The 121,896-nt window shown below is 38.6% G+C and overlaps 4 protein-coding genes and 1 pseudogene across 4 annotated transcripts; 1 reads left to right on the forward strand and 4 right to left on the reverse strand.

Annotated features, from left to right (window-relative positions):
- Positions 1 to 2,926: 2,926 nt before the first annotated feature.
- Positions 2,927 to 68,374, reverse strand: SPMAP2L (sperm microtubule associated protein 2 like). The gene is made up of 9 exons (XM_059924086.1): positions 67,909 to 68,374; positions 48,111 to 48,141; positions 37,114 to 37,179; positions 34,854 to 34,982; positions 31,282 to 31,419; positions 23,194 to 23,305; positions 6,734 to 6,865; positions 4,681 to 4,856; positions 2,927 to 3,041 (listed from the first exon to the last, which is right to left on the reverse strand). The coding sequence occupies exons 1-9, from the start codon at positions 68,372 to 68,374 to the stop codon at positions 2,927 to 2,929; spliced, it is 1,365 nt and encodes a 454-aa protein (XP_059780069.1).
- Positions 51,407 to 53,624, reverse strand: LOC132365927 (transcription factor E3-like). The gene is given in 2 exon segments (XM_059922931.1): positions 51,407 to 53,317; positions 53,319 to 53,624. Coding segments are annotated over 2 exon segments (1,662 nt in total). The 5' UTR covers positions 53,546 to 53,624; the 3' UTR covers positions 51,407 to 51,882.
- On the forward strand, positions 57,820 to 58,292 carry LOC132366495 (small ribosomal subunit protein uS17-like; annotated as a pseudogene).
- Positions 68,375 to 73,407: 5,033 nt separating the features above from the next.
- On the reverse strand, positions 73,408 to 91,380 carry ARL9 (ADP ribosylation factor like GTPase 9). The gene is made up of 4 exons (XM_059924087.1): positions 91,105 to 91,380; positions 88,105 to 88,267; positions 85,310 to 85,485; positions 73,408 to 73,826 (listed from the first exon to the last, which is right to left on the reverse strand). The coding sequence occupies exons 1-4, from the start codon at positions 91,378 to 91,380 to the stop codon at positions 73,647 to 73,649; spliced, it is 795 nt and encodes a 264-aa protein (XP_059780070.1). The 3' UTR covers positions 73,408 to 73,646.
- A 2,023-nt stretch (positions 91,381 to 93,403) lies between these two features.
- SRP72 (signal recognition particle 72) lies at positions 93,404 to 120,481 on the reverse strand. The gene is made up of 19 exons (XM_059922936.1): positions 120,332 to 120,481; positions 118,328 to 118,448; positions 115,829 to 115,952; positions 114,382 to 114,525; positions 114,191 to 114,302; positions 112,244 to 112,275; positions 110,847 to 110,971; positions 110,696 to 110,753; positions 108,272 to 108,403; positions 107,259 to 107,387; positions 106,382 to 106,454; positions 104,040 to 104,104; positions 102,654 to 102,749; positions 101,323 to 101,426; positions 101,118 to 101,195; positions 100,754 to 100,891; positions 98,242 to 98,279; positions 95,645 to 95,804; positions 93,404 to 94,824 (listed from the first exon to the last, which is right to left on the reverse strand). Exons 1-19 carry the CDS (start codon positions 120,438 to 120,440, stop codon positions 94,647 to 94,649), a joined length of 2,016 nt encoding a protein of 671 aa, XP_059778919.1. The 5' UTR covers positions 120,441 to 120,481; the 3' UTR covers positions 93,404 to 94,646.
- Positions 120,482 to 121,896: the final 1,415 nt, after the last annotated feature.

Here is a 121,896-nt window from a genome sequence, read left to right on the forward strand (position 1 = left end):
CTCAGTGGTTGTGGTGCACAGGCTTAGCTGCTCCACAGCATGTGGGATCTTCCCAGACCAAGGCTCGAACATGTGTCCCCTGCATTGGCAGGTGGATTCTTAACCACTGAGCCACCAGGGAAGCCCCTTACTTTTCAATTATAACTACCACAGTAATAGTGGTCAATTATTACTCACTAGTACACTATTTAAGTTTAGTAAAATACAACACCCATTAACAATGGAATGCTTTCCTTTTTACCTCCCTGTAAAAGATGCTGTTATTTATTAAATAGAGGTATTCATTTTGGCACTTTAAGGTCAGTTGACTTTCTTCATACAAATTTTACTACTACCTTCTCTTTTGAGTATTTAGATGAATATATTTAATTTTTCCTACTGTTCAAGAAATCAAAACATATTTTATATCAGCATTTTAATGAGCTTTGCTTTAATTATTAATTCAATGTGAAGTTAGTCTATACTTGAGTTATGAAAATAGAAAATAATTATTCAGATGCTTGAGTTAGGGGTGCAATGATAGCCAAGTATAACAAAATGCTGTTTAATTAAACTTATCTAGTGGGAACTTTCAATTAAGCTTTCATTTTGTTTGTTTTCGAGAACCAGAGGAGGGAAGAAGGGAATATTATCAGTTAAGGCAGAATAAAACAGTTTTAATCTTCATCCTTTGTCCTGAGAAATTTCAGGCCTTCCTGAACTAGTGGCTTTGAAAAATGTCCTTCGATAGTTTAGGCAGACCATGAATAGTCTCATTGATGCCATATTCCAAAATGAACAATCTTAACTTACCTAAATTTCACAAATCTAATAATAACATTCTCCACCTTTCTCCTAACAGGGAGCTGAAAATCACTCCAAGGGTTAACAGAGACAGTTCATACAGTAGTCTGGGAATAAAAGCTGCAGAAAGGTGGACATTTGCAGCTATTACACTTGACAGCTAAAAGGGGTGAGAAGACATTTGAGCTTCTTAGCGAAGTTATTATAACTTTTGGTAGTTAATCACAGGCCTCTGTAGTATTCCTCAACGAGATTATTTAATTTTAATTTAACCACTTCTTTAAAGGATTTAGGAAGTTTTCAATTTACACGCAAACATGTAATAAAGACAAATACAGACACACATGCTTATGAACATGCACACACATATACACTCCATGGAACAAGTAAAAATAAATTCAGATTAAATTACCGGAAACTAAGCAGAAGAGGGGCACAGATGAGCTGTCAGTCTCCTGGGGTGGTTGGTGGTGGAGGAGGTGATGATGGTGGCAGCTGTTATTGCTTAGTTTCCCGCTATGACTAGTCATGATGCTAGGAATTTTACTGGCTGAGGGGCTCACCATGTTTGAACATTACATTCATTAGGCTCTAAGATCCTTGTATCCAAGTCAAAGGGAGGAAACAGGCAAAAGGTGACTATAATTTAGGAATTTAAAAACAGAACCGTAATTCATGGCAAGAAACAATCCGCTTACATGTAGTTTGAACATCACAGACTCTCACCTTTCTTACTGAATTTTCATAGATATCCCTGAATAGATGTTTCTTCATTTGTTGTTTGTCCTAAGGGCCATTTCCAGAAGCTTTAATTTAAAAAAATAATAACATTCACTGGAGAGTGTGGTCACTGGAGTTCCCATGCCACCTTGCTGGAAGTCCATCTCTTCAGAGTACTTTTTAATGGATACATTTCATCATGTTCTGAAACATACAAACGTTGAAGGTATCTCAGAAATGTACTTGGGTTTTATAAATTTCATGATTTATTCTAGACCCAGACAAATTCCAGTTGGACTTTTTGTCCTGCAGTAATCAATTTACATACTAGGTTCAATTTGGGGCAATTTAGGTGATTTATTCCAATAGTACAAAAAATACACTTGCTGTGCAATCCAAGGATGGACAAATCTACCACGGGCCTATCTCAGAGAGCACTGACCATGAAAAGTGACTGTCTCTCTTCCTCTTTGTTGGATTCAAATTCAATAGCTCTAGACTTGTTTATTTTCATTAGAGCTAGGAAAAGAATTTAGCTTCATTTTAATCAATACACCTAGCTTTTTTTCTACCTAAAAAAAAAAAAAAAACTAAAACAAAAACCAACCAAAACTATTGTATGGTATTGCCTCTCCGACACTAGTTATCTCTTTAACATAAAGGCCTTAGAGATAGAACTCATTCATCTGTAAAACTGGTTTTCAAACAAGTTCATTTTCATGTAAATCTAGATAGGCCATAAAAGTTAGTTTACTTTGTAAAATACTAATCCATGGAGAGAATAAAGCAAATGAAATAAAAACTCTGGGCAGATGCAATTCGACAAAGCATTATAATGCTTACCAGATGTTTAGCTTCTTCTGTCATTCATGATAAATGACATTGAGCATGAGTTAAGGAACAGAAGTTGGTGGAGATGTGATCATTTAAGGTAACCTATTCCCTCAATTTCATCTACAGATTATATAAAGCATTTTGACTTAGCCACAAAGGCTTCACCATTTCAGTGTTATGGAAAAGTAACACAAGGAATGATTTCAGTTCTCAGGATTTATTAGAGAAGGCACTGAGGTGAGATCAGCTACTGGGGAACACAGATCTCACTGGGAAAAGAAAAGCAAAACCGGCAAATATAAGGAAGAATGTATCTTCAGGTCAGTCAGAGCAACGAGACAGCCAAGGTGCACGTGAGGAGATAGTAAGAATAATAAGGCAGGCTATCATTTTCTCTTTTATTGCATGCCGGAGTCCCCAAACCTGCTAAAGGCATGATTACAGGTAACAGCAGCAGTGGTGTTCCCTAGAGGTCTCGTGTGTTTTGAGGGAGTGGGGGCTATAAACTGACAGTACCAGACAAGGGAACTAAGTCATCTAATATGTCTTCTAGAAACATAATGAGTTTGACTGATGTGGCTTTCCGTGTTTAACGCGTAAGAGGTTGTGCCAACTCATGGATCCTCGGAGAACACTGTGCTTTCAAAGCAGCTGGCTTGACTTTAAAGACTTCCGGATCATAATATACAATATGCACAGGAGTCCTGAAATGGAAAAAAGGATTTGACCTAAAATAAGATGAACAGAAAAGGGAACTAACATTTCTCAGGCATCCACTATGTGTTAGGCACTATATTATCTCATTTTGATTTTCTTAAGCATCACATAAAACAGGTGTCATGACCTCCACTATACATATAAGGAAATGAAGGCTCAGGGAAGTTGTTAGAATGACCTGTGGTCAAGTCTAGATTTGTATATGTGTCAGATTCCAAAGCCTTTCCTCTTTCCATAGAAAGTAAATTCTGGAAATTTCTCAATAACTTGACGATGTTAAAACAAGCCAGACAATCCACTGGTGAACTTAAAGAAATCAATTTTTTGAAGTTTTCATCCTTAACACCTTAACCACCAAATAATAATCTTGCTACTGGGATAGACTCTTGAGCACTTGATCTTACTCCTCACTTTCCTTTGTCAGTGTACAGAGAATGAGTGTCATTTCATTTGATGTTGAACTTTTTTTTTTAAGGAAAAATACATTATAAAAATTAAAAAAATCGGGACTTCCCTGGTGGTGCAGTGGTTAAGAATCCGCCTGCCAATACAGGGGACATGGGTTCGAGCCCTGGTCCCGGAAGATCCCACATGCTGCGGAGCAACTAAGCCCGTGCACCACAACTACTGAGCCTGCGCTCTAGAGCCTGCAAGCCACAACTACTGAAACCCGCGCGCCTAGAGCCTGTGCTCCGCAACAAGAGAAGCCACCGCAATAAGAAGCCCGCGCACCGCAACAGAGTAGCCCCTCCTCGCCGCAGCTAGAGAAAGCCTGCGCACAGCAACAAAGACCCAACGCAGACAAAAATAAATAAATAAATAAATTTATTTTAAAAAAATAAAAATTAAAAAAAAATTTTTAAATATTTTATTATATAAGACCGAACACATTTCCTATTCCCTGAGCTCAAGACTACTACAACTTTTTCAGTTAGGCTTTCTTGATGGTGCTTTAAAAAGGAGATCAGGTATTATCCCTTGAAGGTAACAAAATGAATTGAGGTTCAGGCAAGTTGAGAGGTCTTCTAAAAAATGAACAGGAATTAGAGGCAATTTCTTCTTCATTGAATATATTTTCTGATTTACTTGAAATAGTTCATACATGTACATGATGCAAAAACATTGAAAAATACAAAAGCCTATTTAGTGAAAAATAAGTCTTCCTACCATCCTGGCTCCCTAGGCCCCCAAAGTAACTATTGTTACTAGCTTCTTACATACTCCTGTGAGATAGTATAGGCATATGTAAGCAAATATATGGCATATATGTATTTTTTTCTTATACAAATTATAACATATTATGTTTCTGTTCTGCAACTTGTTAGATCAATATATGTTAGATAAATAATCCTTATCAATATATGTTAGATAAATAATCCCATATCCATAATTACAGAGTTGTCTCCTAGGTCTAAAGTTCAATACTAGTCCACTAACCCTTTAACTGTAGCCTTATATTTATGGTAAGAAGACCACAGATTTGTCACAATAAATGTAACAAATAAGATGATTTTTCAAATTTTTAGTATTTCTATGATTCATTTCACTGACCTTAATAGGTCAACTTTTCCCTGTCCCTAGCACCCCATGCCTTTCCTGTCCCATCTTAGCCTTAAATTGACATACCTTGTATTTGGATTAGCTAGTTCTTGAATTCTGGGAGATATCTTGGAATGGATAGCAGCACAAGATACTGGCCAGTAGGCATCACGGGGAGGTAAATAATCTTGATGAAGAGGCCTGGCCTTAGCTAGAGCTAGTATTCGAGGGCTAGGTTTGGCGAGCAAGGCAGCACAGGATATCTATAGTGGAAGACAAAACGACACAAAAACATACCTCAAATTTCACCACGTCTCCCTCTCTTTTCAGCTATAGCCCTAATCGAGTCACCATCCTTTCTCTCCTGGATTACTGTAACAGACTCTCCTAACTGATCTCCCTGCTTCCATTCTCACTCCTCCACAACCCAGCCTTCACACAGCAGTTACTGAGGGAGAGAAGGAGCATTTTAACAAGTGTATTCCATGAGCTAGACAGTGTTCTCAGTGATCTGCCTAAATCATTCCCATGCAATCACCATAACAACTTCATGAGGGAAGTACTTTCCAAGGCCCAAGCCAGATCACGTCACTCCCAGTGTTTAAAATCTTCCAGTGGCTTTCCATTTTGCTAAGAATAACACTGAGGCTCCTTACTGTGGCCTAGAAGGTCCTACATGATCTGCCTACTATACCCTCCTCCAACCTCACCTTCCTCCCATCCCCACCTCAATCACTATGACCCCAGCCACACAAGGCCCCTCTGGCCCAGCTCTTTCCATCTCAGGACCTTTGCACTTACTAGTTCTGCTTGAAACCCTCTTTCCTCAATCTTGTCATGGCTGCCTCTTCGTCACTCAAGTCTCTAGACTCAATCATCACATCCTCAAGGAGTTCTTCCCTCACCATCCAAGATATATCACCCTTTCTAATTACCCTGTTCCACAGTACTTATTTAATCTTCTTCATAGCACTTAACAACACCTGACTTAGCTCATTTATTTCATTGTTGGTATGTTTACTGTCTGTTTCTCCCCACCAGAATATAAGCCGCTTGAGAGAAGTACTTGTTTGCCAAAAGCTAGACTAGGCTCTGGTGCATAATTGGTGCTGAATAAATATATTCTGACTGACTGACTCATCAACTCCCTTTGGTCTTACTTTGGAAACCACATCTGCCAGGAGGCCTTTCTATTATGTTGCTTTACTGGTAAAATAGGAAAGATGACATATAGCTACTATTCTCTCTCTCAAGGGCTCATTCAAAAGAATGAGGACCACAACAAACACCACTCAGTAGCCCTGAAAATGTTCTATATTGCACTGATACAGATTAGTTTGGGTTCTACGAGTATGATTATGTGCAATGGTATCACTTTTTTAAAGGATTTTTTTAAAACCCCCGAACAATCCACTGAATGTGCCAGGCTCTGTGCTGAGCACCTGCCTTATCTATTATCACAAGTCATAACAGCCCTGAAACTGGGAACTGTTATCTTCACAATCCCCTTGCTCACCTTGCTCCACCCGACTTCAAAGCTATCCAACTTAAGGACTTTGTCATGTGCTCTTCCCTCTACTAGAACATTCTCTTCTCAGATCTTCACTTAACTGACTCCTTCTCATTATTCAGGTTTCAGCTCAAATATCCCTTCCTTAAGAGAGGCTTTCCCTGACTACCATATGCAAAGAAGCTTATCCTCCACCCCCAGCCATAGTCACTCATTTCCCATTTTATTTTCTTCATAGCACTTACCACTACCTGACATTATCTTATCTGTTTCCTTATTTATTTTCTGTCTCCCTCCATCTTGTTCACTGGGCACGGTGCCTGGCACACAGTAGATATTCAAATCCTTATGGAATGAATAACGCTCAGGAAGGTTATTACAACATCACAGAACTAGTAGTGGTGAGGCAGGAATTTGAACCCAGCTCTTACTGACTCCAAAGTCCATGCTCTTCACCCTCTACCCACAGCCTCTCTCCATATCTTGCAGCTAGGTCTTCCTTCCTGCCGCAGACCACTCTTTCAAGGTTTTCTTTTCCAATGACTTTGGTCTATACCCTGTAGAAGCAAAACAACACCCTAGGAACAAACAGAAAGTGAGCTGAAGGATGCCAAGGTAGTGATGGCTTACAGGACGGATGGGCATTTCACTTCTTTCTCTTTCAAAGCACAGACCCTCTATCTTAATCCTTGGATGGGCAAGGTCTACAGTTCTTGGAGTTGCAACAGCAGTCAGGGCAGACGTCGCAATTTTGGTTTCAGTCTAGGGGAGAAAAAGAAAACAGCACCTGTAAGCATCAAACAATAAACACTATCGCAATCAAAGTTACAAAGTAGTATCTGACCACTGGACCAGACTTCTCAGTAAATACAGCAGAAAGGATGAGAATATTGCAGTAACCTATGATCACAGCTGAAAAGATCAGTTTCCATCCTTCTCAAACTAGGTTGTATAAATTCCAAGCCAGATTTTTTGGAACTTACTGTTAAACTAACGATAGGGAGAAAATGACAAGTGCACAAATGGACTAAGAGGTAAATGGCAATGCTGATTACTAGAACAATAAACTCAGCCAAGAGGGAAGTTCTCAGCCCTATCACATGAGAACACTGTAAGGGGGAGAGCTCTGCTTTGTTCTTAATTATCTTGCCCTTTGGAAATTGGAATTCACATTATTACAAATCCCCATGCTTAAAATGAATTTAAGTAGCTCTCTTCTACTTGGAATGGATAATACAAAGTAAAATTATACAAAGATAATACAAAGTAATAAAAGAGAAGAGGTAGAAAGGCAGAACAGAACCATATCTCCATAGACAATGTTGTACTGGTCCCCCAAGACACTCCTCACTACCTTAATTGTGGAAATGTGTTCAAATTACATGGTCTTCTATTTAAATTACTTATATCCAAACTCAAAACTTACCAAAAACTTTGAGGGGGCAATATAATCAATAACTGGAAATGAAATAGGGTTTTAACTGTGGGTAGAAAAGTAACACACAAGGTATATTCCAAATCCCTTCTTATGTTGTTTAAAATGATGATGATGATGATACTAACACAGACAGTATTTTACACCTATTAATTCATTTATTCCTCATCTGGGTATCATTTTTATTTCTATTTCACTAATGGAGAAACCAAGGTATTGTGAAGTTTGGCACTTTATTTAAGTTTATATAGTTTGTAAGTGGCAGAGCTGGGATTCAAACAAAGGTCCTATCTATCTACACAATACCATGAAGTACTAATCAAGCATTTCCAATGAATAAAGCTTTGTCTCTTATCAGGCTCTTGGAAAATCAAAAAAATATATGACAACCAGTGCCTTCAATTAAGGCTTACAATCAAAAAGGAAATAAAACAATCATTCATTAATTCGTTATACAAATATCTCTTAATTATATTATGTAAGACACAACAAAGAATAATAAACCAATACCTTTCCTTAAAGTAGTTTTCAACTTATAAGGAATCATAAACCTATAAGCAAATCACTGATTATTTGATATCCATAAAAAAGAATAAAGTTTTGAGGAATATCAGAGGAAAGGTGGGAGAATCCAAGAAGAATTCTCTTTTCATGGATAAAGAGATATTAAATTGGGCCTTGAGGGAAGGATCAGATTCTGACAAGTAGAGGGAGGAGAAAAGATAGGGAGAATGAAGGAAGGAAGACTGAAGGGAAAGTCTGGACACAGAAGCAAGGAGGCATGGAGCAGATTGTGTCTGGTCAGGCAGGGAGATCAGGCTTGCAAATACATCTGAAACTAGGTTAGATGTCGAGGGCACTGCTCACAGCCAGTGAAGAACCATGAAATCTTTTCACTGGAGAGGAAGCATGGTCAGGGCTGGAGATTAATCTTTCAGGCATGTGGGAGAAAGACTGAAGCAGGACATGGGAAGCTAGAAGGACAATAAGAAAGTTATGGCCAAAAGAAGAAAAACAAGGGTATACATAACCTACCCTATTCTAAAATATATATATATATTTTAAATAAATTTATTTATTTATTTTTGGCTGCACTGGGTCTTTGTTGCTGCGCACGGACTTTCTCTAGTTGTGGCGAGTGGGGGCTACTCTGCGTTGCGGTGTGCGGGCTTCTCATTGCGGTGGCTTGTCTTGTTGTGGAACACGGGCTCTAGGCGCACGGGCTCAGCAGTTGTGGCTCGTGGGCTCTAGAGCACAGGCTCAGTAGTTGTGGTGAATGGGCTTTGTTGCTCTGCGGCATGTGGGATCTTCCCGGACCAGCAGTCGAACCCGTGTCTCTTGCATTGGCAGGCAGATTCTTAACCACTGCGCCAGCAGGGAAGCCCTAAAATATTTTTTAATTTACAATTATTTAAGCAAAATGATACTTGCATAAAAACAGATCAGTGTAACCAAATAGAGAATTCAGAAATATTATCTAGTACAGTGGTTCTCAATTTTTTTGGTCTAGAGCCCATTTACACTTTTTTTTAAATTGAATAAATTTGATGTGTAACATTCTTTACCCTCTTAAAAAGTGACTGAGGGCTTCCAAAGACCGAGACGTTTAAAAACATTTATTATTTCAACTAAAAAGAACCTATTACATGGAAATACAAATATTTTTTATGATGAAGAACTATATTTTCCAAAACAAAAAAAATTGTGACAAGACTGATATGTTTTACATTTTTGCAAATCTCTCTGGTTTAAGAAGACACTGGTTTTTGGTTGAAGTATATGAAGAAAATCCAGTTCCCCATACTAGTTGGAAAAGAGTGTATTTCAACAGCTTTTTCAGATAATTGTGGATATTCTTCTTTGATACTAAAATAAAACTTGACAAAGGGTAGTTTCTTAAAAATAAGAGTTGCAATGTACAATCTGAAACTGTCAAGGAACTTTTCATACTCCATTACCATAAAATCCATTTGTCTATCTTACACATTGAATGAACCTTTTACTTGTACATAATTTTGAACTTGAAGATTACTTAAAAGGTTCTGGGAAACCTTTATGCATACCTGGGTCACATTTTTGAAAACCGTTGCCCTGGTATAAATAACATTGTGGTATATAATAACTGTGGCAGTAAACAAATAAAGGCTGGGGCAATCATGGGGGAGGGGCAGATTCTTACCCCATATTTTAAATAGAAATATACTTCAAATAAGTTGAGGAATTATCTACTTTAAAAAGAAACCACAAAAATACTACAGGAAAATAGAGGTGACCAGTGGTGTGCTGGTAAATGTTTAACAGTTAGCTCCTCAGAGAAAAAAGACTGATTTGTAGTGCTTGCCAAATTCTATGGTGTAAAAATTCCCGCCATAGTCAATTTCAAACTATGAAGGTGATCGATCTCACTAAATGCAAAGTTAGAAAGAGATGTGCACCATCAGCTCTTGTGAGCCAGTACAAGCACACTACTGGGGGTGATTTTCTGAATTCTTTTTGGGTAGAATTTTCTAATCATAAAGCAATGGAAGAAACCTCAAAATAATAAGATTATGGGTTTTACCACACATAAAATTTTAACCTCAAGGTAACCAAAACAAAATTAAAAGGCAAATTAGAAGTTCTGCTTCTAGTAATAGCAGAGTAGCTTGTATTGAACTAATCTTCTTGCCTATAACAGTTAGAGACTCTGAATAAAGCATTAAAAACAAAACAAAACAAAACTCTTTGAAGGCAATGGAAAGCAATCAGAAGTAGGCAGAAACTAGACAGGATAAGACTCTTGAAAGAAGGAAAGCAGTTCATCCTCGCCCCTTCCTGATCATTTGGGAGAGCAAAGCAAGGTAGGTGTCTCAGCCTGGTGGGAAGGGAGAAGGCACAGTGGCGCACAGCAGGATGTTAGGGCCAGAGCATCAAGAGAAGGGTCGACCAAGTAAGAGGGCTTGAGATATCAGAGACACCAGTAAGAGATCAGAGCCTTGGGAAGGGGTCTCCCAGGATGAAGTGTCAGAGACTGAGTGGCATAGTGCAGGGTGTAAGAGCCCACATGCAGAAAGAGAAGACAGCAGAGATGGGAGAATGATTATACACAGAGAGGACATGTATTAAGGTAATGGGAGCCAGGTTTTTAACTTTCAGAGACAAGCATTATAAATAAGGAAAGGGAGGAAAAGAGTAAACTCTGTAGTGTTGGATCAGAATTGGAGGTAAAGGTGAAAAATCATATATAAGTTGATATGGAAATAAATATAGATGAAAATGTGTGTATGCATGTGAATATACACCAAAGATTCATAATCTTACCCTAATTACAAGAAACATTCAGACAAATTCAATTCGTCTGCTATTCTATAAAATAACTGGATGGTAATATTCAAAAGTGTTCACGGTCAACAAGGCAAAAAAAGATTGAAGAACCATTCCAGACCGAAGGAGACTAAAGATACTTGACAACACATGATTTTGAACTGGATTATTCCTCTATAAAGGATATTACTGGGAAAAATAAGTGAAACTTGAATGGGGTCCGAAGATGGATACAATGAGTGAAGAGATTAAAGGTCCAAGAGAAATATGGAAATTATATATATTTTTAAAAAAACAAATGGAAATCCAAGAACTGAAAAACACAGTATCTAAATTAAAAATCCATTGGATGAGATTAAAGGAGATTGTTCATTGTGGTAAAAAGAACTGATGACATTGAGTACAGGTGAATATAAATTATTTAAAATAAAGCATATAGAGAAAAATATTGAAAAAATAAATAAAACAACCTCAGTGATCTATGGTATAGAATATGATGATATAGCACAGGTATAACTAGAGGCCTCAGAGTAGAGAAAGAATGACACAGAAAAAAAGTCTGAATAAATGATAGCAGAAACTATTGAAAAATTTGATTAAAAGCAACATCCCACAAATCCCTGAATTTCAGGGAACCACAGGTAGGACAAATACCAAGAAAACTATATGTAGGCATATTTAGCCATACTGCTAAAAACCAAAGATAAAGAGAAAATCTTAAAATAGCTAAAGGAAAAGGACACATTAAATATAGAGTAAAAATTATAATTTTAGCTGGCATCTCGCCAGAAACCATGCAGGCCAGAAGATCATGAAAAGATACTCTAAAGTGCTATCAACCTAAAAAATGTTTGTATATCCTACAAACAAAAATAAAGAACATTTTCAGAGTAACAAAAACTGAATGATCCACTCTCTAAGAAATGGTAAAAGAAATTCTTAAAAACAATTGAGAAGGGCTTCCCTGGTGGCGCAGTGGTTGAGAATCTGCCTGCCAATGCAGGGGACACGGGTTCGAGCCCAGGTCTGGGAAGATCCCACGTGCCGCAGAGCAACTAGGCCCGTGAGCCCCAACTACTGAGCCTGCGCGTCTGGAGCCTGTGCTCCGCAACAAGAGAGGCCGCGACAGTGAGAGGCCCGCGCACCGCGATGAAGAGTGGCCCCCGCTTGCCACAACTAGAGAAAGCCCTAGCACAGAAACGAAGACCCAACACAGCAATCAATCAATCAATAAATAAATCTTTAAAAACAATTGAGAAAAGAAATCAACAAATACAAAAGTTGACTCTTTGGAAAGATTAATAAAGCTCATTTGTTAATCCCTAGCAGGCCTGATCAAGAAGTAAAAAGAGAAAACAAATTAACAAACAGGAATTAAAGCATCAACACTATATATCTTAAAGCTCTTAAAGAGTAAAATATATATATTACCATTAAAAACTTTATGCAAATAAATTCAACACAGAAGAATGGACAAATTCTTTTAAAATACAAAACAGACACAAGAAGAAATAAAAAATCTGATTTGACCTATACCTTAAAGGAATACCTGAAGAAATTTAATTCATAATTAAAAACCTCCCCATAAAGAAAACACTAAGCCCAAATTGCTTTAAGGGTAAATTATCTCAAATATTTAAGGAAGAAATAATATGAATCTTACACAAATATACAGAGAATAAAAAAGCAGGAAATACTTCTCAACTCATTTTACAAGACCAACATAACCCTAATTCCAAAACTCAACAGATATATTTTTAACTATAGACCACTATCCATCATGAACATAGATGCAAAGTTCCTCACTAAAATATTAGGAAATCAAATTCATAATGTCTAAGTGGGATTTTCCCAGGAAAGCAAGGCTGGATTTTTACTTTTAAAATCAATAAATGTAATTAATCACATTAGTAAAATAAAGGAGAAAAATCATATGGCCATTTTAATAGATCCAGAAAATCATTTTATAAAATTCCTGGTTTAAAAAAAAAAACAACTCTAAGCAACTATGTACAGAAGTCTGCACATTAACAAAATAAAGAGAAAAGATCATTTGGGCTTCTCAGTCAAGAATAATACTTATTCTGGTATCTTGATTACGGTGGTTAATGAATGGGTATATATATTTGTTAAAAGCTTATTAAACTATACAACATAAGATCTACACATTTTAAATTTTATACTTATATTATAATTTTAGTATACTATATATATATTATTATTATATAAATTATAACCCCAAACTTTAAGTTACAAGCTGGGAAAAATATTCACATCATATATAACAGATGAAGAATTAATATCCCTAAGATGTAAAGAATTTTATGAATCAATAAAAAATGTACAGACCAGTAGAAAAATAAAGCCATGAACAGACAGATTTAGAAAAGGAAAATACAGATGGCAAATAAATGTGGAGGACGATTTGACTTTATTAATAATCAGAGAAATGAAATTTCTCCTAATCCACGAGGTCATTATACCAACATGTCTCTCCCCCATCATTCTCAATCTTGATTATTTTCTGAGAATAAAAATTCTAGAAGTAAAATGACTGAATCAAGGGTATGAACATTTTTGAGGTGATACACATAAAATCCGAAAATGTGTTACAACAAAAGTGATTTTTATTTACATATTCACTTGCATTATTTGGGCTGCCTTTTTTTACTGCACATAATATATTAATTATTTATTTTACAAAATATTAATTTTATAATAAAATATATCTCATTAAAATAGTTATGGATTAAGTGAGCTATGAAACCAAACCCTTTCTTTTTAAGTTTTGTAGTCCTAACAGTTATTATAAAAAGAGACTTGGTATGACATTCACAGAGGTAAAAGGACTTCCTACAGGGTATCCATACAAAGTCTCTGGTGGCAAGTAACCTCAGGTACCTGTAATAGTAACTTGACTTCTTTTGTGGGTGTGTGTTATTTTTAAACTCTGAGAAGATTTAGAATTAACTGTCAAAAACCTAAGAAAATCAAAATCATAGAATTAATACTTTGTCTTAATAATAAATATGTGCAAGAATTGATGAAATCTGAACAGGGACCATAGATTAGTTATAGTTTTATACCAATGTTAAATTTCCTGATCTTGATAACAGTATGGTAGTTATATAAGATAATGTCCTCTTGTTAGGAAACACACTCTGAAGTACTGAGGAAAAGGGGTATATGATGTCTGTAATTAACTTTCAGAAATGATTCAGGGAAAAAATTAAATATACACACACACACCATGGAGGAGAGAGAATGATAAAGCCAATGGACTTTAACTTTTGCAGATTTTCAGTAAATTTGAAATTATTGCTAAAACAAAAAATAAGTGTATATTATTAAAATAAAAAGCAGGTACATGTTTTAAGAGAATTTGGCCTGTAAGAGTGATAACATTACAATTGCAATTTGAAATATATAACAGAGTAACTGATTTAGAATTACGACATTAAGTTGAAATCTTAAATTTATGTCATTCTGAGACTGGCTGGGACCTGAGACCCTTGACTGTAGTGCTTCCACCTAGACAAATGCCTCCTGGAGCAACAGAATACAAAGAAACTATAAGGGACTTAAAAGAACTCCGTGCATGTGCAGTTGGGGCAAATTATGAACAATAAGAAGATACAAAAAGGCCAAAACCCAACTGCCACTTTTGAGGTACCAGGAGCAAAAGTAGGGTACTATGCATGATCCCTGCACCCAGCACCACCAAGGGGGTGGGTCCACCATGTACGCCACCCCCCAGCCTGATCCACCTATTGGCCCCTATCTTCACCCTGTTTAAGGGACCAGCTTGCCCCCTCTCAGGGAGTGAGCAAGGGCACGTGTTACTTGTTTTCCCTCCCTCCTGCTATAGCACGAGTCCCAGTAAAGCCTTGCCTGAATTTCTCATCTGGCCTCTTATCAATTTCTATTGATTAAAGAGTCCAAGAACCTTAGTCAGTATCAATTATTACAACGCTAAAAAACTTCAGGTTCACTATAAGTTTAACGTATTAGATTTTTAATAATTATTTAATATTTGAGAAGGTTTTGTTAATGTAGATGGCTGAAATAAAATACTTTAAAAAGAAATCAAGTTTAATGTATTTATAAATATAGTTTAAAGTATTTGAAGGTATTTAAATAAGTTTGGAAACCAAATCAAACATTATTTAGGACTCTTAAAAGTCATTGTCAAAAACTGCTAGAATTATTGGGACTTCCCTGGTGGCGCAGTGGTTAAGAATCCACCTGCCAATGCAGGGGACACAGGTTCAAGCCCTGGTCTGGGAAGATCCCACATGCAGCGGATCAACTAAGCCCATGTGCCACAACTGCTGCGCCTGCGTTCTAGAGCCCGCACACCACAACTACTGAAGCCCATGCACCTAGAGCCCATGCTCCGTAGGAAGAGAAGCCACTGCAACGAGAAGCCAGCGCACTGCAACGAAGAGTAGCCCCCACTCGCTGCAACTAGAGAAAGCCCACGCAGCAACGAAGACCCAAAACAGCCAAAAAAAAAAAAAGACTGCTAGAATTATAAATAGAATAATAAAAACTCCAAACTAAACTTAAAAGCCTAAGAAATAGATTTTCTAATTTGAATTTTTTTTTTTAAATTAATTATTTATTTATTTTTGGCCGTGCTGGGTCTTCGTTTCTGTGCAAGGGCTTTCTCTAGTTGCGGCAAGTGGAGGCCACTCTTCATCGCAGTGCGTGGGCCTCTCACTATCGCGGCCTCTCCTGTTGTGGAGCACAGGCTCCAGACGTGCAGGCTCAGTAGCTGTGGCTCACGGGCCCAGCTGCTCCACGGCATGTGGGATCTTCCCAGACCAGGGCTCAAACCCGTGTCCCCTACATTAGCAGGCAGATTCTCACCCACTGCGCCACCAGGGAAGCCCTGAATATTTTTAAACTATTAATCATTTAAATCAAGAGTATACTTCCGAGCAGCCTTTTCTGCAGACAAAAACCATGCTCAAGGATACCAAAAGACTCACATCACTGGGTATGGAAGCCTTTTTTTCTTAAGTGCCTATAAATTCTTTGCCACTTCTCTCATGGAGAGGTGGGGTTTGTGTCCCTGCCCCCTTGAATTTGGCCAGACTTGTATATGCATCAATCAACAGAGTATGACTGCAGTGACATAATGTGACTTCCAAGGCCAAATCATAAAAAAAATGTAGCTTCTACCTGATTCTTCTGGAAGACTCACCCTTGGGACACTACATCTTAGGATATGTCCATCCACCTCACTACAAATAACTCAATTTTGTTTCTGTAGTTTCCTCTATAAATTTTATAGTGTCTGGTCTTACATTTAAGTCTTTAATCCATTTGGAGTTTATTTTTGTGTATGGTGTTAGGGAGTGTTCTAATTTCATTCTTTTACATGTAGCTGTCCAGTTTTCCCAGCACCACTTATTGAACAGACTGTCTTTTCTCCATTACATGTTCTTGCCTCCTTTGTCATAAATTAGGTGCCCACATGGGGGCGGGTTTATCTCTGGGCATTCTATCCTGTACCATTGATCTATATTTCTATTTTTGTGCCAGTACCATACTGTCTTGATTACTGTAGCTTTGTGGTATAGTTTGAAGTTGGGGAACCTGGTTCCTCCAGCTCCATTTTTCTTTCTCAAGATTGCATTGGGGTCTTTTGTGTTTCCATACGAATTGTAAGATTTTTTGTTCTAATTCTATGAAGAATGCCATTGGTAGTTTGATAGGGATTGCACTGAATCTGTAGATTGCTTCGGGTAGTACAGTCATTTTCACAATATTGATTCTTCCAATCCAAGAACATGGTATATTTCTCCATCTGTTTATGTCATCTTTGATTTCTTTCATCAGTGTTTTATAGTTTTCTGAGTAAAAGTCTTTCACGTCCTTAGGCAGATTTATTCCTAGGCATTTTATTCTTTCTGTTGCAATGGTAAATGGGAGTGTTTCCTTAATTTCTCTTTCTCATTTTTCATTGTTGGTGTATAGGAATGCCAGAGATTTCTGTGCATTAATTTTGTATCCTGCAACCTTACCAAATTCACTGATTAGTTCTAGTAGTTTTCTGGTGGCATCTTTACGATTCTCTATGTATAGTATCATGTCATCAGCAAATAGTGAGTTTTACTTCTTTTCCAATTTGTATTCCTTTTACTTCTTTTTCTTTTCTGATTGCTGTGGCTAGGACTTCCAAAACTATGCTGAATAAGAGTGGCGAGAGTGGACATCCTTGTCTTGTTCCTGATCCTAGTGGAAATGCTTTCAGTTTTTCACCATTGAGTATGATGCTTGCTGTGGGTTTGTCATGTACGGCCTTTATTATGTTGAAGTAGTTTCCCTCTATGCCCACTTTCTGGAGAGTTTTTATCATAAATGGGTGTTGAATTTTGTCAAAAGCTTTTTCTGCATCTATTAAGATGATCATATGGTTTTTATTCTTCAATTTGTTAATATGGTGTATCATATTGATTGATTTGTGTATATTGAAGAATCCTTGCATTTCTGGGATAAACCCCACTTGATCATTGTGTATGATTCTTTTAATGTGTTGTTGGATTCTGTTTGCTAGTATTTTGTTGAGGATTTTTGCATCTATGTTCATCAGAGATATTGGCCTGTAGTTTTCTTTTTTTGTGACATCTTTTTCTGGTTTTGGTATCAGGGTGATGGTGGCTTTGTGCATGAATTTGGGAGTGTTTCTCCCTCTGCAATTTTTTGGAAGAGTTTGAGAAGATCGGTGTTAGCTCTTCTCTAAATGTTTGATAGAATTCGCCTGTGAAGCCATCTGGTCCTGGACTTTTGTGTGTTGGAAGATTTTTAATTACAGTTTCAATTTCATTACTTGTGATAGGTCTGTTTATATTTTCTAATTCTTCCTGGTTCAGTCTTGGAAAATTGTACCTTTCCAAGAATTTGTCCATTTCTTCATGGTTGCCCATTTTATTGGCATACAGTTGTTTGTAGTAGTCTCTTATAATCCTTCGTATTTCTGCAGTGTCAGTTGTGATTTCTCCTTTTTCATTTCTAATTTTATTGATTTGCATCCTCTCCCTTTTTTTCTTGATGAGTCTGGCTAAGGGTTTATCAATTTTGTTTATCTTCTCAAAGAACCAGCTTTTAGTTTTATTGATTTTTGCTATTGTTTTCTTCATTTCTATTTCATTTATTTCTGCTCTGATCTTTAGGATTTCTTTCCTTCTACTGACTTTGGGTTTTCTTTGTTCTTCTTTCTCTGGTTGCTTTAAGTGCAGGGTTAGATTGTTTATTTGAGATTTTTCTTGTTTCTCGAGGTGAGATTGAATTGCCATAAACTTCCCTCTTAGAACTGCTTTTGCTGTGTCCCATAGGTTTTGGGTCGTCGTGTTTTCATTGCCATTTGTTTCTATGTATTTTTTTATTTCTTCTTTGATTTCTCCAGTGATCTCTTGGTTATTTAGTAGCACACTGTTTAGCCTCCATGTATTTGTGTTTTTTACAGTTTTTTCCCTGAAACTGATTTCCAATCTCATAGTGTTGTGGTCAGAAAAGATGCTTGATACGATTTCAATTTTCTTAAATTTTCCGAGGCTTGATTTATGACCCAAGATGTGATCTATCCTGGAAAATGTTCCATGTGCAATTGAGAAAAAAGTGTATTCTGCCACTTTTGGGTGGAATGTTCTATAAATATCAATTAGATCTATCTGGTCTATTGTGTCATTTAAAGCTTGTGTTTCCTTATTTTCTGTTTGGATAATCTGTCCATTGGTGTAAGTGGGGTGTTAAAGTCCCCTACTATTATTGTGTTACTGTCGATTTCTCCTTTCATGGTTGTTAGCATTTGCCTTATGTACTGAGGTGTTCCTATGTTGGGTGCATAAACGTTTATAATTGTTATATCTTCTTCTTGGATTGATCCTTTGATCATTATGTAGTGTCCCTCCTTATCTCTTCTAACAGTCTTTATTTTAAAGTTTATTTTATCAGATATGAGTATTGCTACTCCAGCTTTCTTTTGATTTCCATTTGCATGGAATATCTTTTTCCATCCCTTCACTTTCAGTCTGTATCTGTCCCTAGGTCTGAAGTGGGTCTCTTATCAGCATATATATGGGTCTTGTTTTTGTATCCATTCAGCCAGTCTGTGTCCTTTGGTTGGGGCCTTTAATCCATTTACATTCAAGGTTATTATTAATATGTATGTTCCTATTACCATTTTCTTAATTGTTTTAGGTTTGTTTTTGTGGGTCTTTTTCTTCTCTTGTGTTTCCTGCTTAGAGAAGTTTCTTTAGCATTTGTTCTAAAGCTGGTTTGGTGGTGCTGAATTCTCTTAGCTTTTGTTTGTCTGAAAAGCTTTTGACTTCTCCATTGAATCTGAATGAGATCCTTGCTGGGTAGAGTAATCTTGGTTGTAGGTTTTTCTCTTTCATCAGTTTAAGTATATCCTGCCACTCCCTCCTGGCCTGCACAGTTTCCACTGAAAAATCAGCTGATAATCTTATGGGGATTCCTTCGTATGTTATTTTTTCTTTTTCCCTTGCTGCTTTTAATATTTTTTCTTTGAGTTTAATTTTTGTTAGTTTGATTAATATGTGTCTTAGTGTGTTTTTCCTAGGGTTTATCCTGTATGGAACTCTCTGTGCTCCCTGGACTTGGGTGACTATTTCCTTTCCCATGTTAGGGAAGTTTTCCACTATAATCTCTTCAAATCTTTTCTCAGACCCTTTCTTTTTCTCTTCTTCTTCTGGGACCCCTATAATTCGAATGTTGGTGCATTTAGTGTTGTCCCAGATGTCTCTGAGATTGTCTTCAATTCTTTTCATTCTTTTCTCTTTATTCTGCTCCTCAGTAGTTATTTCCACCGTTTTGTCTTCCAGCTCACTTATTCGTTCTTCTGCCTCCGTTATTCTGTTATTGATTCCTTCTAGTGTATTATTCATTTCAGTGATTGTGTTATTCATCTCTGTTTGTTTGTTCTTTAGTTCTTCTAGATCTTTGTTAAACGTTTCTTGTATTTTCTCAATCCATGCTTCCTTTCTATTTCCAAGATTCTGGATCATCTTTACTATTATTGCTCTGAATTCTTTCTCAGGTAGATTGCCTATTTCCTCTTCATTTATTTGGTCTTGTAGGTTTTTATCTTGCACCTTCACCTGTGACATATTTTTTTGCCGTCTCTTTTTTTATGAGTGGGATTGTGTTCCTGTGTTACTGGTTGTTTGGCCTGAGGCTTCCAACACTGGAGTTTGTAGGCTACTGGGTAGAGCTGGGTCTTGGTGCTGAGATGAGGAACTCTATGAGACCTCACTCTGATGAATATTCCCTGGGGTCTGAGGTTCTGTGTTAGTCCAGTGGTTTAGACTCGGAGCTCCCACCACAGGAGCTTCCACCCGACCCCGTGCTCACAAATCAAGATCCCACAAGCCACGTGGGGTGGCAAAAAAAAAAGAATAATAACAAAGTAAAAAATAAAATTAGACTAGGAAACTAAGAGATATGTTAGAAAGAATGCAAAAATAAACATATAGATGAACCAACAACCGGAAGGTATGTTAGTACCACAATAGTGAAAAAGAGGAGGAAGTTTTTTTTTTTTTCCTTCAGAGTCAGAGAATCTGGTTGCATTAATGAAATATAATGAATAAAATGATCCGTCTGACAATTCTCATAGCTGCCTAGGTTTCAGGAGAATAATGAACTAACTTTATTAATCAACAGTTCCTGATTGTTACAAAGTGCCATCCATAAATTTCCCTTCATTTTAATAATACTTGCTGAACGCTGAAAAGAAAAAAAAAAAGGAGGTGGGGAAAGGCCTTGACTGTGGAGGGCGGGGCCTAAGCAAGGGTGAGGTTTGGGTGGTGGGTGGGGCCTATGCTCAGGAACCATAGGGCTGGAAAAGGCCCTGAGGGCTTTGGGGGTGGGGCTTAGGCTCAAGGAACAGAAGGGGCCCAGGCGTGCCCCCCACCCCTGGTCTCAGAGGGCAGGGAACCTCACCTGGGAGCCCAGTAGGCTTCCTGGGCTCAAGTGGGCGAGGCAAACTCCCTCCTCTCCTCTCCCACTCCTCCGGTCTGAGGTCTGGGAGGGCCCCTCCCGCCTGCCTCTCCTGATCTCCCTGGCCTCCCTCCTATGCCCCCAGGACCAATTGGGGGGTGAGCCTTGGAGGGCATGGAACTGGCCTGGGAGCTCAGCAGGCTCCTGGTGCCCGAGTGGGCGGGGCAATCGCCCTCTGCTCCTCTCCCGCTCCTCCCACAGTGCCCCTCCCCCCTGCCTCTCCTGATCTCCCTGGCCTCCCTCCTATGCCCACAAGGACTCACGAGACCTGGAGGGGGCTCTGGAGGGCAGGGGACCGGCCTGGGAGCTCAGCAAGCTCCCCAGACCCCAGTGAGCAGGGCAATCGCTCTCTGCTCCTCTCCCACTCCTCCTGGATGGCCCCTCCCCCCTGCCACTCCTGATCTCCCTGGCCTCCCTCCTATGCCCCCAGAGCCCACGCAGCCTGGATGGGCTTTGGAGGGGGGGAACCGGCTTGGGAGCTCAGCAGGCTCTGTGGCCCCAGTGGGCCAGGTGATTGCCCTCCGCTCCTCTCCCCGCTCTTCCTGGAGAGTCCCTCCCACCTGCCTCTCCTGATCTCCCCGGCCTCAGGGGTGCCGATCCTGACTGGCCTCCACTTCTCCCCCCTCGGTCCCCCTACATCCTACCGGTTCACTCTGGGGTTCCTCCCGTCTCCTTGGTGGTTAGAGCCCCCCACCAGCGGCCAGCAGGCGCCCTAGTTGTGGGGAGAGCTAACTCCGCAGCTTCCCACACCGCCATCTTGACTCTTCCCCCCTGGCTGTTGTTTTACATCACTAAGCTTGGGGGTGGTTTGGTATAAAGCAACAGATAACCAGATCAGAACTTTAAGGATGGGTTCTCTGTTCAGGCATACTGTGTTTTATTGTACTTTGCAGATACTGCGTTTTTCACAAATTGAAGCTTTGTGGCAACCCTGCATCAAGCAAGTCTATCGGCACCATTTCCCCAACAGCATTTGCTCACTTTGTGTCTTTGTGTCAGAAATATTCTCACAATATTTCAAACTTTTCCATTTTTATTATATTATGCTGATATGTGATCAGTGATCTTTGACATTACTATTGCAAAAAGATTACAACTCACTGAAGGCTCAGATGATGGTTAAGATTTTTTAGCAGTATTTTTTTAACTAAGGTGTGTACATTGTTTTTTTAGACATAATGCTATTGCACATTTAATAGACTACAGTAGTGTAAACAACCTTTATATGCACTGGGAAAGCAAAAAGTTTGTGTGACTTGCTTTATTGCAATATTTGCTTTATTGGGGTGGTCTAGAACTGAAACCAAAATATCTCTGAAGTATGCCTGTACTGGTTCTAGACTATCTGGAATTTGTTTTCTGAGCAGATTAGATTTAAAGCTATTAATGATCCTATTGCCAGTGGTTTAAAAAAAAAAAAAAAAAAGACACTGGTAATCCGTGGCATGCACTGACAAGACAGAAAGCAAGATTTGGTAACCAAGCAGCTGCTGACAGAGATCACTTTAGTGAAATAAAGAGGTATAGTGAGGTTGGCTCATTGCTTCTAAGTACACTGGAGAACTTGAGGAAAGAAATTACCAGCTCAGGCCTTTAAATTCCCACCTTAAGGTGTAGTTAAGGGACCACAAAGTTTTTGTGACTTACCCAAAAGAAACCCTTATCTTTAATGGTCACAGGACTGAAAATTCTCAAAACCAAGCTCAAAATCTAATTCTGTGAGTGGAATTAGAATTACAGTGCAAATTGAATTCCCAAACTTATATGGTCTCCTATATTAAAGTTAGGGCAATGATTGAGAAGGAATTGGTCCTTAAAAATTGGAATCGGAACATAAGGGCACATTCCAGTGAAGGGGGGACTTTGAACCCCTGAACGTACCTGAGCCTTCCTTACCAATAGAATCAGCCCTTCCTCCCTTGTCTGAAGAGGCAAGACTCTCCTGTAATGGCCTCCCCTGAAGTAAATATCTTCCAGGGGACTGCTGAACTACCCCTAGTCTCTCACATTTCTTCTAGATCTATGACCAGACCCAAGTCCCAGCTGCTGTAACAGTCTTCCACAGACTTCTCATCAGCTCTCACAATTGCTCAAGGTTAATTCTGTAATACGCATTGTGGTTCTGCTTCTCTCATCAAATCCTGACTGATACATTAGGCACGGGGGAGATAGTCAGAAAAATTCATTTGATGAGAGGGGAAAATAAACATGAAGAAAAGGAAAATACACACCCAGAAATAAGAGGGGAGCACATTACAGTTACAAACATGCTACACGTTACAAAGTCCATCAGGAACTGTTTCTTTCACATGGACCCACTTACGCTTTTTGGAGGAACATAGTTTGGATTTGTGGCTTTGGCTATTGAGAGTTGTAATATCCGGGGAGAAGGATCAGAGATTTGAAGAGAATCTCTTAAGTAATCACTGAAGGTCCTATATGCAAATGGAACATGAAATATTATAATCATTGGAGGAACAATAACTGCATTCTTCATTGCTATAATCAACCTCCAATCAATTATATATATTGTTTCTATCTTAGGAACATCTTTTCCCATAATCATTAGTGTTCTTTCTACTAGATTGGTGTTTCTCAAAGTTGTTTTACTATGATCCACAGTAAGAAGTACATTTTATATTGTGATACAATATATGTAAATCTGTGTATCTGAAACAAAATGATCATGAAACGATGCTTTCCCTAGGCAATGCATTCTGATTTGTAAAATTTCATTTGATTTCATAAAAACAACAACAACTGGAATTGATTTCATGATCTACTGATGGGTTGAGACTTGCAGTTTAAAAAACACTTCACTGCCTACCAAAACCTCCTATTAAAACCCTGAGATAAAAATTCCAGTCACTACCAAGAACCCTCTGTGATGGCCAGTCTCCTCTGCAGTACAGTTTGAGATAGCGCTGGACATAACCCCCAGCAACCTGGCCAATTATCATAGGTGGTTTCCCCACATACTCCTTTCCCAGAACAGAAACCTATCAACCAACAAACCTACAAACCTAATATGGAAAAAGTTTTTCTCAAATAAATATGATTACCCTCTAGGGGTAGTCTGTTAGTTTTAAAAATTGATATATAGTTAACATACCATAGAAGTTACCCTTTTAAAGTGTACAATTCTATGCTTTCTAGAATATTCACAAAATTGTGCAACCATCACCACTACCTAAATTCAGAACGTTTTCAACACCCTAAAGAGAAATCTTATACCTATTAAAATCCCACCCCATTACCCCCTCCCCAGCCCCTCCCCACCTCTAGGAACTAGTAATCTACTTTCTGTCTCTATGGATTTGCCTATTCTGGAAATTTCAAATACATGGAATCATACAAATATGTCACTTTTTGTGTCTAGCTTCCTTCACTTGGCATATTTTCAAGAATCATGTATGAGTATGTCTTTCCTTTTATGGTTGAATAATATCCCATTATATGGATTTGTCACATTTTGTTTATCCATGCATCCATTGATGAACATTTGAGTTGCTTCCACTTTTTGGCTATTTTGGAATGCTGCTGTGAATATTCATGTACAAGCTTTCGTGTGAACATATGTTTTCAAGTGTCTTGGGTACATGCCTAGGAGTGGAGTTGATCATATAATTCTATGTTTAACATTTTGAGGACCTGGAAAACTATTTTCCATATAAGCTTCACCAGTTTACATTCCCACCAGCAATGTATGAGGGTTTCAATTTCTCCACATCTTCTCTAAGTTATTTTCTCTTTATTAATTATTATTATTGCCATTCTAGAGGTGTGAAGTAGAATCTCAGAGTTTTAACATGCGATTCCAAGATGACTAATGATATTTAGCATCTTCTCATGTGCTTCTTGTTCCTTGTATATTTTCTGTGGAGAAATGTCTATTCAAGTCCTTTGCCTATTTTTTAAATTGGGTTATTTGTCTTTTTTGAAGAGTATTAAGAATTCTTTGTATTTATTCTGAATACTAGTCTCTTTTCAGATATATGATCTGCAAATATTTTCTCCCAATTTACGAGTTGTCTTTTCATTCCCCTGAGAGTGTCCTTTGATGCACAAAAGTTTTCACTTTTGATGAAGTCCAATTTATTGTATTTTTGTCACATGTGTTTTTGGTGTCATATCTAAGAAACCACTGCTTAGGTCACAGAGATATATGCCTATGTTTTCTTCTAAGAGTTTTATAATTTTAGCTCTCATATTTAGGTCTGTGATCCATTTTGAATTAACTTTTGTGTATGGTGTGAAGTAGGGGTTCAACTTCATTCTTTTGCATGTGGATATCCAGTTATCCTAGCACCATTTGTTTAAAAGACTATTCTTCCTCAATTAAACTGTCTTGGCATCCTTGTCAAAAATCAACTGACATATACCATAAGGGTTTATTTCTGGACTCTCAATTCTATTCCATTGATCTATATGTCTATTCTTATGCCAGTAACACACTGTTTTGATTACTGTAGCTTTTTAGTAAGTTTTCAAATCAGAAGCTGTAAGTCTTCCAACTTTGTTATTCTTTTTCAAGATTGTTTTTGCTATTCTAGGTCTCTTGCATTTCTATATGAAGTTTAGAATCACCTTGTCAATTTCTACCCAAAAAGGAGAGCTGGACTTTTAATAGGGATTGTATTGAATCTGTAGATCAATTTGGTGAGAAGTGTCATCATAACAAAATTAAGACTTCTAATCCATGAACAGAGAATGTCTTTCCATGTATTTAAATCTTCTATTTCTTTCAACAATGTTTGTAGTTTTCTGTGTACGTACATTGCACTTCTTGTTAAGTTTATTCCTCAGTATTTTGTTCTTTTATTTTTAATTATATTAAAATACATATAACATAAAATTTACCATCTTCACCATTTTTCAGTGTATAGTACAGTAGCATTAAATGCATTCACATCGTTGTGCAACCAACCTCCAGAACAATTTTCGTCATGCAAATCTCTATACCCATTAAACAACTCCTCATTCTCCCCACCCCCTAGTCCCTGACAACCACCATCTTACTTTCTGTGTATGAATTTGACTACAGTTGGTACTGTGTATAAGTGGAGTCATATAGTATTTGGTTTCTTGTGACTGGTTTATTTCATTTAGCATAATGTCCTCAAGGTTCATCCATGTTGTAGCATTTGTCAGAATTTTCTTCCTTTTTAAGGCTAATATTCCATTGCATGTATTGTTTTGTGCTTTTTGACGTTGCTGCAAATGGGATTGTTTCTTAATTTCATTTTCAGATTGTTCATTGCTAGTGGATAGATATACAATTGATTTTTGTATATTGATCTTGGATTCTGTGCCTTCCTGAACTAATTTATTAGCTCTAATCGTTTTCATGTGGATTCCCTGAGATTTTCTATATATAAGATCATGTCATCTATGAGTAGAGAGTTATCAATACTTCTTCCTTTACAACCTGAATACCTTTATTTCTTTCTCTTGCCTAATTGCCCTGACTCAAATCTCTAGTATGATGTTGAATAGAAGTGGTGAGAGCTGATGTTCTTACCTTATTCCTGATCTTAGGGTGAAAGCTTTTAGTCTTTCACCACTAATTATGATGTTAGCTGTGGGCTCTTTGTAGATGCCCTTTATCAAGCTGAGGAAGTTCACTTCTATACCTAGTTTGTTGAGTATGATATGTGTTAAATTTTGTTAAGTGCTTTTTCTGAGTCTATTCAGGTAATCATGTAGTTTTGGGTTTTTTTATTCTATTAATTTGGTGTATTACATTGATTTTAGTATGTTGAACTCAACATATTCTTGTATTCTTAGAATAAATCCAACTTGGTCATGGTGTATAAATATTTTATATATTGTTTGATATGCTTTGCTAGTATTTTGGTGTGGATTGTTGCATGTATATTTGGACTTGGTTTGGTAGTATTTTGGTATGAATTGTTACACATATATTCATAAGAGATATTGTCTGTCATTTTCTTCTCTTGTCATTACAAACGTTTTTTGGTTTGGTATCAGGGTAACATGGACCTCACAGAATGAGTTGGGAAGTGACCTATCTTTTGGAAGAATCTGCAGGATTGGTCTAGGTCTTCTCTAAGCATATCATTGAATTCATCAATGAAGGCATCTGTTCCTGAGCTGTTCATAGAAGCTTTTAAAAAGTATTAATTAAATCTCTTTATTTGTTATGGGTCTGTTGAGATTTTCCATTATTCAGTCAGTTTCAGTGGTTTGTCTTTCTAGGAATTTGTCCATTTCATTTATGTTATCTAATCTGTTGGCCTTACAATTGCTCATAGTAATCCCTTATAATCCTTTTTTCTCTATATAAGATCAATTTGCAACCCTTCTTTTGCAAATGATTCCTTAGAAAGGTCCCTTCTTTCTTTCATGATTTTAGTAATTTGAGTCTTCTGTCTTGTTGTCTTGATGAGTCTAGCCAAAGGTTTGTTTTGTTGATCTTTTCAAAGAGCCAACTTTCAGTTTTGTTTATTTTCTCTGTCTTTCTGGTTTCCATTTATTTCCACACTAATCTTTATAATTTCCTTCTTTCTGCTTGCTTGAATTAGTTTGCTTTTCTACTTGTAATCTCTTAAGATGGAAGATTAGGTTACAATTTGCAATCTTTTTTATTTTTTATGTAGGCATCTACAGCTAAAATTTCCCACTAATCACTACTTTAGCTGCATCTCATAAGTTTTGGTATACTGTGTTTTCATTTTATTAATATCAAAGTGAGTTATTCTTTGACCCATTGTTTGTTTAGGAGTGTATTTAATTACACATATTTAAATTTTTTCTTCTGCTATTGGTTCCTAATTTCATCATTGTGGTCAGAGAACAGATTTTGTATGAATTCAATTCTTTTAAATTTATTGACATTTGTTTTATGACCTAATATATGATCTATCCTAGAGAATATTCCATGTGCACTTGAGAAGAATGTGTGTTCTGCTATTGTTGGGTATAGTGTCCTATAAATGTCAATTAGGTATTTTTGGTTTATAGTATTGTTCAAGCCTTCTACTTCCTTGTTGATCTTCTGCTTGTTATTCTTTCTATTATTGAAAGTAGAGTATTGAAAAACTCAACTTGTTGAATTATCTATTTCTCTTTTCAATTCTACCAGGTTTTGCTTCATCTATTTTGGGTTCTTGTTGTTAGGTATATATATGTTTATAATTGTTATAGTTCTCTAATGGATTGACCATTTCATTACTATAAAATGTCCTTCTTTGTCTTAAAGTCTAATCGTCCAATATGAGTATATCCACTCACTTTAGTTAGTTTTCATAGTATATCTTTTTTCATCCTTTTCCTTTCAGCTTATATATTTCTTTGAATCTAAAGTATGTGTCTTATAGACAGCATACTACTGAGTATGTTTTTTTAATCCATTCTGTCAATCCCTGCCTTTTGATTGGACTGTTCAGTTCATTTGCATTTAATGCAATTACTCATAACATGGAATTTATGCTTGCCATTTTGCTTTTGTTTTTCACATGTTACATCTTTTTATTCCTCTATTCCTCCATTCCTCCCTTCTTCCATGTTAGATATTTCCTAGTGTACCCTTTAAATTCCTTGTTATTTCTTTTACTATATTTTAAAAATTATTTTCTTAGTTGTTGCCCTGTATATCTTAACTTATAACAATCTAATTCAGATTAATATCAGTCCATTCCCTCCCCTCTCTGGGCTGTTTTTTAATACATTGTATGTCCATCGACACAGATTTATAATTATTGCTTTATGCAGTTGTCTTTTTTTTTTTTTTTGCCCATGCCACACAGCATGTGGGATATTCATTCCCCGATCAGGGATTGAACCTGCGCCCCCTGCATTGGGAGCATGGAGTCTTAACCACTGGACCACCAGGGAAGTCCTATGCAGTTGTCTTTTAAATTAGGTAGGAGAATAAAAGGGTTACAAACAGAAAAATACATGTATACTATCTTTTATATTTACCTATGTAGTTAACTCAATTTTATTTCTTCATGTGGATTCAAGTTATTGTCTAGTGTCCTTTCATTTTAGCCTGAAGGACTCCCTTCAGTATTTACTGTAAAGCAGGTCTGCTGGTGATGAATTTTCTCAGTTTTTGTTTAACTGGAAATGTCTTAATTTCTTTTATTTTTGAAGGATGATTTTGTTAGCTAGAGTATTCTTGGCTGACAGTATTTTTCTTTCAGTGCTTTAAATATGTCATGCCACTGCCTTCTGGCCTCTATGGTTTCTGATGAGAGGTCACCTGTTAATCTTACTGCAGATCCTTTGCATATGATGAGTCACTTCTCTTGCTGCTTTCAAGATTCTCTCTTTGTCTTTGATTGCGGACAGTTTGATTATGATGCATCAGGTTGTAGATCTTTTTGAGTATATCACACTTGGAGTTTGTTGAGTTACCTGGATGCGAAGATTGTTTTTCATCTAACCTGGGAAGCTTTTGGCCATTGTTTCTTTAAATATTCTTTCTGCCCCTTTACCTCTCTACTCTCTTTATGAAATTCCCATTATCAATATGTTAATACTCTTGATGCTGTCTTACAGGGCTTTGAGGCTTTGTTTATTTTATTTCATTCTTTTTTCTTTCTGTTCCTCAGACTTGATCATCTTCACTGACCTATCTTTAAGTTTTCTGATTCTTTCTTCTGACTGCTCAAATCTACTGTTGAGCCCCTCTAGTGAATCAGCTAAAATATATGTCACAAAGTCCAGGCTCATGTAGTACATTTATTGGACAACCCTGTGTGTCTGCATTAAGCACTTGCATTTTCCCCTCACACAATTCTGAACAAGCTTGGTTATCTGTTTCCAGAGCACAAAAGATCAGAAAAGAGGCTACTTAGAGACTATTCTCCCAATAAAAAGAGAAATGACAGGAAAACTATGAGAAGTGAATATCATAATCTAAAGAGGTCAGACCACTTAGCCTAAGCAATGTGCTTCATACTTAAACACTTTCTGAGAGGTTTACCAAATTAAGTTATTATGTGATAGTTGATGTTCATAATAAATATCTCAAGCCAATGGAAAAAGGTTACATGTATGTTCAGTATCAAAAGAATCTCCTTAGGAAAGCAGGAAAACAAACTTAAAAATACAGAAAGTTTTAGCACTCAAGGGGGTTTCACTTATATGAAACGTCAATCTCAGGTGTCTCAAAAATTGGTAACAGATAATTAAAGTATTCTTCTAGTTTACAGATACAGATCTTTACCAGATTTACATGCATATTTTAACTAAATTAACAGATTTTGTTTAATAAACTGACAAAATAAGCAAATTTTGTGGAGGAATTGGGCCACTTTTGCTGGATTCTATGATGGAAAAAGACTCAAATTGTCCAGTTCAACCTATGCCTGAATACAGGAATCTTTTCTAAAATCCATGTATAGTCATCATTCCAGTTTGTGCTTGAACGTTTTCAGGGATTTGGGTTTAGTTGGCAGTTGACCTTTCCAAATAAACGCCTCCATTACTGCATAGTTACCAGAAAGATTTTTCTATACTTAGCTGACATCGGCTGCTCTGTAAATTCCTTGTTCTACTTCTAGTTCTAAGTAATTTTACTTTGACTTCCCTTTTCTCTTTCAGATGCTGATCCTTGAAACATAGCTATCACTGCTACTTTAGTGTCTTCTCTAAGCTAAACATGTTATTTCTCTTAACTGTTGTTCATATAACATAGCTTCCAGAAAAATCAACATCTCATTCATCACCTCTGAATAGTCTCAAATTTATTATCAGTTTCTTCAGGTATAACATCCATAAGTGGACACATATACCTAATGTGTTCTGATTAAAGTAGTGTACAGTAGTACTATCACACTCTACACTTGGTGGAACATGTACACTGTACATATTCCACTAATGCAACCTAACATTTTTTCCAATACTCTTATCACAATCTTAACTCCCATGTGGAAAGTATCACCTAAGCTCTTTTTTTCTTTGGCCGTGCCATGTGGCTTATGGCATTTTAGTTCCCCCAGCAGGGATTGAACCCAGGCCCTCGGCAGTGAGAGCGTGAAGTCCTAACCAGTGGACCACCAGGGAATTTCCTAATCTGTCTTTTAAAGACAAGGAGAATTTCAGAATTTAAAGCAGAAGGAAGAGCATTTGCAGTCACAGAGGCATAAGAGAACATGAATTGCAAAAACCTGTAATGTTTCATTTGCATATTTTTTAATTGGCTGACAATGGTAAGTTTAGTGTGAATTTTAGCTTCACTACAATCTGAGTCAAATGTAATTACTGATGATGATCTTCTGATTACCCACAATTGCTGCAAATATTTGATTTTTCACCCTGATGCTTTGAAACACAAGTGGACTTCTATTTTATGAAATTGCATACACTAAAATTAGAACAACAATATTGTGACATTCACCAAATTAGATGAGAATTTATGGAGATTCTCAAGGTACTCTACCTATTTATTAGATTCCCTTTCTTGAATCTGTTGGGCTGTGCCAGCTTCTGGATCCTTTTGGAAGGTTGGCAAAACAGTGCAGGAGAAGGGATCTCCCAGATTACAGACTCTCTACCGCAGCTGTAATAATACTGAACCCTGCAAGTTGTAAAAGAGAAAAGAAGTGAACAAAACAGGCATGAATTCAAATTACCATAGTAATTTCCAACACTGACCCCCCCACCCCAGGTCTAGGGGAGCGGGTATGACAGTTTATCCCTTCACTGCTGAGCTATTTTCTACATAGGGGGAAATTAGAAACGGTTATAAGCCATCAAGTTTTCAGCTGCCTTCTAATATCCTATTCTAAAACAGACAATTTTCTGTAATAAATAAAGTTCATTTTCTAAATAGACCAAAAAATACCCTGATGAAGAGAAAATTTGCTGCTTTTTAAATAAAATATTTTCTTTAGCATCTCTATAGACAATTTAAATATTTTTACTAAATTTTTAGTTAATAGGATAAATTACATTGATGCTTTTCTTTGTGTTAAAGACCTCTGAGCTTAGGAATAAATGCTACTTGATCATGGTTTGTAGATTATTTAATCATTATCAGGTTTTGTTTACTAAGATTTTATTTAAGATAATAATATTGTTGTTCTTATCACTCCTGCCCTTCAATCTTTCCTTTATCAAAATATTATCATTAGTGGAAAAAGAAGTGATATTGACTACTTTAACCTGGCGTTAATTTAGATTGCAGTCCCACTCCTGCTTCTATTATTTTCCAAAGGACCTCTGCTCCTTTAGGACATTCATAGATATGGCTTTGCATTCATCTGCCCAGGCTTCTGTCTGCTGGTTGCTAATATAAGCCTTGGTCTGGGTTTAAGCCTGTATTTCCCTTGCTTTTGACCACTCAGACTTGAGGCCCATCTATACCGTCACAAATCTGCTTTTAAGGGGCTTGAGACTATGCAGCCCCGGCTCTACTGCCTGACAGAGCTGACTCAGCCACCGCCACCCACATACACAGCCAAGCTCTGACAGGCAGAGAACCTCCAGCACTTACCTGGGATTTGCCTTTTGCAGGAACTGGAAGTTCAGTTTGGGAATTGGAGACAGAGAAGGAAGAGGTGATTTTGAACAGGGGGGCATTTGGAAGAGATCAGACCCAAGAAAGGAGGGCACAGTGGGTGGAAGGAAGGAGTGAGCAGCACAAAGTTAAGGTGCTCTTGGAGAGTAGGGCAAAGGGTAGAAGTCCAAGAAGCAAATAAAACAAACAAAAACAAAAAAAAGAAGACGAAGAAGAAGAAGAAGAAAGATGGGAGGACACCAGAGACATAACTCAATTATTCAACGTTCTCTGAGGTGGGAGTGGCTAACACCAAACCATAATACTTATGCCTTACTCTGCCAACAACTAGATGTACATGAGTGTTCTAGAAGATGGAGAAGATAATACATCTTATGGTGGTTATGAAGATTAAATAAGAGAATATAAGTCATTTTATTAAGTTACAAAGCAATACTCAAATAAAATTGTATTATTAACTAACTTGTATATTAATTCTAAATTTCATGTGTACCTATCTTTTCTGCTTATAGATACTGTATATTAATAGAATGCATAGCTGCTGCCTTTAGGTGCTTCTCCTGTCTTGTAGTCATTCACACACCCAAGTCTCACCATTCCATCAATGTGGCAGGTACTCAAATATTATTTTAATATAGACTACTCTGCATTTTTCTCATTGTAAAAGAGATGAGTATTCATTATAGAAACTTTGTAAGAGCAAGAAAAGTTTAAGAGAGAAAAACAAAAAGCATATATTATCCTGCCATTCAGAGACAACAATACTTTGGAAAAATATTTCCTGACTCATACACTCAATACTTATTGAGCACCAGGCACTGTTAGGCACTAAGGAGAGAGTAGAAAGTAAGACAGACATAATCACTGCTTTCTTGGAGCTTCTTCTCTATGTTGGGAGGAGAACAGCAAAAATTAGGTAGATAGTTGTGATAAGTGCTATGAAGGGCATTGGCTATGCAGAGATAGAGGCTTTCAGAGTAGGTTTGTGAGGAGGTGGAATGTTATGTGGAGAAGAGCAGTCAGGAAAGTCTCTCTGAAAAGTTGAGACCTATGCTGAGACTTAAGGACCAGAAAGTCTTAGTCATTGTAAGCATTGCAGGCAGAGGGAGAAATATGAATAAGGTCTTGAGATGGTAAAGATCATGACATGTTTGATGAATAAACATTATTAAAAATAAAAAGAGGATAATATCATAATACAGTTTTCTATTTAATTTTTTTCACTTAATATTATAGCATAAGCATTTCCAACATATAAAAGAAGCAGCAAACATATAAAAGCAGCAAATTATTACCAATAATGAGAAAAATCAATCCCTAGAAACAGACCCACAAATGAGATAGTATAGAATTAGTAGGCAAGGAGATTAAAAAATTGAGCAAGTAGAGAAAAGATATAAAAAATACCCAAATTGAACTTCTAGTGATAAAAACTATGACACATGAAATAAAAATTACCCTGGATAGGATTAATAGTATATTATACACTACAGAGAAAAAGGTTAGTGAAAACACAGAGAAAAATAAAACAGAAAGAGAGGGAAAGAGAACAGACTCGATGAGCTGTAGGACAAATCCAAGCAGCCTAATGTGTAACTGGAGCCCACAGAGAAGAAGTAATAAATACCGATTCTATACATTTTCCGATTGATTCTATGAGGACAGCATTGCCATAAACAAAGACATTACAAAAAACAAAGATATTACAAGAAAACTACAGACCAATATCCCTCATGAACACAGATGCAAAAATTCTAAAATTTTATTGGAACACAGGCATTCTCGGTTTACATATGTCTATAGCTGCTTTCCCAGAGTTGGGTAGTTGCTGTAGATATTTAATGGCCAACTTTATATCTGGCCCCTTCCAGAAAAAGTTTGCTGACTTTTGACTAAAGGTGTATATTGAAAGAGGAGAGAAATGGCTACCTCAATTATCACGGAAACCAAACTTCAGATAAATAATAGCATCTTCACTTTTTTCTTTACTTTAACCTCCCTCACTGCCTGTACCCATCTTCCCTACACCTCACCATCTTTCCTCAAAGAGCCAACCAGCAGAAAGTCCAGTCATTCAACAAACATGCACCAAAAACAAATTTGCAATGAACGTCAAAAGTCTTAACATTATTACCTTTAGATGCCCTAATTAACTTACGGTAACCACGCCCATTGGTGGTATACAAAATTCACAGTTTCATGCACAAATAAGTTCATCCACAACAGTGTTATATATGGTACATATCCTTGCATAATACCCTTATTTTATTAAAAAATCAAAATCGTGATAAGCCAAGACACTATAAAATATAATACAAGTCTCCAAGAGCTAAATATTAGATGTTGCTCTGGAAAAGTTTTACTGTAGCATCAGATTAGAAACAGATATAGAATCCCTAATCCTCAATAAATTTTGTGTCCCTAAAAAAAAAAAAAAAAAAAAAATTTTGTGTCCCTGATAACACACAACCTGGTAACACACAAATACTAACCTGTTAGGTACATATCGGTGGGAGACTTCCTTAGGCTGGGCAAGGTTCTCAAGTCTTTTGGTCAGTTGAGCCTTCAAAGCATTCCGGGAAACAGGGCGAATAGGATCTTGATTTCCCCAAAACAGTTTTCTGTTAAAAAGCAGAAAAATAAAATGGTAAGAAATTCACTGCTAATTGGCATCTTAGAAATGGCTCTTGACATCTTCTCTACTAATTTTACTTCACTTCAAGAACTATCTCTATTACAAAATTTTAGTTTCCAGACATCAGAAGCTGAATAAACTACTTATGGAATTTAAAACAAGAACAAGACTGTTTTATCTACTGTCTTAAAAGATGATGACCAAAAATGAACCTATTAGAGATAGTTCTATTTCTGCCAACATGTAATTAACACTGTAATTTATAGTCAGGTCAGCAAAAAATGGGCATGCCAGTTATCTACACTGTGCTCTCAGTTTGGGTAAAGTACTGTACCAGGTGGTCAGACCTAATCAACTCCCAAAGGCCCCACCTCCAAATACCATCACACTGGGGGTTGGGATTTCAACATATAAATTTTAAGGGGACATAAACATTCAGTCTATATCATCTGATAAAGTACTGGTATTCAAAATACAAAAAGAACTCTTAAAATTCAACAATAAGAAAACAACCCGATCAGTGGGCAAAAGATCTGAATAGACACTTTACAAAAGACAATATACAGACGGCAAACAAACATATGTAATACGCTCATCATGTCATTACAGAATTGCAAATTAAAATAATGAGATACCACTACACACCTATTAGAAGGGCTAAAATATAAACCACTGATAACACTGTGGAGCAACAGGAACTTTCATTCATTGCTGGTGGGAATGGTGCAGACACTCTGGAAGACAGTTTCGCAGTTTCTGACAAAGCTAAGATCATATTCTTACCATATGATCCAGTAATTGCACTCCTAGGTATTTACCCAAATGAGGTGAAAACTTGTATCTACACAAAACCTGCATATGAATATTTATAGCAACTTTATTCATAACTGCCAAAAATCAGAACCAACCAACATGTCCTTCAGCAGGTGAACAGATAAACTATGGTACATCCAGACTACAGAATATTACTCAATGCTAAAAAGAAATTGCTACTGAAATGAAAAGCCATGGAGGAACCATAAATGCATATTTCTAAGTGAAAGAAGCCTGTCTGAAAAATTTACACATTGTACAATTCCAACATTATATGGCATTCTGGAAAATGTAAAACTATAGATATAGTTAAAAGATCAGTGGTCACCAGGGGTCTGAAGAAGAGGGAAAGAGGGAAGGGGTCTCTAAGTGGAGCACAAGTAATTTTTAGGGCACTGAAACTATTCTGTATAGTAATGTAGTAATGAATATATGACATTATGCATTTGTCAAGACCCATAGAACTGTACAACACGAAAAGTGAACCCTAATGTAAACTACAGACTTTTGTTAATAATAATGTGTCAATATTCATTCATTAATTGTAACAAATGTATCACATTAATGCAAGATAATAATGTTAATAACAGGGGAAACTAGTGGTTGGTAATATAGAAATTTTCTCTGTACTTCTCTGTACTTCTGTTGAGTTTTTCTGTAAATCTAAAACTGCTTTCAAAAATAAAATCTATTAATTTAAAAAATAAAAAAGCAATAGGAGATCAGAAAAAAGAAAAAAAAAATCAGGCTTCACTCGGGAGCTAAAAAAGAAAAGGGGGAGTCCTGTGGCCAAAAGTGGAAAGACAGTGGGTCCAGCCTGCTGGAAATCTAGAAAACAGGTATGCTCTAGGCAGAGGCTTAGAGACAGCAGGACCAGCTGTTAGAAGCAACAAAGTTGAACTTGGAGGATGGGCACAAGTGTTTCATGTGAGTGTGGCATAATGCCCTGGGACAGTGGTTCTCAAACCTGTCTGCGTATTGGAATCATCTGGGGAGCTTTAACACTCCTGAAGCCTATGCTGCACCCTAGGCCAAATGAGTCAGGATTTCTGGGAACGGGACTCAAGCATCAGTCAGTCTTAAAATTTTCCAGGTAATTCCAGTGTGCAGTCCAATTTGAGAATCACTGACCTAGGGTTTGCCTTCCATGTGTTAACTCAACTGAGGTGACAATATTGATTCAGTGGATCCAGTTGAGCACAGAGGTGCTGGGATGCAGTGTTAGTGGACAGGTAAGAATAATACTTACCTATTTAATGTAAGAAATACATCATCACACACAAGACTACATAATATTGCCTTACCTATCTGGGGCTCCCCATTGTTTCTTAGGCCTAGAAAGATCTTGAATTCTCTTCCTAGAAAAAGAACTAACAAATACCAGCTGATTAATTCAAAGAGAATGTTTAACAAATATGATTACATGAGATGGCTCCTACTCAAACAAATCTCATTTGAGGGAGAAAGAAAAACCAATGTCCTATTTAATGTGATTTTTTTTTAATTTTCTTTTTTTAATGTAGCAGGTTCTTATTAGCTTTCCATTTTATACATATTAGTGTATATATATCAATCCCAATATCAATGCCACTTTCCCCCTTGACGTCCATAAGTTTGTTCTCTGCATCTGTGTCTCAATTTCTGCCCTGCAAACCGGTTCATCTGTACCATTTTTCTAGGTTTCACATATATGCGTTAATATACGATATTTGTTTTTCTCTTTCTGACTTACTTCACTCTGTATGACAGTCTCTAGATGCATCCACGCCTCTACAAATGACCCAATATCGTTCTTTTTTATGGCTGAGTAATATTCCATTGTATGTATGTACCACGACTTCTTTATCCATTCATCTGTAGATGGGCATTTAGGTTGCTTCCATGACCTGGCTACTGTAAATAGTGCTGCAATGAACATTGGGGTGCATGTGTCTTTTGGAATTATGGTTTTCTCTGGGTATATGCCCAGTAGTGGGATTGCTGGGTCATATGGTAATTCTATTTTTAGTTTAAGGAACCTCCATATTGTTCTCCATAGTGGCTGTATCAATTTACATTCCCACCAACAGTGCAAGAGGGTTCCCTTTTCTCCACACCCTCTCCGGCATTTGTTGTTTGTAGATTTTCTGATGATCCCCATTCTAACTGGTGTGAGGTGATACCTCATTGTAGTTTTGATTTGCATTTCTCTAAAATTAGTGATGTTGAACAGCTTTCCATGTGCTTCTTGACCATCTGTATGTCTTCTTTGGAGAAATGTCTATTTAGGTCTTCTGCCCATTTTGGGATGGGGTTGTTTGTTTTTTTAATATTGAGCTGCATGAGCTGTTTATATATTTTGGAGATTAATCCTTTGTCTGTTGATTCATTTGCAAATATTTTCTCCCATTCTGAGGGTTGTCTTTTCGTCTTGGTTGTAGTTTCCTTTGCTGTGCAAAAGCTTTTAAGTTTCAGTAGGTCCCATTTGTTTATTTTTGTTTTTATTTCCATTACTCTAGGAGGTGGATCAAAAAAGATCTTGCTGTGATTTATGTCAAAGAGTGTTCTTCCTATGTTTTCCTCTAAGAGTTTTATAGTGTCCGATCTTACATTTAGGTCTCTAACCCATTTTGAGTTTACTTTTGTGTATGGTGTTAGGGAGTGTTCTAATTTCATTCTTTTACATGTAGCTGTCCAGTTTTCCCAGCACCACTTATTGAAGAGACTGTCTTTTCTCCATTGTATATCCTTGCCTCCTTTGTCATAGATTAGTTGACCATAGGTGCATGGGTTTATCTCTGGGCTTTCTATCCTGTTCCATTGATCTATATCTCTGTTTTTGTGCCAGTACCATATTGTCTTGATTACTGTAGCTTTGTAGAATAGTCTGAAGTCAGGGAGTCTGATTCCTCCAGCTCCGTTTTTTTCCCTCAAGACTGCTTTGGCTATTCGGGGTCTTTTGTGTCTCCATACAAATTTTAAGATTTTTTGTTCCAGTTCTGTAAAAAATGTCATTGGTAATTTGATAGGGATTGCATTGAATCTGTAGACTGCATTGGGCAGTATAGTTATTTTCACAATATTGATCCTTCCAATCCAAAAACATGGTATATCTCTCCATCTGTTGGTATCATCTTTAATTTCTTTCATCAGTGTCTTATAGTTTTCTGCATACAGGTCTTTTGTCTCCCTAGGTAGGTTTATTCCTAGGTATTTTATTCTTTTTGTTGCAATGGTAAATGGGAGTGTTTCCTTCATCTTTCAGATTTTTCATCATTAGTGTATAGGAATGCAAGAGATTTCTGTGCATTAATTTTGTATCCTGCAACTTTACCAAATTCATTGATTAGCTCTAGTAGTTTTCTGGTGGCATCTGTAGGATTCTCTACGTATAGTATAATAAAATCTGCAAACAGTGACAGCTTTACTTCTTCTTTTCCGATTTGGATTCCTTTTATTTCTTTTTCTTCTCTGATTGCTGTGGCTAGGACTTCCAGAACTATGTTGAATAACAGTGGTGAGAGTGGACATCCTTGTCTTTTTCCTGATCTTAGAGGAAATGCAGGTTTTCACCATTGAGAATGATGTTTGCTGTGGATTTGTCATATATGGCCTTTATTATGTTGAGGTAGGTTCCCTCTATGCCCACTTTCTGGGGAGTTTTTATCATAAATGGGTGTTGAATTTTGTCAAAAGCTTTTTCTGCATCTATTGAGATGACCATATGGTTTTTCTTCTTCAATTTGTTAATATGGTGTATCACATTGATGGATTTGTGTATATTGAAGAATCCTTGCATGCCTGGGATAAATCCCACTTTATCATGGTGTACAATCTTCTTAATGTGTTGTTGGATTTTGTTTGCTAGTATTTTGTTGAGGATTTTTGCATCTATATTCATGAGTGATACTGGTCTGTAATTCTCTTTTTTTGTAGTATCTTTGTCTGGTTTTGGTATCAGGGTGATGGTGGCCTCATAGAATGAGTTTGGGAGTGTTTCTTCCTTTGCAATTTTTTCGAAGAGTTTGAGAAGGATGGGTGTTAGCTCTTCTCTAAATGTTTGATAGAATTCACCTGTGAAGCCATCTGGTCCTGGACTTTTGTTTTTTGGAAGATTTTTAATCACACTTTCAATTTCATTACTTGTGATTGGTCTGTTCATATTTTCTATTTCTTCCTGGTTCAGCCTTGGAAGGTTATACCTTTCTAAGAATTTGTCCATTTCTTCCAGGTTGTCCATTTTATTGGCATAGAGCTGCTTGTAGTAGTCTCTTAGGATGCTTTGTATTTCTGCGGTGTCTGTTGTAACTTCTCCTTTTTCATTTCTAATTTTATTGATTTGAGTCCTCTCCCTCTTTTTCTTGATGAGTCTGGCTAAAGGTTCATCAATTTTGTTTATCTTCTCGAAGAACCAGCTTTTAGTTTTCTTGATCTTTGCTATTGTTTTCTTTGTTTCTATTTCATTTATTTCTGCTCTGATCTTTATGATTTCTTTCATTCTACTAACTTTGGGTTTTGTGTGTTCTTCTTTCTCTAGTTCCTTTAGGTGTAAGGTTAGATTGTTTATTTGAGATTTTTCTTGTTTCTTGAGGTAGGCTTGTATAGCTATAAACTTCCCTCTTAGAACTGCTTTTGCTGCATCCCATAGGTTTTGGATTGTCATGTTTTCATTGTCATTTGTTTCTAGGTATTTTTTGATTTCCTCTTTGATTTCTTCAGTGATCTCTTGGTTATTTAGTAATGTATTGTTTAGCCTCCATGTGTTTGTGTTTTTTACGTTTTCGCTGTAATTCATTTCTAATCTCATAGTGTTGTGGTCAAAAAAGATGCTTGATATGATTTCAATTTTCTTAAATTTACTGAGGCTTGATTTGTGACCCAAGATGTGATCTATCCTGGAGAATGTTCCGTGCGCACTTGAGAAGAAAGTGTTATCTGCTGTTTTTGGATGGAATGTCCTATAAATATCAATTAAATCTATCTGGTCTATTGTGTCATTTAAAGCTTGTGTTTCCTTAGTATTTCTGTTTGGATGATCTGTTCATTGGTGTAAGCGAGGTGTTCAAGTCCCCCTCTATACTGTGTTACTGTCTATATCCTCTTTTATAGCTGTTAGCAGTTGCCTTATGTATTGAGGTGCTCCTATGTTGGGTGCATATATATTTATAATTGTTATATCTTCTTCTTGGGTTGATCCCTTGATCATTATGTAGTGTCCTTCCTTGTCTCTTGTAACATTCTTTATTTTAAAGTCTATTTTATCTGATATGAGTATTGCTACTTCAGCTTTGTTTTGATTTCCATTTGCATGGAAAATCTTTTTCCATCCACTCACTTTCAGTCTGTATGTGTCCCTAGGTCTCAAGTGGGTGTCTTGTAGACAGCATATATATGGGTCTTGTTTTTGTATCCATTCAGCAAGCCTGTGTCTTTTGGTTGGAGCATTTAATCCATTCACGTTTAAGGTAATTATTGATATGTATGTTTCTGTTACCATTTTTTAAATTGTTTTGGGTTTGTTTTTGTAGGTCCTTTTCTTCTCTTGTGTTTCCCACTTAGAGAAGTTCCTTCAGCATTTGTTGTAGAGCTGGTTTGGTGGTGCTGAATTCTCTTAGCTTTTGCTTGTCCGTAAAGCTTTTGATTTCTCCCTTGAATCTGAATGAGATCCTTGCTGGGTAGAGTAATCGTGGTTGTAGGTTCTTCCCTTTCATCACTTTAAATATGTCATGCCACTCCCTTCTGGCTTGTAGAGTTTCTGCTGAGAAACCAGCTGTTAACCTTATGGGAGTTCCCTTGTATGTTATTTGTCGTTTTTCCCCTGCTGCTTTCAATAATTTTTCTTTGTCTTTAACTTTTGCCAATTTGATTACTATGTGTCTTGGTGTGTTTCTCCTTGGGTTTATTCTGTATGGGACTCTCTGCGCTTCCTGGACTTGGGTGGCTATTTCCTTTCCCATGTTAGGGAAGTTTTCGACTATAATCTCTTCAAATATTTTCTCGGGTCCTTTCTCTCTCGCTTCTCCTTCTGGGACCCCTATCATGTGAATGTTGTTACATTTAATGTTGTTCCAGAGGTCTCTTAGGCTGTCTTCATTTCTTTTCATTCTTTTTTCTTTATTCTGTTCCGCGGCAGTGAATTCCACCATTCTGTCTTCCAGGTCACTTATCCGTTCTTCTGCCTCAGTTATCCTGCTGTTGATTCCTTCTAGTGTATTTTTCATTTCAGTTATTGCATTGTTCATCTGTGTTTGTTTGTTCTTTAATTCTTCTAGATCTTTGTTAAACATTTCTTGCATCTTCTTGATCTTTGCCTCCATTCTTTTTCCGAGGTCCTGGATCATCTTCACTATCATTATTCTGAATTCTCTTTCTGGAAGGTTGCCTATCTCCACTTCATTTAGTTGTTTTTCTGGGGTTTTATCTTGTTCCTTCATCTGGTACATTGCCCTCTGCCTTTTCATCTTGTCTATCTTTCTATGAATGTGGTTTTTGTTCCACAGGCTGCAGATTGTAGTTCTTCTTACTTCTGCTGTCTGCCCTCTGGTGGATAAGGCTACCTAAGAGGCTTGAGCAAGTTTCCTGATGGGAGGGCCTGGTCAGCACTGTATTCTTCCTATTGGGCCACAAAACCATATCAAGTTATTTGATTCAAAGTAGATACTTTGTCCTAGAGTACGTAGGCACCATCCTCAAAAAGAATTACATCTGAGCTATTACTTCAGCTGTGCCTTCGGGAGGTTGTTCCAGCATTCAGTGAGGTCAGCAGCTTCTCCAAAGTCCGGAACTCCACACTCCAGAGGCCCTTCTTTCCACATGCTCTATTTTATGTGATTTGAAGAGTGCTAAAAAGTGCAAAGTATTCAAAATATTGTGGACCCAAAATACTCACTTCTAAAGTCATTAAAAATACAGTACATAATAAAACAAAGACAATATATATACAATATAACCAAGAGCATACTGTCTCCAGAAGAACCCAGGTAAAATGCACACTTAATGGTAAAACCCCACAATTTTCATATTAAGTAATTTAAGTAATTTTGTAAATGGCTTGATGGCATTGGATTCTGATGAGATTGTATAGATAAATTTCAGACAGAATACCTGGCTTTGAGAAAACTATGAAAAAGGCAAAATATACTCTGGGTACTGCTCATCCCCTGTTCTGCCCTACTCTGCTCCCTTGGTCCTTTCCTGACTATTCTGAAACCACTGATAGCAGACACAGTTTGTGCTCCCCAAGTATCCATGTGATCCTTTACATTTCCCAGCCTCCTTTGCAGTTGTTTGAAGCCATGTGACCAGTTATGTCTAAGTTCAGCAGAAGTGTTGGGTATCACTCCAGGGCAATGCACTTAACAACTAGTGTCCTGGCGGGGGGGACAGGGAGGGATAAACTGGGAGATTGGGATTGACATATATACACTACTATATATAAAATAGATAATTAATAAGAACCTACTGTATAGCACAGGGAACTCTACTCAATACTCTGTAATGACCTATATGGGGAAAGAATCTTAAAAAAAGAAGGGTTGATATGTGTATATGTATAAGTGATTCACTTTGCTGTACAGCAGAAACTAATACAACGTTGTAAATCAACTATACTTCAATAAAAATTAAAAAAAAAAAAAAAAGGAGAGAACTAGTGTCCTCCTCCTCCATCTCTCTTTTCCTGTTGCAGTGACCCTAGAAACTACATATTCTGTACAGCACAGCCAGCTAACTCACACTGGATTGTGACATTAGGGATAAGTAACCTTTTATTGCATCTAGTCATTGAGAGTTTTGTACCTTGTTTGTTACTGCAGCATTGTCTATCTTATGCAGACTAATACACCACCTATTTTACTATAGCTCATGTTATAATTACTTATGTACTTGCTTGGAGTTTGAAGGACCCAATAAATAACAACCCTTTTTGCCTACCACAATTAGGAACTAACTGAAAAATAGGCATAGAAGTCAGACAAGTAGAAAAAAAATACTTTCTCTGTTACTGATAAGATGATATTGAAGAGAGTCCTGTGGATCTCTGACATCCCTGTATTGAACTTGTCCCCCAAGGCTGCAAGCCTCACCCTTCAGAGGCTAAGTTTGCTATGTGACAGAAAGCAGATCACAAAGATCATTCACTGTAGATAAGCAGGTCCCAAAGAGTGAGGACCCAGAAGTGACCAGTTCTCTCTCCCAATCCCATCAAACAGATGTCACTTCCACCCCCTGGGGAGTCTAATTATGGGATAAGGAAAGAGGCCAGAATTACTCAAGGAAAGTGCTTCTATGTACAAAAAGGCAGGTGAGAGGAAAAGCATTCTCCCTTGCCTGAGCTCTCTAATAGGCTCTAAACTCTTTATGTTAAAACAAGCCCTGCCCTGGTGCCAGGTAGGATTCGGGCCTGACATAGCACAGGCAAACCCTTACATGAAGTCTTCCTAATTAAATGGTGATTGATGCATCATGAAGCTCCTTTTAGAAAGTGGGAGGAGGCAAGGGGGGATTAACAGGAACTCCTGAGGTTGCCCAGTCACAAAACTGGGCCATCCATCCTGAAGATCAAGCTGAAATCTTTCAATCAGTTTATCTATTTCCATGTTACTCTCTGTTTAACTCAACAACTTTTGTTGTCCCTCAGCCTTTAGTAATGACTTATTTGCCCCTTAATGCCTTGCCTTAGCTGTGCTAGAAGAGAAATGCAAGTCAGGATTCTAGGCACACACCCAGGCCACAGTATTAACAATGGAACATTTCCCCTGAGGCCAGTGTGGTGGTGGCAGCACTCAATCTTAGAAACATGGAATGCTTGATCCAACCATTCTTCTCATGTAAGAGATTATTATTTCAGTACCAACAATGGATATTCTGTGTTTTCTTATTTTTAAATGAAGTGCTGTTTTCTTATCCTGGAGCGAATTACTTAATTCTCTCAGCTTTCATTCATTTGTTCAACAAATATTTATTGAGCACTTACTATGTAACAAGTAGTGTTCTAGGACTGAGAGTATATAGGGGAACAAAACAGACAAAATCTTTGCCCTCAAGTCAGGGCGGAAAGACAATAATGGAAAAATAAATACATAGTATATAAGATGGCAATAAGAGCTACAAAGAAAAATAAAGTCAGTAAGGGGATGAGGAGTATGTAGAGGGGAACGGGGTTGCAATTTTAAATAGGGTGGTCAAAGAAGGCATCACTGATCAGCTTATATTTGAACAAGGATAAGGTATATAAACTTTTCAAGAAAAGATCATCTCATTGAAGCAGTGATAGCAAGTGCAAACGCCCTGGGGCAGAAGCATGCCTATATGTCTGAAAAATAACAGGAGGCCAGTGCAGTTAGCCTCATTTGTAAATAAAAATAACTATATCCATCTCGAAGGGTTATGTACCTAGCACATTCTAACCATGGAGTGAGTACTCAGTAAATGTTAGTTCCTTTTTCCTTTCTCATTCACAGCACGTAGTATGATACCTTGCATGTATAATAGTAAATGCTCAGTAAATGCTAATTGAATTGAATTGAATTGGTATTTAATTGTTTAAAATATAAACTGAGTTTAAGCATCTTATAAGGGAAAATCATGGAACCATCAGTAATCCAGATAAAGTAATACATTTAAGATTGTTTAAACTGTTATCACTCAAAGAGTTTGCTAGGTAAAATACAGGTTTGAAGGCAGTAAGAACAGAATACCGCTTCTACACCCTTTTCCCCCAGTGTCATATTCTGGACTCTTCTAACTACCCCCTTTCCTACTGCAACTAACCTATCTGCATTTTGTCCCTCAGGACTACTCTGATGCTTACCTCAAGGGTTCCTAGCCTAAAGTTCCCAAAACCTTAGGAGATCTATGAAGACAATAATGGGAGTCCACAACCTTTAGAACATCTCAGAAAATCAAATGGAATCCTACACCACGCACTAACAGGCTGTTGAGGCTCTCCAAAACACCAAATTTGTTTCTGAACTATATCAACTCCATACATTACTTCACACTGATAGAAGACTCTGATTAGTACTTTTGCATGTCCTTAATTTTTTTAAAAATTAACAAATATAATGAACAATAACAACAAAAAATATTTCCAAACATGAAATCGTGGTGGTGGATTGAGATAACCAAAAGATTCTTTGGTGGTGAAATGTTTGAGATCTGCTATGTAATTGATACAATGCACTCCCTAAGCCATGTTACTGTCAGGAAACAATGAAGACACTGTCCATTGCCAGAAGGAAAAAAAAACCCAAAAAAACTACACCCTTACTCAATAAAAGAATGGTTTTGCCATGCAGGTACTCTTTGAGCCCTGCTGAGACAGCCTGAGCCAACTTTCCAGGGGGGGTGGCTAGGTGGAGGAAAAAAGCAAGCCTTAGTCCAGACAAAACATTTTATTATATATTAATCTTTGCAAGCAAGTCAGCTTCTGGCTCCCATCATCACCTCCAAGCCAAGATTTCCCTCCCTACCTTTTCTTCATCAGCTAAACAATATTCTTTTAATGTATCATTTTACACAAGACAGTTGAGTTTCCTCATTTATTCCTATAGATACTTAAATTGGATTGTTACTTCAATTGGAAATTATCTCATTAACATCTGCTAATCCTATGTGGAGGTCTAATATCTCTCCTTTTCATTCACTTATTGTGCATTATGTCACCACAGTTACATCTGCAACCTACATCTCTTCATCTTAAGGCAGGCTTCCCTTCTCTCTCAGGTATTATATTACCTCACAATGTCTAGTCGTGATCCTGTGCAGAAACAAGAGAATGTGGTCGAAGGATTTTAACTCTTGAAGGCAAATTTTTTTTTAATGAGGATTCCCTTGCTGTTCCATGTCTTCATTGGTAATTAGTCTCCTATAGTTTGACAACAGCTAAGAAAGTTTTGGACATCCTTACCTTAGGTGCAGAGCAATAAATATATGTTTATATAGCAACAATTATGGAGATGATTTCAGGTCTGAATTATTGGATAACTCAAATAATTCTCTCTTTCAGTCAAAATGCTCTTTTACACTTGACTATTTTGCTTATATTCAGAAAATATTTTCTTTTATAACAATCAGGTACAGCACATTTGTTTAACAAGATTATTTGAGAGGACTGGGACAGGGATAGAAAATGGAGAGAGAACAATTTTCTCACAGAATCAAACCAAATTAAGCAATAAAACAAAAGCAATAAGTAGTATAACAGCAGAAACAAAAACATTTTAAAAACACTCTCTTCACAGTCTTTTTTTAAGTATAAAAACTTACCAGGTGTAAACGATTTCACTGTCTATCTAGTAATTGGAGAGTCTGCTCACTCAGCATACCTTTATTTGAAGTAATTTGGTATTTTAAGTGGCTATTCAGTAATACTCAGTAAATGTTAGTTCTACCAGATCTTCTACTCAGCCATCATACAACCTTGGGAAAGTGACATAATTTCTCTTAATTTCATTTTCTCTCAGTAAAATCTAGTGATTATATCCACCCTATCGACTTCTCAGGATTCTTGTGAGAAAAAAAATCTTTTTAAACAGCAAAGTATTACATAAAAATAAGGTAGCAGTATTTAATACCTAAAAGAGGTGAGGAAAAAACAACTAGAAAGCATAGTAAATAGAAAATGCAAAATAAGTCTAACTAATAACAATAAATGTAAATGTTAAACAATAACAATATGAATGGTTTTAACTGACTTATTAAAAGAGTAGATAAAAATAAAATCTGATATTATTTACTTCTCATCTATATGAGCCATTGATATGAACCCATGGTATTTTCTCTTTAATGATTCTATTCTGTTACCTCTTCTAAGTATATCTTAGCCAAACCAAGAGTAAGCATCTATTTTCAGGAGGCATCTAGTTTACACATTGTATGTACACACACACACACACATTTTTTTTTCATAGAGGACACTTTCTTGAAATTTCATTAGCTACTGAATTTGAATTAGAGGCAAGAGGAGACTGGGATACATTAACTTGGAGCTTCACAAAATCTATGACATGCGATTGTCAGTGCAGAATCCCAAGTCCCTTAAAGGTTCAGCCCTATTATGTGACACACATAGCATTGAGCAAACAAGTAAGCACTGAGTGAATATAAGAAGAGTTCTCCTAAATCTTCATCTTAATCACTTTATCTCTCTTCTTTCCTTTTTCCCACAGGAATTACCATGAGAAAAGGGCCTTATGACAAAGGGAAAGCATAGGAATCTTCTCAAAACCCCCAAGATAGGCTTTCACTTCAAATGCCCCAGATTGAGTGCCCCATTCAGCTAGTAAAGTCTGGGAAAATGGTACTATATCTATATTCTTACCATTTCCTTACAAAGTCACAGGGACCAGGATCTGCAAAAAGAAAAGTAAAAGCAAAAATTAGATTCAGTAAGAATCAAATATATGATAAAAATAGCCATCACAAATCAATAAATAAAGGAGCTAGGAGAAGTAACTATTTAGGGGAAAGACCAAATTAAATATGTCACACTATTTTACCAAAGTAAACCACAGGTAAATCAAAGATTAAATTTTTTTTTTTTTTTTTTTACTCAGAAAGCCTAAATTTTTTTAAAAAATTGAATTAGAGCAAAAAAAAAGAGAATACCTACTTAATCACTGGATTTTAATCTGCATTAAAGGTGACAAAAGATATAGAGGAAACATACAGATTAAAATATTTAAAACTTAAAACTTCTGTGTGTCAAAAAGTAAAACTTAGAGAGAATAAAAACTTGGAGAAATATTTGGTAAAATGATAAAGGCTTAATAGTATTAATAACTGAAGAGTATAAAAGGATAGATGAATAAGGAAAACACTAAGGAAGGTGTCAAAAGTTAAATGAACAAAGAAGAGAAATTCATCTATGGAGACACAAAGGGCTAATAATCATAAGAAAAAGTTCAAACTTGCTTTTAATCAAAACAATGCAAATAAAAAATGAGATTTTTAAAAACTATCAAATGAGCAAAAATTTTTTACAAAGGATAACAATGCAGGGACTTCCCTGGTGGTCCAGTGGTTAAGACTCTGTGCTTCCACTGCAGGGGTCACAGGTTCAGGTTCAATCCCTGGTCAGGGAACTAAGATCCCACAGGCCACAAGGCGCAGCAAAAAACAAAAACAAAAAAAAACAATGCTGGAAGGGTAAGATGAAATGAGTACTTGCATGCTGCTGGTGGACATTTAAATTAGTACACTTTGTGAAAAATAATTTGGTAGTACGAGTCAGCAATGCTTATACTCCTTAATCCAATTCTACTTCTAAAAATGTACCCTAAAGAAATAATTCCAATTGTGGGCAAAGATTTATGCACAAAAATGTTAATGGTGGTATCTTTAACAGTAGAAAGCTGGATACACCTGAACTATTCAAAACAGACAAAATGGAAGCAAATTAAAATTCATGTTTAGAGCGACTTCCCTGGTGGCACAGTGGACACGGGTTTGATCCCTGGTCCAGGAAGATCCCACATGCCGCGGAGCAACTAAGCCCGTGCGCCACAACTACTGAGCCTGCACTCTAGAGCCTGCGAGCCACAACTACTGAGCCCATGTGCCACAACTACTGAAGCCTGCGCGCCTAGAGCCCATGCTCCGCAACAAGAGAAGCCACCACGATGAGAAGCCCAGCACAGCAGTGAAGAGTAGCCCCCACTCGCCGCAACTAGAGAAAGCCTGCGCACAGCAACGAAGACCCAGCACAGCCAAAAATAAATAAAATTAAATCGTAAAAAAAAAAAAATTCATGTTTAGAAGTTTTTTTTTCACTGTGGGAAAATATAGGCGATCATACAGGCCAAATTATCCAAAGGCGTATTATAATAGGCCTCATTATGACAACTTGTTCCAGACAGTTTCTCCTTGGGAGTTTTTAATCACGCCTGGGAGTCCACCCTCTGGAGTGTCTGGGGTAAAGGAAACTGGGTGTGCTCTGGCATCAGACAGACATGGCTCAAACCCCAGATTTGTTACTTACTCAGTTGTACAATCTTGGGCAAATTACTTAACTTCTCTGAGACTCAGTTTCCTCTCCTCAGATAGGAGGATAATGGGTAGGTGTGTGTAAAGATTAGTGACATGTATGTAAAATACCCTGCATATAATAGATGCAGACAGTAGATGAATGGTAGAATTATTAGTTACAACTTTAGCGCATCAATGTAGGAGCACTGTAGAAAACACAGCAATCAGGTATTGATTGGGTTTCTAGTATGTGCAGCCTGGTGCCAAAGTTGAGAGAACAAAATTTATAAGATATGGTTTCTCTTTACAAGGAGTTTACAGCCCACTAGGAGATAGGCTATGACCTTAAAAAAAAAAAAAAAAAGTAAATGAAAATTTTGAATTCAGCTATTTTCTATTACTCTCCTTTTAAGGCTAAACTGACTCAGACCTAAGGAAGAGGGGAGAGTAGTCTACAAAAATGCCCTTGTACACAGTCATGCTGTCACTCATGAAAGATACAGCACTTGTTTTGTGGACTTTGATGCATCACCAAGCTTGGTTTCCAGCTTTATATACACAAGTCAAAGTCAGTATAACGCTGAGTCAATCCTAAAATAACTTCTACAAATGCTGGTAATATGAATGAATTATGCTATTTCCTTTTGCCCTTTCATGCTATAATTTCTCCCACAGGTAGAGCTTTCATGCTTCATTTTATTTTTTATTTTTATTTTTTTTTCAAAGTTAAAAGCGCATCAAACACGCCTAGCATTTATTATTTTAATCACAAACCTACAGACCCCTTAGTACACCCTCCTCGGGACTCGGCCCCAACAATCCAAAGCTGACAACCTTGGGTGTATGGGGTAGGAGGGATGGGGATGGGCAGGGAGTGTCTCTTGATAACTCTGAAATGGGGAAGATTTCTCCAAATGGAGAACTAGGTGGAGGCCAGAGGTTGGGGGTGACCTAGCTTCTGAGTAGGGGGTCAGTAAAAAAATCAGATAAACAAAAGAGGGGGTATATATGTTTTTGCAATCCTCCCCCTAAGCCTCTGCCTTGGTGAGACAGGCTTCCACTTGTTCCTGGGCTGGGGAACTCCCTGGAAAGGCCCCTTCCTTCATCTTGTTCCTCTACATGTTAAAAAAGAGTACCGGGGTGCTGGTTCTGGGAACATGGACCCAGTACCCCCTTATCTCCATCACCTCCCCAATCTACCCTTCAAGAAAGGAGGTAAAACTCTGCCCAAGTGTGGGGGTCTAACTCTCACTCACTCCTGATCTAGGTCTGGAATGTCAACCCACAAGATTTCAAGATCTGCCCCCTTCTTCAAGGGCCAGGTCGGCTTAGAGCCCTCCTAGGTTAAGTCACAATGGTCCCAGGTTAAGGCGGGGGAGCTTAAGTACCACTCCTCCCTGCAGTGTGGAATGATTGGATGGGATGTTGCTAAGAGACGAGGGCTGTGATCTCCACAAAGTTGCCCTATCTTACTGACTCCTCCACACCTGAAATACCTGCGCTGGGCTGTTCCTATAGGGAAAGGGCGGGGCCTGACTCCTCCATTGCTAGAAGGCCAGGACTGAGTTCCCAGGTAAAGGGGTTGGCTCTCATCCTCACTTCTGTTCCTTGCCTGCACAGGGCAGGGTTCACGGGGAAGGGGCAGGGCTTAAACCCCCAGGGTGGGACCTCCATTTTGACTCCTCTTCCTTGCCAGGATAGACTAGACTGTTGGTTCCAAGAGAGGGGATGGAGCAGTATCCTGACACTCTTTATCCCAGGAAACATGGCTAGGACAGTCCCTAGGGGCCAGCGGCTGACCTCATCCTGTCTCCTTCCCTCACCTGGGCAAGGGCGGGTCCCACGGGGCAGGGGTGAGGCTGCGTTCTGCAAGAGACAGGCCCTGATGTCCCTACCTTCTCCACGTCTGAAATACCTGCATTGGCCTGTCCTGTGGGGAAGGGGTGGGGCCTCATCTGACTCCTCCTCCTTGCTTGGTTACAGGGGTGGGGCCTCATCAGTCTCCTCTTCCCCCAGTACACCTGGGCAGGGCAGTCTCATGAAAAGGTGGGGGAAAAGGCGGGGCCTCATCCTGACATGTCCTCCTTTCCTGGGTGGGGAAGTCCCAGGGGAGGGGTGAGGCCTGATCAGGACTCCTCCTCCATGCTGAAGCTGCTGCGGCGACTGCTGGCCTTGGAGACTGCGGGGGATACTGAAGAAAGCAGGGGATCGGAGGCAGCCTGCAGTGGGGACAGGGCGCCCCCTGACAGTCCCCCCACCACCCCCTCCTCCTCCTCCATCAGAATGTCCTCCAGCCCCAGGTGGAAGGGGTCCCCCAGATCCCCCAGGTGGTCGCTGGGAAAGTGCAGGTCCAGAAGGGCATCGGAGGGTGGCGCTGGGGGCTGCTGATGGGGAGTACTCTGGGCAGGTCCCCCCGCTGCATGAAATGTTGCTGTGCCTGGCCTGCCCTCCTCTTCAACATCCAGCTGCTCTGGCTTGAGACTGTCAGAGGCTGAAGTTGTGGCCAGTGAGAGCAGCCCTGGGGTGGGAGGCACTGGCAGACCATGGATCTGGGCCTGCAGTTCTAGCTCCTGAATTCGGAGCTGCAGGCTGCGGTTGGCTTGCTCCAGGGATCGCTGCCGGCTCTCCAGGTCTTTGGAGCGCTGTTGCTCCTTCTGCAACTTGCGGATGTAATCCACAGAGGCTTTCAAGATGGTGCCCTTGTTCCAGCGCATCTCCGGGTCACTGGACTTGGGGATGAGGGTGCCCAACTCCTTGATCCTGTCGTTAATGTTGAATCGCCTGCGACGTTCAATCAGGTTGTGATTGTCTTTCTTCTGCCGTTCCTTCAAAAGGGCCTTGGCCTCTGTCTCAGAGATCTCCCGTTTGATATTCGGCAGCTCAGCTGGACAGGAGTTGCTGACGGTGATGGCTGGCGTGGCCACGCCCTGACTACTGTACACATCAAGCAGATTCCCTGACACAGGCAGCGTGCTGGGGAGCTGCAGCCCCGTGGTGCCTCCGGGCAGATAGCTGAGCATCTCATCGTTGTAACTGGACTCCAGGCTGATGATCTCATCGATGACATCATCAATCTCCTTCTCCGAGCTAGACCCGATGGTGAGCAGCGCCATGGGGCTGTTGGGAGCACTGCCAGTGGGGCCAGTAGCGTGGGCAGCCTCAGGGGCGGGGAGTGGCTGGGCACTAGCAGCCCCCGGTGGTGGGGTGAGGGCCTGGGACGCCAGCTTGGGCCCAAGTGTGGTGGACAGGTACTGCTTCACCTGCTGCCGGCGCGCCTGCTGCAGGTGGTAGCGCGTCGGGTTCTCCAGATGGGTCTGCATCTTGAGCACCTCCCTGGGCACCTGAGCAGGGGGAGGACGACCCAATGTGTGGCCCCCAGCAGAGACGCCAACCACAGAGATGGCAGGAGAGGCAGGTGCAGGACTAGGGAAGGGAGAGGCTGCAGCCTGTTCCCGACGCTCACGCCTCTCCTGCTCCTGGGCCTGGGCCCGCATTAGCTGCTGCCGCAGCAAGACCCGCGATGAAGAAGATGACGACATGGCAGGGGTCCTGGAGCCCCCTTGAGCGTAGCGATAGGGGTTGGCTTTTGAGCTCGTAGAAGCTGTCAGGATCAAGGACGTTTGCTAATTCGATGTCAGCAACAATCCCCGATTCCGGAAGCAAAGAGTTCAGGCTGAGCAGCTGGGCCGAGTCGGCCGGCCTGCGCTCCTCCAACAGCAGGAACACGGCTCGAGGACCCTCCGCGCTGGCCTCTACGCCGTCCCGAGCTGGCTCGGCCGCATGAGACATGACGCCCGGCCCCGGGCGAGCCCTGCCAGGCCGGTCGGGCCTCGGCCCGGTCCCCCTAACAAAATAAGAGTCCCCCTCCCCCGCTCTCCACCGCCTCCTCCGCTAAGCCATGGAGCAAGCTCTGCGCGGGCGGGCCTCATGCTTCATTTTAGAAACACATTTTTGATGTTATCTCATCAACTGGCAGGAAGGAATAGCTCTCAGGTGGCCATTGTGTTAGCTATGTCCCAAGCAAAGCAGTATTACAATGGTTTCCAAACTTGTCTGCACATTAGAATCACCTGGAAATCTTTTAAAAATTTTGGGTCCCAGCCCAGTTAAGTCACAACCTCAGGGGGTGGGACAAGCACTGGTATTTTTTGAAGCAAACAGGTTTAGGGAATACTATAATATTGTTTAATGGATAGGACCACTGGCTCTGGAATCAGACTGCCTAGAACCAAATCCTGGCTCTAACCTCTGATCTTGGGCAAGTTTACTAAAGCTCTCCATATCTTAGTTTTCTCACAGTCATGTACCACAAAAGGTTGTTGTCTGAAAGTTAAATAAGATAATACGTGTAAAGCAATCTGCATAGTGCCCAAAACATAGTAAATACACAATAAATCGTAGCTATAATCCTAAAAATTTAAAAATTAAGATTAATTAATTTTAAATGCTTAAATTTCTGTAAATAAAAAAAAGTTTAAGTAACTGTTAAGTTTCAGTAATTGTAAAGTTTAAGTATTGGGTTGACCAAAAAGTTCATTTGGGTTTTTCTCCAACAGCTTACAGAAAAACCCGAACGAACTTTTTGGCCAATCCAATATTTTACTATTAAAGATTCCAACTATGAAAATTAATATTAATGAAATGAGAACCTAATTGTGATCATGTACTCACATGTATTTTCATTGGTTTCCTTATGTATTTATACTCTCCCCTCATTTCTAAAAGGATTTTAGATTGCTTACATAAACGCATACACTACATTAGGATATTATCTGTTTCAAGATGAAAAATTCAAGGAAAGAGATAGAAAAATAGTGGAGGGAGAAGAGAAAGGAAAATAAAATGAAACAAAATGAAGAATGTATAATTAAAGCCTTGTACAGTTATATCTGAGCATTCTAATTCTACCATTGAAAGCAAAAAACATCAACTTTTCCTAATATTGAAAGCTGAAAGAAACTTCTCTTGTGAGGTCTCAACGGTGTTATACACACATAAAATAAATTATAGGACTTGAGAATGAAAAGGTGAAGAGAATCCTATTTTCTTAGTTTTCTTCCTTCTTTAAACTTTACTCTTGATATATGCGTTTCAAGAAACCATGATAAATTTTAAAAAATAAGAAGTTTTCAGTAGAGCACCATAAATAACTGAGAATAAGGAAAGATTTTGTTCCCAAAAATTATTCCTCAGAAACGAGGTTACCTTGCATGCAAGTTCTTATAAAAACTCATCTTATGAGGCACTTTCTCAATTACTTTATTTTCCCAACCAAGAAATGAGGAACGAAAACATATCAGCCTGAAACAACTTCAATTAATGCTAAAATAATTATAGAGCTCTCCCTACAATTTAAATTTAAATCAGTATTTAAAAAGAGGGACGAGGTAAAGAAATTTAAAACAGATTTAATAATTATTCTTGGGGATATGCTTTTGTAATCCTAAGCATTGGATGTTGCTCTAAATAATTAAACATCATTTTAAAAAGCAAAATAGAAACACAAAACACAAAGAATGAGGTAGTTGTGCAGATAAAAGTACAGCTACAGAATGAATTTTTTTTTTTAAAGTTCTGTTACATTACATGAATGGGTTCTGATGGCTTGTTACATAATTTCTAGTGACAGCATCAAACACAGCTTCAAAAGGTGCCTATCTTACCCCTAATGATATAATGGAATCTAGGCGAAGAACGAAACTGGTTGCTGAAACCATCTGGTGAAAGGTGGATGGGGAACTTTACCATGGAGGTGTTGAGCCAACCTCACCTGAACTCACTCACCAATCTTAGAACCAACACAAACGTCAGAGCCTGACATCGTATGCCCCCAAGCATGGCACCACCTACGAAAAATTCTTGCTTGAAACTATTTTCAGTCTAAGCAAGCCTTTTAATCTATATGCTTTGCAAAAAATAGGGGAGCTAGAAGAGCAAGTTAAAGACGTCACAAAGAACAAATTAAATTCAGAATATGGGATATTTTACCCAATGTTTCTAACAAATGTGTTTTAAAAAGGGAGAGAGGATTAGGGTTAGTGTTAAAGAGTAACAGAGGGACTTCCCTGGTGGTCCAGTGGTTAAGACTCTGTGCTTCCACTGCAGTGGGTGCAGGTTCCATCCATGGTCTGGGAACTAAGATCCCACATGCCGCCCAGTGCGGCCAAAAAAAAAAAAAAAAGAGTAACAGAGAAGAGACAATATGTGGCCCTTGTTTGAGGGCTAATTCAAACTAGCCAACTGTAAAAATACACTTTTGAGACAATTAAGGAAGCTTAAATATTTAGCGGGTATTAGACGGAATTAAAGAATAATTGTAAATTTTAAGTGTAAATAATGGCATGATAATTATGGGTTTTTTAAAGTCCTTAGCAATGAGAAAGGCATATAAGATACTTATGAGCAAAATGAAATGGTGTCTAGTATTTTCTTTAAAACAACTTGTCTGATGAGGCCCATGAGTGATGTTGCACAAGCAGATGACAGGCTCCCCAGCAAAGGCAGAATCAGACTAACAGGCAGCTTCTGGAACTGTGCTGTTAAGTACAAAAAGTATTTGTTCAATAAATTAATAAATTTATCCTTCAAGAAAAAACAATACTCAGCCATAAAAAGGAACAAAATTGGGTCATTTTTAGAGACGTGGATGGACCTAGAGACTGTCATACAGAGTGAAGTAAGTCAGAAAAACAAATATCGTATATTAATGCATGTATGTGGAAGCTAGAAAAATGGTACAGTGAACTGGTTTGCATGGCAGAAATAGAGACAGAGATGTAGAGAACAAACGCATGGACACCAAGCGGGGAGAGCAGGGGGTGGGGGGAATGAATTGGGAGATTGGGACTGACATATATACACTAATAATATGTGTAAAATAGATAACTAATGAGAATCTGCTGTATAAAAAATAAATTTAATTTAATTTAAAAAAAAAACAAAAAAACTTGTCCTACAGGAGGCCCAAAAATATGTGTGTGTGTGTGTGTGTGTGTGTGTGTGTGTGTGTGTGTGGTAGGGAGGGTTGGTAAGAGAATACCTAGATGAAATGAGATTAGCAAAATGTTAATAATTATTAAAGCTAAGTGATGGGTATATGGGGGTACACTATAACATTCTGTATTTTGGGTGTGTTTGAAAATTTCTAAAATAAAACTCTTAAATTTTCTATCTCAAATAACTTAAGAAATAAAAATGATTTTCCTGGAAAAAGTGTTAAATTACTCAAAAGGTAACTCTAGTGATGTCAAGCATGCAAGTGAAAAAGTTGAATAAAACTGCTTTTCCATGAAATGTAATGTTAGAAATAAGAACTATTTCTAAATTATATCATTGATTTTAATGTTATTTTAATTTTATAGGTATAACTAAATTAACACAATTCTAAATAAACATTTGTCTATCTTTCTTCCTAAAAGTTTATCTATTCAAATTGGCTAGAGTTTTTCCAAATTTCCTTATATTCAAGAATATATAGTAATCTCATTTTGGCAACATCTTGCTGTATCAAATTAAGCAGCTGTATTAAAATCCAGATTCTCAGCACTATAATTCTCATTTCACTAGGAAGGAAACAGACATGCAGCTATGACAAAACCAGAAGTAACCTCCTAGTTTAGTGCCCTTTCCAGTGGCATCAAGCTCCCTCCCCTACTAACTATGCGCTCAAATTGAAATCTCCAGTATGTGGGTGGAGCCATGACTCGGGCACAGCAGTGTTCAAGCATTCACATTTCTTTGGGGGCAGGGGCAGGATTTCAAACATCCAATCCATCCTTGGGGCAGATGTACCTGAGTAAAACTCCAGTATCACTCCCTGTTCCTAAAATATTTCCCAGCTCCTTTTTCCTAGAGAGTAACAGCAGTGCTTCTTTTCTCCATTCTCCATTCTTTTCTCCTGTATAGCCACTGCAGTATTTCACAGGCTTTGGATCAAACTAACAGGGCTTTGAATGCTGGTCCCACCACTACATGCCCACAGACAAATGCCAAGTCTCAGATTCCTCATCTGTGAATTGAGGACAAAAATACTTTGCAGAACCTTTTTTCAGGCAGCTTGGAAGATGGCAGACATTCAGACTGAGCGTGTCTACAGAAAGCAACTGATCATCTTTCAAAATAAGAAGAGGGTCCTGCTTGGAGAAACTGTCAAGGAGAAGCTCCCACAATACAACAAGAACATCAGTCTGGGCTTCAAGACACCAAAGGAGGCCGTTGAGGGCACTTACATTGACAAGAAATGCCCTTTTACTGGTAATTTCTCCATCTGAGGGCGGATCCTGTCTGGCTTGGTGACCAAGTTGAAGATGCAGAGGATCACTGTCATCTGCTGAGACTACCTCCACTACATCCGAAAGTACAACCACTTCGGGAAGCACCACAAGAACATGTCCGTGCACCTTTCCCCCTACTTCAGGGACATCCAGATCGGTGACATTTACACAGTGGTGAGGGCTGGCCCCTGAGCAAGACGGAATGCTTCAATGTGAAGGTCACCAAGGCTGCCGGCACCAAGATGCAATTCCAGAAGTTCTAAGACTGGACCCCTGCCCACTGTGCCAAACAAAATAAAATTATTTTCCCAGTCAAAAAAAAAAAAACAACTTTGCAGGGTGATACAAGAATGGGAGATAATTGTACATAGAGATAGAGGGTCTGGTTATGGTTGGACTGAAGGCCACATCACTCATCTGGGCTATAATTACATATTTTGTTATACTTACGTCTATATCATTTCCTTAAGCTTGTAAACACGTGAGGAAAGACTGCTTTATTTTGTACTCCTCACAGCACGTAACATACACAGTTGAATAGATAGAATAGACAGGCCCACTATTTACAAAACACTATAATATCTATTGAGCACTTACAATGTGCCAAGCACTGTGCTGAGCTCCTTCCCCTCATTATCTTCCTTACTTCCCTTGTCACCCATAGTACCTAGCACAGGTAGAAGTGTGGTGGTGAAGTGGAGCAGGGTGTGGGATTGCCTGCCTGGGCCCAACCTCTGCTCTGTTACTGTGTGTGTGGCCTTTGGCAAGTCACCTACCTCCTCTCTGCCTCAGTTCCCTCATCTGCAAAGTGGGGACACAAATAGTACTTACTTCAAAGGGTTGTTTTAAAGATAAAATGAGATGGTGTTACATATGTAGGACACTCAATGGACACGTTACCGTGAGCTGAATAACGACTGGATGAATCTAGACAATGTCCATATGAATGACTTTTATGCGGAAGTCACCTCGACGTTCTAAGCTTTGGACTAGAGAAGGGTCAAGATAAAGTCCCTGTCCTGCCCTCAAGCAGCTTGTCTTTCAGGTGGACAGACAATAAGCAGGTGAACAATTTCAGACGGTGGTGAGTACCCGAAGAATATAAACTAGCATGATGTTCACTGCGTGGAAGGAAGGGGGCACCTAGTGTAGGGAGATAGGGAAGTGTCTTCGGAGGAAGTTAACACTCTACCTGTGGAAATGAAAGACAAGAAAGGGCCAGATATAGGAGAGGGGAGAAAAGGAAATGAGAGAAGCAGAGCATTTCAGGCCAAGAAACAGCAAGTGTGATGGCCCTGAGATGAAATTAAGAGAAAGGCGAAGCAAGACAGCTTTGAGGGTGGCTGGAGGGAAGGGAGCAAGGAAAAGGAGAGCAGGATTTGTGGTGAGGCCAGATCACAACGAGCCCTGGAAGACTTTGGCTCTTATTCTAAGGCCAACAGGAAGGAACCTCTAAAGGATTCTGAGCAGGATGATGAATAGCATCTCCCTTTAAGAGATAATCAGAACTTTATGGCTGTGTTATGCCCTTTAGATGTTTGTATTTTATTCCGTAGCAAACAAACCACACTGCTCCTGTTGCCCCTGGAGCCAACAGTGGGATGATCTGGCTTGTGCTCCAAGCCATCTGATGGGGAAGGCTGCCATCTGCTGGGAGGAAGCATGATTAAAAAGCTGTTGTTCCCTGGTGGGGACTGAGGCACTCCTACACAGGGATTCCCGCTGCATGTAGAAGTAAAGCGTTTTGTAACACGATAAGGATGAAATATCAAAGTATAACTACTCTCCACTTGCCCTCTACCCTGCCTCCTTAAGGAGCCCATGTGTGAACTGCTCAGCCTCAGGTTCGAACGGGATACCACTGACCTATAAAGGAAAGGCAGGGAACGCCTCTCAGGACAGAACTAGGGGACACAGGAGGGCAAGCGAGAGGCAAGCTGCAGCTTGAGAGAAAGAGGAAAGGTATTTGTGGGGAACAGCTGTCATGGTGACCGGGACTTGGGAAGAGATGTGCCTCAAGAACATTTCAGCAGGATTTGCTCTGTGTTAGATGGTATAATTCCCTGGAAGGTACTTCGGTAAGACCTACATTATGTCTCAAAGCTTTCTGAAGTAAAATTTGTGCTTGTTTTAGGTGCACTATGGTTTTGAAGACCGCTCTTAAAGCAGTCCAGGTCTATGCTGGGTATGACCATGTCAACAAACATTGGGATGTTCTCTGACACGACAGATTAAGCTATATAGTCATTACTACTATTCATTCTTCCTCAGTCCTCTCCTAGGCACAGCTCCCCACTGCCTTAGCTCAGGGTCATTTGGGCAAGAGATAGGAGAATGTGGGAAAGGGTTTTGCTTGAGGGTGAGAAGGCAGAGGCAGGAAGAGGGCAAGCCCTTTCATCTGGTTCAATAACAACAAAAACTGGGACCTCCATGCAAACTAGAGCTCAAAAATATCACATCACCAAGCTAACTATTAAGCTGTGTCTCCTCTCACACCCCCTCGGTCTGCACTTTTGTGACTTTTTTCTCTTGTTTCAAATATATGTTTCATGTTCATTTTCATCCAATTTCATCTGTGTCAAGGTAGCATTGGCAACTGAGTAGGCACTAAGAAAGTTGGGTTTATAACTCATACCATACACCAGGATAAATTCTAAATGGATCAAAGATTTCAACGTTTAAGAAAAGAAAACCCATGTTGAATTCTTTCAACACCTAGAAATAGAAAAAGACCTTTCTAATTATGATTCAATACAGAAGCCATAAAAGAGGTCAGCACTGCCATTTAACTCAGAAAAATGAAGTGACGGTCCTATAGGACACTCCAGTCCACTTTACTTTCTATGCCATGGATGTGTTGAGAATGTGTTTGGCCTCCCCAATCACACTGACAGTCCTTCAAGGATGGGATCCACATCTTATTCATCTACAGCTCAGTGCCTATGCCCTGAACATAGTAAGTGCTCAATAAAGGTTAACAGTGACAGTGATGATTAGTGACGACACATTAGTAAGGTGTTAGAATGATGGAACTTACTCTACAATATACATTTTTTTTTTTTTTTTTTTAAAAGAATACTCTTTTTTTTTTTTTTTAATTTTTTATTTATTTATTTATTTTTGGCTGTGTTGGGTCTTCACTTCTGTGCGAGGGTTTTCTCTAGTTGCGGCGAGCGGGGGCCACTCTTCATAGCGGTGCGCGGGCCTCTCACTATCGCGGCCTCTCTTGTTGCGGAGCACAGGCTCCAGACACGCAGGCTCAGTAATTATGGCTCACGGGCCTAGTTGCTCCGCGGCATGTGGGATCTTCCCAGACCAGGGCTCAAACCCGTGTCCCCTGCATTGGCAGGCAGATTCTCAACCACTGCGCCACCAGGGAAGCCCCAATATACATTTTTTAAATGTGCACACAACCAAACTGCCATGTCTCAGTCATCTCAACACCCTCACAGGACACAGAAGAGTGCCTTAGTATATTCTCAGTAAACGTCTTTCATATGAAGGAATGTTTTTTGAGTGAGAGGGGCATGGTGACATGCTGACTAAATATGGCCTAATGTTTACATTATTTTATGTAAATAATATATAAATATACTCCCTACTTACTGAATTAATATAAAGACGGGAATTTTTAACAAGGAAAATCTAGAAGGTAAATTGAGAAGATAGACGCTTTAAAGTAGTCCTTTCTAAAGCAAAGTCTGAAAACTTTCTATACTGGGACTTCAGGGGGGCTACTGTGGGGCAGCACAGACAGGCAAGGCCCTCTAAAAGGTAGGCTTTCCCACCCTTTAAAAACATGGGCTGAGGGCTTCCCTGGTGGTGCAGTGGTTAAGAATCCGCCTGCCAATGCAGGGGACACGGGTTCGAGCCCTGGTCCAGGAAGATCCCACATGCCGCGGAGCAACTAAGCCCGTGCGCCACAACTACTGAGCCTGCACTCTAGAGCCCGCGAGACACAACTACTGAAGCCCATGTGCCACAACTACTGAAGCCCACGCGCCTAGAGCCTGTGCTCTGCAACAACAGAAGCCACCACAGTGAGAAGTCTGTGCCCCGCAACAAAGAGTAGCCCCCGCTCACTGCAACTAGAGAAAGCCCGCGTGCAGCAGCGAAGACCCAATGCAGCCAAAAATTAAATAAATGAATAAACAAATAAATTTATTAAAAAGAACAAAACAAAACATGGGCTGAGATCTGAACAGGAATTAACCATGAGATGATCCTAGGAAAACAATAAACATCTAGGGAGAGAAAACCACCCATGCAGATTCTGAAGCAGGAGCAAGTATGGGACTGGCCTTTTAGGGGAACAGAAAAGAAGCCAGTGTGACTAGGGCAGAGTGAGCAGGAGGGAGAGTGGTAGGGAGTGAGGTCAGAGAGCCCGTGGAGCTCTAGAGACCCCTACAAAAGGTTTGGGTTTATCCTAAGAGCAATGGGACGCCACAGGAAGGATAATATAGTAAGGGAAAGATGTGATCCAATTTGGTTTTTAAAATATCCCCTCTGGCTAAGGTAGTAAAGACCTGAAAGGGGACAAGAGCAGAAGCAGGGAGACTACTCAGGAGGAGAACGTAGAAATCCAGGTGAGAAATGACTGTAAGTGGGATGAGTGGGATGATGACCGTAAATGACCGTAAGTAGCAGAGGAAATGAATGAATTCAGGAAATGGTCTGGAAAGAAAACAAACAGAACTTCCATTGGATTTGAGGGTGAAGAAAAAGGAATCAGGGAGAAATAGATTTTGGTGCAGGGGAAATCTTCAGTCTTCAGTTGGAAGACTGAAGGAAGAACAAGATTGGGAGGAAAATCAAGACTTCTGTCTCAAAGCATATTATGTTTGAGATGCCTATGATACATCCAAATGAAGATGTCCAGTAGGCAGTTGAATACAGAAGTGTGGGACTTTAAAAACATGAGCAGACCAAAGAGTGTATTTTTGGCAGAGTGATCTGGTACACCTTTATAAGGAGGTGACAAATACTTGAGGGAAGAGTGTCCTGGGAGAGGAAAAAGCAAGTGAAATGATCGAGGTGCGAGCAAGGAGGCCCACGTGGCTGCAGAGCAGAGACAGTGGGGAGAGTGGTGGGACACGAAGCTGGAGAGGCAGGTCAGATCATGTGGGCCTTGTAGGCTTACTTAGGACTTTAGACTACAAACTCTGCAAGATGAGAACCCCCTCTGGAGAGGTGAGAGCAGGAGAGTTGTGTGTAATTTATGTTCTAAGGGATCCCTGTGACTGCCACATGAACCATGAACTGGTGGAAATGGTGTGGGGAAGGCATGAATGTGGCAAGAGTGGAAGCTACTGCAGCAGACCAAGCAAGAGATGATAGTGGCTTACAAAGGTCATGAAGGCTTGGATGTTAAGAATGGTCATTGTCATGACATATTTCAAAATTAGGGTTTGCTAATGGCTTGGAGGCAAAGTGTAAGGGAAAAACGGGTGTCAGGAATGACTCCAAGGTTTTTGACCTGAGCACCTGGATGAATGAATTGTGGTGCCATTTGCTAAAATGGGGAACAATGGAGGAAGAACAAGTTTGGGGGCAGAAGTAAGAGTTCAGTTATGGATATGTTAAATTTTACATTTCTACTAGATATTCGAGTAGGGTTGTTAAAGAGACAATTGGTTACAAAACTCTGGAGCTCAAGAAAGAAATGGAGGCTGGAGATAATTTGGGAAGTCATCAGCATACAATTAAAGCCACAGAACTGATGACATCATCCAGGGAGGAAGGAAAGTTCTAAAGAATCTGAGAGAACTGAGCTATCGCCCACTTCAACCTAGAGGTTGGAAAAAGAAAGACGATCTAGCAAAGGAAACTGAGTCAGGAACATTCAATGAGGTAGGATGACAATGAAGTGGTATCCCAGAAGTCAAGTAGAGAAAGATTTCCAAGAAAGAGGGAGTGAATGTGTCAAACAAGTAAGATGAGGATGAAGAATTAGCCATTGAATTTGGCAAGGCAGAGGTCATTGTGACCTCAACAAGAGCAACTTCAGCTAAGTAGAGGGGATAAAAGCTTAAGTCGGTTCTCAAGAGAATGGGAAGAAAGGATATGGAGATAATAACTCATAAACAGCTATTCTGAGGAATTTTCCTCTAAAAAGGAGCAGAGTATAGGAGTGGTACCTGGGGGGGTACATGGGGTTAAGGGAAGGTTTGGTTTCATCAAGTTAGGAGTTATTGCTGCATGTTCATGTGCTCATGGGAATGATCCAGTGGAGAGGGAAATAAAATGATGCAGGAAAGAGAGGGGTTAATTTTAAGGGCAAAGAACTTAAAGTTAGGTGGAATAGGATTCAACATACAGGTTGAGAGAATGGCCTCTGGTAAGAACAAAGACAGCTTGTCTATTATTAACAGGACAAAAGGTAGAGTATATATGTATAGATCCTGGTAGTTTGATAGGTTCCACATTAGCAAATGAATTGATTAGGGAAATGTAGTATGATTGCCATACAATCACTGAGAGCAATGAAAGCACACTTGAAGTTCAAGGTCATGGATTTAAAGATCAGTCAACATAGTTGTTTGTTTTCTCTTATCATTTTTTTTTTTGTATCTTTTCAAGTGCAGGCAAGAATTGGATTTAACTAAGCAAGAATGATAGAAGGAGAGACAAGGGAGCTAATACTTGCAAGGAAGTGATTCCATTGGTAGACCATGGACTATAAGGTGAGTAAGGAGAGACAGAAGGACATAAGGTAGTAAGTGATATATAATGAACAGTTGATAGCATCAGTGGATTAGAGGTCCCTTTGAAGTTGAAGAATTGAGAGGGTACAAGGAGGAGTAAGTGAGCTGGAAAGACAGACGTGCTTAGAGATTAGAGTGCTTGAAACAGAGATTTTGGAAATGATACAGCAATTGACATTATCAAAGGCTAATGCAGTGGGTGTCTAAGATGCAGTGAAGGATCCCATCATTCAAACTGAAGCGGTCAAAGAACTAAGAAGGCAAATGGATCACCTATACTGAAATATCCACACGTGACACAAGGGTTGGTGGTGGGAGAATGACAGTAAACTAGAGCAGTTTCAGTGGAGTGGAGGAGAAAGACACCTAACGAGGTGGGTTGAGGAGAGAATGGCAGGCAAGAAAAAGGAGTCAGTGAGTACAGATAACTCTTTTGACAAGCTCTGCAGTGACTTGCAGGAAAATGCAGAAAAATGGGGCTGATGGTGTGAGAGGAAGGGTCTGAAGAAGACATGGGGTTAAGGGTTATTTCAAGACAGAAGATTCTGCTCAACATCATTAATCATTAGAGAAATGCAAATCAAAACTACAATGAGGTATCATCTCACACCGGTCAGAATGGCCATCATCAAAAAATCTACAAACAGTAAGTGCTGGAGAGGGTGTGGAGAAAAAGGAACCCTCTTGCACTGTTAGTGGGAATGTAATTGATACAACCACTATGGAGAACAGTATGGAGGTTCCTTAAAAAACTAAAAATAGAACTAGCATACGACCCAGCAATTCCACTACTGGGCGTATACCCTGAGAAAACCATAATTCAAAAAGAGTCATGTACCACGTTCATTGCAGCTCTATTTACAATAGCCAGGACATGGAAGCAACCTAAGTGTCCATCGACAGATGAATGGATAAATAAGATGTGGCACATATATATATACAATGGAATATTACTCAGCCATAAAAAGAAACGAAATTGAGTTATTTGTAGTGAGGTGGATGGACCTAGAGTCTGTCATAGAGAGTGAAGTAAGTCAGAAAAAGAAAAATAAATACTGTATGCTGACACATATATATGGAATCTAAAAAACAACAACAACAAAATGGTCATGAAGAACCTAGGGGCAAGATAGGAATAAAGACGAAGACCTACTAGAGAATGGACTTGAGGATACAGGGAGGGGGAAGGGTAAGCTGGGACAAAGTGAGAGAGTGCCATGGACATATATACACTACCAAATGTAAAACAGATAGTTAGTGGGAAGCAGCTGCATAGCACAGGGAGATCAGCTCGGTGTTTTGTGACCACCTAGAGTGGTGGGATAGGGAGGGTGGGAGGGAGGGAGATGCAAGAAGGAAGAGATATGGGGATATATGTATATGTATAACTGATTCACTTTGTTATAAAGCAGAAATTAACACACCATTGTAAAGCAATTATACTCCAATAAAGATGTTAAAAAAAAAGATAGAAGATTCTAGAGTATGTGTGTATGTTCATGGGTCTGATTCATTAGAAAGGGAGAGACTGATGCTGTTAGGAGAGAGAGGGGATAGCTGCAGGAACAAAGGTCTTCAGGAGACAAGATTGGAATCTAAAGCACAAGTGGAAGCTTTTGCTTCTCATAGAAAGGGGCACAATTCTTCCCTGAAATATGAGAAAAGACAGAATCCATGGGTGCAGATTAGAGTAAGGCAATAGATTAGTGGTAAGAAAATAAGGGAGTTCATGACATCGCTTCTATTTTCTCAAGTGTGAGGCAAAGTCTTCAGCTGTTTGGGGTCAAAGGTGTGAAGGCTGGAGTAGAGTAAAGAAGGCATTTGGTCATCTCACTGATTAGGAGAACTAATTTATTAGGTGAATAAAGTGGGCTTGCTAGGCAGTGCCAAGTGACCAGCTGAGATTTGTGGTCATGAAATTGAAACAAAAGCAGTCAGTATGATTGTGTGATTTTGTACAGGAAGAGTCAGCTGCTCAGGTGTAGGCAGAGGGTGGATGGGTGGGCTTAACCAGGGTTGAGGTTTTCCCAGGAGAAGTACGGTGAACAGCCAAAGAGCCAATGGGGTGGTGAAGATGTTGTAAGTAAGCAACTGACATGACAGACCATAGAATCAAGGCTGATAAAGACAAGTCAAGGAGAACATGAGATAAAACGTGGTCAGCCAAGGAACTGGAAGCCCAATGTGGACAAGGAATTGTTCTGGGTGGAGTCATCAATCAGAGGCCATAAGTGAGCTGGATGTTTATACCCAAGTCCCATCAGCTCTGTTAGCTTGTGAACTTGGTGATGACTGAACATATAGCAAGCACTTAGTAAACATACTCTTTGAATTTTTGCTCAATGAGTGTTTTGTTACTCCATCTTTAACAATGTAATAGTATTTACTGAGCACCACCATGTGCTAAACACTGAGAAAACTATCCTCCCTTCAAGGATCCCTCCCCTTAGCTGAGGAAAACGATAGTGATATAACCCAAAATCTTAAGTGCTATAATAGAGGTATGTTCAAAGTGGCAACCCAGAGGACTGCAATGACTAACTGTAGAGAAGCCTTAAGAAGGGCTTCAAAAAGAAGTGACAGTGATTAATCGAAGACAGCTAGTGACAGTGACTAGTCAAGGACAGCTAGAAAGTCCCCAGGTGGAGAGAGAGCAGAGTGAAGAGATTGTTTCATCACCAGAGTCTCAATTTCCTATCAGAGCTTCTTGAGGTCCAAAGACAGGGCATTGTAAAACAGCAGGTAAATGACACAAGTGTTATCCTCCTTTGAAACAAAATGAGGGGACTTCCTTGGTGGCACAGTGGCTAAGAATCCACCTGCCAATGCAGGGGACACGGGTTCGAGCCCTGGTCAGGGAAGATCCCACATGCCGTGGAGCTACTAAGCCCGTGAGCCACAACTACTGAGCCTGCACTCTAGAGCCCGCGTGCCACAACTACTGAGCCCTCGTGCTTAGAGCCGGTGCTCCACAACAAGAGAAGCCACCGCAATGAGAAGCCCGCGCACTGCAATGAAGAGCAGCCCCGCTTGCCGCAACTAGAGAAAGCCCACGCAGCAGCGAAGACCCAGTGCAGCCAAAAATAAGTAAATAAATAAATTTATATTAAAAAAAAAAGGGTCCTTGCAGGCAAACCTTCCCATTAGAACCCCCAGAGGGACCCCCAACACCTACCTCTCAGGGAAGATGGCGGAAGCCGTGGCGGGAATCTGGTCAGCAGAGACGGGGAGACCATCACGCTAGCTCTGGGAAGCAACTCGACTTCGTGGGGCTTGTGGGGCTCGCGGGGAGCACGGGGCCCCTGGGGCTTATGCGGCTCGCAGGCCTCACGGGGTGGATGAGGCTTGTAGGGTGTATGGGGTTTGGGGGGCCTGTGGGGCTCACAGGGTTGGTAGAGCTCATAGGGCTCGTGGGGCTCGGGGATCTGGTGGGACTCTGCACACGCCTCGGATTCGCCTGACTGGTCTTGCTCGTCGGCCTCCTCGGGTAACTCCGGCTCCTCAGACTCCTCAGGCTGCTTGTGCACGTCAAATATCCTGACTACAAAGGGCTTCTGGAGGGCTTCGGAGCGAGCGGATATTTCTGCCGTGTCATGCCCATCGGACAGCCCAGAAGAACCGGAAAACTCTTGTCTCTCCATTGGCGGCCCAGAAGCTCCTGCTGGACGACGGCCGGAGGCTGCTCGCCTTCTAGAGGATGGGAGAGGATGGGCGGGCGGCCCGCCCTCCGCGCCCCGCCCCAGCGCGCCCCGCCCCAGCGCGCCCAACCCGGACGCGGCAGCGGCGCGACGCCTCTGGGCCCCTCCCTGCACGTTCTCCCGTTGCCAAGAGGACGCGCCAAGCTGCCAGGGCCCACCTGGGGCCCCGCCCCTTAGAGAGGAGACAGGTGAAAAAGAGAAAGGGGGCGGGCCCCTGATCAGCTGTTTTTGCTTCCCTTACTTTAAGTCTGTTTCTAAGCGCATACACTTGCGTGTAGGATCATTATATCTTCTTGCAGAGTTGACCTCTTTATCATTATGTAATTCCCCTCTTTTAAAAATTTATTTTTCCAGTTTTATTGAGAAATAACTGACATACATCCCTGTATAAGTTTAAGGTGTACAGCATGATGGTGTGATTTACATGTATTGTGAAATGATTACCACGATAAGTTTAGTTAACATCCATCCTCTCATACCAATACAATAAAAAAAATTTTTTTTTCTCCTTGTGATGAAAATTCTTAGGATCTACTCTCTTAACAACTTTCCTATAATGCATACAGCAGTGTTAACTAGAGTCATCATGTTGTAGGTTCCATCCCTGGTGCTTATTTATCTATAACTGGAAGTTTGTATCTTTTGACCACCTTCCTCTAACCGACCCCCTCCCCCCAATCCATATAACCACAAACCTGATTCCTTTTTCTGAGTTTGGTGTTTGTTTAAATTCCACATATCAGTGAGATCATATAGTATTTGTCTTTCTCTGTCTTATTTTGCTTAGCATAATGCCTTCAAGGTCCATCCATGTTGTTGCAAATGATAGGATTTCCTTGTTTTTTAATGGCTGAATAATATTCCATTGTGTGCAAGTTTGTATGCATGTATATACATATATATATATATACACTACAAATTCTTTTATCCATTCACCCATCCATGGACACTTAGGTTGTTTCCATGTCTTCACTACTGAAAATAATGCTGCTAGGAACATCGTGGTGCAGATATCTTTTTGAGTTAGTGTTTTCATTTCCTTTGGATATATTCTCAGAAGTGGAATTGCTGGATTATACGGTAGTTCTATTTTTAATTTTTTGAGGACCCTCCATGCTGTTTTCCACAGTGGCTGTACCAATTTACAATCCCACCAATGGTACCACAGATTCCCTTTTCTCTACATCCAAGCTGGCGTTTATTATCTTGTCTTTTTGATGATGGCCATTCTAATAGGCTTGGGGGGATACTTCATTGTTTAACTGGCATTTCCCTAATGAGGAGTGACGTTGAGTATCTTTTCATGTACTTGTTGGCCATTTACAGATCTTCTTCAGGAAAAATGTCTGTTCAGGTCCTTTGCCCGTTTATTTTTTCTGCTATTGAGTTGTAGGAGTTCTTTATATATTTTGAATATTAACCCCTTGTCAGATATATGGTTTGCAAATACTTGTCCCATTCCATTGGTTGTTTTCTCATTTTGTTGATGGTTTCTTTTGCTGTGTAGAAGCTTTTTAGTTTAATGTAGTCCCACTTATCTTTTATTTTGTTGCTTGTGCTTTAGGTTTAATTCCCCTCTTTATCTTTGATAACTTTCATTATTCTCAAATCTTATCTGTCTGAAATTAATATAGCTACTCCTGCTTTCTTTTGATTAGTGTTGTATCTTTCTTCATTCACATAATTTTAATCTATATGTCTCTTTATATTCAAAGTGAGTTTCTTGTAGGCAAGAAGTGAGTTTCTGGATCTTTTATTTTTTAATCCACTCTGACAATTACTGTCTTTTAGTTGGTGCATTTAGACCACTGACCTTCAAAGTGATTATTGATTTAGTTGGATTAATAGCTACCATATTTTTACTGTTTTCTATCTGTTGTCCTTGTTCTTTGTTTCTCTTTTTGTCTTCCATTCTTTTTCTACCTTTTGTGGTTTTAATTGAGCATTTTATTTGATTTCATTTTCTCTCTTTTCTTGGCATATCAGTTATAACTTCTTTTATTTTTTTTAGTGGTTGTCCTAGAGTTTGCAATATACATTAACAACAAATCCAAGTCTACTTTCAAATAACACTATACCACTTCACAGGTAATGTGAATACCTTATAATAACTAAATAATCCAAATTCCTCTCTCTCATCCCTTGTATCATTGCTGTCATAATAACATTTATACACACATATAAGCATACATAGTCAAATATAATGTTGCTATTGTTATTTTGAAGAAACTGTAATCTGTTAGATCAATTAAGAATAAGACAAATGAAAGTTTTAATTTTACCTTCACTTATTCCTTTTCCAATGTTCCTTTCTTTATGTAGGTCCAAATATCTGACCTATAGCATTTTCCTTCTGTCTAAAGAATTTCTTTTTAACATTTCTTGCAACACAGAAGTACTGGCAAAAAATTCCCTCAATTTTTGTCTAAGAAATTTTTCTCCTTCACTTTTGAAGGATTTCACAGGGTACAGAATTCTAGGCTAACAGTTTTTTTTCTCTCAACACTGTGAATATTTTACTCCACTCTTTTCTTGTTTGCATGGTTTCTGAGAAGCCTAATGTACTTCTTATCTTTGATCCTCCATAGGTAAGGTGTTTTTTCCTCTGGCTTCTTTCTGGATTTTTTCTTCATCTTTGATTTTCTGCAGCTTAAAAGTGATATGCCTATCTATAGCTTTTTGTTGTTGTTGCTGTTTTTTTTTGGGGGGGGAGGGCATTTGTCCTGCTTGGTGTTCTCTGAGCTGCTGGGATCTGTGGTTTGGTGTCCAACATTAATTTGGAGAAATTCTTACTCACTGTTTCAAATATTTATTCCATTCCTTTCTTTTCTCTCTTTCTGGTTTCCCATTACACACATGTTGCAACTTTTGCAGTTGTCCCACAGTCCTTGTATATTCTGTTCTGTTTTTTTCTAGTCTTTGTTCTCTTAGATTTTCAGTTTTGGAGGTTTCTATTGAGATATCCTCAAGCTCAGAGATTCGTTCCTCAGCTATGTCCAGTCTTTTAACAAGCCCACCAAACATGTTCTTCATTTCTGTATGGTGCTTGTGGTATCTCTTCTGTATTTTTTGCCTTTTAGTATGTCTTGTAGTTTTTCTTGATAGCCAGGCATGATGTACTGGGTAAAAGGAGCTGCTGTAAACAGGCCTTTAGTAATGTGGTGGTGAGGTGTGGGGGGAGGGGGAGTGTCCTATAGTCCTATGATTAGGTCTTAGTTTTTTAGAGACTAAGTGCCTCTGGACTGCAAACTTAAGTCTTAGTTTTCTGCCCTTTTAGGTGGAACAGAATGTCTAGAGTGGGCTGGAGTTGGGTATTTCCCCCAGGTCAGTTAGGCTCTGGTGATAACCCAGCAGGCTAGGCTCTGGTTAACTAGTTTCCCCTGAGGGCAGGCCTTGTTAAGAAGGACAGAGTGCTCTGGCATATTTCAAAAATTTTTTTCCCCTCCCTTGGAAGCACCAGGGGATTTCTCTCCAATATTTATTATGGGAATCTGGTCAAGGTCCTGGAGGTAAATCTCAAATAATTGGGGGCCCCTCCAATGACTGGGTTCCCCTAGAGTTTTTTAACTTTCAGATTACTCCACTTTGAGCAACCAGCAATTCATCAGTCACCGTTCCGTTTGTTCTACCCTGGGGTTCCCATGGGGAGTTTCCCACCATAAGTCTCTGCTCTGGTAAATTGTTAATCTCTGTATTCTCCTGTTGCTCCCTCCAATGCTGATATTTTAGTCTGTTCAGCTTTTTAACTTGTTAGAATGGAGTGGTGGCTTCCAAGCTTCTTACATGCTGGACTCAAAACTGGAAGTCCTTTTTTCTTAAAAAAAAAGATCAAGACAGGACACTAAGGTTCGAAGTTGGATTTATATCATGTCTGTAGGTAAATAGAGTTATCACTCTTACAAAATATTTCTAGTAAAGAAAGCTTATCTATATAAAAAAGCTAAATATCAAGAATTTAAAAAACAAATCCCTACGGTGTTCTTCTTTTAGTGCAATAGTTTCTTAAAAAGAAGCCTTTCTGGGGCTTCCCTGGTGGCGCCGTGGTTAAGAATCTGCCTGCCAATGCAGGGGACAAGGGTTCGAGGCCTGGTCCGGGAAGATCCCACATGCCACAGAGCAACTAAGCCCGTGCGCCACAACTACTGAGCCTGTGCTCTAGAGCCCGAGAGCCACAACTACTGAAGCCCGCACACCTAGAGCCCATGCTCCGCAACAAGAGAAGCCACCGCAGTGAGAAGCCCGTGCACCGCAATGAAGAGTAGCCCCCGCTCGCCGCAATTAGAGAAAGCCCACATGCAGCAATGAAGACCCAACGCAGCCAAAAATAAATAAATAAATAAATAAATAAAATTAAAAAAAAAAAAAGAAGCCTTTCCTAAATCTTTCTGAATGCTGTTAATTTATATTTCTATGTGGGTTTGATAGTGCTTACCTTTCTTATTGCCCTATCCTGATATTTCTTTCCCTACAGTGTTAAACGGATCCACTTAAAGGAAAGACACCTGGATTTTTTCTTGAAAAGAGAAAAATTATTAAAATATTTTAATGTAAATCTCATTTCATTGAGAAACTACAAATGGAATGAATGCTTGCTACTGTTCACTTTAATTTGGTTGATTAAAAATCCAAATCCCAGGAATTCCCTGGTGGTGCAGTGGTTAAGAATCCACCTGCCAATGCAGGGGGCACAGGTTCAAGCCCTGGTCTGGGTAGATCCCACATGCCACGGAGCAACGAAGCCCATGCACCACAACTACTGAGCCTGTGCTCTAGAGCCTGTGAGCCACAACTACTGAGCCAATGTGCCACAACTACTGAAGTCCGTGCACCTAGAGCCCGTGCTCCGCAACAAGAGAAGCCACCGCAATGAGAAGCCCATGCACCACAACGGAAAGTAGCCCCCGCTCACCGCAACTAGAGAAAGCCCGCATGCAGCAACAAAGACCCAACGCAGCCAAAAATAAATAAAAATTTAAAAAAAATATCCAAATCCCTCCAAATACATTGTTTTACCAATATTTTTGAAGTTCAAGATATAAATAGAGATCCTCTTAATCAATTAACATTATCTTATATATGTGTATATGCCGTGCATTGAGAAAATAGGAAATGCCTTATTTTTTATTGGGAAGTGGAAACTTTTGGCTTCCAGCCTGCCACTAAACATTGCCTGGTGACATTCAAATCATGAGCCTCACAGTGGGCCTAGGCCTGATCACTGCATGTCTGCAGCCAGCTGTGCAATCAGGTCTCTGGCATCTTGCATGATGGAGGGTATCTCTGAGCCATTCTCAGTCACCTGGGTTCCAAACAAGAACATCTTCCTGTCATTTCCCACCTCAGATAATGCCAAAGCTTCATGGATATCTGTAATGTGATAGGCTGCTTCAAGATCCTTCACCAAGAATGAAAAAAGAATTGAGAAAAACTTGGTTATTTTGTAATCTTTTTGGATAGATACATTTATTACTCTCATTTATTGCTCTCAATGACCCCACCTCCATTCTAATATGGAGGATACTGTAATCCCATTACTATGATCTTAATGATTGTTTGAATATAATGATTTTCATTGGAATTATATCAGCATTTATGAGTTATCATCAAAAAAGTATGTTCTGGAATGAAGTTAAGTCAATATAATACCTTAATCAATTTCCTAAACAGTGCAGTCAATCTGCTTCTAATTTTGTTTTTCCATTTTTATCTTTATTTTCCTAAGATTATTTTTAATTTGTCTTTAACAATAGAAATTTGATTCATTAATTGGTTTTTGTCCATATCATATTTTATTGATTAAGCATTTGCCAAATGTGAGTTTTCTTTTGCAACCATTATTTCTACTGAACAAAAAATTTTGGATCAAATTTGGGGGGATGGAGGGAGACTGAGAAGGGATAAGGGAGGAAGTGAATTCAGAAAATGGAGTAGTGGGTAAAGGAGGCTGAGAGGGGAGGGACAGGTGGAGGGAAAGAGGACAAGATGGAGAAGTGGGGAAGGCTTAAAGGGCGGAAACCCACTAGGAGAGGCAGAGAGAGGAGAGATTAAAATGAGGAGACAGAAAGCATGTGTTTATGCTGCATGCCAAGGTCGAAACCTCCTTGAGGTCAAAATGCCAAGGTCAAAACATATTTCTTTGCCTCTCACACATCAAGAATTATTTATGCAAATGACCTCTGACATTCCCTCTCCTAAATACATACACAGATTCAGTTATAGTTTTTAAGTCCTTTGCAAAAGTTTAAGTATTTTCACTCCTAAAATTGCATTTGTATTTGGCTTTTTGTTGTTTCATAGTGTTCTCCCATAGCTTTAGGGCATCATCTGGAAATAGTCCAATATTGTGTCATTTTTTTCTTGTACCAATATGAACCTATCAAATTCCATAACTGGGAGCCTGTGAGACTTTTCCTGATGTGGTATGATTACCTTTCTGGTCCTTCCAATATATTGCCTGTTTGAAACCTGAATTCACTTATTCCTAGAGCCCGCAGTGAATTTTACAACTGTGTTAATGAATCTAGGAACATGTGGACAATGTCTCAAGTTAAAAAAAAAAAGTCACTGATGGAGAGGAAGAAAATAGGAGAAGGAGGGTGTTGCGTGGGAGGAGGGGCTCCTTGTAATGATAAAAGCACATCAGGGATAAATATCAGGTGCATTCCACACTTACATAACTGTGCCTTAATAGAGATCATCACTCAAAGAGTAAAGATAGTAAGTTGACGTTTTAAAAATACTTATCTAATAACTTGAACCAGTGAGTCATACAAAAGAATAAATTACTTTGGCCAAGGAGTATCAACCAAGATGCATTAAACTTAAACTAGAATATCCAAACCTTTTATTATTAAACCCCAGTAAAAGTTATAAATTTGACACCAAATGGCTCTGTTTATTCAATTTGATGAAGAGATATAAACCACAAAGGAGAGTATTACTAAATTTGACTATTAAAAATGAAAACCTGGTACTTCCCTGGTGCACAGTGGTTAAGAATCCGCCTGCCAATGCAGGGGACACAGGTTTGAGTCCTGGTCCAGGAAGATCCCACATGCCACGGAACAACTAAGCCCATGTGCCACAACTACTGAGCCTGCACTCTAGAGCCCGTGAGTCACAACTACTGAGCCCACGTGCCACAACTACTGAAGCCTGCGTGCCTAGGGCCCATGCTTCACAACAAGAGAAGCCACCACAATGAGAAGCCCGAGCACCGCAACGAAGAGTAACCCCCACTCACCACTAGAGAAAGCCTGCGTGCAGCAACGAAGACCCAATACAGCCAAAAATAAAAATAAATAAATAAATTTATTTTAAAAAAATGAAAACCTATGTATTAAAAAGAGAACCATAAACAAAGTAAAATGATAAGCTAATAGATTGCTGGAGAAGATATGTGTAATGCATGTAACAGACAAAAGTTTTTCCAAAGGACATGAAAGACTTCTACAACTCAAAGGAGAAAAGATAAACACCGTAACAGGAATTTGGGGAAAGATATTAAAAGATAATTCATAAATGTGGAAATTGATTTCAGAGAATGACACTAATTTGAAACTAATAACCAGTGAACATCTGAAAAAATGTTCAAGCTCACTAGTAATTAAGGAAATGCAAATTATAATAATAAGATAAAATTTCACCCTCATGAGACTGGCAAAAATGAAAGTTTGACAAACCAAGTATTGACAAGGATGTGGAGCTTTAAAAACTGTCATATACTGCTGGTAGGAAAAATAAACTGGTTCAATATCTTTGGAAAGCAACTTGCTAATATCTAGCAAAATTGAATATGTACAAATCCAAAACCCAGCAATTCCTCATGCACTAGAGAAATACTGGTACACATCAACGAGGAGACACATACATGAAGATTCACTGTAGAACTGATTTTAACAATAAAACATTGGAAATGAACCAAATATCCAACAAGAAAATGGTAAAGCCATGGTATATTCATGCAATGGAATACTATACAGCTCACTTAAATGTACCAGGATCCTCTAAACCTTTACAGTTTGTGGTACTTAAGATGCTCATTTAAAAAAAAAATCTCCAGCTTTTCTTTTAGAAATAATCTGCTGGACTAGCATCTATGCTGGACTTTAATATAGGCTCCTACTTTTACATCATCATTTGTAATTATTTAGTTTACTTCCATAAATATTCACCCATAGAAGTAGTGGAAGAAATGGCAGGAACTGAGCTCTCTTATGACTGGCAACCCTAGCAATTAAGAGAGGGGTTTTAGCATTACAGGCATACCTCAGAGATATTTCAAATTTGGTTCCAGACTACTGCAATAAAGTGAATACTGCAATAAAGCTAGTCACATGAATTTTTTTGTCTCTCAGTGAGTATAAAAGTTATGTTTACACTACTGTAGCCTATTAAGTGTGCAATATCATTGTCTAAAAAAAGTACATACCTTAATTTAAAAATACCTTACTGCTAAAAAATGCTAACCATCATCTGAGCCTGCAGCAAGTTGTAATCTTTTTGCAATAGTAACATCAAAGATCACTGATCACAGATCATCATAACAAGTATAATAATAATTTTAAAAGTTTGAAATATTGTAAGAATTACCAAAATGCTACACAGAGACATGAAGTGAGAAATGCTTTTGGGAAAATGGTACCTATAGACTTGCGCGATGCAGGGTTGCCACAAACCTTTGATTTGTAAAAAACACAATATCTGCAAAGTGCAATAAAATGAGGTATGCCTGTACAATGCTATAGATGTCTAATACCGTTTTTAACTTTCTTTATTGTAGTAAAATACACATAAAGAAATTTGCCATATTAACCAATTTTAAGTGTACAGTTCAGTGTACAATTAAGTACATTCACATTGTTGTACACCATCCATCTCCAGAACTCTTTTCAACTTGTAAAACTGATACTCTGTACCCATTAAACAATAACTTACTGTTTCTCCCTCCCCCAGGCCCTGGCAACCACTCTTCTACTTTTTGTTTCTATGAATTTGACTACTCTAGGGACCTTATAAAAGTGTATTCAGGGACTTCACTGGTGGCGCGGTGGTTAAGAATCCACCTGCCAATGCAGGGGACATGGGTTCGAGCCCTGGTCTGGGAAGATCCCACATGCCATGGAACAACTAAGCCCACGAGCCACAACTACTGAGCCTGTGTGCCACAACTACTGAATCCCGCATGCCTAGAGCCTGTGGTCCACAATAAGAGAAGCCACCTCAATGAGAAGACCGCACACCGCAATGAAGAGTAGCCCCCACTCGCTGCAACTAAAGAAAGACTGCATGCAGCAACGAAGACCCAACGCAGCCAAAAATAAATAAATAAATAAATAAATTTTTTTAAAAAAGTGTAATCATACAGTATTTGTCCTCTTGTGACTGGCTTATTTCACTTAGCATAATGTCTTCAAAGTTCATCTATGTTGTAGCATGTGTCAGAATTTCCTTTTTTAAGGCTGAATAATATCCATTGTATGTATATATCACATTTTGTTTATCCATTCATCTGTGGATGGACACTTGGGTTGCTTCTACCTTTTGGCTACTGTGAATAATTCTGCTATGAACATGGCTGTGCAAATATCTGTTTGAGTTCCTGCTTTCAATTCTATTGGTTATATACCCAGAAGTGGAATTGCTGGACTATATGAAAACTCTATTTTTAATTTTTTAAGGAACTGCCATACTGTTTTTCACAGTGGCTGCACCGTTTGACATCCCCACCAACACTGCACAAGGGTTCCAATTTCTTCATGAACGTTTAATATTTTAATGCATGTGTGTGAAATAAATTCGGGTCAGGCTAATTGATCTAAAACTACTTCTTTATACATATTAAACACACAAATATTTTGTAGAAATCAATTCAAAAGTCAATAAATGTTTACTGAATTAAATTCAACAGGTAGATTGGATCAAGATGGTGGAGTAGAAGGACGTGTGCTCACTCCTTCTTGCAAGAGCACCGGAATCACAACTAACTGCTGAACAGTCATGGACAGGAAGACACTGGAACTCACCAAAAAAGATACCCCACATCCAAAGACAAAGGAGAAGCTGCAATGAGATGGTAGGAGGGGCGCAATCACAATAAAATCAAATCCCATAACCGCTGGGTGGGTGACTCACAAACTAGAGAACACTTATACCACAGAAGTCCACCCATTAGAGTGAAGGTTCTGAGCCCCACGTCAGGCTTCCCAACCTGGGGGTCTGGCAACAGCAGGAGGAATTCCTAGAGAATCAGACTTTGAAGGCTAGTGGGATTTGACTGCAGGACTTTGACAGGACTGGGGGGAAACAGAGACTCCACTCTTGGAGGGCACACTCAAAGCAGTGTGCACATCAGGACCCACAGGAAGGAGCAGTGACCCCATAGGAGACTGAACCAGACCTACCTGCTAGTGTTGGAAGGTCTGTGGCAGAAGCGGAGGGTGGCTGTGGCTCACCACGGGGACAAGGACACTGGTAGCAGAAGTTCTGGGAAGTACTCCTTGGTGTGAGTCCTCCCAGAGTCCGCCATTAGCCCCACCAAAGAGCTGGTAGGCTCCAGTGCTGGGTTGCCTCAGGCCAAAGAACCAACAGGGAGGGAACCCAGCCCCACCCATCAGCAGACAAGTGGATTAAAGTTTTACTGAGCTCTGCCCACCAGAGCAACACCCAACTCTACCCACCACCAGTCCCTCCCATCAGGAAGCTTGCACAAACCTCTTAGATAGCCTCATCCATCAGAGGACAGACAGCAGAAGCAAGAATAACGACAATTCTGCAGCCTGTGGAATGAAACCACATTCACAGAAAGATAGACAAAATGAAAAGGCAAAGGACTATGTCCCAGATGAAGGAACAAGATAAAACCCCAGAAAAACAACTAAAGGAAGTGGAGATAGGCAACCTTCCAGAAAAAGAATTGAGAATAATGATAGTGAAGATGATCCAGGACCTTGGAAAAACAATGGAGGCAAGGATCAAGAAGATGCAAGAAATGTTTAACAAAGACCTAGAAGAATTAAAGAGCAAACACCTAGAAGAATTAAAGAACAAACAAACAGAGATGAACAATACAATAACTGAAATGAAAAATACACTAGAAGGAATCAATAGCAGCATAACTAAAGCAGAAGAATGGATAAGTGACCTGGAAGACAGAATGGTGGAATTCACTGCTGTGGAACAGAACAAAGAAAAAAGAATGAAAAGAAATGAAGACAGCCTAAGAGACCTCTGGAACAATATTAAATGCAACAACATTCGCATTATAGGGGTCCCAGAAGGAGAAGAGAGAGAGAAAGGACCCGAGAAAATATTTGAAGAGATTATAGTCGAAAACTTCCCTAACACAGGAAAGGAAATAGCCACCCAAGTCCAGGAAGTGCAGAGAGTCCCATACAGGATAAACCCAAGGAGAAACACGCTGAGACACATAGTAATCAAACTGACAAAAATTAAAGACAAAGAAAAATTATTGAAAGCAACAAGGGAAAAACGACAAAGGACATACAAGGGAACTCCCATAACGTTAACAGCTGATTTCTCAGAAGAAACTTTACAAGCCAGAAGGGAGTGGCATGACATATTTAAAGTGATGAAAGGGAAGAACCTACAACCACGATTACTCTACCCAGCAAGGATCTCATTCAGATTCGATGGAGAAATCAAAAGCTTTACAGACAAGCGAAAGCTAAGAGAATTCATCACCACCAAACCAGCTCTACAGCAAATGCTAAAGGAACTTCTCTAGGCAGGAAACAAAAGAGGAGAAAAGGACCTACAAAAACAAACCCATAACAATAAAGAAAATGGTAATAGGAACATACATATCGATAATTACCTTAAACGTGAATGGATTAAATGCTCCAACCAATAGACACAGGCTCGCTGAATGGATACAAAAACAAGACCCATATACACTGTCTACAAGAGACCCACTTCAGACCTAGGGACACATACAGACTGAAAGTGAGGGGATGGAAAAAGATTTTCCATGCAAATGGAAATCAAAAGAAAGTTGAAGTAGCAATACTCATATCAGATAAAATAGACTTTAAAATAAAGAATGTTACAAGAGACAAGGAAGGACACTACATAATGATCAAGGGATCAACCCAAGAAGAAGATATAACAATTATAAATATATATGCACCCAACATAGGAGCACCTCAATACATAAGGCAACTGCTAACAGCCATAAAAGAGGAAATCGACAGTAACACAATAATAGTGGCAGACATTAACACCTCACTGACACCAATGGACAGATCATCCAGACAGAAAATTAATAAGGAAACACAAGCTTTAAATGACACAATAGACCAGATAGATTTAATTGATATTTATAGGACATTCCATCCAAAAACAGCAGATTACACTTTCTTCTCAAGTGCGCACGGAACATTCTCCAGGATAGACCACATCTTGGGTCACAAATCAAGCCTCGGTAAATTTAAGAAAACTGAAATCATATCAAGCATCTTTTCTGACCACAAAGGTAAGAGATTAGAAATCAATTACAGGGAAAAAAACGTAAAAAACACAAACACATGGAGGCAAACAATACATTACTAAATAACCAAGAGATCACTGAAGAAATCAAAAGAGGAAACCAAAAAAACCTAGAGACAAATGACAATGAAAACACGACAATCCAAAACCTATGGAATGCAGCAAAAGCAGTCCTAAGAGGGAAGTTTATAGCTATACAATCCTACCTCAAGAAACAAGAAAAATCTCAGATAAACAATCTAACCTTACACCTAAAGAAACTAGAGAAAGAAGAACAAACAAAACCCAAAGTTAGCAGAAGGAAAGAAATCATAAAGATCAGAGCAGAAATAAATGAAATAGAAACAAAGAAAACAATAGCAAAGATCAAGAAAACTAAAAGCTGGTTCTTTGAGAAGATAAACAAAATTGATAAACCTTTAGCTAGACTCATCAAGAAAAAGAGGGAGAGGACTCAAATCAATAAAATTACAAATGAAAAAGAAGTTACAATGGACACTGCAGAAATACAAAGCATCCTAAGAGACTACTACAAGCAAATCTATGCCAATAAAATGGATAACCTGGAAGAAATGGACAAATTCTTAGAAAGGTATAACCTTCCAAGACTGAACCAGGAAGAAATAGAAAATATGAACAGACCAATCACAAGTAATGAAATTGAAACTGTGATTAAAAATCTTCCAACAAACAAAAGTCCAGGACCAGATGGCTTCACAGGTGAATTCTATCAAACTAACACCCATCCTTCTCAAACTCTTCCAAAAACTGCAGAGGAAGGAACACTCCCAAACTCATTCTACGAGGCCACCATAAGCCTGATACCAAAACCAGACAGAGATACTACAAGAAAAGAAAATTACAGACCAATATCACTGATGCAAAAAACAGAATATGGATGCAAAAATCCTCAACAAAATACTAGCAAACAGAATCCAACAACACATTAAAAGGATCATACACCATGATCAAGTGGGATTTATCCCAGGGATGCAAGGATTCTTCAATATACGCAAATCAATCAATGTGATACACCATATTAACGAATTGAAGAATAAAAACCATATGATCGGGCTTCCCTGGTGGCGCAGTGGATAGGACTCCGTGCTCCCAGTGCAGGGGGCCTGAGTTCGATCCCTGGTCAGGGAACAAGAGCCCACATGCATGCCACAACTGAGAGGTTGCATGCCGCAACTAAGGGGCCGGTGAGCCACAGCTAAGGAGCCTGCCTGCCGCAACCAAAACCCAGTGCAACCAAATAAATAAATAAATAAGTATCAAAAAAAAAAAAAAAAAGAGAATGGGAATGATTAAAAAAAAAAAAAAAACCCATATGATCATCCCAATAGATGCAGAAAAGGCTTTTGACAAAATTCAACACCCATTTATTTTTTTTTTTTTGACTTTTTCAAGGTCTTCCAGTGTTTGCCTGCATTTTTTTTTCACACACACACACACACACACTGTATTTTATTTTTACAAGAGATAAACAGACTGACACCAAGCATTGTACATGGATGACCACAACCAAAGCAACAATGATTGCAATTACCAAACATGAAACACACTCATACTATGTCATAATATTGACATTCAGTCCAGTAATCCTCCACTCAACACCCATTTATGATTAAAAACTCTCCAGAAAGTGGGCATAGAGGGAACCTACCTCAACATAATAAAGGCCATATACGACAAACCCACAGCAAACATCATTCTCAGTGGTGAAAAACTGAAAGCACTTCCTGTAAGATCAGGAACAAGACAAGGATGTCCACTCTCACCACTATTATTCAACATAGTTTTGGAAGTCCTAGCCACAGCAGTCAGAGAGGAAAAAGATATACAAGGAATACAAATTGGAAAAGAAGAAGTAAAACTGTCACTGTTTGCAGATGACATGATACTATACATAGAGAATCCTAAAGATGCCACCAGAAAACTACTAGAGCTAATCAATGAATTTGGTAAAGTTGCAGGATACAAAAGTAATGCACAGAAATTTCTTGCATTCCTATACAATAACAATGAAAGATCAGAAAGAGAAATTAAGGAAATAATCCCATTCACCATTGCAACAAAAAGAACAGAATACCTAGGAATAAACCTACCTAAGGAGACAAAAGACCTGTACGCAGAACACTATAAGACACTGATGAAAGAAATCAAAGATGACACAAACAGATGGAGAGATATACCATGTTCTTGGATTGGAAGAAACAATATTGTGAAAATGACTATAGTACACAAAGCAATCTACAGATTCAATGCAATCCCTATCAAATTACCAGTGGCATTTTTTTTACAGAACTATAACAAAAAATCTTAAAATCTGTATGGAGACACAAAAGATCCCGAATAGCCAAAGCAGTCTTGAGGGAAAAAAACAGAGCTGGAGGAATCAGACTCCCTGACTTCAGACTATACTACAAAGCTACAGTAATCAAGATAATATGGTAGTGGCACAAAAACAGAAATATAGATCAATGGAACAGGATAGAAAGCCCAGAGATAAACCCATGCACCTATGGTCAACTAATCTATGACAAAGGAGGCAAGGATATACAATGGAGAAAAGACAGTGTCTTCAATAAGTGGTACTAGGAATACTGGACAGCTACATGTAAAAGAATGAAATTAGATCACTCCCTAACACCACACACAAAAATAAACTCAAAATGGATTAAAGACCTAAATGTAAGACTGGACACTATAAAACTATTAGAGGAAAACATAGGAAGAACACTCTTTGACATAAATCACAGCAAGATCTTTTTTGATCCACCTCCTAGAGTAATGGAAATAAAAACAAAAATAAACAAATGGGACCTACTGAAACTTAAAAGCTTTTGCACAGCAAAGGAAACTATAAACAAAACGAAAAGACAACCCTCAGAATGGGAGAAAATATTTGCAAACGAATCAACGGACAAAGGATTAATCTCCAAAATATATAAACAGCTCAAGCAGCTCAGTATTAAAAAAACAAACAACCCAATCCAAAAATGGGCAGAAGACCTAAATAGACATCTCTCCAAAGAAGACATACAGATGGCCAAGAGACACATGAAAAGCTGCTCAACATCACTAATTATTAGAGAAATGCAAATCAAAACTACAATGAGGTATCACCACACCAGTTAGAATGGGCATCATCAGAAAATCTACAAACAACTAATGCTGGAGAGGGTGTGGAGAAATGGGAACCCTCTTGCACTGTTGGTAGGAATGTAAACTGATACAGCCACTATGGAGAACAGTATGGAGGTTCCTTAAAAAACTAAAAATAGAATTACCATATGACCTAGCAATCCCACTACTGGGCATATACCCAGAGAAAACCATAATTCCAAAAGACACATGCACCCCAATGTTCATTGCAGCACTATTTACAATAGCCAGGTCATGGAAGCAACCTAAATATCCCTTGACAGACGAATGGATAAAGAAGATATGGTATATATATATACAATGGGATATTACTCAGCCATAAAAAGGAACGAAATTGGGTCACTTGTAGAGACGTAGATGGACCTAGAGACTGTCATACAGAGTGAAGTAAGTCAAAAGGAGAAAAACAAATATCATATATTAATGCATATATGTGGAACCTAGAAAAATGGTACAGATGAACCGGTTTGCAGGGCAGAAATAGAGACACAGGTGTAGAGAACAAACATGTGGACACCAAGGCGGGAAAGTTGGGTGGTGGTGGTGGGATGAATTGGGAGATCGGGATTGACATATATACACCAATATGTATAAAACAGATAACTAATAAGAACCTGCTCTGTAAAAAATAAATAAATAGAATTAAATTAAAAAAAAATAAATTCAACAGGTATTTGTTGAATTCGTACTATGTACAAGGCATTATGCTAAGTTTTACAAGGGACACAAAGGTGAATGATAGTCTCTGTTCTCAAGGAATTTACTGCTGCCCCTTGGTATCTGAGGGGGATTGGTTGCAAGACCCCAGAAGACACCAAAATCTGAGGATGCTCAAGCCCCTTACATAAAATGGCATAGTATTTGCAAATAACTTATGCACATCCTCCCATATACTTTAAATCATCTCTAGATTACTTATAATACCTAATACAATGTAAATGCTATGTAAATAGTTGCCTGTGTGTGGCAAATACAAGTTTTACTTTCTGGAACTTTCCAGAATCTTTTTTTTCCTGATCCACAGGTGGTTGAATCCACAGATATGGAGGGCTGACTGTATAATCCAATAGATCTAATAGTATAAATTGAACTGAACATACAACATATTATTGAATACCTTGCTATTAAAAGTAGACATTTCTACTTCTTGTATTAATAATAAAACTATTGAGTACAATTTTTATTTGCACAAATTTTTACCTGTTTGTTTGCAAACACAACCAGAGGAAGGATTGGATTTGTCCCAATTAGTTGATGAAGGTGCTTCTTGGCTTCAGGTAATCTGTTGTGATCTGCTGAATCCACCACAAAGATTAGCAGCAATCCCTTGGAAAGGTACATTTCCCAACAAGAACGGAAAGGTTCACTGCCACCAACTACAAAGAACAGTAGAGAAGGAAGACACACACACAAACCTCAGAAGAGTCCACTGAGGGGGGCAGGAAAGACACATCTTGATAATTTCTGGACACTGGATAAGTATTCTGATAAAAGACCTCTGTGAGACTCTACCCAATTCTTCGAACAACTTGAGCGATGTTACTGGGGAAATGTTTGGTGGGAATATTTACCCTCCACAAGCGGGTCACTCATTCTGGAACACAAAGGACCAGCATAAAGATCTTAAATTTTTACTACAGTGGATGCCTCCTGATCTGTTATACACAGCAGCCACGACGGCCAATGCCTGTCTGTCAGGTATAGCTCAGCGAATGGGAGTAGGATACTAAAATAATTCAGGGTGGTGGGTTAAAACACATATTTCTCTAAAATAAGTTTTAAATGGACTGATTTAAATGTCATAGGCTAGCCTCACTTGCACAACTTTTTTCCTTTGTCAAAATCCCAGAACTAATTTCCTCTCTTAATCTTGCACTATGATCCTGTGGGCATTCAGGAATACTTGCCTCAGAAAAAATTCCTTTGGGTTATTTCATTCTGTTGATTCTTCCCAGAAGAAACTTTTTGGAATGATAATAATACATACACAATGAATACAGTTTTTATTTTTCTCCTGGGACAGAATATGACAAACAATGGCCCACAGCATAAATCTGGCTCACTGCCTATTTTTGTACAGCCCACGAACAAAAAATGGATTCTACCTTTTTAAAGGTTTGGGGAAAAAAAGAATACCATTTTGTAACACATGAACATTATATCACATTTGGATTTCAGTACAAATAAAGTTGTATGAGAACACAGGCACGTAGATTTGTGCACATATGGTCTCCGGCTGCTTTCGCAGTACAACTGCAGGGTTGAGTAGCTGCACAGAGCCCGTGCGGCCACAAAGTCTACATTAGCTATTCTCGAGCCCTCTGCAGAAAAAGTGTGCAGACTCCTGTTGTAGGGACTTAACAATACCATTTAAAAAACTAATAGGAAAGGGTGTTGATTTGTCTTTGCTTTGTTTTCTTTTGTATGGAGAGCCAGGCTAGTCATTCTTTGAAGTATTTTGTGTTTTTAATTTTTTTAAAGAATGTGTATAATCCAAGTAATTCATATGGTTTTAACACATGTAGTTTAAAGATGAATGAACATGTCGTTCCCCATGTTTTTGACAGCACCATGACATTTCACCTACATAGGGATTGCTATCTTTTAGTTATTAACTTCCAACTTAACAGCAATGTAGTTGAGAATAGTTTGTATGATGCATCCTCTTTGAAAACTTTGTTAAGACTTGCTGTATGGCCCAGTAGGCGGTCACTGTTGGTAATTGTTCTGTGAGTGTTTAAGAACGTGAATTTTAACTTTTGTATGTGGCTAAAATTGTCTAATTGGACAATTTTATATTATTCACTAGATCAAACTTGTTGACTGTGTTCAAATTTTATATATCTCTGCAGATTTTTTTTCTCCTTGATCTTATTAGTAATTGACAAATATATGTTGAAACCCCTCACTCCAACGGCAGATCTGTCCATCTCTCCCCCTAATTGGAGTTTTCTTTTTTCTTCCTATCTCCCTTTCCTTTTTTCCTTCCCTTTCCTTTCCTTCCCTTTTTTCTTTTCATTTTTTATATTTTGAGACTTTTGTTAGCCATCCATTTCATTAAAAATATTATTTCTTCCATAGCTTCTGGGGAAACTGAAAACTCTAGTCTTAATAATGCTTTTATCATAAAGATTTGCCTACAGGTTTACCAGTTTCTCTGCCCACCATTTTCTCTTCGCAACTGAATGAAAGCAAAAATTCACAGCATTTTACTTGCAGACTGGAGATGGGGTACAAAAGGGGGTACAGAAAACTCCCAGTTTTCTGGCTTGAGCATATTGATGGGTGAGGAGACATTTACTGACCAGTTGGATTACAAGGGAAAGGAACAGATACGGAGATATAGCAAACATTTTGTCTTGATGATATTAGGCTTGAGAGGCCAATCAGACAGCCAGGTAGAGATGTCAGGCAACATTTGGATATGTTTGGCTGGAGAGATAAATTTGGGAGTCATTAGCATATAGATAGTATTTAATGTCAAGAGGAAAGATGAAATCATCCTAGGAGAGAGTGTAAAGAGGAGACAAGAGGATCTAATGCAACTTTGGGGTACAGCAATATTTTGAGAGGTGGTGATTCCAGAACTGCCAGAGGAGGGGTTTCTGGGTTGCCTTCTGGTTACAAGAGGTTTGGAGTTTACCTCTATTTGCATTTGCAGAGAAGGAAACACACTGTATTTACTTAGATTGCATTTATATTTGGGGTAGTAAGGGAGGAGGGAGGCTGTTATAGGACAGGTGCGGAAGCCTTCCTCTCAACTCCCCTTTATCATCACCACCGCAAAAAGAAAAAAATAAAAGAACAGAAAGTGATCCCCACACTGTACCCAAGCACTAAACTACACGTGCATTCTGAAAGTCTAGGAAAATCTGACCCAGTGTTTCATTTCACAAGGACCCAATGTCGATAACATTAAATCTGGCTTAAGGTATAACAATAATGTGGCTACAGGCTATCGGTTATCCCCAGAACTACTGAGAAAGACAGCTTACTCTCCAGGAACTCCAACTGGCTGTCTTCAGTGCTGATGCACACTGCATTGAAACCTTGGGTTGGTGCCACGCTGTGCTGGACTCTGTTTAAAGCTAGAGAGTGGAGAACACTGGTCTTCCCTGCTCCATCCAGGCCCAGCACTAGGATCTGCTTATTTTTCTCCTGCGAAACAAAAGATAAGTCAATAAAGCTATGCTATCAGGGCCTGGTTTTCCTGGCTCCTGGCAGTGTGCCTGCCAATAATATTGTGGAATTGTAAACCAGAACAAAACTTCGCAAAAAATTTAATAGAACAAACTGTACCAGTCAGTTTGTATTTTATATAATCAGCCATCAGTTATGTGATATTAATTGCATACCCCCTCTCCATCCCCCAACTCCTGGTCAATCTATCAAATAAATACTTTATATATATCAGGATTTATGGGAGGTGCCATATTTTCAGGGTCAATTTTCAGACTTCACTTTGCTTCCTGAGTTCACGTCTATTGGAGACTGCAACAGAATTCAATTTGTTGTATGGGGTCTTGGGGCCTACTTGTTCCATGTATTGACTTTGCCACTGAGCATGTAAGCATCTAAGTTCTCATATTATTAATCTGTCTTGTCTTCCCAGTTGAATCACTAGATTAAAAGCTCTTAGGGCAAGGTTTACCCTCAGAAATGAAAAGGCGAAGATTATAGAAACTGTTAAACCAGTTCCAATCATAATTGAGTATTTAAAAATCTGATGCTAAAACCTGATGAACTAGATGTAAACTTTAGGAAGAAGCATTCTACCAACAAGCAAAATTTTATGACAAGTGATTGAGGGGCAAGAGGGCAGGCTGGTATGAAGACAGAAATAGAAATTTCAGAGTGCTCAGAAAGGTGACTTTTAGGGTACAAACTTTAATGTAAACAGTAATAAATGAGCAACAATCCAGCCAGAGTACTCACAGGAATGCTATTTCTCAAACAGCCTACTAAAGAGATTTCTCATGTATAAAAAACACTAGTAAATGTCTTCAGTGGCATTCGTTTAAAAATAATAATCTTATACATTTCTGCTTGAACACTAAATGTTGACATTAGACTCAGACTGGATTTCTGTTTAAAAAAAAAAAAAAAAGTGATCCTAAACAGCACTAAATGTCTATCCCACCTCCCACCTCTTTTTTTTTTTTTTTTTTAAATATATAAGATCTGTGTAAAAGTAAGATGTTTTAAGGTCTGGTCTAATAGGGTCTTGTGTAGCGGGCAGCATTTAATAAACCTGTCTAGTAAATAACAGAATGTTTGTTTTTGGAGTGAATTCTTTTTTTTTTGTTTTTGGTTTTTTTTGGAGTGAATTCTTGATGGCTCTTAAAGCAAAAGGTATTTCCATAGGTGTTTCCTCTCTCCATCCCCACTTCCTCCCCGTTCCCTCTTACCCACACCTAAATGTCATAGTGTCATTCTGAGAGAGTGATGGTAAGGAAGAGGGACTTGATGCATGAAGGGGTTGCTTTAAAGCAATGATGCCACCAAGAACTGGCTGCAAGATGTGGATTGTGTCCCCCTCATTATCTCCACCAATGGCTCTATGCAGGCTATCCCAACATATTTCATCAGTTCCAAGATGCTGTGTGTTTTTTTGTTTTGTTTTTTCACATTTTAACATCTCTGAAATGAGGACTTTACAATCTATGGTATGTCATATTTTGGTTGGCAGCATTTTTTTTCTTTGTTTGTGGTACCTAAAATAATGGCACCTTAGATCCTATGAAATTTTGTGAATAAAAACAGTTCCCTACTCCCTTTCCAACCATATCGCTGCTCCTAAACCCCTAGAAATTCTGCAGTCACTGATGTTTTACATTTTGCTTATTTTTTAGTCTAAAATACAAGCCTCCTCATGTTTATAATCTCTTAAGAAAAGCAGGGGTTACTGTAAACCAGGAGTTCAGACCCAAAATGTAATTCTCAACACGACTGTTCCTTGCAAAAGTTATTCATTTAACTATATGTGAACCTATGTAGTCTGTGTTTTACCAGAGATCAAATCTCCATTAATAATTCACATTGTTTAGAACCAGAAAGCAGCTCTGAGCTCAGGAACTCCAGGAGCACACAGCCCAGTGAGCTGATCCAAATAATGCCTGTTTTTCCTTCTTCCCCCTCAATTTTTAAATCATGGTAAAATACACAACATAAAGTTCACCATCATAACCATTTTTAAACATACGGTGATATTAAATCCATTCATAATATTGTGCAACCATCACCACTATCCATCTCCAAAACTGTTCACCTTGTAAGACTGAAACTGTACTCACTAATCTCTAACTCCGCACTCCCCCTTCCCCCAGGCCCCACCATTCTATTCTCTATGATTTTGACTACTCTAGGTACATCATATACGTGGAATCATAGGTATTTGTCCTTTTGTGACTGCAATGTCTGGTTTCTGAGACCTCTCAGTTAAACCTTTGTGCCCGTCCCTTCTGGGCGCTGGTGGTCTGAAAACAATGGAAGTAGTAACCTCAGCGCCCACAGAAAATGTCCAGAGGGACCCAAAACACATCCTGCACAAATTCAGGAGCCCTGCACCTTCCCACATGGAACTTAGGAAACAGAAAAGGCTGGGAGAGAGAGTGCATGTGTGGTGAGGGTTTGGGGCTGGTTTCAGTGTCGTGGGCAGACTGGGAGCTAGCGTTGGGCATCGGACGGAGATGGGGCTGGAAAGAGGGCTGTTCCCCGCGCTCCCGTGAACCCGACTAAGGCCTCCTCTTCAACACTAGACCTGACGAGACCTGACCTTCCTCAACACTAGACCTAGACCTTGGACGCAGGGTCGGGGTTAGCGGTGAGAGCGGGCAAGGGGCTGGGGAGATGGCGTTCGCAGCTTGGCACACCCGTTCCATCCGCGGGTGTAAAGCCCGCACACGAGACCGGACTCCCACCGGCGCGAGAGCCGGCGCTCCGGCCAGAACACCGACAACGGCCTTGGGTGAGGGTCTGAGGCACCCTTCTCTTACCAGCAGCTCCAGCGTGGGCTTTGCCAACGTGCTGTTGTCCTCCTCTTTCTCTTCTTTTTCCGTAAATTGTTCCTTCCCTTTCTCCGTCTCCCGCCCTTTCCTCTTTTCCTCTTCTTTACTCTTACTTTTCTCGTCCCTCCCCCTCTCCTTTTCTTTTTCCTTAATTTTCTCCTTCTCCACTTCCTTCTTTTTATCTTTCTCCTCCTTTCCTTTTCCCCGAATTTTCTCTTTCTCCGGCTCCTTTCCCTTCTCTCTCTTCACTTTCCCCCTCTCCATCCCCACCACCCTTGTTTCCGTCCCTCCTCCCAGGCGCCCGAGCGCTGGAGCTGCGGTGCGGGGTCCCGGCAGGAGTGGCTCCTGCGGGGGGCGCAGGGAGGAGATGCAGGTCCCCGCGGCGTACAGCGCCCCAGCGGTCACCGCGCTGCCCCGAGGGGCGACGGCTGCAGTCCAGCATCTCGCGCTCGCTCGCAGGGGGCTGCACGCAGCAGACTCGCCGAAGCCTGGGGCGGTAGGCGAATTGGAGAGGGTAAGGCGCGGGTAGCTAGAGGAAGGGTCGAGCCCAGGCGAGGGGGTCAGGGAGGCCCGGCCGCGGGAGCTCGGAAAGACCGGTCAAACAGGAAAAGCGTCCCCAGGTGTCACTTCCTCGGGAGCGCGCGCTACAGCGAGATGCCCTCGGGCTGGGCAGGGTGTCTCAGAAAGGCCTTTCGAGACGCCCAGATCTTAGCCTCTCACCTCTCCCGCCTCCTCCTCGAGCCCTCCCAGCCCTCGTATCTCCGACCCGAACGCTTGAGGCGCCCCAGAGGATGCCCCGCCTTCCCCTCGTCAGTAGTCACAAGCCTGGAGAGTGAAGTTAGGGATCTCTCCGCCCTCCGTCCTGTTTAAGTCCACCAGCAGCGTCTAGAGACGCTATCCAGGATGCTTAAGGAAAAAGAGAGGAATGTGAATGGTTCCCTTAAATTTGTTACATTTCGCTTAAAAAAAAATTTCTCTGGAGATTAGTCTGCCAGGATCACAGATACTGGTAATACCGGGTATTAAAACCACAACTAAACAAAATAGTCTAGTCGCTCCCAATGATCTAATATGTAACAAATTGGGTACCCACGGGGCTTTGCAAAGGTGGTGTAACGTTGCTTACACTGCTTGAGAAGTATATGGATGGTTCTTTTTTATTATTTTGTTAAATTGGACCCTTTAGTTTACAATCTAACAAAATTATCTTAATGCAATAAACTGACTTACCTTCATCAGATCTACATTTCAAACAGGCTTAAAGGAAACAACGAATGAACTGCAGGTTTCAGAAAGCGTCAGTGATGCAACAGTTTTTAAGTAGTTCTTAAGGTTAGCAGTTTCCAAGCAGTCTTGAAAATGCTATGCATAAAAACTGAAAAAATGTTTACTCAATTTGTTTATATACAGATATCAACATGATGAATTTTCAGTCAAGTTAAAACTGGGTTCTCTCAATCCCATTAGTTTAGTTTTCCCGTTTTGGGGGGAGAGGCAAGGGATAATTTTAGATACTCAGCTTAAAAAATTCTTAGATATACTAACAGAAGTCCTCTGTAAAATGCCAACACCCCAGAACACCTTAATCCATACTCACTGCTAGATTATTTTATTTTAAAATGTGCTACAGTGAATGGTATATCCATATTGGTTTTTATAAATGCACACACACACACACACACACATATATATATATATATATATATATATATATATATATATATATACACACACAAAGTATATAGGTCATTGGTTAAAGACCTGTCCAAAAGAAGAAATAATTACTAGAAAGTTAATGTAGGTGTTTACACTTCATTTGACAATTACAATTTATTTGAACTGAGGTTTCAGTTGCTTAGTAATGACTGATAATAACGACTGGCAATTACAATGACTTAAATAGAGAACTATAAATTTCTCTGTGTGCCTTGGGTCAAAATTTTCACTGGCGGATAATTTTCACCAAAAATTCTGTAGCTTAGTTAACCTAAAAAATGATTATCCTTCACCATAGAAATTTAATGGAATCCTAAAATCATAAATTTACTAACAATTATTTTTGTAATGGGGTTTACATTCAGAAGGAATAAATATCTGTCACTTACCAAAAGACTATTCTGAGAGCTCAAAAAGTATAATGCCATAATAAATCATTCATATATGAAGGTCTCTTGTTTAGATGCTACCACAGTTTATGTTAAACAGAAAGGCAGCACCACATTTCTTACTCTTGTAAAGGAGAAAAGTCTTTAAAAAAAACTCTTTGAAGAAGTTTCAGTAGATATGGTCAGAGTCAAACACAGCAGCACTTTATTAACAAGGACAGAGCAATATGATCACAAGGAAATACTCATAAGTCTAAACTGAATGCTATCTTGGGCAGCATAAAATGAATACTAACAAGGGTAGGCATCCCAGTGTATCTGTCTCACACCTGTTCAATGGGAAGGTGACTTGTAAGCAAGGCAAGAACAGAGCAACACTGATACCACACACTGACTACAATACTTCATTACTTTGAGAAGGGTAGTGAATGGTCATACCCCCAACTAGAAAGAGGAGTCATTAGAGACCTATCAATTGGGCCAACAGTTCTTTTAAGCTTTAATACTGCCTACTCCTGAACTCTAGTATTGACTTCCTCTCTATGTAGGAAGTCAATGCTCATGCTCTTGATAGGGGCTGTTTAAATCTTTCTGATTTCTGTCAAATCCATCTGACCTCAGAACACTGGGTCTAAGAGTCAACTTCCTGCAACATCGATGTCTTTCCCTTGAGATCTTTAATAGTGCTAAATCAGCATAATGTTATCATAATTTGAAAATGACATGCGGGCACAAAGAAGTCCTAATTTATATACATGTGTATATATGTATATACATACACATACTTTTCATTACTATATATATATAGCATCCCATATTCCAGTATCACATGGCAGAGAGAATTTACAGTCAGAATAATCAAGACATTTAATTTAGTTTTCCTGTGGCCACTCATGTAGTAAACTGAAAAATACCAGTGTACTAATAAGGTCCCTTTTTATTACGTGCTATTTCTAAGCAGATATTTGGAATGCTCAGAAGACTCCACTTTCAGTCTCCTAAGGCCTCCTAAGACATAATTTAAAGTGGGACTTGATAGAACAAATATCTTTGCACTCTAGTTGAAACAGAAGTAGTTTCTGTTTACATCCTAGGAAACCTTGGATAACATGCCTTGTTTGTGAAATTGAAAAAAACAGCAGATAGTACACGAAGAGAAAGGATGCAACAGATATCAAAGTGGGTAAATGCCCAACTCTTCTGAGCCCTCCTCATCTGTACAAAGCAAGGTGGTACAAGTAGGCCAAGTCTGACTAGGCAGAGTTTGAGGAAGATGCTTTTCTGTTTGATGCACAAGAAAATAATTTTATGAAAATGTGGGGATGGGAGAGGGAGCAGCTCTGTGCTTCTTGCTGTGTTACCTTTATTATGTTCCCAGTATCACTGAGACTAGTTTAAAAATAGCCCGCAAAAAGAATGTTCTAATCACCAGCCACCTTTTCCACCTTTCTTCTTTTTCTGTTGCTGTTTCTTTTTTGTTGCTGGAGCCCCTGCAGGTTTCTGGTGTCTTGGGGGTATGATATTACTTGTAGATGTAGATGCTGTTGCTGCACTGCCAGGTCTTGGGGAGGTGGGTGGGCTGCTCACAGTTTTACTGGCATCCCTGAAATCATCAGATCAGGAAAGTGTTGGTCATTCATATACTCAACAAAGGAAAAGGCTATAAAAACGTATGTACATGGATTTCACTTTCCACCTCTCACAATCTCCCACACACATTTTCTTTTTCTTTCTTTCTTTCTTTTTTGGCCGTGCCACATGGCATGCGGGATCTTGGTTCCCCGATCAGGGCTGGCATGCGGGATCTTGGTTCCCAGACCAGGGATGGAACCCATGCCCCCTGCAGTGCCTCTGAGTTCGGAGTCTTAACCACTGGACTGCCGCGGAAGTTCCCACAAATATTTTCTTTTAAGGTGCATTCCCCAACTCCCTATCCATTTTTCTTTTGAATAAAATTTTTACTGCTTTATAATTTTTAAAAATGTAATTGATGGTACATGTCAATTTTTAGAAAGCTTAGAAAATAAAAAAAAAAACCACTTCTAATGACCTATAATCCTACCATGTAGAAATAACTGATTTAGTAACATTTTAAATTCTGCTTTCTAGTCAAATTATTTATTTATATCTGTTTCTCTAGATATTTAGTTAGTTGAATTACTCAGTGTATATAGTTTCCTTTTGAAGGTACTGTAATCCTAACATCTGCAATAGAATCCGGCAATTCTAGTATTTACAATACAACCAAGCCAGAAACAGCACGTTTTCTTTCCTTTACATAAGCATATTACAAAACATTTATTAAAGATATCTGACTATACTTCTCATACTGAAAACATATTTCAAAAATTCTTAATGATGACCCTGAGTCAATCTCAGAAAGAAGCAACCTATGCTCTGAGGACTGGGAAGCAATGACTTACAGTTCAGATGAAGCTCCGGCAGTGGCTCCCTGGGTCCCTTTTCCAATCTGATCCTTCTTTTTACCCTTCTTTCTTCCTCGGTAGTAAGAACGTTCACGCATTGGTAGCCATCTTTCTGGATCTGGGGTCACTTTTGGGTCATAATTTTTAGGCAATTTTCCTGTGTAACAATTAATTGATAAAGAAATGAGAGATCAGTCCATAATGTTTTCGAGATAGTTTGTTTAAACACTGTGTCCAAACCTGGGAATAAATAACATTAAAACTGAAATAAATTTATCTGAGAAAGTTTTATTTGTATAATCCAGCAGGGGAGAAGGACTTATTTCTAAGCATGACACAAAATTCAGAAGCCATAAAAAGATTTCATAGATGTACCTGTATAAAAAAATTTTAATTTTGATTTGGTAAAAGATAATTTTTGAGAGAAATAACAAAACAAGAAAACATTTGCGTACTATGTAACAGAGTGAATTAATATTCTTAATATGGAATGAGTTCTTGATAATCAGTAGGTAAATCATGTAAAGAAAATGGACATAGCTGTAATTAGAGTAAGCCAAGAGAAATAAAAGTCATTAACCATGTGAAAAGATGCATGACCTCACTAATTAAAAATAATAAGGATAGGGAAGTTCCCTGGTGGCCTAGTGGTTAGGATTCTAGGCTTTCACTGTCGTGGCCTGGGTTCAATCCTTGGTCAGGGAACTGAGATCCCATAAGCTGTGCAGCGTGGCCCAAAAAAAAAAAAAAAAAAAATTTAAAGGATAAAAAATTATATATTAAAAAGCATAATATGCAGTGTTTGTGAGATAGTGGGAAACTCTCAAACACTACTGGCAGAAGTATATACTAGTATAGCCTCTGTAGAGAGCAAATAATTGGCAGTACCAGTCAAAATTTATACTTTTAGAAATTTATCCTGCAGAAACTCCTAAGTCACAAAGCTATATATGTGTAAGAATACTCTCTGTGATATTCTTGAAAACAGCAAATTAACTTAAATGTCTATCAATAAGAGAATGATTAAATAAATTATAGTATCCCCACACTATAGCAAGCTATAAAACTGAGTTAAAAAATGAAGTACATCTATATTTAATAATTTGGAAAAATGTCTGCACAATATAGTCTAAAGTAGAAGATTAAAACAAATTATCCTGATGATTTGTTTATATCAGTTTTGTAAAAATATTAATTGAGCATGTAAATGTGTATGTGTTTCTATATACAAAAAAAGTTAAGTAATTATCTCTGGGAGAATGAATTTGGGGTAGGGAATTTTCCATTCTTTATGCCATTCTATAATGACAGAAGTCTGTTACCTTTGTTTTTATTTTCTTTTGTTTTTATAATGAGCATATCTCTTGTAAATTTAAAAAAATACTCATCTGGAAACCACGAAAATAGAAAAGAAACTGAAACTGGAGGTTACTGATACCTATAGTTAACAGCTATTTCCTTGCAGTATTACTAATAAATAAAACAACATGAAGCAAATACTTTAGTTTTTACCAATTTCCAAGTACAGTGATAAAAGTGAAGAACTAGTAAGACTTGTAGGTAAAGACAGTGGAGTGAATGGAACACTGGCTTCTGCACTATCCAAAACTCCACTAAAATAGTAATAAACCCATTAAAAGGAAGAATGGGAGAAAAGATATTTTCAGTAAAATTCTAGAAGCTGGAAAACAGATGGAGGAGTGGTAATAAATTTAGCAGATTTGGGAAACCTGAATCCTTGATTTTGCAGTAAGCAAAATCAAGAAGCAGACTGATTTATACCACAGATTTCCCAAAGACTCAGGAACAGGTAGGTGGCTCCAGGGATATCCTCTGACTAGTTGAAGCCAAGCATGGTAATTCCACCCTCTCTTGCTATGGATTAAAATAGGTAAGCCAATCAATGCATGGCATTCCTCTGGTTAATGGTTCAGGGCTGGACACTGACCTATATTGGCCCAATCAGGTTAATGGGAAAGACTCGCCAAATGCAGAGGCTCTCTTTACATCCTGCTGGATATAAATGACAAGTATATGGCTCTGTTTCCAACAAACATCTGATTACTCTAATGGGATTCATTTTTGTGTACAGGAGAACAAAGAGATACAACTACTGGATAAACTAACCCTGATATAACCTTCCTCTACACTGCCAGTATCATAAACAGTAAATTTTCTTAAGCCAGTTTGACGGAGTTCTATGGTACTTGTAGCCAAAAGCACTCTAATGTATAAGAGCTTACTGTGTGCCAGGCACTGTTCTAAGAGCTTTACATGTAGTATCTTATTTAATCCTATGAGGTGTATACTATCATATTCCATCTTACAGATGAAAAACTCAGGAAGGTATGTTAACCTGTTCACAGTCACAGTGAAATAGCAATGTTACTAGAGCAACAATTTGAATTCAGGCACTCATAAACTTCAGAATTGCACTCTTTAAAGTTATAAATTTAAGTAAATGTTAGCTATAGTCAAGACAAAACTCAGTTTCAAAGATATGAGAGTTTATGTCTGAAGATTTCTATGTAAGGCCAAACTCAAGCTTTTACCTTATAGAAAGAAATCTAAAGATTAAAAAAAAAAAGGCTTACCCTTCTTTTTTTTCTTCTTTTTTTTCAAATCTCCCTGTCTACAAAGAGAAGAAAAATCATTATCATCATTGTGATAAAATATTTATAGAGCATTAAGCATGTGCAAAAGAGTGAGCTGGGTACTTTATCATAAAGGTGTTTAAGATTTGGTGTCACCTCACCAAAGCTAATAAACCAGTTGGGATATTAATTCAGGTTAAATTTAATCAAGCTTCAAACACCGTGCTTTTTGGAAGGTGCTTTAGAAAAGAGGCGTGACTACTGTTTTCAGAAAATAGATACCATTTACACTGACACATATTAAGTCTATGTAAAAAGGTAAGAAATTTATACAAGCACAAAAATCTATAGTTCTGTGCTAAGTTACCTTATTATTTGGCAAAACTAGAAAACAGGTAATTTAAACTCTTTGCCAGAAGAACATGTACAGGTATCACACATGCAAAGAATATTTCTGGGAGGATACGCAAGACAAGTAATATTGGTTGTGGCCTTGGGTGGGAAGAGGGCAGACAGGGGTGGGAGGAAGACGGTACTTTTTTAATCTTTCAGGCTTTGAACCTTGTGAGTTTATTGAATTTTTTAAGTAAGTAAAATCTTTATTAAGTACACTGACCAAAAATAAATAAATAAAGGTATTGAAAGAGCATAAAAAGTCAGGGGAATACTTCAAAATAACTATTAAGTACTCTGACAGCTACAGTAGAAAAGAGGAAGACATTAAAAAAATCCCTCTGGATATACTCATGTTATATACCTCTATGGGAACTATGAAACAGTGAACTAAAAAGATAAGACAGCAACAATGTCTGCCCAAATTTCATTCTACCAAGTCATTCCATTGTGAAAGTTCTTTTAGGGTACCCTGAAGAATAAGAAATGCAACATACAGCATCTTACTTTAGGGCTTCATCTCTCACTCAGACTATGCAACAGTCTTCTGAATTGTCTCCCTACAAATCATACTACACAGCCATATCTGCAATTTCCCAAAGACTCTCTGCCATGTCTTACTTCTTTGCCTTTGCTCACATTTTGCCCGTCTCATCCTCATCTTCCTCCAGAGTCAACACAGTCACCTCCTCCATGAAGCCTCTCCTAACCTCCCACCGTCCCCGGGAAGGACTGACTATTCCCTGTGGTGTACTCCTCTATGCTTGCACAATCACAGCACGTGCAACCTTTATTTCAATTACTGCTTAAGTATATTTCCTTCTGCTAGACTGAACTTCTTTTCAGGGCAAGGACAATGATTTATTTTTGTCACCAACATACTGTTAACTTCAAAAGAAACTACACCTTTTTATGTATCCAAAAGTCAACATAAAATAAAAGGTATTAATAATGCCTAATGAAAATACTGTGCTGAAGCTGAGAAGCTTTAAAGTCAATGTACATCTTAATAATTGTCTAATGGAAAAGATAAAGACGATTAAAGGATTAGAAAAGAACTGTATGTTCTTACTAATTACCCAGCCCTGTTTTGGAAAAGGAAAAAAAAAAATACTGAAAATACTTAAATACACATTATATGAAAATCTCCTAAGGCCTGGCTTGAATTCATTATTTAGGAGTTCTTGATAAGGCTTGAAATTGGGATCATGATAAAATGAAATTTGGAACAATGTAGTATCTCTGAGACTCCAATTTCTTATTTAACTTTAAAAAATCTATTATGAGGATGGTAATACCTTTTTAACAAACACAGAGTTCATAATGAAGTCAATCATATACTGTTGCTGATATATATATTTTTTTAATTATGAAAAATTAGATTTCAAAAGTCATTCAAAAAAAGAGAAAACTGAAAAATTATGGAAGTCACAAAACTGGGGAAGTGCTATATCTCTTCCATTCTCTATTCATCCCGAGTCAAAAATAGAATCTTAAAACAGTTTATTTAGTAGGCCTCTGCTATTTTTGAGATGACAATGTATGAGAACAAGAAAAGAACTGGAATTTGACTTCTTATAAGTTATTGAAGCTGGCTAACTTTCCTCCAAATCAGCAAAATAAACCTTATCTGAAATTTGGTCTAGAATTCTAAATGATGTACTAAATGTACATCAATATCTCACAGGTAAATAAAGTAAGACACATCCAGCCTATGGAATACTATGCATAAAAAGAATAAAATATGCCTACATTGAGAATATGGAAAAATCTCTAAGACTTATTAAATGAAAGAAAATTCGAAGACAGTTAAATACAATATAATCCCATTTCTATAAAAAAAAAAATCTAATCTAAGAAAAGTATTTCTACATCAGCCTGTGTGCAAACACAAAGAAAAAGACCTGGAAGTAAACACACTAAATTAGTACCAGAGGTAAACTGTGGGTGGGGAGGAGGAGGGGAAACAAGGACAAAAAGCTGGGCACAGCAGAAGAGAAGGGAAAAGAAACAAAGTGGACTTAAACTTTATTCACATGGAACTTTCATGAGAATGCATTTTTTATTCCTTATATAACTTAAAATCAGCATTAGTGAATGTTACAATGAAAAACATTACCCTTGCTCCTTTGGTTGACTATCTCCAGCAACTTTTCCACCCTTCTTCCGAATGTACGTAGCACCAGGAGAATTTTCAAGAGCCTCAACATCTACTTTTAGAGACATACTATCTGATGAAGGCAAGTGTCTACTAAGGCTGGGATAGAACAAGAGTTCAGGAACACAATATATACACATATATATGTTTGGATCTATCACTGTATTTTTCAGGCACATTGATCAATAAATTCTCATTTTGCTTTTACTAGTTAGAGGATGGGTTTTGTTTGTTGAAATTTATAACAAAAAGCCCTGGTCAAAACAGGTAAGGGAAGGGATTTATTGCACTACTTGGGAGCTGTCTAGAACAATCAAAAGGATACGCTTTTGCCTTCTCAGGATCTACAAGTGAGTAAGCAGAAATAAGCTGTGCCAGGGTGTGAATATCTTTTGGATTTTGTCTAAAAGAAGAAATAAGAAAGTCACTGAACAGTTTATAAAACTGGAGAAAGTAACAAAAACAAGCAAAATAACTCCCTCATATCAAATAAAACTTGGATTTCTGCACCTCCACCTTTCAGAGCTTACTTCCATAGCTGTTCTAGGTCACTAATTGCCTCCTTCTTCCGCCCATATTTGAGTTTGAAGTTTGCAGCTTCTCTTATCAAGGACAAATGAGCAGGAGATTTGGGCTACAGGTTCAATAAAGAAAGAAAAAAAGTTTTAAGCTGAATATCTAGCAAGTCAATGAAGTTATATTCATTAGATCTTTAAAATGGACCTATCCATTAGAGTTCTCATCTTAAGTTTTACTGAATGCATGAAACAACAAAAAGAAATTCACACAGACACACAGACACACACGCACACGGAGAGGGATAGACAAATTAGTACAAGTGAAGACCAATGTATGAATTTGGTATACAACCCATCTCTATTTAGACTGTCTTGTCTACAACTAGAAATATTGCATAATCAAATCTTAAAGTTACGTCGCTATAGTTCTCAAACATTAATTTGACACGATACTTCCTAGAACACTGATATCTCTTCACTGCTAACAGTGCTAACAGTATTAATGCCCCCTGTGTGTATGTGTATCTGTAAGTTGGATATTGCCTATGCAGAGACCCATACTGGAAAAAAAGAAGATGTTCCTATTAGATAGAGATATACAATTATTCTACGTACTGCTGTTCTACCAATTACTACCATCCATGGGCTCTCTAGCCACTAAAGATGAGCTCTCTTATACACAATCATGTACAATTAATATTCTTATTTCTTGAGATTACACACACAAACACACATACATACACTCAGGAAGGAGCTTCAGAAAATATAACTGAGCTTTTTATTTTTTTTGGTAGCCATTTCTTTCTTCTAATAACTTTATTTGGATCTGGTATACTTAAAAACTGACTGACAGTCTAACAGCATTCCATTTTTTATTTTTTATTTTTATTTTTATTTTTTTTAATAATTTTGAAGAACTTTTTTTTTTTTTTAATTATTTATTTATTTATTTATTTTAGTTGTGTTGGGTCTTCGTTTCTGTGCAAGGGCTTTCTCTAGTTGTGGCAAGCGGGGGCCACTCTTCATCGCGATGCGCGGGTCTCTCACCATCGCGGCCTCTCTTGTTGCGGAGCACAGGCTCCAGACGCGCAGGCTCAGCAGTTGTGGCTCACGGGCCCACTTGCTCCGTGTCATGTGGGATCTTCCCAGACCAGGGCTCGAGCCCGCGTCCCCTGCATTGGCAGGCAGACTCTCAACCACTGCGCCACCAGGGAAGCCCAGCATTCCATTTTTTAAACAGCGAGTTGAAATGTTTCAATTCTCCTTAATTTTGAGTTCACTGCTGCAGCTTTTCATTCTTATGCAAAAATGTACCCTCATAACATTTTACTCCATCTATTTACCTGATGGTTTTGATACCACTGGATAGCTTGTGTGAAGACCTCAATGGCACTGTCAATATCTTCCTCATGGCTGTACATTGTCACTAATGCAGACACCTACCCAGCCAAAGGTATAAATTAGTGAACAGAATTCCTCCTTCTCTCTCAGAATAAACTTTCTGAAAATGAATAACGTTAAAGAAACAGCAAATAAAGGTTGCTAGGCTCTGTGCTAGTACCTATTTCATCATAAAAATTGCTAATGCATAACTAGAAATACCATGAACAACAATGGTGTTTTCCAAACACAAAGGTGGTTATCTGTAAAAAAAAAAAAATACCTCCCCTAAAGCTCATTCACAAATGGTTTGTTACCAGTACACCACAAGGTAAATACAGAAGTTGAGAAGAAACACTTAGAAAATTAGTTTATATGATCACTGAGGTACACACACTAAAGAGGCTAAACTTGCATGTGGCCTCCACTACATGAAGCCAGTGAACGCTTGCCTAGTGTGCTGGAGGGACAGCAAAGAGGCCCATGTAACTGGAGTGGAGTGACAGGGGGAGGAGCCATAGGCAGATGAGGACAAAAAGGAAACAGAAACAAAAAGCCAGATCATTGAGAAAAATCAATAAAATTAACAAACCTCTGGCTAGACTAATTAGAAAAAAAAGATAATAGGAACAAAATGTCCTACAGATATTAAAAGGAGAAACAGGGAATATTTGAACAACTTTTATGCCAATAAATCCAACAACCTAGATGAAAGATTATTGTTAGCCATATATTATATTTGATTCTAACATAATCACAGCCCAGTCTTAAAGTATGATTCTTCAAAAGAGAAAACACTACCATAATACTATTATACATTTACTGAGTGCCGTTTGTAAACAAGCTGTGTTGGAGAATGAAACAGTCCCTGTACAATAAATGTACATACCACCACTACAGAATGTCTTTACTTCGAAACAGATGTGCTTCACAGCTATATTAGTGATCTAAACCTGTGATGCTTGAATAATCAGAGAACTAAAAACTAAATTCGTAGGCCATTATTACCAAATTGTTTTAACTCAAAGAAATCACACTGAAGACATGATAAAATAATAGGCTAAGAAATTCCCTATATATGTCTTAGGATATTTAAGGTTGGCTTTCAAGTGGTAATATAAGGCCTAAACAGTTCCTGACACATTTGACTAAATAATAAATCAATGCAAAGCAGAGCATAAAATGTAATTAAATTTACATCAGAAAGCTATTATTTTAACTACAACTTCTACATTTTGAATAAAGAAATAAGCAGAAATTAAAGTGAAAACAAAGAAATATCAGACATACCAATGAACTATTAATTCCATTACTTTTTCAGTCTTAAAATATTTTAGTTATAAACTCACCATGCCTGCTTTATGCTTTAACTCCTCTATGCTTCTCAATATCAAACATGCTTTGGAAATATTACCTTAATAGAATAAAAACAAAATCAGCATCACATTGAAGAAAGCATCTCATGGAGGAAAAAAAAAGACAAAAAATTTAAGAGTCATATTTTGTAACATCTCTAAACACTCAAGCTTTGGGACCTTGGGAATAATGCATTCTGTTTATTCATTTTACAAAGGAAATTAAATCCTAAAGAAACAATATATCTTGCATATGCCCACAAAGTTAATGGCAGAGCTCCTACCAGAAAAGAAGTCTCCCAGCTCCCAATCTGTTGAGTTCTATTTCTCCCTTTTCAAAGTGTAACTTAAAGGTCGGAGTCCTTCCCTAAAGCCCTTGAAATTGTTACTGTAGATATAAGTGCAATGGATAGTTTCCTACAATGTTAAAGTCTGATTTTCTACTCATTGCAAACCTCAATAACAAACCTTCCAAAGTCTTTAAAGACAAAACAAAACAATAACCATGACAGACTCATTCTCAGTGATATTAGTATGATAAATAATCCTCACAAAAATAAATTGAAAACTGGATGAGAAAAGAAGATAAAGAGGAAAGCAAGAAAGAAGAAAGAGAGGTGGGAAAAGGAAAAAGAAACAAAGGAGGAAGATAAGAAATGTGAGAGGGGCTTCCCTGGTGGCGCAGTGGTTGGGAGTCTGCCTGCCAATGCGGGGGACACGGGTTCGGGCCCTGGTCTGGGAGGATCCCGCATGCCGCGGAGCGACTGGGCCTGTGAGCCACAATTGCTGAGCCTGCGCGTCTGGAGCCTGTGCTCCGCAACGGGAGAGGCCGCGATGGTGAGAGGCCCGCGCACCGCGATGAAGAGTGGCCCCTGCTTGCCGCAACTGGAGAGAGCCCTCGCACAGAGACGAAGACCCAACACAGCCATAAATAAATAAATAAATAAATAAAAATTAAAAAGAAATGTGAGAACAGGGTAGCTTATCAGGTCTCAACCTGATTTTCATTACTACCCCACTGAGGTGCCTTTTTAGACATTTTTTTCCTAATTGCCAACTCCCCTCCCCTCTACCCATGAACTTTTCATTTTAGCCATCACAATATCTAAGATTTTTTTCAATCCTGTGCACCAAACCAATTATCACCCCCATTGAGAATGTATGGTCTACACCAGAGCTGTCTGATAGAACTTTCTGTGATGATGGAAACATCCTCTAACTATGCTGTCCAGCTACCCACATGTGGCAATGAAACTTCTGAAATGTAGCCAGCACAACTGAGGAACTGAATTTTAAATTTAGTTTAATTTTGGGACTTCCCTAGTGGTCCAGTGGTAAGGAATCCACCTTGCAATGCAGGGGACACGGGTTCTATCCCTGGCCAGGGAACTAAGATCCCATATGCCTCAGGGCATCTAAGTCCATGTGCCACAACTACTGAGCTCGCGTGCCTCATCTGGAGAGCCTGTGTGCTGGAAACTACAGAGCCCACACCCTCTGGAACCCGCGCGCCGCAACTCAGAGCCCACATGCATTGGAGCCTGTGTGCCACAACTAGAGGAGAGAAAAAACCCTCACGCCACAACTAAAGAGAAGCCTGTGTACCACAGCAAAGAGCCTGTGCACCGCAACAAAGGATCCCACGTGCCGCAACGAAGACCCAACACAGCCAAAAAATAAATAAATTAATTAATAAAATAAATAATAAATAAATCTTTAAAAAAAATAAAAAATAAATTTCGTTTAATTTTAATTTAAACTTAAAATAGCTACATATGGATAGTGGCTACCAAATAGGGACAACACAGCTCTAGATACTCAACACTGGTTCAAAATTATAAACAATAAACTGTCAGTTTTCTGTACGATTCAAAAACACGAGTTCTCATTAAACTTCCTTGCCTCTTCTCTACCAAAGATACGGGTTATAAAGTATAAATGAAGAATAAAGGGCTAAGAAATTTTGAAAACTAGGAAGCAAAGTAACTCTTAATTCATGCAAATACTACCAAGTGACAGATATAAGCATTTCTACACATGACGTACACAGGAAATTCAAGTATAGAACAGAGGAATTCTATGCTTCTACAGACTTTCAAGGCATGGATTGAGAAACATTCTAACAATTTAGGAATTAACCCAAGAAAAGGCCTCCTAACTTATTACTAAATCTGTTGGAGTTCATACAATCTAGCTTCATATTTGAAACAGCATTATGCTTCACTATTATGCAAAATTTTTAAAAATCACATAGTCCACAAGTACTTCAGAATCATTCCAATCATATGTTTCCATTAACAGGATTATTGTAATCATAATGAAATAATCATGAGTACCTTGGGAAATTTTCAGCTGTGCCATGGTCAGCTTAATTTCAGCAGCGTTTTCTGGATGCTGATCTGCAAATTCCTAGAATTTTTTTAGTTGGGAAAAAAAAAATCACATTTATACAACTAAGCGCACATATTCTAATTACTTATTTCAGCCTCATTAAATTTTAAATCCAGTTTTGAAACATTAAACTTCTGGTTTCAGGTCAAAATTTTAAATTTGGAAAAATTTTATTCGACACCCACTTTGCTTAAGATTGTGCTCTGAAAGAAAGTGCAATAATGTTACGTTTCTAGGAAGTCACCAGTAGAGAAACAATAATTTAAATTACTACATAGATTTTTCTTTTTCTTTTTTTTAAAGAAAGATACTCAAAAAAAATGATGACTCCTTACTGAGGATCCCTGCTTGGCAACTTTGCCCCTCAGGATGGTCCTAATTTTATGCTGTCCAACTTTCCAATGTAGTCTACTCTCAGGAAATTCAAATGTGATTTAATGTTTGGTTTAGCTTAATTAAAAACCAAGTCAGTATCTCTGTAATTGTTTGAGGTTTTGGATTGGGACTTACTAGAAAATACATTATTGAAAAAGGGGCTAAGCATGTTCTGGTATTTTAAGTCTAAAACAAACCGTTAACTAGTGTTATATCGATCTCCAAATGAAAAGCATTCTTCGGAGTTTATAGCAAACATTTACTAATGCAAATTTCTATAAAACAAAGCTGCGGCCCAAGAACTAAAGTGACACTCTGGCATGTGTATAGTGGTATATTACCTATTAGTTTTCCCGTGAAATTTACAAGCTTGTAATTATAATAATGAAAATAAAACAAGGCTACAACTACCTGACATCTCATTAAAAATGCAAGTAATTGTTTTACCTGAAGCAGCTCTATTGCTTTTGTGTGCTGCTTTTCACGGCAGAGCTGGGCAGCTTGGATTAACACAGGAAGGAGATGCTCAGGACTCTGGGACTGTAAACTGGCAGATATTTTGCGACATTGTTCTGCCTAAAAGACAGTATTCCCCCCCCCCACAAAAATAAGTTGGTTAATTAAATCAAACATTAAGTGAATGACCAAAAAGAAAAGAAGGATGGGGAGGTGGAAGGAAACCAGTTGAAACAAAATAGTAAGTGAAGAACTACCTAGGGTAAGAGAGGTGGTTTACAGTATCCTCAATTTTTTCCTGAAAGAAAAAGATTTCCATTTACTGAATGTAAGCTATGAGTTCTTAAAGCATTTAGGAAAGAATAAGTCCTAAACATTCATTTGGATGCTTAAATTGCAGAATTTTGTTTAAAAAAAAAACCAAAACACATCAAGTGTCAGCCTTTGCTTCTAAGCAACAAAATGTATAGATATTTCTTGCTACAGTATTTAGGAACAACTTGACTCACTTCTAAATAATGAAAATGTTACTGTCTCTCAGTCCTCCACTGAAAACCTCTGCTCTAGAAGAGTACAAAATCGTAATTTATTTAGAATTTACACATATTGGAGTTAGAATTGCCCTTCTTATTTATAATTTGATGTGATTATGCACAAACTAAAATGAAAGATGGATCTTAAATTTATAATCATGATCAGCATCTTTGATGATTTTTCCTTTAATTCAGAGAAATTAGAAATAAGGTAATGAGAGAATTATCTCATTTATAGCCGTGAATAGTGTTTTCTTCCTCTTAAAAGCCACCACTGCAGACCTTTACAAAGAACTGGGCAAATTACTTACTTAACAGATAAAATCTATGATACATGACCTTCTGAAGACTACATGAGTCTAAGACAAAATATAAGCAAAAATATAAACAGACTGGACTGATACACCCATTAGGCCTCATGTGCCATACTCCAAAAGGTTTAGCCAGGGGAACCAGAGGTCTATTACCTACCTGGTTTGTGTACATAGCAAGTAAAGCTTTGTTAAATTCTATAGCTTGCAGTTGTTTCTTGGAAAGCTTAAACTCCACTCCTTCTGCATTGGTTAATTTCACCTTCTTCTTGGAGTCAAAGACATTTTGGTCCTGACAAAGAAAAGTTCATTCACCATTAACAGCAATCTCAGACTTCAACTCTTTTAACACTCCAAGGCCTTATTCCTCTTTCATTTCGTTATTTTATGTAAACACAACAAGAGAGCTTGGAAGATAATACACCTACCTGGCTGGGGTGCCTATGCTCCTAAGGTACATATAAATTTGGCTTGGTTTCTTGGTTTGGTTTTATCTTTCTATTAATTGCTTTTTTTAGCTTTTTGATGAAAAGTACAAAGGGACTGCACAAATCTTACAGTGGAAATTAGGACTACAAAGATACCTAAATTTGCAATTTCTACAAACTATCTTTAGAATTTAGATGACAAATGAGGAAAGTAACTTATTCCTCTCTGACATATTGTCATACATAAGCAAATGGAATGGAATAAGAATGGAAGACAATTAAGTCACATTGCACCCTGAGAAGGATAAAAAGGGCACCTAAGTGTCTACTATGTGCACAGTATTCTAACTTTGTTAAATATTATTTGCAAATATGTGTTACCACTGTGCTTTTTAAACCATGTCTTCTACTAGTTTAAAGACTAAAAGGAGGCAAAGAAGAAATCTAAAATAAATTCTACTTTTTACTGTGAAGCTCCAAACCAATGTGAAATTATCTTAAATGTACAGCAAGAAACTGGCTTTCATATAAATCAATCCTCAAGAAACCATATTTCTAGTTGGTACTCCTATGTCACTATTTTAGTAAAACTCACCATGCATGCCACTGCCAGACTTCTCTTAAACTTTGCTACCATGGCACTTATTAACATTTTTGATTTTTCAACGTCTCCCACACCTTCATTATCATTCAATGTAACCTTTTTTTTTTTCTTAACTAGCCAGCATGTACGTATCCTCACATCTTTTGCTCTCACTTTCCCTCCATAAGTCATTTGCTTATGCTGTTGCTTAACCTTCAAACCATATCCCTCCTTCAAGGCTCTACTCAAATTAGCCAACCCAGATCTTCCTTCACCAAATACTGTAGTTACAAAATATACGACAAGAAATTTAAATGCGCACAATTTTTTTCAACACTAGATTTTTTTATACCATGTAATGATTAAGACCACGTTTCATATTTATTTTTGCATTTCCTATTGCATCCAGCACCATACTGAATAAAAAATTAGAAATAAATGTTAACTGAAGAAAAATTCAGTGTATAAATACATTTAGATTGAGATATTTAGTACTTCACATACTCTCCTCCCCACAATTATATATCAGATAAAAACAATTTGTCCTCACTGGCATTTCAAATTGTTCATAAACATAGGCAGGTACATTTTGCTGCTAAGAGTCAAATGCCAGCATCAATTTTTGGAAACCTAAACCATGCCAATGGCCTACAACATCCTATATCTATTACCCCCTTAATGCCATTATCCTACATCTGAGAACCCTCTGAATTTCTGCTATAGGGGGAGAGAGATACCACACAGGCCTAAAAGGAGAGTGCATTGGAGTCAGAGACTAGAATCTGAATCCAAGTTCTACCTCTTACTGGCCGTGATCTTATACAAATCACTTAACTCCTTTTAGCCTCAGATTACACTCCTATAAATTGGAGACATGTACTGCCACCTAAAAAGATAATTGTGAGGATGAAATAAGCTGGCACTTGGAAAATCACATAGCCTATCAAAAGAAACTAAATGTTACTTTTCTAATTTTCTATTGACTTGAATTTCATATCTGAACTTGAAATAACTTCCCATTAAAACAATGTTCCAAAAGGTGGTTAATTTGACTAGTACAGTACTCTTTAGGATTGTTTATATACATGCTTGTAATAGTTTACACAGGGCTTGCGGGCGGGGGGGCAGAGAAAGAGAGAGAACCTGCCCATGCCTCCTCTCCCCCAAAATAAAAACCACTGGAAAGAGAAAAACTATATACAGAAGACTTGTATTCAGACTTACTAGATGAAGAAATCAAAGTCCAAACAACTTATATCTCTAATAAGTATTCTCCATATAATGATAATAATGGGAAATAATATTATAATTATATTAATATTGTAATTATATAGAATAATAATTTTTAAAAACAATGGGAAAAGGGTAAGATTTTAAAGTCCAGGGTATGTAACTACAAAATAGTTTTGTTATTTGAATATACCTTGCAGAATCATTATGAGAGTTAAATAAAACTCTCCATTGTGATTTTGCTGCAACTGGACTCTGTCATGGAAAAACTTATCCTAGAACAAGGCTGGGGTAATAGGCTTCCAGCAAAAAATAGTGTAGGAAAACCATGGATATTCCGTACCTTGTTAATTGTAATGATGTTATTTGCAATCACAGCTAGCAATGCTACATCTGTTGGTCTGTAAACAAAAAGCAACAGTCAAAAAGGAATAAACCTTTAAAAAGAAAACTCATCCCCTATAAAACACACTTCATTTTAATAACCCACTTACTTTAGTTTTATTATCTGATTGTAAAGTTGCAAAGCCTCCTCTGTACGACCCTGAAGCTGCAGAATATAGGCCATCTGCCCGTGGATGATGGCCAGTTCTGCCTGTGGGTCCTCTTCAGTCCCATCCTAAGCAGAAGAAGAAATATTTTTTTTCCTGTGAGTTCTCCAAATTGATCCACATATTAACCAAGTAATCCAAACATTCAAAAGATATATCATCCTAAAGAAGACATATAATTTCCAGGAATTTTCCCGTAGAGTCAGTTTGTTAAAATTTAGGAATAGCTACCAAAAGAGGGAAGCTTAAATGAGAATGGCAAAAAGACAAATTCTGGAAGGACATGGCGACAAGCTCAGGAATACCATTCACTGATCATTTTTATTCTCTAAAAAGCTAAGACTAAAAAAAAAAAAATGTAAAAAACAGCATACAAGTTTAACTTTTTCCAATTCCCCTAAATTCTGGAAACAATTTTCTCATAGAAACACATTTTCAAAATGCTTCACTCTTAATTCTAAAATAATTCTAATCCAAAGACTACAAAATTCTAACTAGTAACTATCACTGTACAAAGAACTTCAAAAGCTGAAACTAATTCTGTAATTAAAGTAGCAGCTCTCTTAACTGATACCCCAGATCAATCTATATTTTCCATTCCTTTGGAGAGGTTGACTGACGCCCACGTAGAGGGAATGCTCAAGGCTAGGAGGCTGCTCCTTTTTGCCATACCAGGCGCTCCTACACTCACCTGGTAAGCATATGCTGACCAGGAGGTCAGACCTGTTTGTTTCCAATCCCATTATGCCAGTTGTGTTTGATAAAAAAATGATAAAACTTAAGTATTATAGTAAGACAAGAACTATGCGTGAGAAAAAAGAGACTTGCTTCAATGAAAACTATGTTGAATGCTCAGAAATATCTGACAAAGGTTAGTTCCTAAAGAAAATTACTATCTAATTAGGTATGAGCCAGAAAATGAAGGAAAAAAAAAAAAGGACTCTGTAATGAAACTAATTCACAACTGTCTTTAAAGTATTGTTACACTTAAGAAAAAAAAACTGGAGATCATGACTGTTGGATTATGTATAGTTTATGTAAGAAATATGCATGGAATTCCTATGAATAGGACCTTACTCAAAGACCTGAGCCCTACATCTAAAACAGGAGAATGAATTTATATGAATTTAAAATGAAATGCATAAGGCATATAAAATTTTGTATTGTAATTTCTCACCCTAAGAGAGTCCATCAAATAACTGGTTAAGAGGGTTTCTGTGATTCCTATCTAATGAATCAATTATCATTTCAAAAAGTCAATAAATGCTACAAAGAAGGTTCCTACAAATTTATATTAGCAGAAGTGTAAAATCTGGGTTTAACCACAGTGGAATACTTACAGAGTCTTCTGATAATGAACGGCGGCAAAGATCTATAGGAGAAAATGGTTTTAAAATTAACATTGCTGGGTAACTCTCATTTCTTTCATGTTCCAAAGAACAAGAACTAAATTCTTAGGCAGAAGATTTAAGATAATTTTAATAACAAGTAAATTTGGAATTTATCGTTAACATCAAATATATTACATAAATATAATCAATCCTTGATTACTCTAGCTCTTTGGCATTTTCTTTCACTTGTAATCCCTATGTTAAAAAAAGTTTTTAAGGGAATTTAAAATATATAAATTTAACAAATGTTGACTGCAAAAAATCAATTATAGAAAAGTATAAAAATAAGGAAAATAATCCTGCCACCCAAAGATAACCACTGTAGCATTTCAGCTATTTTTTTTTTTAATGTAAATGCACAGCTACATTTTTAAATGAAAGTGGGATAGTCTACTATTTTGAAACCTCCCTTCCCCCATTTAATATACTGTGGACATCTTTATGTTATAACACATTTACATCTACATTATTATTTTTAACATGATTATTGTTAATGACTGCATGGTAATCTATTCTGTGATTATAATAAAGTCTTCTAATAGGACAGAAACTTATGTTTCTAAATTTTTGTTCTTATGAACATCCCTTCAATTAAATTCATATATATATATTATATATATATACATATATAATATATATATATATATATATATAAAATATATATATATCTGTATGGATGTTATCTAATTATTCCCTTATTTCCTTAAATCTCTAAAAATGAAATTCTTAGATCAAAGGGTATGAAAATTTCAAAATCTGCTACACAGCACCAAACTGCCCACGGCAAAGCCTCTACTACTTTTACATTCATACCTGCAATATATGAGGATGTCCTCCCATACCGCTGTCAATAGTGGGTATGATCCAGAAATTATAATTCTTAAACACACTTTTCTCCTCATGATGCTCTAACCTCTGCCCTTATTATTTTTATTTATTTATTTATTTATTTATTTATTTTTGGCTGTGTTGGGTCTTCGTTTCTGTGCAAGGGCTTTCTCTAGTTGCGGCAAGCGGGGGCCACTCCTCATCGCGGTGCGCGGGCCTCTCACTATCACGGCCTCTCTTGTTGCGGAGCACAGGCTCCAGATGCGCAGGCTCAGTAGTTGTGGCTCACGGGCCTAGTTGCTCTGCGGCATGTGGGATCCTCCCAGAACAGGGCTCGAACCCGTGTCCCCTGCATTGGCAGGCGGATTCTTAACCACTGAGCCACCAGGGAAGCCCCCTCTGCCCTTATCTTAACCATCAATATTTAAGAATAAAACAGACCCTGTTTCACCATTTTTCCTTCCCACCATTCACTGCAGTCCCTACAACATCACTTTTATAGCTTCCAAGGGAAATGTATGGAGAAGAAAGTCGAAATGTTTCAGGAGTTGAGACCAGACATAAGTTCTCTAATAAATTATTTTCTTTTTCACTTAATTAAGAGCTTCAAAGCATGCAGATATTGTATATGGAAACATACTAAGTGGAGTTAAAATGTGCTTGAATAGTGTTATCAATGCATAAATGTGGCACACCATATTGTTACTATATTTGTGTACTTGTTTAATACCAATAATGATGATAATAATATTTACCGAATGCTTACTCAGTTAATTTACATTTAACATTCATAGTAAGTTGTTCAAAAACCTACTCCTCAAAACTCAAACTTAAGGTTTGGTGTGGTTGAAAATGGACAAGTAGACAGGCTTAGGAATAAGATAGTAACAGAGGAGAGATAAGAGTCAAGAACCCAAGAGAAAGGCTAGATGGATTTTGAGAAATTTCCACTGCATCAATAATTTCCATTTAAAAACTTCCCAAAGTTTTTAACTTTTTAACTTTTGGAAATGCTTTGCAACGTTATATGCACATTACATTTACATATCATTTTAACAAACTTCCAACCTTCAGCTTTTTGCAGAATTTTCATTGCCTGGTTTAGCTGGCCTTGTCCTATCAGCGCACATGCAGTATTGTAGCACAGTTCGTGTGTGCCTTCTTGGAGACCCAAGTTCTCCTGTCACAGAGCAAAATACCAGTCAAACACTACACAGGAATATTATGTCATGGCTGTGTAAGTACACAGAGATACTCACTGGAACCACTCTTTCCCAGTTACTTTGAGCTGCAACAACTGCTGAAAGGTTTGTTTTTCTCTCCTCATCATAATCATCTTGAGAGTTTCGGACAAGATCTCTATACACAGCCAGGCATTCATCATAGCGTTCTAATCGGTACAACTGAAGAGATAAATAGCAAGTAAAAAATCAGAGAAGACAAATATTGTGTTACATCCTAACACCATATAAACCCTTTTTTTGGAACCACCATGTAAGAAACCTAACTCAGCATAACGTGGGCAATTAATTGTTTTTCCTTTACAATTTTTCAATTAGTTCTGTATGCTACTAATACTTCCCAAAAGTTACTTGCAATGAATCTCTACTATATTGCATATTTGTAGGCATGATTCAGTTAGAAAAGCCATTGTATTGACCCCCATCTTGAGGTGAGGTAAGTGTCTAAGTGGGTTGTGAATGAAAACCATTCTGTAGAAATCAACCGTTACCTAAATCTGACTTACAATTAAAAAAATTTCCCACAAGTTTACTAAGCCCCAGTAAACAGGAACAAAATTAGATGTTAACAAAAGGACTTACTATTTCCTAGGAGTTCATTATACCGAATCTTCATTTCTCTTTTCCAGAAACCAACTATTGTATAGGGTAGTATCAAGTATACACAACATAATTCTTGCTTATTTCATTCAAGTTGTTCTTAAAGGGCAATAAGAACTGCCACTCTGGGTCAATTAGTCTACATGTATGACAAAGATGGGTGCCCTTCATCAATATCAAAATGCTGGAATCTACCCTAAGCTAACCCAGTTTACATGAAAAGTTCTTCATAGACCTACAATCCATGAACTTGCCCAAATCTTTGTTAAACTCACACTACCTTTTGGGGACAATATATGCAATACATTATTTGCCCTAAACTGACATTTTAAAAAATTTTTAAGAGGGTTTTGCTAGTTCTAATATAACATTTCTGTCCTCTTATCATAAATAACCCTATTTTACATTAGGCTTAATTGTATGTCTCAAAACTCTTTTCGAATAAGGTATTTCCAGGGATTTCATGAACCATCTGAATTCATCCAAATTCTTATTCATCATGATTTTCTTTATTTTACACTTAGAATAAAATATCAGTTAAAAACTAAAAAGACTATTTCAAAACTGTGTAAGTATATAAGCTTACTGGCCTTCATCTTTCCAACTAAAAAGTCCAAGTTTCATAGGCTAGCTCTTAATTTTCCAATTACCCTTAGGAAGTCATTTGTTCATAGAACACTATACATGCAATTGTTCATATGAAGATCAAGGAGAGGGAATATGTTCAAACCTCAAGAACTGGTCTGGGGGCAAGTTTTACAGAGCATCAGGATGGGCTGGGTTTCCTCATCCCTGCTCCTTGCTATAGGTAGAATCACGTTCACGCAGGACGACTGTCAAACAGGGATTTTAAAGCAGTAATTACCACTTGTCCATAAAGCTCCTTTAGTTTGTCTGTCTGCTGGTTGGCACTTTCTATTGTCTTCAAGGCATTCTCAATTCTGTTCAGCCTGTACTCACAGTATGCCTTCTCGAAGGAAAGAGAGTTACTGAAAAAGGAAAAACCAACGTCTGATTATTAGCTAACACTGCAGAGCACCCACTATAAGCCAGACACTGCTCTAAGCACACTTGATACATATTATTTAAACCCCTTTAACAACAGATGACAAAGGTTAGCGACTTGTCTAAAATCAGATGGCTCATAAGTGGCAGAAAATATTACATCCATTTCCCTAGGCTCTCTTGCTTTCATGGATATTCTTATTAGAATTACTGGCCTTTGAAACGAATATATAAGAATGAAATCCTGGGCTTCCCTGGTGGCGCAGTGGTTGAGAATCTGCCTGCCAGTGCAGGGGACACGGGTTCGGGCCCTGGTCTGGGAAGATCCCACATGCCGCGGAGCAACTAGGCCCGTGAGCCACAACTACTGAGCCTGCGCGTCTGGAGCCTGTTCTCTGCAACAAGAGAGGCCGCGATAGTAAGAGGCCCGCGCACCGCGATGAAGAGTGGCCCCCGCTTGCCACAACTAGAGAAAGCCCTCGCACAGAAATGAAGACCCAACACAGCCATAAATAAACAAATAAATAAATAAATAATTAAAAAAAAAAAAAAAAAAGAATGAAATCCTGAATTAGCTAAAAACTGTTTTAGATAAAAGACAATCTGAACATTGTTTTAAATGGGTTGTTATAGAAGTTTCTTAAATCCATTTAAGAAGCTATAATAAGCCACATAATGCTGCTCTAACTTGTCAAGAAGCAAATAATTAGCAAAGAAAAAGTAACTAGAAATCTTAAAAGAACATAGCACTTGTAATCAAACAACTGGTAAACACACAACTACAAAAACACTACTTACATACAGACTTAAAAATTCATCTACATTAATGTCACATATGAAACATTTTGAAGTTTCAACCATAATCTGTGAGGAAAAATAAACATCAAGCAAATGGCAACATCCTTTATTCACCTAACAAAAAATTATTTGAAAATTTCCCTCTCTCACAAAATGGCCAAAAATCAAAACACTGAATTTTAGCATAAACATGTTTACTAGTAGAAAGCAGTGTCCCTTTTATTACCCTTTTATTTTTAATAAAGTTTAAAAATTTGTTTTTAATCTGTAATACATGCAGTTGGCCCAAGTAAAAAAACAAAAAGGTATACACTGAAAGGGTTTTACTCCCACTGTTATTCAAGTCTACTCTGTTCCGCTCACCTCCTACAAGTGACTATTTTTACTCATTGTTTCTCCATCTATTGTTTGTCTTTGCAAATACAAAAAAATACACATAGAAATTCTTATATCCTCCTTTTCTTATACAAAAGGAAGTATACAATATACTGTTCTGTACCTTATAAACATTAAATAATAAATATGCTACAACCTTCATTTCAATACACATTTCTTTTGGGGCTTAGGCATAACTGTAAAGAAAAATGAAATTACAGTACCAATTCAGATTATAAGTTCACGTTTCATGAAATGATAAATTAAATAAATAAATGAAAAAGATTAAGAGTAATAAAAAACTGCTATAGGGCTTCCCTGGTGGCACAGTGTTTAAGAATCTGCCTGCCAATGCAGGGGACATGGGTTCGAGCCTTGGTCCAGGAAGATCCCACATGCCTCCGAGCAACTAAGCCCATGCACCACAACTACTGAGCCTGCAAGCCACAACTACTGAGCTCATGTGCCACAACTACTGAGCTCATGTGCCACAACTACTGAAGCCCTCGTGCCTACAGCCCATGCTCCACAACAAGACAAGGCACCGCAATGAGAAGCCGGCGCACTGCAGTGAAGAGTAGCCCCCGCTCGCCGCAACTAGAGAAAGCCCGCGCACAGCAATGAAGATCCAACACAGCCAAAAATAAATAAATAAAAAAATAAAAAGTAGATTGAAAAAAACTGCTATATATTCTAAAGGCTGCTAAAGAACTCTGACACTGAAAGATCTTGGCCTAAAATCATACTCACCTACACAATTCTCAAAGGAGGTAGGCACAGAGGTCAGGCTAAGACTGCCATACCATCCTAGAGGCCTCGACTAATACATCCCTACCCTATATGTTCTGCCCTCTCTGTCTTTTTTTTTAAATTAAACTTCTGCTGACTTGTTTTCCCTATGTCCTCCAAGAAATCTTGTGACTCTTGTTTATGCCCCACATCCCTCCAGTTTCCCTTCTTCTTAGTGGTTCAAAGGGAAGACAGGGGTAAAGAAAAGGCTCCTTAAGGCAGAAAAGAACAAAAGTTACTATTGCTCTTTCCAGTTTCAGAAGCACCATTGGCAGGCAAAAGGAAAAAAGAGGGGAAGGAGAGAAAAAGGTCAAAAATCACTGAATAGTGGGGAAAAAAACATGGAAATGGTTATAGCTATGGTAAACATGCACAAACAACTAATTAAATCACTTACTTGGCAAACACTTTGGTGTGAGTATTGATGACATTCAAGGCTTCCTTGAAACTTCCATTCTGGATAAGGCACACCACTTTACAGTGTAGGGCAGTTACATCATCCTTGTTGATCTGCAGTACTAGAGAGCAATTTTAGGAAAGCAATTTTTAAATCCATTCCCTTTCCACATTTCCCATCTCAGGAAGCCACATTTCCAATTTTATTGCAGCAGAAATGATTAGTCAGAACATTTTTTTAAATGACTGATCTTTATTTTTAAGTTAAGAAGTGACAATAAGGAGAGTTAAGTTAGACTTTCCAGTGAGATAGCTTCCCAAGATGCATGTACCAAAAAAGTAAAGTGAGATAAAGAAGCAAGAATGAAGTTGTTTTCTACTGCTTTTTCATCTTGCAATGCATGCTATATCCAACACATTTCATTACTTCACAGGGAAAGAAAAAAGTTCACATAAAACTTGGCAGCAAATGACTTAGGTTTGAGTACAAGCTTGTCACTAAATGCCTTGATCAAGGGTCTTGGACAAGTCATTTGATTGCCAAATCTCAACTTTCTGATCTGCAAAACGAGTATGAAAGCATTACCTATTTTACAAGGTTATTTAAAAAATTACATGAGCATATTTTGAAAAAAAATCTATAAGCTGTAAAGTATACAAACACCATTTGTTTTGCTGGCAATATTTCCAAACACCATTCAAAATTTCCCTTTTCAGCTAATATAACTAAAGAGAAGTGCAAGGAAGGAGTCAGGTGGCCAAATTTCAATGCTAAACAGCTGTTCAGTGTCAAAATGACTAGGATCACCCCCCTTGCTCCTGGGCAACTATAGGAATTCAAATCTCAGTCTAAGAATCAGAGTAATTTCTATCAATTAAGAAAATATATATTGGAGAACTGACAGCCCTTGCTGATTAAACAATTCCTGCACAATACTTACTACATTGCTGATTAATATTGGTTGCAGGCCTAGCAAAGGCCAAAGTTAATTCAAAACAAGTTTAAGAATCAAATAATTGTCATTAGTAGCTATTTTCCTCAATGTCTGAAATCACCAAAAGTGCACTGTGGGCACAATCACTTCTTTTCACATTAACCCAGAAATAGTTTGTTGAAAATTCACACTTGTACGTTACAGACATACCATGTATGTTATTACTTCTTTCAACAGTCAAACCCTGTCCTGGTAATTACATTTCCAAATCTAACAAATACAGGCAACACCTTCAATAAAGAATTTAGCACGACAGAGAGCATTAAAAAGCATGGCCGTATTACAGTTAGGCAGTAAAGGATAAAAGAATATAATGAGTTGAACCTCACACCGACGACAGGTCACTCAAAATGATCAGTTACCGGGCAAAAAACAGGATTAACATTTGTCTTTGCAACGTTATTGCAAATGTTAGTGCTTTCACACACACATTTTTCTGGTCTAAGGACGCTGGAGGGATTCTATCTGTGGGAATGACAGGCCTGACGTCCAGATCCAGCCCTTCCCTCTACCCTAAGTCTGTACAGCGTCCACCTTGTCAGCGCCAGCTTCCAAATAACGTGTCCCAGGCAGGTTCCTCCCCCCGCTGCGGCCCAAGAGAAAAAGCTCCCTCAGCAATACTGTCTTGATCACTCCGCTATAAGGAAAGCGAAAAGGAGGCAATGTGGAGTATTTGCGAAATCAGGCGTGAAAACAACGGAGTAAAATAAGAAAGCAGTTTGGAAGAGACGTCGGGAGCTGCGGTCTCTTTAAATCCCTCCCTCGCTTTCTGCATTGGGGGAAGTAAAGACGGAAGTACACGTGGCTCTAAGCCACCCAGGACCCAGGGCTGGCCGCGGGGAGCGGAGGCACTGCGACCCGCGCCCGCTGGCCGTTCGGGCCCTAGCGGCGGGCGGCTGGGGTCTCCCCTCCCGCTGTCTGCTCGGAGGTGGTCGCGCGCTACAGAAGGAGGCTGCATCCTCCCACCGGCCCGGGTCCGCCCCCGCCCCGGCGCCCGCCGGGACACTTACTCTTGTTGACGGTTTTGAGAGCGCGCGTGAAGTCGCCGTTCTGGCCATAACGGTTCACTTCACTCCAGAGCGCAGGCACCGAAACCCCCCCACTACCGCCGCTCGCCATCTTGGCGGAGACGCGGGACGACCTCTTGCCCCGGAAGAGGATCTCGGAGGTGGCCAAGCGGAGAAGGAAGCAGGTGGTTGCTAAACGTTTCGCAGTCGGAAGCGTCTTTATTCGAGTCGGCGTCAAAGACCGTAGTCTTCACTCTCGTACCTAGAAATTTGCGAAGATAGAGTCGATACACCTTAGTAGAAGGGGGTCTGGAGGAACGAGGCGTCGGACCCCAGGAAGGGGTTGAAAAGGATTCACCAAACAGATTCGGCTAAAAACAGCGTGCGTTACCGGGGCGACCGCTGGGGGCGGAGAAGTGTCCAGGTCCCTAGAGGCGGAGCTGGGCGAAGGTCTATGGAAAATAAATAACAGGTCTATGGCGTGGTAAAATACCAACTAGAAACCGTAGGGGGTCATCTGAAGGAATGGGAGAGGAGGGGAGGGGGAGAGAGACGGCTTCTTGCTGCCTGGGAATACTTCATAGAGGAATTGGTATTTGACTGGGATCTTGAAAGGTGATTAGGAAAACCTGGGGTTGGTTCTGGGTGAAGTTCAGTCAGAGAAGCGAATATGAGGAAAGGCAAAGAAGAAGAAAAGAATCTCCAAGTGCAAAGCACGTTTGGTGAAAACCCCCTGGCTACCCTTTGGGCTGCATTTCAGGAGCAGTTGGCAATAAGGCTGAAAGGGTGATGTGTTTTGGCGTGAGAATACCCAGGTTCAGTTCCTGGCTTATGTGACGCACTAGATGTCTGACTTGTGAACGTGTTATCAGAGTCCCAGTTTTCCCGGCTGTAAAATAGGGATAATATATAATTGTTCTAGGGATAAACGATACTTCCTGCATCCTGTCATAGTAAGCACTCAAGTAACACAGAGACACAGGGGATTTAGAGTTTTTCTAAGACCTTAAATATCAAGATGTGCTTGTCAAAACCGAGTACCTACTGAGTACTCTTGATGAGAACGACAGGACATTTTATTGAACGCCTACTCTGCAGGCTCATTTCTGGTCACGATCCTACCAGTTCCTGCCTCTTCCCCCCTCCTCTCTTTCTCGGCACACTAGCTAATTCCTTTTCATTCTTCAATATTTCTGTATCCTTCTGGTTCCAGGTTAAAGGTTACCTCTTTGACTTTGCAGACTCTGCAAGGTTCCCCATTACACTCTCTTATTGGAGCTCTCTACTTCTGAGCACTGCTCATCGTTTAAGGCCTGTCTCTCTCCAGATGGACTGTAATTTCCATGAGGCCAAGGACTATATTTGCCTTGCTCACTGCAGCATCCCTAGGATCTAGCGCACTCCCTGGCATATAGTTGGTACTCAACTTTTTAACTAAATGAGTTTTTGCTTATTTCTCCCTTAATCTGTGAGTTCCTTGTGAGCAGAAACTATGTCCAGCTTATGGCTATATCCTATGGTGCCTGTCACATTTCATGTCTGGTTAATATGTACAATGCAAAAACAGC

This window comes from Balaenoptera ricei, chromosome 5, assembly GCF_028023285.1.
Source record: "Balaenoptera ricei isolate mBalRic1 chromosome 5, mBalRic1.hap2, whole genome shotgun sequence".
NCBI lineage: Eukaryota > Metazoa > Chordata > Mammalia > Artiodactyla > Balaenopteridae > Balaenoptera > Balaenoptera ricei.

Coding starts and splice junctions, on each gene's coding strand:
- SRP72 (XM_059922936.1), bottom strand. CDS start 120,440: ATGGCGAGCGGCGGTAGTGGGGGGGTTTCGGTGCCTGCGCTCTGGAGT. Junction 102,750..104,039: donor TAAAGCATAAAGCAGGCATG/GTGAGTTTATAA, acceptor TTGGCTGGGTAG/GTGTCTGCATTAGTGACAAT. Junction 94,825..95,644: donor GCCGGAGCTTCATCTGAACT/GTAAGTCATTGC, acceptor TGATGATTTCAG/GGATGCCAGTAAAACTGTGA.
- ARL9 (XM_059924087.1), bottom strand. CDS start 91,380: ATGGAGAGGGGGAAAGTGAAGAGAGAGAAGGGAAAGGAGCCGGAGAAA. Junction 85,486..88,104: donor CCAGTTGGAGTTCCTGGAGA/GTAAGCTGTCTT, acceptor TGTTCTTTGTAG/TTGGTGGCAGTGAACCTTTC. Junction 73,827..85,309: donor TTGTGTTTGCAAACAAACAG/GTAAAAATTTGT, acceptor TTCTTGGTGAAG/GATCTTGAAGCAGCCTATCA.
- SPMAP2L (XM_059924086.1), bottom strand. CDS start 68,374: ATGGAGAGACAAGAGTTTTCCGGTTCTTCTGGGCTGTCCGATGGGCAT. Junction 37,180..48,110: donor TGTGACTTTGTAAGGAAATG/GTAAGAATATAG, acceptor GGTATTTGTTAG/TTCTTTTTCTAGGAAGAGAA. Junction 3,042..4,680: donor CTAGCTAATCCAAATACAAG/GTATGTCAATTT, acceptor TTTCCATTTCAG/GACTCCTGTGCATATTGTAT.